This window comes from Leucoraja erinacea, chromosome 29, assembly GCF_028641065.1.
Source record: "Leucoraja erinacea ecotype New England chromosome 29, Leri_hhj_1, whole genome shotgun sequence".
Lineage (NCBI taxonomy): Eukaryota > Metazoa > Chordata > Chondrichthyes > Rajiformes > Rajidae > Leucoraja > Leucoraja erinaceus.
The window spans coordinates 110,126-254,304 of NC_073405.1; the positions used below are offsets into that span (position 1 = coordinate 110,126).

A 144,179-nucleotide genomic window follows, 5' to 3' on the forward strand; every position below is an offset into this window, starting at 1 on the left:
ATCCCAGTTTTGAAAAAAAAACCACCATTCGTTGTTGACTGTGTCACAGAAAGGAAGGGAAGGAAATACATACCAAGAATGAATGCTGCTGCATTTGAAAGCAAAGATTCATTTCTAAAAACTTTAATTAAGCTAATTCTGATCTCTTGCTTGAATTGTTTCACCTCACTACAGGTCAGTCTTAGGTAACTACAGGTAAGTTGTCAACTCCTTAAAGTATAATTTCTTCCCCCAAACCCTCTATATATCTTTGATAAAGAGGTTCGATAAAGTAAAACCCTTTACTCATTTAGTCTCAGTATCTCCCTGTGCAGCTCACTGTCCATTGTTGGGTAATAATGTTGTGAAGCACTTTGGGACATCCTTGCTAAAGACATTGTAATAATGAAAGTTTTTAATGATGAAGAATGTGGCCACGAAACAGATCTACTGACGATAAACTCCCATTTCAGCTTAGTTTTGAAATCATAATTATGTTGAATAGATATACAGTGTTAAGGGGAGATCTAGCTAATTGCTGAAACCGGCAGTTACCAAGCAAGCTGTAGCTTCTGTGCATGTTGTATAGACATCAGTCTGAACTGAACTCTGTCAAATTATGATTTCCAAAAGGTACAACAACAATATTTGCTTCCTTCGAGTATTGCTCAGCCTGTATTTAATGTACACATGGAGACAGGTACATCACATAATGACTGTTCCAATAAGATTTTGCTACACATGCAAAAATAATTAAGATAATCCAGACACGACCAATGAAGCAAAATTGAAAGGCTGCTGATGATGGGCTGGCCATCTACATAACCAAAAACACAGCAAATCAATATGCGCAAATGCCAAGTTATTGCATTTTGGCACTGTGGGACTCAATTTAAAACTATATTGTTATCAAACTGGACATTGTGTAGTAATGATTAACTAGCTTAAAAAAAAAAATTCAGATCTAGCAATTTTGTAAACAAAGCAGAATGAACAGTTCAAATTTTTACTTAATTTCCTGGTACAACACAAGCTGTTAGAAACAAAATGCTTGGATTTACACAGCATCTTATCCTCTTTAATAATTAATGTCACTTTTATAATGCTTTTATTATTTTGTGGGAAAGACAGAAGCCAATTTATACATAGCATGAATCCACAAACAATGAACTAATCCTCTTTATGGTCAAAGTCATTCATAGCTTAATTGTGTAAGTGCGGTTTTTGTGCCTTGGTTTACAATTCAACTGAAAAACAGTCCTCCAATACTCCTGCAGCAGTGAAGCAACCAGCCAAAGTGTAGTTTGATTTCTACTACGTGGCTCGGAATAGGAAGTTATGTGACAATAGAGCAGGCCAGTGAGCTGGTGAACAAGTTGAACACAATCCAGTTTTAAACAAAATAATTCTCTCAATTTTACTTCCAAATATCCACTTCCACTCGATATCAAACCCACTTTTATCTCTGAAGGCACACAATATAGTGTTAATAAACTTCTCCAGTTTTGACTGAAACTGCATGCTGGCAACACACCTTTCCCTGCAATGCTCCCATCCTGATGTCCTAACCGCCAATGCAAATTTAATTAATAATCTATGATAATAATCTATGAATTGTTTCTTACAGTTCATGCAAATTGTTTCTTAAAATGTCTGGTTCATTATTGTGACTATAAGACAGAGGACAAAGATTAATGTTGGCCAATCCATGCTGAAAACACACCAGAGCATAAAGACTTGCTCTCATGTACCAACTACAATGTCATCATAAGGCTTACAGTAGTATTGTAAAAATGACATTCAATATCCTTTCTTGATATAATATTCAAAGTATGCTCCTTCACTCACGGTTAGACTGGGAAGAATTTCACAAGTAAAGTTGATTTACTTCAATGTGATGCTCATTCTTAATTTGGATTACAACGCACACAAATCCTCACATTAAATAATCTAGACTCTAGACCAAGGGTTGGATTAACTGCAACATTTCCAAAGTATGGTGCATTGAAGCCAGCATACTGACAGCAACTTTCTCAAATCATGCTTGACCAATCTGGAAATTTTTGAGGAAACTAGGAAAACGGACAAGGGAGAGCCAGTGGATGTAGTGTACCTGGACTTTCAAAAAGCCTTTGATAAGGACCCACATATGAGATTAGTGGACAAAATTAGAGCACATGATATTGGAGGTAGGGTACTGACATGGATAGAAAATTGATTGGCAGACAGGAAACAAAGAGTAGTGATTAACGGGTCCCTTTCAGAATGGCAGGCAGTGACTAGTGGGATACCACAAGGCTCGGTACTGGGACCGCAGCTATTTACAATTACATTAATGATTTAGATGAAGGGCTTAAAAGTAACATTGGCAAATTTGCAGATGACACAAAGCTGGGTGGCAGTGTGAACTGTGAGGAGGATGTTATGAGGATGCAGGGTGACTTGGACAGGTTGAGTGAGTGGGAAGATGCATGGCAGATACAGTTTAATGTGGATAAATGTGAGGTTATCCACTTTGGTGGCAACAACGGGAAGGCAGATTATTATCCGAATGGTGTCAAGTTGGGGGAAATGTGAAGTACAATGAGATCTGGGTGTCCTTGTTCATTAGTCACTGAAAGTAAGCATGCAGGTACAACAGGCAGTGAGGAAAGCTAATGGCATGTTGGCCTTCGTAACAAGAGGAGTTGAGTATAGGAGCAAAGAGGTCCTTCTGCAGTTGTGCAGGGCCGTAGTGAGACCACACCTGGAGTATTGTGTGCAGTTTTGGTCTCCAAATTTGAGGAAGGACATTCTTGCTATTGAGGGAGTGCAGCGTAGGTTCACAAGGTTAATTCCCGGGATGGCGGGACTGTCATATGTTGAAAGAATGGAGCGACTGGGCTTGTATACACTGGAATTTAGAAGGATGAGAGGAGATCTTATTGAAACATATAAGATTATTAAGGGTCTGGACACGCTCGAGGCAAGAAACATGTTCCCGATGTTGGGGGAATCCGGAACCAGGGGCCAGTTTAAGAATAAAGGGTCGGCCATTTAGAATGGAGATGAGGTAAATCTTTTCCACTCAGAGTTGTGAATCTGTGGAATTCTCTGCCTCAGAAGGCAGAGGAGGCCAATTCTCTGGATGCTTTCAAGAGAGAATTAGATAGAGCTCTTAAAGATAGCAGAGTGAAGGGATATGGGGAGAAGGCAGAAACGGGGTACTGATGGATGATCAGCCATGAGCACAGTGAATGGTGGTGCTGGCTCGAAAGGCTGAATCGCCTATACTTGCACCCATTGTCTATTGATTTTGAAAGGATTCCTGATTTCTGCCTCTCTCCATGGATGCATTACCAACATGGCTTCATTTATAAAATAAATGTATATACAATATTCAACTGAGCAGTCTTGGTTTTTACTTATACAAGTGTTTGAACATTAGACAGCAGTTCTTGTTTTATTGTGCCAGTAAAACTATGACCTGCAGCCTGTAGATCCAATAAAACCTCTGCATCCCATGTTAAAGTCAGCAACGCAGCAGGAACCTGAAAACAGAGCATAGATGAGTACTGTTAAAAAAAAACAAGAATCCTTTTATTCCCTCTAGTCACTGCATAACTGTAGCACATCCTTTCCACAAAAACAGTCCATGTCACATCCAAAAAGTGTTGGCACAGTGGTTGTGCTCTGATTGAACCATGCTGCAGTTAGTGTTCATACTTCACATTGCACAATTTCATACTCGCCTATTATCTGCACCATGTCACCGGATTATGACCAGGACAAACTCTGACTAAATTCTCCCAAATGCCACGTTCGTAATCAAATGTAATAGCCATCCCCGATCCTGGATAAAATCTGCACCGATTTCAAATATCTGCAAGATTTTGAACCGCAGGATAACTCTTCCAGTTCAGCCTTAAAAACCTAGCCTTTTGAACAGGTCATCAGGAAAGCAACTAGATTCATTTCAAAATATGAATTTAGTTCTGATAATGCGCTGGAACTGCAGGTGTGTTCGTAATCAGAATGCATTAAAAATTACAGGTTGGCTATAAAAAAAAATCCATTCTATTTCTACCTCTCTAAATTTCAAGCTCAAGTTCAAGTGTGTTTATTGTCATGTGTCCCTGTATAGGACAATGAAATTTCTTGCTTTGCTTAAGCACACAGAAAATAGTAGGCCAGGATGGTGTGGGTCTTTGGGGAAGTAGCTATTACTGAACCAGCCTTTTTGAGGCAGCGACGGGGATAAATCCCCTAGATGGAAGGAAGGTCAGAGCCGATGATGGACTGGGCAGTGTTTACTACTTTTTGTAGTCTTTTCCTCTCCAGGGCGCTCAAATTGCCGAACCAAGCCACGATACAACCGGTCAGCATGCTCTCTACTGTGTACCTGTAGAAGTTAGAGATAGTCTTCCTTGACAAACCGACTCTCCGTAATCTTCTCAGGAAGTAGTGGCGCTGATGAGCTTTCTTGATAATTGCGTTAGTGTTCTCGGACCAGGAAAGATCTTCAGAGATGTGCACGCCCAGGAATTTGAAGTTCTTGACCTTTTCAACCATCAACCCGTTGATATAAATGGGGCTGTGGGTCCCCCTCCTACTCCTTCCAAAGTCCACAATCAGTTCCTTGGTTTTGAATTTGAGTTAGATCCCCAAAATATTATATATATTAAATGAGTAAGACAACTTGCTGACTGGGCTGAAAATTAAGAACATTGCACCAGGCATATTTCTGAAATATAATAGCTTGAAAAGTTAGATGGCAGAAGATGGATTGTTGCCAATACCTGGAGCTGGCCCTCACTTGTGGCCAATATGGGGAAAACATGTGGATATTAGTGAAAATGCATGGATAATCTTACAAGATCAATATTTGCAATGTTCATTGTTTATTTTATTTCACCAATAAACTCTTTGCCATATTTACTATTGGAGTTATCCATAGGAACTCAAGCCGACTCACCTACCATGTTTTATGCCATTTTATCTTCCAGATAGGAAAATGCTAAAAATATGAATCTTAACCCGAGAGACACAACTGACAGCAGATGCTGGAATACGGAGCAATAAACAATCTGTTAAAGGAACTCAATAGGTCAGGCAGTATCTCTGGGTGGAACAGAACAATTGACGTTTCAGGTTGAAATTTTAACCCTGTTGAATGTATCATCAAAATTGTCTGCCCATAAATACAGATGATCCTTCCACGCCAAAGGCAGAGAAGAGAAAATACTTAAAACTTTTGCCCGATCTATAACTTTCCACCAGATGTCACCAAAGACCAGGGAACAGCAAGACATTTTCAATACCCTGCAAGGAGGCAATAAAGAAGAATAAAAAGCAATATGAAAGTTATAAAGCAGTTTACCAATCCAACTTCTGCAAGCATTACAGAATCATCCTTCAGCTTCCGTCCTCCAGGACCCACCAGTTCAAATGGAGCACAGTCATTTTCAAGAGCACCATGAACAAATTCACGAAGAGCTAAAACTTTCTCTCGTGCATAGAATGTTGCTGGAAAGAAGGAAATTTAACACAAATAAAAAATGAAGAATTTAAAAAAAAAACAGCCCATAATGATACAAAGATTTTCAATTACAAATTAGGTTATCAGAAATGGAAGGCTTAATTTGTTGTCCCAGAGATCCCCATAATTATTAGTTTAAAAACAACCCCTATTCCAAATCAACATTATATTATTGGAAACACAAGCGACTGCAGATGCAAGAATCGTAAGCAAACAATTGCTAGAGGAACTCAGCAGATCAGGCAACATCTGTTGAGGGAAATGGTCAGACAATGTTTTAGATGAGAATCCTTCAGTCTGAAGAAGAGTCCTGACCCAAAGCAACGTCTGTCCATTTTCCTTCACAGAGGCTGCATGACGAGGTGAGTTTTCCAGTAAAATGTGTTATTACTTTAATGTCATAACAAAAGCTTCTGAAACAAACCAAAATTAAATTCACCTGTCTATGTAAATATTAAATATTAACAAAGGAATTAATGTAATGTGCGTCAAGAAAGCTCTGTAGGCTTCTTATAAAATTTAAAGAATGCAGAAATGAACAATAAGCCTGTCATATGACATTTATAAATTAAATTTAAAACATAATAAGAGCCTTTCAGTATTGAAAGGAAGACGAGATAAATCAAGAAATTAGTGGAGAAGATAACTTCCTTGGGAATAATTTCTGACCTTGTAAAATATATCCATCTGGGAATCTGACACGCAATAACGTGTAATTATATTTCTTCAACTCCCTCTGCTCATCTCTCTCCCTCATTGCTTTGGTTCTCAGCATAGTTGTCCTTTCCACCGTCTCTGACCTACCATCAAACATTAAATTAAACGTTAAAACATTAGTTTTAAACATAATAGCCATTGGGGCACCAGTATTAAGAAAAGCTTGAACTCTACGAGCTAAATAAATGTTATATATACTTTAAGGAGGCAGGCCTGTACCAGCTCTCACAGCAATCACATCAGTCCCAGAGCCCAAATATTTTCATGTCATCTATTTACTCTCCATCTGTCCATGAACATCTCCCCACCCCCAAGTTTGATTATCCAGTTGCCCATCTAGGCAGGGGTTAGTTTGTGGTCATACCAATTAAGCTGTAAACAGGAGCAGCCAGGAAAACACAAGTAGTCACAAGGTCGGCAGAGGAGCAGCAGGTGAAGGAGCAAGTGTGGGGATTGGCTGCAGAAGTTAAAGCCTTGGTGAGTTTTCAAGAGCGGGTCATTTAAAAACCAGTAACTAAATTTGTAAATTGGTTAATTGAACAGCAAATAAAAGTAGGGCTTGCTCTAGGGGGAGCAGCCTTGTTGAGGTGAAGGACCTTGGTGAGTAAAGTGTGAGTCTTTGGCTCAAGAGTCTTCAGCAAGGAGGCTACACTTGATCAAAATCTGGGATTTTTTGTCCACTGACGAAATGGCAGGCAAGTTGGTACAGTGTGTTTCCAGCAGGATGTGGGAAGTCAGGGACACCACTGGTGCTTCTGACAACTACACCTGCAGAAATTGTGTCCAGTTGCAGCTCCTGAATGAACATGTTGGGGAACTGAAGCAGCAGCAGCTGGGGGCCATCCGAGACAACGAGTTTCCTGGACAAGACCTACAGTGCGGTTGTCACACCAAGGATACCGGAAGAGTGAATGTGGGGGCTATGAGAAAGAGGAGTAAACATGGAGTGCAGGAGACCCCAGTGGCTGTACCTAATGAAAAAAGGTACACCCTTTTGGGAGCTGTCAGGGCAGATGACGGTTCCAGTCTGATCGCTGGACAGATCAGTGGCTCCAATCCTAGCGATGAGACTCGACAGGCGAGACCGACATCGGGCAGAGCCATAGTGGTAGATGACTCCATTGTCCGAGGTGTGGACAAGAGATTCTGTGGCGGCAGGCGAGACTCAAAGATGGTCTGTTGCCTCCCTGGTGCCAGGGTTCAAGATGTCTTGGACCAACATCAGAACACCCTCAAGTGGGAGAGTGAGCAGCTGGAAGTGGTTGTGTGTGTGGGCACAAACGACGTCGGGAAAACGAGGAAGGAGGTTCTGCAACGTGAGTTTAGAGAGTTAGGAAGAAGACTGAGAAGCAGGACTTCTAGGGTGGTTATCTCTGGATTGCTTCCAAAACCCCATGCTGGTGAGGGCAGGAACAGGGAGATAGGGGATCTGAATGTGTGGCTGGGTGGCTGGTTCAGGGAGCAGGGATTTAGATTTATAGGACACTGGGATCTATTCTGGGGTAGGAGTGCCTGTACAAAAGGGCCGGTTACACCTTAACTGGAGGGGGACCAACATTCTGGCAGGCAGGTTTGCTAGGGCTACACGTGTGGGTTTAAACTAAATAGCGGGGGGGGGTTTTGACAAATTGGAAGTTCAAATATGGAGTTAAAGGGGAAGAAAGTACAGGAAAAGTTACTAAGGACACCCGAATTAATGGGATGGAAAGTTTAAGAAGGGATAAGAGAGTAGGGTCAGGTGAAATAGGAACCAGTGTGAGAGGGGACCGTGAATACCAAATTAAAAGTGTTATATATTAATGCGCGAAGTATAAGAAATAAAGTAGGTGAGCTTGAGGCTCAGTTAGAAATTGGTAAGTATGACGTTGTTGGTATTACAGAGACATGGCTGCAAGAGGATCGGAGCTGGGAACTGAATATTCAGAGGCATACGTCCTATCGAAAAGACAGACAGGTGGGGAGAGAGGATGGGGTGGCTCTGTTGGTAAGGAATGAAATTCAGCCCTTTGCAAGGGGTGAGATAGAATCAGGAGATGTAGATTAATTGTGGATAGAACTGAGAAATTGTACGGGTAAAAAGACCCTAATGGGGCTTATCTACAGCCCCCCAAACAGTAGCCTGGAGATAGGGTGCAAGTTGCATCAGAAGCTAAAATTAGCATAGAAACATAGAAATATAGAAATTAGGTGCAGGAGTAGGCCATTCGGCCCTTCGAGCCTGCACCGCCATTCAATATGATCTTGGCTGATCATCCAACTCAGTATCCCGTACCTGCCTTCTCTCCATACCCTCTGATCCCCTTAGCCACAAGGGCCACATCTAACTCCCTCTTAAATATAGCCAATGAACTGGCCTCGACTACCCTCTGTGGCAGAGAGTTAAAATTAGCATGTAACAAAGGTAATGCTACAGTGGTTATGGGAGATTTTAACATGCAGGTAGACTGGGAAATCAGGTTGGTACTGGACCCCAAGAAAGGGAGTTTGTGGAGTGCCCCTAAAATGGATTCTTAGAGCAGCTTGTACTGGAGCCTACCAGGGAGAGGCAATTCTGGATTTAGTGTTGTGTAATTAACCGGATTTGATAAAGGGAACTTTAGGTAAAGGAACCATTAGGAGGTAGTGCCCATAACATGATAAGTTTTAATCTGCAATTTAAGAGGGAGAAGGGTAAATCGGAAGCGTCAGTATTGCAGTTGAACAAAGGGGACTATGTTGGCATGAGGGAGGTGCTGGCCAAAGTTGACTGGGAAGGGACCCTAGCAGGGATGTCGGTGAAACAGCAATGGCAGGTATTTCTGGGTATAATCCAGAAGATACATGATCATTTCATTCCAAAGAGGAAAAAAGATTCTAAGGGGAGTAAGAAGCGACCATGGCTGACAAGGGAAGTCAAGGACAGTATAAAAATAAAAGAGGAGACGTATAACATAGTAAACAGAGGAACTAGGTACACATTAGGCAGGAAATGGTGTTGGATAGACTGATGGGACTGAAGGCTGATAAATCCCCAGGGCCTGATGGTCTGCATCCCAGGGTACTTAAGGAAGTGGCTCTAGAAATCGTGGATGCATTGGTGATAATTTTCAACATATGTTATCCCACTTTTTAAGAAAGGCGGGAGAGACAAAACAGGGAATTATAGACCAGTTAGCCTGACATTGGTGGTGGGGAAGATGCTGGAGTCAATTATAAAAGATGAGATAGCCGAACATTTGGATAGCAGTAACAGGATCGGACCGAGTCAGCATGGATTTACGAAGGGGAAATCATGCTTGACTAATCTTCTGGAATTTTTTGAAGATGTAACTAGGATAATGGACAAGGGAGAGCCAGTGGATGTAGTGTACCTGGACTTTTAGATGGCATTTGATAAGATCCCACATAGGAGATTAGTGGGCAAAATTAGAGCACATGGTATTGGGGGTAAGAGTGTTGACATGGATAGAGAAGTGATTGGCAGACAGTAAACAAAGAGTAGGGATTAACGGGCTCCTTTCAGAATGGCAGGCAGTGATTAGTGGGGTACCGCAAGGCTCGGTGCTGGGACCGCAGCTATTTACAATAGACATCAATTATTTGGATGAAGGGGTTCAAAGTAACATTAGCAAATTTTCAGATGACACAAAGCTGGGTGGCAGTGTGAACTGTGCGGAGGATGCTATGAGAATGCAGGGTGACTTGGACAGGTTGGGGGAGTATGCAGATGCATGGCAGATGAAGTATAATGCGGATAAATGTGAGGTTATCCACTTTGGTAGCAAAAACAGGAGGCAGATTACTATCTAAATGGCGTCAAGTTGGGAAAAGGAGAAGTACAATGGGATCTGGGGGTCCTTGTACATCAGTCTATGAAAGTAAGTATGCAGTTACAGCAGGCAGTGAAGAAAGCGAATGGCATGTTGGCCTTTATAACAAGAGGAATCGAATATAGGAGCAAAGAGGCCCTTCTGCAGTTGTACAGAGCTGTAGTGAGACCACACCTGGAGTATTGTGTGCCTTTTTTGGTCCCCTAATTTGAGGAAGGAAATTCTTGCTATTGAGGGAGTGCAGCGTAGGTTTACAAGGTTAATTCCCGGGATGGCGGGACTGTCATATGTTGAGAGAATGGAGCAGCTGGCCTTGTAGACTCTGGAGTTTAGAATCCTGAGAGGGGATCTCATTGAAACAATATAAGATTGTTAGGGGCTTGGACACACTAGAGGCAGGAAACATGTTCAAGATGTTGGGGAGTCCAGAACCAGGGGCCACAGTTTAAGAATAAGGAGTAAGCCATTTAGAACGGAGACGAGGAAACAGAGTGGCGAGTCTGTGGAATTCTCTGCCTCAGAGGACGGTGGAGGCAGGCTCTCTGGATTCTTTCAAGAGAGAGCTAAATAGGGCTCTTAAAATTAGCGGAGTCAGGGGATATGGAAAGAAGGCAGGAACGGGGTACTGATTGGGGATGATCAGCCATGATCACATTGAATGGCGGTGCTGGCTCGAAGGACCAAATGGCCTACTCGTGCACCTGTTGTCTATTGTCTATAGTCTAAAGATGAGCAGGAAGCCAGATGATTGGGCAACCTTTAAAGATCAACAGAAGGTAACTAAAAAGACAATATGGGGAGAAAAGATGAAGTATGAAGGTAAGCTAGCCAAGAATATAAAGGAGGGTAGTAAAAGCTTCTTTAGGTATACGAAGAGAAAATAAATAGTTAAGACAAATGTGGGTCCCTTGAAGACAGAAACGGGCAAATTTATTATGGGGAACAACGAAATGGCAGACGAGTTAAACAGGTACTTTGGTTCTGCCTTCATTAAGGAAGACACAAACAATCTCTCAGATGTACCAGGGGACAGAGGTAATAGGGTGGCAGAGGAACTGAAGGATATTCACATTAGTCAGGATATGGTGTTGGGTAGACTGATGGGACTGAAGGCTAATAAATCACCAGGGCCTGATGGTCTGCATTCCAGGATACTCAAGGAGGTGGCTCTAAAAATCGTGGACGCTTTGGTGATTATTTTCCAGGGACGGCGGGACTGTCATATGAAGTGACTGGGCTTGCCCCAATGCAACCTGTCCCCCCAACGCATTATTGCACCACTCGCGCATAGGCCCCAAATACACAGGCAGGGCTAATTTCCCCTCATCACCCAGCATTCCCTCCCCCTCCTCTTCACCGTCCCTCTTGTTTTCCCTCTCCCCCCCCCCCATTAACTCCCTGATCTCTCCTTTCCACTTCCCCCAGTCACTCCCTCCCTCCATAACTCCCTCCCCATCCAGCCTGACCTCCCCCACTGCCATCCTCTCCCTCTATTCCTCATTCCCTACCTCCCCCACTCCTCTATTCCCCCTCCTCACCTATCCCACTTTCCCCCTCTATCCCCCCTTCCCCCCCCCCCAAGATCTTTCTCCTCCCGTGTGTGTGTGTCTCTCTCTCTCTCTCAAACTCCGCACAAACTGCTCGTCAACCCTGCAACCCGACTCTCCCTACCTCCATCCCTCTGCTCGCTCCCCGTCCCCGTCCTGTCCGACTGCTGCTCGGCCGGTCCCTGACCTGCCCACCCGCCTCCCTGCCTGCCTGCTCGCTGCCGCCGCCGGGAGGAATTAAGTCGGTGTTCGTCAGAGTGGGCACCATGAGTTTCGATGAGCTGGTGGAGAAGATCTCGTCGAGAAGGCCGTGAGGGTGAGTTACCACAGCGGCGGAGGAGACAGACCCGGGAGGACGGGTAGACGGGACCACCATTGCCGCAGAGGGCATGCGGGGGAGAAGGGTGAATGATGGGGTAGAGCCGGGACCAGGGCCTCCACTGAATCCCCACCCCCGCAGCCATCGCTGGTGGTGGGGGAAAACGATAGACAAGTTACTGTGAGGAGGGAAGAGAGGAGTTTGTGAGTGAGGCGGGACAGGCCGCCGCCGGTGGGGCAGGAAGGGGCGTCGCCATCCCGGCCATGGCATTGACTGACAGAAGAGACCAATCTGTGTGGCGCTGACTGAAGGAATCTGCGCACGCACGGTTTTTAAGATTTTTAAATCTCGATAACATTTACAATATGCCACCGATCGGAACAAAGCTTGTTGCACTCACACCACAGGAGAATGGCGAATAACCTGGCAAAAAATCGTAGCGATATTGTGTACCGTTTTTGCGCAAATGGAAAAACCGCGCAAACTGGAAGAGCACAAGATCAGTTTTAGTTATGTATAGATTAAGGGATTGGACACGCTTGATGCAGGAAACATGTTCCCAATGTTGTGGGAGTCCAGAACCAGGGGCCACACCAAGAATAAGGGGTAGGCCATTTAGAACTGAGATGAGGAAAAAGTTTTTCCCACAGAGAGTTGTGGAATTCTCTGCCTCAGAAGGCAGTGGAGGCCAATTCACTGTATGCATTGAAAAGAGACTTAGATAGAGCTCTTAGGGCTAGCAGAATCAAGTGGTATGGGAAGAAGGCAGGAACGGGGTACTGAATGTGGATGGTCAGCCATGATCACATTGAATGGCGGTGCTGGCTCAAAGGGCTGAATGGCCTACTCCTGCTTCTATTGTCAATGTATCTATGTAGAACATGAAACTTCCAACAGCTTCAAGATCAGGATTATTGGAGAGAGGTGCTGCCAGTTAGCAGTTCTACCTGTTGTGCCGCTGTGCTGCCCAATTAAGACCCAGGTTGGATTGCTAATATTGGCATCTTAGGTCAGAAGAGGAAAATAAATTGCACAGGCCCAGTTCTTTCTGTGATCAGGTAGCAAGGTCTGAGTGGGGAGAGGACTTACTTGACCCTACCAACTCTCGCCAGGCTTTGACTAGGCAAAAATGGGGACAGAGCTCCATCTATCAAATATTATTTGACTTTAGTAGTTGTTAAAACTCCAATATATATATATATTTTTTAATTTAAACTGTAGCAAATTATTTTAATTTATTTTCCATTTTCATTTTAATTAAAAATTAATCTAAAATGGATCAACAATAAAAATGTTGTTTGACCTTTGTCTCCCAATCCACAGTGCAATAAAGTCTCTTGAAGCTCATTTGAAGCTGAAGATATGAATATCCTTCCTTACCTAATTTTGATTGGAATTGAACAAGGTAACGAAAGGGTGTTTTGGATGTGAAATTGGCATCTCTCGCTTGACCAGGTATAGAAGAGGTTCGTGGGTATCGGCAAAGTAAGATTAGAGATATTACCTCTTGTCTGGGAATGTTGAAGGGTGGATGGTAAATGTAAACACGAAATAGAAGAGGAGATAATGAAGCTTGTTTTCCCTTCTGTGAGGAGTAACAGTAGATCACCCGTGCCCCCTACCGCTAGTAGCATAGAAATGTTACTGTAAATGGGGGGCTTATGATCGTCTCGGACAAGGGATGGTGGCGCGGGCCGCCTAAAAGGTGAGATAGAATAATGTCAAGATGCCCTTGTATTGTGTTTGACTTGTATAGAGTGGAGCGATATAGGGACACGTGTTGCTTCACGGTTACAGGGGAAAGTACCCAGGGAGGGGATTGTTTGGGTGGGAATGGACAAGCTGACCAGGAGGTTTCGGAGGGAACAGTCTCTGCGGAAAGTGGAAAGGGGTGGAGATGGAAAGATGTGGCCAGTAGTGGGATCCCGTTGGAGGTGGTGAAAATGTCAGAGGATTATGTGCTGTATGCGATGGCTTACGGGGTGGAAGGTGAGGACAAGGGGACTGTCTTTGTTACAAATGGGGGGAGGGGCAGCAAGAGCGGAGCTATGGGATATCAAAGAGACCCTAGTGAAAGCCTCATCTATAATGGAAGAGGGGAACCCCGTTCCCTAAGGAATGAGGACATCTCTGATGACCTGGTATGGAACACCTCATCCTGGGCGCAGGTGCAGCGGAGACAGAGAAATTGGGAGTAGGGGATAGAGTCTTTACAGGAAATAGGGTGGGAAGAAGTGTAGTCTAGATAGCCACGGGAGTCAGTGGGTTTGTAATAGATGACAGACGATAGTCTTTCTCCTGTGATGGAGACGATGATCATCGACATTTCCGTACCGTTTCTAGAGGACCATCTGACATTTCTCTACCATTTCTCGAACTGCACTCAAATTCATTTGGGCCATCTCCGACATTTCCCTACCGTTTCTAGATAATCAAACCTGCTGACAAGGGAGGTACCGTGGTAGTCTGGCGCACTGACCTCTACTGGGCTGAGGCCAGGCAACAACTCTCAGACATCTCCTCCTACTTATCCTTGGACCATGATCCCACAGTGAGCACCAGGCCTTAATATCACACACCATTTCTGATTTCATTACTTCCGACTGTCTGCCCTCCAAAGCATCCAACCTTATCGTTCCCCAGCCTGGCACAGCCCGATTTTATCTTATCCCCAAAATACACAAACAGAACTTCCCTGGCAGACCCATTGTTTCTGCTTATTCATGTCCCACTGAATTAATTTCCACATACCTCGACTCCATCTTATCCCCCGTGGTCCAATCCCTCCCTACCTATGTCCAAGACACCTCACACACCCTTAGTCTTTTCAATTACTTCCGTTTTCCAGGCCCCCACTACCTCATCTTTACTATGGATGTCCAGTCACTCTACACCTCCATCCCCCACCAGGAAGGTCTTAAAGCCCTCGTTTCTTCTTCGACCACAGAACCAGCCAATTTCCATCTACTAACACTCTCCTCCATCTCCCTAACCCTACCCTCAACAACTTCTTAGACTCCTCCCACTTCCTCCAAATACAAGACATAGCTATGGGCACTCGCATGAGGCCCAGCTATGCCTGCCTCTTTGTTGGGTACGTCGAACAATCACTGTTCCAGGCGCACACTGGCCCTATCCCCGAACTCTACCTCCACAATATTGACGACTGCATCGGTGCTACCTCCTGCACCCTTGAACTCACTGACTTCATCAACTTCACGACTAATTTCCATCCTGCACTTAAATTTGCTTGGACCATCTCAGACATTTCCCTACCATTTCTATATCTCACCGTCTCCATCACAGGAGACAGACTATCGACTGACATCTATTACAAACCCACTGACTCCCACAGCTATCTAGACTACACTTCTTCCCACCCTGCTTACTGTAAAGACTCTACCCCCTACCTCCAATTCCTCCGTCTATGCCGCATCTGTGCCCAGGATGAAGTGTTCCATAACAAGTCATTGGAGATGTCCTCATTCTTTAGTCCCCCTTGTCCTCACCTTCCACCCCATCAACCGGCGCATACAGCACATAATCCTCCAATATTTTCGCCATCTCCAACGGGATCCCACTACTAACCACATCTTCCCATCTCCACAGATATATTTCTGCAGATACCATTCCCTCCGCAACTCCCCGGTCAACTTGTCCCTTCCCACCCAAACCACCCTGTCCCCAGGTACTTTCTCCTGCAATCACAGGAGATGCAACACCTTTACCTATACATCCCCCCTCGACTCCATCCAAGGACCCCAACAGTCTTTTCAGGTGAGGTAGAGGATCACTTGCACCACCTCCAGCCTCATCTGTATCCACTGTCCCAGGTGAGGACTCCTGTATATTGGCGAGACCAAGCGCAGGCTCGGTGATCGTTTTGCTGTTCTGTCTGCCTAAACCTATCTGATCTCCCGGTTGCTCAACATTTTAACACCCCCTCTCATTCCCACACTAACCTTTCTGTCCTGGGCCTTCTCCATTGCCAGAGTGAAGTCCAGCACAAATTGGAGGAACAGCACCTCATATTTCACTGGGGAAGCTTACATCCAGAGGTATGAACATTGACTTCTCTAACTTCAAATAGCACTTGCTTTCCCTCTCTCTCCATTCCCTCCCCTTCCCAGTTCTCCTTCCAGTCTTACTTTATCTCTGTGCCACCCATTCCCGATATCAGTCTGAAGAAGGGCCTCAACCTGAAATGTCACCCATTCCTTCTCTCTAGAGATGCTGCCTGTGCCGCTGAGTTACTCCAGTACTTTGTGTCTACCAGAGTTCCAACTTATTTAGCTCTGGTGTCTGTCATAATGTGATGCCTTCTAGTTCCACACAATAGTGCAACCAGCTGTTCAGTGTAGCACTGATGGTAAGCTGCTCAGGAATGCAAAGGCTGCAAAGCAGAATATACTTTGGTTTGGTGTTCTGGAAGAAAATCAGTTCTTTATCATCCAAAGAAATAGCCAAGTTTTAAAAATATATAGCTGTTCCTCACAATTAAACCAGAGAAGTTAACCCGGCAGCATCTATATGTGATCCAAGTTTTACCTCATCAGTTGCTCACGTTTAATCTCTTCAGCAGTCAGGTTATAAAAGTCATTGGGCAATTCAAATTTTGCTGCCTGGGCTGAGGGTCGAAAAATCTTCACCCGTCGATCCAGCTGCGCTGTAACTGGCTCAGCATTTAAAAGTTCATCCTTGTATTGTCTTAGCTCTTCATATCTAGTAAGAAGATCCTCATTTAACACGTAAAAATCTTCCTCATTCTCTGTGGATTACAATACATTTAAAGATCGGTTAAGTTAGAATGTAAAAAGTGAATTACATTCTTTGTTTATTTCTTCTACCTTGCAGAATTGATCCTAACTGAAAAGGAGAGTCACTCATATGAGAGCAGCTCCATTCATTGCAACTCAAATCTGAAACATTGGATTAACTCCAGTACAAAACTGAAGACAGCAACCAATGGAAAAGGTGACATTCACTCGGCACCTCGTCATAGAGCACGAAAACATGCCCTTCGGCCCATCTTGGCCATGCTGACCAAGATGTTGCATGTAGGCTAGTCGTAAGTTCATAAGTGATAGTAGCAGAATTAGGCCATTGGCCCATCGCGTCCACTCCGCCATTCAATCATAGCTGATCTATCTTTCCCTCTCAATCCCATTCTCCTGTCTTCTTCCCGTAACCCGACATCATTCCTAATCAGGAACCTGTCGATCTCCGCTTTAAAAGCACCTAAAGACTTAGCCCCCACAGCCGTTTGTGGCAATGAATTCCACAGATCCACCACCTTCTGGCTAAAGAAATTCCTCATCTCCTGTCTAAAGGTACTTCCTTCTATTCTGAGGCTCTGCCCTCTGGTCCTTGACTCTTCCACTAGTGGAAACATCCACTCTATCCAAGCCTTTCACTATTTGGTACGTTGCAATGAGGTCCCCCCTCATCCTTTTAAACTCCAGCCAGTACAGGCCTAGTGCTGGCAAACACTCATTATATGTTAACCCAATCATCCTTGGGATCATTCTCATAAACATCTGGATCCTCTCCAATGCCAGCACATCCTTCCTCGGATATGGGGCCCAGAACTGTTCACAATAATCCAAATATTGCCTGACCAGTACCTCATAACGCCTCAGCATTACATTAAGCTTCAATGTCACTTCAGGTCATGTGATGATAACAGACAATTTTGAACAGGTCAATTACAAAAACAAAATAATATGAAGGAAATTCAGATTCACACTTTCCAAAACTTACACAAATTCAGCCTGCACCAAGGAATGGGCTTGCATTTACATTACTCTGCAAACAATCAGGCACTGAACTTGACAACAGTCTCTCTGGCACTACTATTGTATTTTATTAGTTGAAGTCAAGCAACTAACAATTATGGTACCTGGGTCAACTAAAACTACTTTATATTTTAACCACAGCCTCATGCAGTGTAGACTGTTACGAGTAATGGACTTCTTTAAGCTTAGGATGGTGATCCTAACAAACATGGGTTAAAATAATGATTTATTTTAAGACAGACATTATGGGGAAGGCGAATTAGATGCTGGCTCAAATATTAGTTTGAGTATTAGTAGGGTTTGTTACCTCCCACACTGACAAGCTTTTAAAGAAAGATAAAGACCCCACTTCCTGTTGTTCTTATAGACCTCTGTCTTTACTGAATGCTGATGTAAAGGTTTTGGCCAAAATTATTACTCTCCTTCTAGAGAGGGGTTTGTCTAGTATTATTTCTGAGGAACAGAATGGCTTTATAAAGGGACGCCATTTATTTTTTTATCACTCGTACTCTTTTAAATATTATTCATTCAACAAATTCTGATAATTTACCTGAGATTGTAATCTCATTAGATGCTGAGAAGGCACTCTATAGGGTTGAGTGGGGGTACCTATTTGCGGCATAGAAGAAATTTGGTTTTGGAGATAAATTTATCAGTTGGGTAAGATTACTGTATGCATTGCCACAAGCTAGTGTTCAAACAAATGATATTCGTTCTGAATACTTTGCACTAGAACGTGGGACACGTCAGGGCTGTCCTTTATCTTCATCGGTCTTTGCTTTGGCCATTGAACCACTGGCCATTTCTTTAAGGTCCTCCACTACCTTTAAAGGCGTTATTCGTAATGGTGTTGAATATCGTTTATCTCTGTATGCGGATGATTTGTTGCTGTATGCAACTGATCCTGCATCTTGTCTTCCGGGTATTTTATCTATTCTGGATATTTTTCGTTCTTTTTCAGGATATAAACTAAATCTTCAAAAGAGTGAATGTTACCCCATTAACGCAGCAGGTATGTAACTTCAGGAAGCTGATTTGCCCTTTAAAATCACTCGTTGTGGATTCAAGTATCTTGGCATCAATGTGACGCGTACATTCTCAGGCCTTTTGTCTGCCAACTTTACCCTGCTCATGACTAAAGTGAAATCTGATTTTCAGAGATGGAATAATCTGCCTCTCTCTTTAATTGGGAAAATTAATGTTGTTAAAATGAATGTTTTGCCAAAATGTCTTTATTTGTTTCAATCAATTCCCTTATTCTTACCAAAACATTTTTTTGACTCCTTAGACAAAATGATTAGCTCTTTTATTTGGGGTGCGAAGCCCCTGAGGGTCTGTAAATCATTACTCCACGTTCAGTGGTGGTCTCGCTTTACCGAACTTTCAATTCTACTACTGGGCTAAACACATTCATAAAATACGTTGTTGGGTTGATTTTCCTTATTTAGCTTGGTGCGATCTGGAAGCCCGCTCTTGCCCTCCTTCATCTGCTCATATATTCCTCTCTTCCAACCAAGATTTAATTGTTTATCAAAAATCCTGTTGTGCTCAATACTTTAAAGCTTTGGTATCAATTCAGGAAACATTTCAAATTTGTAGCTGCAACTCCCCAAGTGAATTATGTAACAATCACCTGTTTCCTCCGTCACATTTAGATTCCGTTTTTTCGGTATGGCATAACAAAGGAATACAATGTTTTCTTGAGCTGTTTTCAGATGATATTTTTAAACAGTTTTACCAATTTATCATCATTGTATGGATTACCAGCAAATCATTTTTTTTATGTACTTCCAAGTTAGACACTTTGTTTCTAAATGTTTTTCTAATTTTCCCGCTTCACCTCCACGACAAATATGAGATAGTTTGTTTACTTTCAAGACACAACAAAGAGGGATTGTTTCAGAGATGTTTAACCGCATTCTGGATCTTTGCGATCAGTCCAACTAAAACAAGGGCTGCTTGGGAGGAAGAGCTGGGACTTCATGTGGTGGGATAATGTTGTGGGTGGGCTATGTATTGTCACGTCTTGCGCTCGTCTTGCACTCATTCAGTTTCAGGTTATACACAGGGTCCATGTTTCTAAATCAAGACTGTCTGGGATTTATCCAGAGGTGGAGGATAAATGTGATAGATGTTCGGGCCCACACTGTCATCTGAACCATATGTTTTTCCTTTGTCCACGATTACATAATTGTTGGTCCGGCTACTTTAATATAATGTCTACTGTAATGGGAATATCACTACAGCCTTGTCCATTGATTGCCATCTTTGGGGCCCTGAATGAGTCAGGTCGATTAAACTCTGTGCAAAAATAAATTGTTAATTTTACATCGTTAATAGCCAGACGTCGCCTACTCCTACAGTGGAAATCTCCTAACCCACCCTCTGTGTCACAGTGGCTCAAAGATGCCGTGTTTTTTCTTAAATTTGAGAAAATTAAATATGCATTGAGGGGATGTACTGATAATTTTTTTCACAAATGGCAACCTTTTTTATCATACTTTACAGACTTGCAGGTTCTGCCAGATTAAGGGCTGGTTTGTTAAATTTTGTTATGTGTAGGTGCACTCTTCACTCTTAATTAGCCAGGGTGGGGTGGGTGGAGTGTGTGACTGATGGTATGGTTGCATCTTTTATGTTTCTGTATATTTTTGTATTATTCTTTTGTGTATTATTTGAGCGTTTCTTATTAACGTCCCTTTTCTTTTTTGTGTTGATTTATTTAAAATGAAAAAGTAAAAATTAAAAAAAAAAATTAGTATGAGAAAAATGACCTTCAATTAATGCAGGACTAGAGATAGAGAGGCAGGATGCACTCGGTCACCATGGGGCTCCCTCCCTCCCATCTACCGCTGCTTCTTCCTGTTTGCCGGCGCTTTGCCCGCTCCACCCTCGACCTCCTCCTTCTCCCATCACTCTGTCCATTCGGCCTCTCCCTGCCCCCCTCGCCCACACTAGCCGAGTTTCTGTGTGGTGGAGCAAGAGCAAGGGGCCAAATGACCTGCTCCTGTTTCTGTTTTTTTCTTTTGCTCCACTCAATAGTGGAAGGAAAGATTCACAGTTACCTTGTCCAGCTACATGGATTTTTTTTTTTTCAAACCCAATTGACTGCAAGAATTCATGTGTTCCTTCCAGTTCAGATATCCTTTCCTTGTGAAAGAGGAAGAAAGAACAAAATATTTAAAATATTTGACAGTTCAAATGATAATTCCAATAAATAGTGATTGAAAAGCTAGGCAAGAAATCCCCAAAAAGTTGACCGTGACAGTGAACATAGCTCTCAATATGTTCAGTCATTATGGAACAGGAATTAATCAAGCATTAATCCTTGCACTAAACATTTTCCTCTTATTATGTATATATCTATCTATTAATATATAAAACTCAAATCCGTCCGCCTGCAGTACGGATCCCTTCCTGCCTTTTGATTCGTTGACGGCTGCTCCTTCCTATCAGCTTCCAACACACTTCGAAACAAAGTTGCAAGACAGGAACACTGAACTTTTCACAGCTGCAGCAGGCAGGGAAGGTGCAATTGGATTTTTTTTTAAAGAGGCAGGGCAGTGCTGGAATCTTACTTTTGAGAACGGCTTCAGTTCCATTGGAGGAGACGGGTGCATGGTGGAATATTGGGTTGGGGGAATCACACCATTGGGGGAGCAGACCCAACGGGTCTGCACTTGGTCTAGTACACTATAAATAGCACTATTGTAATCATGTTTTGTCTCTCCGCTGACTGGTTGGCTCTCAACAAAAGCTGTTCACTGTACCTCGGTACACGTGACAATAAACGAAACTAACTGACAATTTTGAGGCATTTACTAATGTCAGTAAGTAGCTCACATTAATCCTTCCAATTAATGCTAGTTTCAAATCTATTGCCATGCAATAGATGGCACAGAGACTGATCTCTGTTGTTCAAGAACTGAGTTGTGATATTCAATCAACCCCCAGGCTTGAAGAGGAGAATGTTATGAATCTTTTTGAATAGAGATTAATTCATAGCTCTCACCCAAATTTCTAAATCTTTACAGAAAAAATGAATGCAGGCATTTTATTTAAAAGACTGACAACCTATAAACTTCTTTACAGAGTAAATAACACCTAAAATGGTTTTCCACATTTGAAGTTTGAACTACTGCAGAGTAATTCAAGATGCTATTGGATGCCACAATATCAGAACTGTTGACATCCAAGACAGAGGTGGGTTCAATTGGCTCATACGTTAACTTGATTCTGAAAGCTAAAGGGAAATGGAGGCATTCATATCAGCAAGATAGCTTTAATTTAAGGGATTGGGATTGACACCCTATAGTTCCAAATATTTCACAAATATTTCTACTGACACAGCATTCTTTGCATTTCAGATTTGCACACCAATAGAAACGTAGAAACATAGAAATTAGGTGCAGGAGTAGAGGCCATTCGGCCCTTCGAGCCTGCACCGCTATTCAATATGATCATGGCTGATCATCCAACTCAGTATCCCGTACCTGCCTTCTCTCGATACCCTCTGATCCCCTTAGCCACAAGGGCCACATCTAACTCCCTCTTAAATATAGCCAATGAACTGGCCTTGACTACCCTCTGCGGCAGAGAGTTCCAGAGATTCACCACTCTCTGTGTGAAAAAAGTTCTCCTCATCTCGGTTTTAAAGGATTTCCCCCTTATCCTTAAGCTGTGACCCCTTGTCCTGGACTTCCCCAACATCGGGAACAATCTTCCTGCATCTAGCCTGTCCAACCCCTTAAGAATTTTGTAAGTTTCTATAAGATCCCCTCTCAATCTCCTAAATTCTAGAGAGTATAAACCAAGTCTATCCAGTCTTTCTTCATAAGACAGTCCTGACATCCCAGGAATCAGTCTGGTAAACCTTGTCTGCACTCCCTCTATGGCAATAATGTCCTTCCTCAGATTTGGAGACCAAAACTGTACGCAATACTCCATGTGTGGTCTCACCAAGACCCTGTACAACTGCAGTAGAACCTCCCTACTCCTATACTCAAATCCTTTTGCTATGAAAGCTAACATACCATTCGCTTTCTTCACTGCCTGCTGCACCTGCATGCCTACTTTCAATGACTGGTGTACCATGACACCCAGGTCTCGCTGCATCTCCCCTTTTCCTAGTCGGCCACCATTTAGATAATAGTCTGCATTCCTGTTTTTGCCACCAAAATGGATAACCTCACATTTATCCACATTGCTTGGACTCTGGTGATTCAACCAACTCGATCTTTGTGATTGCACATGAAGTGCTACCATGAAGAGGATACTTTGTAGCAATGTTACAAAATTTTGAGATTTTAAAAATCAAGTCTGCAATTTATCTCATCAGATAAAGCATAACAATAAGTTTAATTTGACACCAAATTCACTTTCATATCTCAAGTATTAAAAAAGTTATGGCCATTTTCATACTCGGAAATTAGCATCTTGTTCCCTATTGATTTTCAATGGACATTACAAAAAAGCTGTGATCTTGGATAGTCAAAAGCCCATTTCTTAAGGAAAGATTAACATTTTTAAATAGCCTAAGTGTCCAAAGATTATTCACAAATAATACACAATATAACATGATTTTTATATCTAATTTACATTAATTTATAGGCCAAATGGAAGGAATTTAGTGTTCAATTGCTGTAAATAAATGCCCATTAAATCGGCTTTCTAGTGGGTTCACGTGAACGCGCTGGTTTAGAACGTTCACATCGCGCTGGATTAGTGCCCTCAAATGCCAAGAAAAATACTGCGGGATATAAAAAGCCCAAAATGAACTACTCGCTATAGATAACTTGATATACAAGGTTATATATATGCCCCATTTAATGTAAAAATAAGGTACATACCTTTAATTGTTTGCTTTATAAAACCCTGGGGCTGCGAGAGGTTGCGGAATGAGAGAGTAATTTTAAAACTATTATAACTATATTATCGAGGCCTATAAAACTAATAATACCTTTTGCGACCGGGTCTTGCAGCGATTTTTCGTTAATGATTTACTAGGCTGAACATCTGCGATTAGAACAGCCTAGTAAAAATCGCGTTTTAAACCCGCCCCCTCCAAACAGCGCCAAAATCGCGGACATGGCTGTGGGCAGATTCCCAATGACGATTCAGGTAGGTTTTGTAACATACCTATACTTTGGACTCTTATTATCCTTGCAGTGCTTCAAATGGTTTTTCTCAACAGAGGAATATTATTTCATCCAATAATGGAAGACAGTACGATGTTCACACTCATTATGAATACACCTGCTAAGAAGTCTTTAGGATAACAGTTACTGTATAATAGGGTAGGTATCTGTAATATAATGCTACTCGTCTTTGTAAATGGGCCTCAATTCAGATTTGTGCCATAATGAGACTAAATCATTTTTCTAATTTTATTAAAAATTATCTAGATTTCTACCAGCGGTTTTGTCATTGTACATTGATTCTCTGTTCTTTCTCAAAGCCAACATCTATTGATTATTGGATACCTTATATCCACCACTTGATTGAAGATAGTGCTCTTGATGAGAAGAAAATTAAATTAATCAGAGCAGTTACCTGAAAGACTTTGTTCTGCAACTTGATTTTTCTGTATTTTTCTTCATTGGGGTTATTGCATATGTTATCAATGTATCTGCAATTTAAAATAAAGTTTATATAATGTAAATGATGTAGCTGGTTTCTACATTTCTATAATCGTACATTTTCTTTATTGTAGTAAAACGTAATAAGTAGCTTGCTTCATCGCAGGGATAAAGGCCCAGTTTAATGTTTTTAAAGGCAATGGTGGTAAAGGGAGATAAGGGCAGTGATGACTACACATAGGTGGCTACAAGATGGGGATTATGCAGATCCGGAACTAAGAAGTTATAACAATAAGGAAACATTGAACAATACTCCAATTGAGATCACTAAAATTAACAAAGGCTTTGAAAGGTTGGAGCAGGAAAAATTAATCCATTTTCAGAAATATTGGAACTAGCGATCATATATTGCATGGTAGAATTGATGAGAATATGGGGAGAATAGGTTACATGAAAAATTAATGGGGCAAATTGGATTGCCCTATGAGCCAGCAAGAAATCAATGAGTGAAATGACCATTTTCTCTAATGCAAGGAATAATGTAACCCCCTAGAACTACGCAGCACAGAAACAGGTATTCAGCCCACTTAGTCCATGACAACTATCAATCACCCATTTGCACTCATCCGATATTAATGACATTTTTAAAAATAAATTATCCCCACATTCATCACCTCACCTCAGAATCTAATACTCATTGACATATAAGGTGTAATTTACAATGGCCAATTAATTTACCAACTCTTTGGGATGTGGGATGAAACGGGAACACCCAGAGGAAACCCAGACAATTATAGGGGAAAAGTACAAATTCCACATAAACAACCCCAGTCAGGATGGAATCCGGATCTCCGATATTGCCAGGCAGCTTTACTAGTCCCAATATACAGACACCAAATAATCCAATCGTAATTCCAATTTTAAAAAAAGACTGAAATCTAGAATGAATCTTCAATGCCTGCGAAGAAAATAGGCACGTCTGAAGGAAAGCGAGATGATCATAAATGAAAAAGAAATAATAGGAAACACTTTGGGGTTGTATGAAGTTTTGGTGGGTACGTATACAGCATGAAAACCCGTGTGCAGGCTGGGCTGGGCTGGGCTGGGAGTGTCCCGGCAAGCAGGTCTAGCCACCGACACGGTCTGAGGGTGAAGGACCCGCCACAGACCGACGGCAGAGGGGCCGCACTCCTGGGACAGTGGAGGGGCCGCACACCTGGGACAGTGGAGGGGCCGCACACCGCACGCCTGGGACAGTGGAGGGGCCGCACACCTGGGACAGTGGAGGGGCCGCACACCTGGGACCGACAGTGGAGGGGCCGCACACCTGGGACCGACAGTGGAGGGGCCGCACACCTGGGACCGACAGTGGAGGGGCCGCACACCTGGGACAGTGGAGGGGCCGCACACCTGGGACCGACAGTGGAGGGGCCCGCACTCCTGGGGACAGTGGAGGGGCCGCACTCCTGGGACCGACAGTGGAGGGGCCGCACACCTGGGACAGTGGAGGGGCCGCACACCTGGGACAGTGGAGGGGCCGCACATCTGGGACAGTGGAGGGGCCGCACTCCTGGGACCGACAGTGGAGGGGCCGCACACCTGGGACAGTGGAGGGGCCGCACACCTGGGACAGTGGAGGGGCCGCACACCTGGGACAGTGGAGGGGCCGCACACCTGGGACAGTGGAGGGGCCGCACACCTGGGACAGTGGAGGGGCCGCACACCTGGGACAGTGGAGGGGCCGCACTCCTGGGACCGACAGTGGAGGGGCCGCACACCTGGGACAGTGGAGGGGCCGCACTCCTGGGACCGACAGTGGAGGGGCCGCACACCTGGGACAGTGGAGGGGCCGCACACCTGGGACAGTGGAGGGGCCGCACACCTGGGACCGACAGTGGAGGGGCCGCACTCACTTCCGCGATCAGTTCAACGGAGAGGAACGTTTCTTCATTACTTACCTGCCAAGAGTTTCACAAGCAGTCCTTATTTTTTCTTTATCCTTATTAAATGTATGAATCATCATAATAGAGGCTTGTATTGGATCATCAGCAAATTTCTAGATTGAAAAGATGTGCGATCCAATTAGAATAGATTTTAAATCTATTACTTTAGAAAAATAGGATTCTGAAATAAAGCAGGAAGAAATTATGTGGGTACGAGAAAATACTAAAATTGGAAATCAAATATGTGCTTGTTGCATAGAGTTAAGAGTAAACTGTAGAGAAAGATAAAGATGGGCATAACCTCATGAGCAAAGATTTTGAATTACAAGCTTGCAAGATAGCACCAGTGACCATCTTAAGCAGGACAGGTAATCAGGATTTAATGTAGTGAAATCCTATTTAGTAGGCATATAAACCAAGAATAATAAAACATAATACTTGGAAAAAATGTTAATAATCAAGTTTATGATCAATTTTCTTTGAATGAGTAAAGGTCAATAGTCTTTCAATGAGTAAAGGCCAATTTTCTTTGAATGAGTCATGAGTCAAGGTCCCCAACAACAACATTGATTATTTACCAGGCCAGCCATAGTTGCCACAATCTTAGAAACAACTCTTTCTAGTTTATTGATGCAGAAATAATATCAAATCAATTCTGTCTTCACACCATTTGAAGAGGAAGAATTTCCATCTCCTTATTTATTACAGGTCAGACATTGAATTCAAACAGCATCGCCAAACAGGATCTGCTATTGTGAGGTCAGCATTCATCATCCACATACACACCACTTAAATGCACAAAGGTGTCTTCTAGTCAATTTCAGTTGCAATTTCAAAGAGCCAACATAGACAGGTATGATGTGCTGGACCCCATTTGTTTCAAATGATTTTACAATTCTTGGGTAGTTTGTTACTTTCATTAAAGTCTTTTCAATATTTCTCCACATCTTAGCCATAATTTTATTTCAGAATCTGGAAGTAAATGATTGTGGCAATTGGTTTTCTTTCACAAATTGGCCTTCATCAGTCAAGAGTATTATATAGAAGTTGGGATGTTGTGTTATAGGACATTGGCAGGGCCAGATTTAGAGTACTTCATTCAGTTATGGGTCACCCTATTATAGGAAATATATTGTTAAGCTGGAAAGAGTGCAGAGAAGATTTACGAGGATGTTGCCAGGATTTGAGGGTTTGAGCCATAGGGAGAGTTACTACTTTATTCCTTGGAATGCAGGAGGAAGAGAAGTGATCTGATAGAGTTGTTTAAGATCACGAAGGAAATAGATTTTTTTTTTTATGTGTAGGAGGAACAGCAGATGTTGGTTTATATTAAAGATGGACACAAAATACTGGAGTAACTCAACGGGCCAGGTAGCAACTCTGGAGAGAAGGAATGGGTGGCATTTCGGGTCGAGACCATTCTTCCGTCTTTAACTCAATGGGAATGAACAATCAGAGGACATAGGTTTAATGTGAGAGGGGAAAGATTTAATAGGAACCCATGGAGCAATCTTTTTGTACAGAGGATAGTGCGTATGTGGAATAAGCTGACTGAGGAAGTAGTTGAGGCAGGCACTATAACAATCTTTAAAAGACATTTGGACAGGTGCATGGATAGGAAAGGTTTATTGGGATATGGGTCAAATGCAGGCAGGTGGGACTAGTGTAGATGGGGCATCTAGGTTGGTATGTTTAAGTTGGGCCAAAGGATCTGTTTCCATGCAGTGTGACTCTATGATCCTAATTGATGCTTTGATTGGGTCTCAAAAAGGAAAAAGCTAAAAGGAAAACTAATCAAAACATGGTTTAATTACTATTATTGCAAAGTACAAAGGTATACAAGCATATGTAATACCTACCATAAGAATGGCCTCCTTAATGTGCACCTCTCTTGCACATTTGGATACCGAGGCATTTGTCAAAGGGCAGATAAAATATACAGCATCAACAGAGAAACTGCTGCGATCTTCCTTCTGGGAACTGTTGGGACCCTAGGATCATAATGAACAATATATATTTATAATTCATTGTTTTCATTTCCTCTTTATCTGGATATCAAACATTACTGAGGTTAATATCATGCCAGTTCGGATCACACCTGAAAGACGTACGATTTCTTGTCTATTTTAAAACCAAAATGATGGATGAGGTTTAGTTTAGCGATACAGCGTAGAAACATGCCCTTCGGCCCACCATGTCCACACTTACCTTCACTCACCCGTACATTAGTTCTATCCTACGCCCTAAGGACAATTTACAGATGCCAATGAACCTACAAACCTGCACATCTTTGCGGTTGGGTGCGAATTGCAAATTTCTATCGATTACATGAAATGCGTATATTTATGTGGATCCATACCAACATTACAGGATTTCATCTTGCCATGGATTTATATTGAAATATGCAATGATAAACTTACTTACTAGTAAAATTAATCAAAAAGCAAATTGTCTAACATCTGAGCGGTAGTTACTACCTTACAGCACCAGATATCCAGCTCGACACTGACCATGGGTGCTGTCTATAAGGAGTTTGAACATTTTCTCTGTGAAAATGTGGGTTTTCTCACAGTACTCCAGTTTCCTCTCACACTCCAAACACATAGAGATTTGTAGTTTTAGGTTAATTTATTGTCACGCGTACCAAAATTTAGTTAAAAGCTTTTTGTTGCGTGCTATCCAGTCAGCTGAAAGTCTATACATGATTTCAATCAGGCCATCCAGTGTACATATACAGGATAAAGGGAGTATTGTTCAGTGCAAGATAGTCCAGTAAAGTCCGATTAAAGATAGTCCGAGGGTAATAAGGTAGATGGCAGCTCAGGACATCTCTCTAGTTGGTGATAGGCTGGTTCAGTTGCTGATCAGAGTTGGGAAGAAACTATCCCTGAATCTGGAGGTATGTGTTTTCATACTTCTGTACCTCTTGCCTGATGGGAGAGGGGAGAGGAAGGATTTGTCCTGGATCATGCTGAGGCAGCATGAAGTGTAGATGGTCAATGGAAGAGAGGTTTGTTTGCAAGATGGTTTGGGCTGCATCCACAATCCTCTGCAATTTCTTGCGGTCTTGAATGGAGCTGTTACCGAACCATGCTTTGAGAGATTGAGTAAGCTAGGACTATATTCTTTGGAACACAGGGGGAGGATGGGTGATCATATAGAGGTGTATAAGATCATGAGACGATTAGATAGGGTAAACACAGAGTCTTTTACCCAGAGTGGGGGAATCAAGAACCAGAGACATAGGTTTAAGGTGAGGGGCAAAAGATAGGAAACTGAGGTGCCACTTTTTCTTTACAAGGGTGGTAGTTTTATGCAATGGGTTGCCAGAGGAGGTAATTGAGACAGGTACTATCGCAATGTTTACGAAACATTTGAACAGGTACATGGATAGGAAAGGCTTGGATGGATATGGACCAAATGCAGGCAAGTGGGACTAGTGTAGATGGGGTAAGTTAGTTGGCATGGGCAAGTTGAGCCAAAGGGCCTTTTTCCACGCTGTACGCCACTATAACAAATTAAGTAACAAAAATAATATCGTAAAATAGATTTCTCTTGAAGCTTATTTTATGTCTTCAGAAAGTCTGACTTGTTTGACTTTGAACTAAAAAAAATCAAATATAACTTTTTTTGGAGGCCAATAACTAATACTGGTGTGCATTTTAAGCTGGTTTCTGTACTGAAACTGCATGGTACCGAATCACAAACTTCAGTACATTCAAGAAGTAATGGAGTAACTCAGCGGAACAGACAGCATCTCTGGAGAGAAGGAATGAGTGACGTTTCAGGTCGAGACCCTTCTTCAGACTGATGTCGAGGAGTGGGAGATACATAGAAAAGGAAGTGTACAGATAAGGCCATGTAAGGTGTGAAAACAGGACAAAGGGAATGGAGATCAAGTAACATTTGGAATAGATCGATTTCCGCTAACATCAGTCTGAAGAAGGGTTTCAGCCCGAAACGTTGCCTATTTCCTTCGCTCCATAGATGCTGCTGCACCCGCTGAGTTTCTCCAGTTTTTTTGTGTACCTTCGATTCTCCAGCATCTGCAGTTCCTTCTTAAACACATAAATAGGATAATTTGATGATGGTAAAATGCATCTGTTCTTTGACGGTTCAAATTCTATTCCCGATTAAGTCATTGAAGGAGTTTTAAATTTTCAATTAAGAAAGTAAAACAGTAAAGCTAGATAAAGAACACAAATATTACCTGATTGTTTATCGTTTGTACCTCAGAAGTTACAGCTTGAGCGGTCAGTTCATTGTTTGCTACATCTAAAATAATTGAAAAATATCAGGTACCAGCTGCACAAGTACAATAAAACAAACCCAAATTTTAAATATAGCATTAATACCAAAACTATTGTGCAGTGCTGAAGAAATATCAGATCATACACTTCCCAGCTCAATCGATGAAAAGGTAGCTCTCAATTTTTCTCATAATACAGCAAGGTTTGGCTGTCAATTCTGAAATCGATACTGTGGAGCGTGCCCACTTAGTGGCACAGTAGATTCTCGATGCTAAGGTTGTTAGCAGGTTCAATTGCACCCAACGTCACATTCAGCAATAGACTAAAATACTTCCCTGATCCATGCTTATGATTTTCAAAATCTGAGCAAGGGCTAGGAAATGTATTTAGTTTGATATTAACTTCTCTCTCAAAAAAGAAACATTGGCCAGAACTCAGTGTCCTACTCTAGTTGTATTGTATATCTTTATTGTCATTTCTTGAGTATTCGCATACCCAGAGGAAACAAAAAAACGTTGCTCAACCAGTGTCCACTCAGTGTGCATGAAAAAAATAAATAGAAATGAAAATAAAAAATACATGTCATGAACAAATTTAACACTCTACTAAACATTCAACAGCCGTTCCGACCGGCAGCGGCACAACAGTGGCTCTGCTGCAGTGTGGGGGTTTGTGCGCGATACTTGGCAGGGGGCAAAGTCCATTTAACAGTCTTATAGCCTGTGGGAAGAAGCTGAGGAGCATCCTGCTGGTTTTGCAGCTAATGCTCCTGTACCTCTTCCCAGATGGGAGGATGGAGAAAATGTCATACGATGGGTGGTAAGGGTCTTTGATGATGGAGATGGCTCTGTTGATACATCTCTTCCTGTATATGTCCAGCAGGAAGGGGAGTGGAGCACCAATAATCCTGCTTGCGGTCTTCACTATCCTGTCCAGTTGGTGCCGTTCGTACGCCTTGCAGCTCCCGAACCAGGAAGTGATGCCGTATGTCAGTGTGCTCTCGACAGTCCCCCTATAAAAAGTCCGTAGGTGTGTGGTGGGGAGGCCTGCTTTACGTAGTCTTCGGAGAGGGTGAAGTCGCTGCTGGGCTCTCTTGACCAGAGCTGTGGTGTTGGCCGTGGACGTCAGGTCATCAGACAGATGTAGTCCTAAGAACTTCATGCTGCTGACCCTTTCCACATCAGCTCCGTCGATGTGCAGAGGTGTATGGTGTTGTTTCCCCACCCTCCTGAAGTCAACCACCATCTCCTTAGTTTTTCCCACGTTAAGAATGAGGTTGTGGGATTTGCACCAACCTGTGAGCAGCTCCACCTCCATCCTGTACGCCGATTCATCATTGTCACTGATGAGACCCACCACTGTTGTGTCATCAGCGAACTTGTTGATGAAGTTGTTATTGAGTCTGGCAGTACAGTCGTGTGTCAGCAGACTAAACAGAAGGGGGCTTAGGACACAGCCTTGGGGTGAGCCAGTGCTCACGGCTATGGTTTTTGATGTCCTACTGCCCACCCTGACTGTCTGCTGCCGTTGCGACAGAAAGTTCAGGACCCAGTTGCATGTGCCAGCATCAACCCCCAATAGCTCCAACTTCTCCACCAGCTGCTGCGGAATGATTGTATTGAAAGCAGAGCTGAAGTCTATGAAGAGGATCCTGGCATAGGTATTTTTCCGATCGAGATGTGACAATACGAGGTTCAGTGTTGTTGAGACTGCGTCCTCTGTGGATCGGTTGGCTCTGTAGGCGAACTGCAGTGGGTCTAGGTCGGCAGGTAGACTATTTTTGATGTGCTGCCTAACTAGTCACTCAAAACACTTCATTACAATGGGTGTTATAGTTTATCTCATGACCGAAGTTTCAATCATGATTTCTGGGGCTTTGCATGCAACTCATTAGGTAACACTTCTGATCTTATTTATTACTGCATTAGTTTGCTAATCAAGCTGCTTTGACGTGTGACCAAATTTATCAGTTTTGGTTCCGTGGTACTTGCCAATTTCTTGATAAGAACCCAAACATTCAATCGTCATCGTGGCTTCCCTCAATGTCCTCCCTTCACCACCTCCAGTTTAAATTCCATTTGGAATATTTTGGAGGACCAAGAAACCAAGAACCAAGATGTCAAGGATGATGGTCTACGTTCCGTTGTTTTTATGGACTCTCAGGTGGCTTATGAGTTCAATCCTGGCTTTGAAAGTTCTTTGGCATTCAGGACAGGTAATCGATTCCAGATGGCTTTGGTTGTTGTTGCCTCTCTTACAGTTTTCTTCTGTTTTCTTCCAATTCTGCACATCTCTTGGCTTCGAAGGTCGCTGTTCCTTCTTGGATGATGGTTCGCCAGAGTTTCCTGTCCTTGGCATTGGTTTCCCAATTGTCGATGTCACATTTCTTCATGCTGGCTTTTAAAGCGTCTTTGAATCTCTTCTTCTGTCCGTCTTTTTTACGTTTGCCTTCTTTAAGATGGAAGTAGAAGGTTTGCTTTGGTAGACGCTCATCTTCCATCCAAACATGACCGATCCATCTTCGTTGTTTCTTGATGACGAAGGCTTCAATGCTAGATGGTTTTGCTTCTTTCAGCACGCTGACGTTGGTTCTTCTGTCTTCCCAGCTGATCTTTAAGCGGCTTTGAAGACATCGATGATGGAACTTTTCAATGTTTTCAGATGGTGTCGGTATGTTGTCCAGGTTTCTGATGCGTATAGGAGCGTTGGAATCACCACTGCCTTGTACACTAACATTTTGGTGTCTGTTCAGATTTTGAAAGACTCTCGTTTGAAGATGTCCAAAAGCTGTTCCAGCACACTTAAGACGATGTTGGATCTCGTCATCAAGGTTTTGATAGGGAGAATACTGATGTGCCTTCCCGATCCCCCATTTGCTGTGATGGCATTTCAGTCTCAGTCACAGAAGCCAACGTTAGGAAATCTTTCAGAGGGGTGAACCCCCGAAAAGCACCTGGACCTGATGGTATACCCGTTCTAAAAACCTGTGCGGACCAACTGGCTGGAGTTTTTACGGACATTTTCAACCTCTCACTTCTGAGGTCTGAGGTCCCCACCTGCTTTAAAAGGGCATCAATTATACCAAAGCCCAAGAAGAGTAAGGTGACGTGCCTCAATGACTATCGACCAGTGGCACGAGCGCCGGTGGTGATGAAGTGCTTTGAGAGGTTGATCATGGAGCAAATCAACTCCTACCTTGACATAAACCTGGACCTACTGCAGTTCACTTACCGCCACAACAGATCAATGGTGGATGCGATCTCGCTGGCCCTCCACTCCGCTCTGGACCACTTGGACAACAAAAACTCATATGTCAGGCTGTTATTCATTGATTACAGCTCGGCATTTAACACAATCATCCCCTCCAAGCTGGTTACCAAACTCGCAGAACTGGGTCTCTGAGAATCCCTCTGCAATTGGATCCTCGATTTCTTCATTCACAGACCACAGTCTGTTCGTATTGGTGGAAATGTGTCAGCCTCGATAACAATCAGCACGGGAGCACCTCAAGGCTGCGTGCTCAGCCCCATGCTGTACTCACTCTATACCCATGACTGCGTAGCCAATCACAGTGCGAACTCCATCATCAAGTTCGCTGACGACACCACTGTTGTGGGGCGTATCACTGATGGGGATGAGTCAGAGTCTGGAAGAGAGATCGAGCAACTGTCCATATGGTGCCAGTGCAATAACCTGGCCCTCAACACCAGCAAAACCAAGGAACTGATTGTGGACTTTGGAAGGAGTAGGAGGGGGACCCACAGCCCCATTTATATCAACGGGTCGATGGTTGAAAGGGTCAAGAGCTTCAAATTCCTGAGCTTGCACATCTCTGAAGATCTTTCCTGGTCCGAGAAAACTAATGCAATTATCAAGAAAGCTCATCAGCGCCTCTACTTTCTGAGAAGATTACGGAGAGTCGGTTTGTCAAGGAAGACTCTCTCTAACTTCTACAGGTGCACAGTAGAGAGCATGCTGACCGGTTGCATCGTGGCTTGGTTCGACAATTTGAGCGCCCTGGAGAGGAAAAGACTACAAAAAGTAGTAAACACTGTCCAGTCCATCATCGGCTCCGACCTTCCTTCCATCGAGGGGATTTATCGCAGTCGCTGCCTCAAAAAGGCTGGCAGTATCATCAAAGACCCACACCATCCTGGCCACACGCTCATCTCCCTGCTACCTTCAGGTAGAAGGTACAGGAGCCTGAACACTGCAACAACCAGGTTCAGGAATAGCTACTTCCCCACAGCCATCAGGCTGTTAAACCTGGCTCGGACAAAACTCTGATTATTAATAACCCATTTTGTGTTATTTGCACTTTATCAGTTTATTTATTCATGTAGGTATGTTACAAAACCTACCTGAATCGTGGCTGAGCATCTGCCCTACCCCGTGTGCGTGATTTTGGCGCTGTTTAGAGGGGGCGGGTTTAAAACGCGATTTTTACTAGGCTGTTGCAATCGAAAATGTTCAGCCTAGTAAATCATTAACGGAAAATCGCTGAAAGACCCCGTCGCAAAAGGTATTATTAGTTTTTATGGCCTTGTATAATAGTTATAGTAGTTTAAAAATCATTCTCTCAACCCGCAACCTCTCGCAGCCCCAGGGTTTTATAAAGCAAACAATTAAAGGTATGTACCTTATTTTTACATTAAATGGGGCTTGTATATAACCCTGTATATAAAACTTTCTATAGCGAGTAGCTCATTTTGGGCTCTTTATATCCCGCAGTATTTTTCTGGGCATTTGAGGGCACAAATCCAGCGCAATGTGAACGTTCTAAACCAGCGCGTTCACGGGAACCCACTAGAAAGCTGATTTAAATTGACTTTAATTTACAGCAATTGAACACTAAATTCCTTCCATTTGGCCTATAAATTGATGTAAATGAGATTTAACAATCATGTTTTATTGTGAATTATTTGTGAATATTATTTGGACACTTGGGCTATTTAAAAATGTTAATCATTTATTAAGAAATGGATAGATGTTTAGATCAAGTAATTGAAGTTTGAAATTAGCTACGATTGGGTAACTAACTAATTATATACTTTAATTTCAGGTCATCCAAGTAAGATTATTTTATATTTGTTTCAGAATGCTTCAATCTATGATAACTGAAAATTTCATTCAGTTCTCTTAATTTTTAAGAAGGTTATGGGCTTTTGACTGTCCACGATCACAGCTTTTTTGTTATGTCCATAGAAAATCAATAGGGAACAAGATGCTAATTTCCGAGTATGAAAATGGCCATAACTTTTTTATTACTTGAGATATGAAAGTGAATTAGGTGTCAAATTAAACTTACTGTTATGCTTTATCTGATGGGATAAATTGCAGACTTGATTTTTTAAATCCCAAAATTTTGTAACATTGCTAATTCATGTGTGTATATATTTATATCATGGTATATGGACACACTTATCTGTTTTGTAGTAAATGCCTACTATGTTCTGTGTGCTGAAGCAAAGCAAGAATTTCATTGTCCTATACAGGGACACATGACAATAAACTCACTTGAACTTGGACATTGGAGGAGAGGTGACTTCCAAGGTACGGAAACTGACCCACATTTTCCAGGTTTGTTTCACCAAGTTGAATGGATGGTTCCTTCCGATTTGTCTCTCAGTTGGTGATGATTGGTAGATAACCTGAGTTTTCTTGGAGTTGTTGGCAAGTCCAAGTTTTGTGTATGCACTGTTGAAGGCAGTCAGGATCTGTTGCAGATGATTTTCTGACACAGCTGCAACACAGTTGTCTTCTGTGTATTGGAACCCGATGAGGGAGCTCATAGATGTCTTTGTTTTGGACTTGAATATCAGTATTCTCTTTGCGACATAATGACTGCTTGTGCTCATTTTAATCCAATATATTTCTCCTCATTCTCAACTCCAACAATATCCTTTAACTAAAGCTATGTACCTAGAGAGGTGATCAGACTTATAGATGGTTTTGGATATCATACTTCAATTCGCTCCTGCTAAGAGAATTTTTAACCAAGCAACAGTTCAGAGAGATAATATAGAAAATTAAATACAGTATCACCTACAATTCTGTTTGGCATAAAGATAGCAATTGTGTGGTGAGAAATAGGAAAAAACGCACTAGTCCAGACATTTCAATGTTTGTTACAACCTTGCTTAATTCCCTCATATTCCCCTCATTGCAGCCACTAACAGCAATTTTTCCCCAATGAAAATATGAGGAAATATTCACTCAAAACATTGCAAGACCAAAATGCTATGATGCATTCTTGCAGGAATGTCACAGGTCAAGGAAGGACATATATTTCTAAATCTTGGTGGCAATCTTTAACTAAATGAGGTGAAGGTTGGTAGGAGAAATACAATCCAATAAAATATTGGATTAAAATGAGCACAAGGAGTCAGATTGAGACAACGAGCCCTGAACATGTTGATGTTGAGAATTTTGGTTCTTATCAAGAAATTGGCTAGTAACACGGAATACAGTCAAAATTCAACCACATGGTAACATTAGTAACCCTCTTCTATAAACACCTACCATAATTCCTTCGTCCAGAGGTGAGTCGTCCCTTTTGCTGTTTAATTTCCAGCCTCGATAAAGCAGCAGCTGCTGCCATCTGCGATTCTTCGGCTGGTCTCCGAGGCTTCTCTGGAGCCTTGGCTTTGATTTCAGTGGGTTTCCTAGAACAATAGATATAGAGTTCTATAAACTATAGTTCAACAATGCTACAGCATCAATATTCCTCACTTTCAGGTTCCTATGTCCTTTCAATACTACCAGTTTACCATTTTATTGCACATGAATAGACAATCTTCAACTTACTTTCTTAGAACTACTAAAACATTTTTTTTTTAAAGTTCTATGTTACTAAAAATAATTTATTAAGGCCTTCATAACGAGAGGATTTGAGTATGGGAGTAAAGAGTAATTGTACAGGGTCCTGGTGAGACCACATCTGGAGTATTGTGTGCAGTTTTAGTCTCCTCATTTGAGGAAGGACATTGTAGGTGCAGTGCAGCATAGGTTCACGAGGTTAATCCCCGGGATGGCGGGACTGTCATATGAGGAAAGATTAAAAAGACTGGGCTTGTATTCACTGCAATTTAGAAAGATGAGAGGGTATCTTATAGAAACAAAAAAATTATAAAAGGACTGAACAAGCTAGAAAAAATGTTCCCAATGTTGCAGGAGTCCAGAACCAGGGCCAACAGTCTCAGAATAAAGGGAAGGCCATTTAAAACTGAGATGAGAAAAAAAAAAAAAAATTCATCCAGAGAGTTTTGTGAATTTGTGGAATTCGCTGCCACAGAAGGCAGTAGAGGCCAATTCACTGGAGGAATTTAAAAGCGAGTGAGATAGAGCTCTAGGGGCTAGCAAAATCAAGGGGTATGGGGAGAAGGCAGGCACGGGTTACTGATTGTGAAGACAGTAAGTTGAAGATCAGCCATGATCACAATGAATGGCGGTGCTGGCTGGATGGGCCAAATGGCCTCCACCTGCACCTATTTTCTATGTTTCTATAACAAATAATGTTTCTTTATTCAGTTTACAGGTTAAGTGATTTGACTATGTGTTTTCTTCCAAAGGAAAAAATCCTTCCTACACACAACTTCTTTTACTTTTCCTCGTACAACAGATTAGGGTTGTCTACCGCTGCTTCAGCAAAGATTGTATCACACTTCAAGAAAAGAATTGGATGTTGAACTTTAAACTTCAAACGCCATTGAAGCAGCACCTCTACATTTGTAAACTCTTCAAATACAAGTCTGTATTTTCAAACAAAAATAAAATAAATTCTGTTAACAATTTAATTGTTTTACCCAAGAAAGTTCCCGGATCTCTCTCTTAACCAACATCAGATAGCGTTCTTCCATTTCTTGGATGTTATTTTGATTTCATGCTCATAAACTATTTATCTTGCATATGATTCATCAAACTATACAGAAACATTATTGCAAAAGAATTCCTACAAATTAAAGAGCAGGATTCTTTCAGGAGGGAAAGACAAGGACAAGCATGGCTGAATATTAGGTGACTGAACTTTGTGACATGGGTTCAAATCCAACACAGATTTATGGTAGGAAAGCATACTTATCGACTGCAATGAAATGATGTTCAACAGTCATAATTCATTTCATAAAAGCCGCAAACTTTCTAAAATGCAAAGTGTAAAATAACCGTGGCACGCCGTGCTGCAGCAGGGGGGTGGGGACTTAACTCTGCAACAAACGATTACATATTTCACCTAGAGTGTGTATTTATGTAGCCAGATGTTTGATAGTGAAAGAATTCCATCTTCAACAGTGACATTATTCACACTAACGAGCATAAAGTTTGAAAATTAATCATACACACACCTCTCCATGAACACTACACTATGCACGGTGTTTGAAAAAAGTTACATACAAGAGGTTTCAATGACATCATGTTTATGACATCTTTAGTGATATCACTGCCTTTCTCCCACCAGCTATTATATTTCTGTGAAACTCCGTTCCCATTAACTGAGAATATCAAACTGATCTATATATCACTTTTCTATGAATTGTAATGGGTGTAATCTACCAATGGCTTTTGCTTGCAGCATTAACACAAAATGGAATCTCAGTGAGTAAGACCTAATGTCCTAATGGCTCAGTCAATAGAGGTAAATGGATCCATGATTCACACAAAACTTTAGGGCCACATTAAGCCAGCTGCTGGCATTTGGACATAACAGGATCAATCTAGTTTGTCAAACGAGCATTGTTCAAGTTTAGACCAGGGAAAAGAAAGAAGTACAAAAAAAAAACCAGGGCATTACAGGTACTTGCTTTCTAGGCCAGGGCTACTGCAGTCAAATAACACCCCGACTACAAACACTGGATGCCAGCTAATCCAGCAGAGTTTGAGATTGAGATTGAATCCGGAATATCTCCGAGGCATTTAGATTACCTGTACTCCTTACTAAGTAATGCATTGTAAATTCATCCAAAATAAAGTTCATGAAAAATAAGGTTATTCAGATCAAAAGGAAAGAAGGTAGAATAAAATATGGAGGTTGTACTAAATATTAAATATACGATGCACACATGTGGGACGCAGTGATAAATTATTTCAGCATGACAAGTTGTCCTATAATTTAAATCACATGTGAGGAACACACTTCAGAACTATACAAATGTTGTCAAAAGCAGAATATATTTGCAAGGTACCTTGGAATTATCCAGCCTAATAATAGTGGCAAGCCATTGTGTTTAGTGGCCCAAAGGTACAAAATTATATTTGATAAGAGTATGAAATGCTAATTTCAGGCAGCACAGTGCCGATGCTAATTATTTCACTAATACAATTTAAGACTTTAGCATTTAATTGATATTAGACAGAGGTATTCCCACCAAATGTGCAGGGGCAGGAAATTAAAGCACGAGTTTCAGGAAAGATGAATTGTAACGCAAATTATTTAAAATCTTTAATTTGCACAGTTCACTTGAAAATAGTTTTAAATGACTCTTGTAGTCTACATTCCTTCTTTATTTTTGTTTTTTTAATTTCTAAAATAAAAATTGATGTTTTAAAGCATTGTGTTTAAAAGGAGATTTGAGCTTTTCGCAATTCCAGAGCAGCCGACTGTCAATTTTCTGAATTGAATCGAATTTAATTTAATAAATTTTATTAGTCAAATATGTATACATACTTGAAATTTGCCTTGGTGCTTTGCTCGCAAGTAACAACATGATAAACAGAAGATAATTAAAGATAAAACATTATAATTTAAACATATAAGAATGAAATAAAATACCAGAGCAAAAGGAGGCTGACTTTTGGCTGTTGAGCTGCTGCTTGTGGAAAAAAGCGTTTTTTATGTCTGGCTGTGGCAGCTTTGACAGCCCGGAGTCGCCTTCCAGAGGGTAGTGCTTCAAATGAGTTTGTGGCCAGGGTGAGAGAGGTCAGAGATGATCTTACCCGCTCGCTTCCTGGCCCTTGCAGTTCGTCGATGGGGGGGGGAAGGATGCAGCCAACAACCATCTCGGCTGATCAAACAATGCGCTGCAGTCTCCAGATGTCATGCTTGGTGGCCTTGCCAAATCAGACCATGATGGAGAAGGTGAGGACAGACTATGATGGCAGTATAAAACTGGACCATCATTGACTATGGCAGATTGTGTTTTCTCAGCAGCCGCAGGAAGAGCATCCTCTGTTAGAGTCGATGGTGGCCTCCCATTTCAGGTCCCTGCAGATGATGGTTCCAAGGAACTTAAATGACTCCACAGATGTGACTGTGTTGTTGTTGATGGTGAGTGGGGAGAGGGGAGGGAGAGCTCTCCTAAAGTCCACTATCAATTCCACCATCTTAAGAGCATTGAGCACCAAGACACCAGATGTCACTTCCTGTCTGTAGGCAGATTCCTCCCCATCCTGGATCAGTCCAATCAGGGTTATGTCATCCGCAAACTTGAGAAGCTTGACAGAGGAGTCTGTGGAGGTGCAGTCGTTGGTGTAGAGAGAGTAAAGGAGAGGGGAGAGTACACAGCCTTGCGGTGCTCCAATGCTGAGGGTCTACGGGTCCGAAATGTACATTCCCAGCCTCACATGCTGCTTCCTGTCTGTCAGGAAGTTGATGTTCCACTGACAGAGGGGTTCAGGCACAGTCAACTTGGAGTGTTTGGAGTGTAGTAGCTTTGGTACAATGGTGTTGAATGCAGAGCTAAAATCCACAAACAAAATCCTTGCATAGGTTCCCTGGCGGTCTAGGTGCTGGAAGGTGAAGTGCAGGCTTTGGATGACTGCGTCATGCACTGATCTATTTGCCCGGTATTCAAATTGCAGGGAGGCCAGCAGGGGGCTTGAGATATTTTTCAGGTGGGCCAGCACAAGTCTTTCAAGGATCTTCATGATTACAGAGCACAGCGCGACAGGCCTGCAGTCATTAAGACCTGTAATCCTTGTCTTTTTGGGTACGGGAACAATAGTGGAGACTTTGAAGCAGGCAGGGACAGTGCAGATCTGCAGGGACCGATTGAAAATGTCTCTGTAGACTGGTGCCAGTTGTTCGGCACAGAGCTTGAGGGTAGAGAGGGAAACATTGAGTGGGGGGAAGGGTCCAGTCTTTGCAGGCTGTAAGTAGTTCTGAAGTGGTGACTAGGAAGGAGTGGGTGGTGGGGGATGGGCAGGGGAGGGGGTACCGGGGTTATCTTTCTGTCTATTGAACCTGCAGTAGAAGTCGTTCAGGTCGTTAGTCAGCTGACGATTGTTTATGGACAGAGATAATTTTGGCCATCCTATACGATGTCCCTTGGGATGCAGAGACCCTTACAATGCCCTGGACCTCATCATAGTAATTCCACCCAGAAGTTTCCAAAAATCTTTAATACACTGAATTCAGTTATGGAAATACAGTACGATAAAACAGTTGATCAAATTATGATGTTTAGTGGCCGCTCTTCATTGTCTAATTTCTTATATTTTGTACTCAGTAATATGTCAGTTTTCTGGCAGAGAGGCTTATTTCCTCCTGCCTCTAAAGATTGTACAGTGTCACATGTATAGAGTCATGGAGTGACACAGTGTGGAAACAGGTCCTTCGGCCCAACTTACCCACACCAGCCAACATGTCTCACGTTTGGTCCATATCTCTCCAAATCGGTCCTATCCATATACCTAACTGTTTTTTAAATGTTGGGATAGTCTCTGCCTCACTACCTCCCCAGCAACATGTTCCTTACACTGACTATGCCTCAGATTCCTATTAACTCTTTTCCCCTTCACCTCTAGTCCTCGATTCACCTGCTCTGGGCCAGAGACTGTGCATCTACCCGATCTACTCCTCTCATGATTTTATACAGCTCAATAAGATTATTCCTTGGAGTGCAAGAGGATGGGGGGGGACTAGAGTCCCAGCCTCTCACCCTCTCCCTATAGCTCAGGCCCTCTAGCTCAAGCAACATCTCCATCTATAGGGACAGTGTGGAGAGAGTGTCCAGCTTTAAGTTTCTGGGCACTCACATTTCAGAGGACCTCTCATGGTCCACCAACACCGCTGCGCTGGTCAAAAAGGCACAGCAACGACTGTTCTTCCTGAGAACATTAAAAAAGACTGGTCTGCCCGAACAGCTGCTGTCAACCTTCTACTGCTGCACCACAGAGAGCATATTAATGTATGGCATCTCTGTGTGGTATCTCAGCTGTACGGAGGCGGAGAGAGGAGAGCTCTTCAGCACGTCGTCCACAGAGCGCAGAAGATCATTGGGACACCACTACCAGCCTTGGAGGGCATCTACCACACACGGTGCCTCAGGAAGGCCATCAGCATCCATAAAGATTCCTCACACCCTTGTAATGGACTGTTCGAACTACTTCCCTCCGGCAGACGTTACAAGGCCTTCTACGCCCGAACCTCCAGACTCAGGAACAGCTTAATTCCCAGAGCTATAGCGGCTCTGTACCGGCCCTGCTGAATGCCCCCCACCCCCCATGGACTGTCTCCCTCAGATGGTCACGTTGCACAGACACATCTGCACTTTTGTCTGTTTGAACTGTTTTACCGTTGTAATGTTCTTTTTACAAACCTTTTCTCAGGGTATCTAAATCTAAATGTTATTAGTTATTTAAGTTATGACATCGGATGGAAGCTGCAAACCCAAATCTCGTTGCACTTATGTGCAATGACAATAAAATATATTATTATTATTATTATTATTATCCTTGTGATTCTTCTCTGCACCTTTAATAGACACAAAATGCTGGAGTAACTCAGCGGGACAGGCAACATCTCTGGAGAGAAGGAATGAGTGACTTTTCGGGTCAAAACCCTTCTTCGGACTAATGTCAGGAGAGTGGGCGGTACATAGATAAGGAAGTGTATAGATAAGGAATACAGTGTGAAAATATGACAAAGGGAATGGAGATCAAGGAAAATGTAAATCATTGTTAGTTAGGTGAGGTAATAACAAAGCAGAGATAATGTAGTCGGACATAGTAAAACTGGTCGGAGAACTGGGAAAGTGTCTGAAGAAGGGTCTCGACCCAAAATGTCACCCATTCCATCTCTCCAGAGATGCTGCCTGTCCCGCTGAGTTACTCCATCATTTTGTATCTATCTTCCATTTAAACCAACATCTACAGTTCTTTCCTACACATTCTCGGTACCCTTTCCAGTTTGACATCTTTTCTATAACATGATGTCCAGAACTAAACACAATACTCTAAATGCAGCCTGACCAACTACAACATGACCTTCCAACTACTATACTCAATATTCTGACTGATGTAGGCCAATATGCCAAACAACTTTTTGACCACCCTTTGACTCCGCCTTCAAGGAACCATGCACCTGTATGTATAGGGTGATTTCACGAAAGGTCACTGGAGCGTAGATCTGCACCCACGTGACCGAAAATCTCAACTGGAGTAGGAGAATTTCGTTGAAATTCAGCGAGCAAACGCGATAATTTCATCAAAAGTGCATTACTTTTGATGAAATTCAGCGAGCAAACGCGATAATTCCCGATATTTTGGACCTTTAAATCTCCACGGTAAATGTCCGCTGTTCACTTCCGCTGGATTGGCACCTTCAGCTCCCTCTTTAATTTACCTTAGTTTCTATCTTTTTTTTGGGACTGTAAATTTAGGTAGCTGTGCCTCACGGTCACCCCGACTGGCACAGTAAATTGCAGCTCAAAAACTGGCCGTTTTCGATGTTTTTAACGGGTGGGAAAGTGCGTGTTTTCCCATTCACTAACATGTACCGGATGTATAGCATGTACTCCAGTTGAGATTTTCGGTCACGTGGGTGCGGATCTACGCTCCAGTGACCTTTCATGAAATCACCCTATATGAAACGCAAAACAAAACATGATTTTAACCTGAGAAAACATAATGAACAAGTAACATTTACATGACGATACGATACAACTTTATTCACCCCCGGAAGGAAATTGGTCTGCCGACAGTCACAACACACAAGGTACACAACAATTTGCAATTAAAAGTGAAAACAAAAATAAAAAGACAAGCGACCGTTGGCTGGTTGCTACAGCGCCTGCACTGGAACAAATGAACAAAGTTTACCAGTCAGAGCGCTGCGTGAACCAGCCGCTAATCACGGCAACGTCGGCTGACAAACGCTCCACAAACTGAGGAATTTGATGTGAATATCACTTCAACATTCCTTGTGTTTATTCCGCATCTGTCCACAGTTGTCATTAGTGCAAGTGGAACATTAAGACCGAGGCAAACTGAAGTCGCGGTTGACAACTGCGAAGCTGCGGCCCGTTTTCTCAGGGAAATAATTTAACCCTGAATTATCGCATCAAACGCAGGCTCCGCCCTCCACTTTTGTCCGTTTCCCACCAGTCTCACCTCGCCTCCTCAGTCACGACATGCCCCGGCCCCACGCTTTTAAACTTTAAATCCCGCTTCAAATCACCAAAAAATTTCTTCATTTTGCAGCAGGCCGAGGGCGCGGTGTCGCAGCATCAACAGTCCCCCGGCCGGAAGAGCAGGGCCGGAAGCGAGACATTTCAGTGCAGCGCCACGCGGTTGGCAGGGCAACGAGGCCCAGCCGGTGGCGGCGCTGCTGGAGCCCGGGCCTGGGCCCGCTGAGTGTGGGACACCTCGCCTTCACTAACGTGAGCATCAAACACAACGACCAGTCACAGGAAAGGGGCGAAAAACGGAAAATTGAATCTAGACGACGACGAAATTATAATTTACAGTGCAGGTTATGTTCCTTGGACTTTCTCTTATGAAAGGATTTAAGTTAGAGATACAGCATGACAACAGGCCCTTCGGCCCACAAAGTCCATGCCGACCATTGATCACCAATTCGCATTAGTTCTATGTTATCCCAGTTTCCATCCACTTCCAACACACTTGGGGCAATTTACAGAGTGTGGGAAGCACTGCCATTCAATATGATCATGGCTGTTCATCTAAAATCAGTACCTCTTTCCTGTTTTCTCCCCCATGTCCCTTGATTTCGCTAGCCCCAAGAGCTAAATGTAACTCTCTTGAAAACATGCAGTGAATTGACCTCCACTTCCTTCTGCTGAAGAAAATTCCACAGATTCACAACTCTCTGGGTGAAGAAAGTTTGTCTCATCTCAGTCCTAAATGGCCTACCCCTTATTCTTAAATTGTGTGACCCCTGGTTCTGAACTCCCCCAACATCGGGAACATTATTCCTGCAGTTACAGTAAGTGAAAATCTAGCAGGGAAGCAGGATGCTTTCTCCAACATCCATTTGAAGGCCACTATCTCCCACCGCTTCTACACAGTGCTTGGTACCTATTTCCACCAGCCACTGGTTGTCCTCCAGGATGCACCACTGCAGCCTGGTCCATGCCGATCACCAGGGCGAATTCGGCACTGAGACTCTCACGGCAGCGGCGCAATGCTTCCGACGCCTCCGATGGCCCGGGACTCTTGCACTGAGGCTGCTCCATGGCTGGAGCCGCAGTGAGCGACTCGCCAGCCCGACAAACACTCTCCAGCCCCGGCTCCCCGTCCACATCTGTCCCCTCCGCCGCTTCTGCTTCTATCCCTCCCTCCCCCCCGGCTCTCCAACACCCGCGGCCCATGCAGTTGATATTAGTTTAGAAATTCTCGTTGATCACAGAATTTCTCACGACAGATTGTGAGAAATTCTGTGATCAGTGTGAGAATTTGGCGAAATGATTGATTCTCACGCTCAATGCGTGAGAGTTGGCAGCTCTGGAGTATTGAATATAGGTCCAAAACATGCTGTCTGAGCCTCTGAGTTACTCCAGATTTTGTGTCTATATTGAGTATGGATGTTGGGAGGCCATAGGAACATAGAAATTAGGTGCAGGAGTCGGCCATTCGGCCCTTCGAGCCTGCACCGCCATTCAATATGATCATGGCTGATCATCCAACTCAGTATCCCATACCTGCCTTCTCTCCATACCCCCTGATCCCCTTAGCCACAAGGGCCACATCTAACTCCCTCTTAAATATAGTTATAAAGATGTTTTGATCACCATGTTATAGGAAAGATGTTGTCAAGCTGGAAAGGATACAAAGGATATTTACGAGGATGTGGCCAGGTCTGGAGGGCCTTAGCAATAGAGAGAGGTTGAGCAGGCTAGGGCTCATTTCTTGGAGCACAGGAGGATGAGGTGTGAGCATATAGAGGTGTACAAAATCATGAGAGAAATAGATCAGGTAAATGCAGTCTTTTGCCCAGAGTAGGGGAATCGAGAACCAAAGGGCATAGGTTTAAGTTGAGGGGGGAAAGGAACCCGAGGGGTAACTTTTTTTACACAAAGGGTGGTGGGTTTATGGAACGAGCAGCTAGAGGAGGTAGAAGAGGCAGGTACTATCACAATATTTAAGAAAGATTTAGATAGGTACATGGATAGGATAGGTTCAGAGGGAAGGTAGACACAAAATGCTGGAGTAACATCAGCGGGACAGGCAGCATCTCTGGAGAGAAGATATGGGTGACATTTTGGGTCAAGACTATTCTTCAGTTTGAAGAAGGGTCTCGACCCGAAACATCACCCATTCCTTCTCTCTAGATATGCTGCTAGTCCCGTTGAGTTACTCCAGCATTTTGTGGCTACCTTTGATTTAAACCAGCATCTGCAGTTCTTTCCTACACATAGGTTTAGACGGACGTGGGCCAAATGCAAACAGGTGGGACTAGTGTAGCTGGGCCATGTTAGTCGGCATGGGCAAGTTGGGCCGACGGGCTGTTTCAATGCTGTGTGACTAGGACTCAAAATGTCTTAAAAGTGGATATTTAAATGATAATGATCTTTGCTGAGAACAGCACAACTTTGTGTTTTATTCCATCTAATTAATTAGTGTTGATCAGGAATGGTGACAGATGTTCATCAATGGTTTTGGGAAAATGAAATTGTTCGCACATCTAATCTTCCACCTATCCTAAAATGTGCACATAAGAAAGTTGGAGCAGATCAGGAGCAAAATTGGTTCTGCTGCTGTCCAGTGGCAACATCTCGAGCTGGTGCTCCTGTTCAAACCCACCCATAACAAATCATAATTTTAGCTCCAGTGAATCCAACTCCAACCCCAGGACAGAGCCAGCCTTCCTGATGAGCTTGTTAATTCTGTTGGCATTGGTGGCCTTCGCCCTGCTATTCCAGCACATGACAACGAAGAAGATGGCACTGGCCACCACCGATTGATAGAACATCTGCAGCATCTTACTGCAGACATTGAAAGAGCAGAGCCTCTTCAATAAGTACAGATGGCTCTGTCCCTTCTTATACAGTGTCTCAGCGTTCCTGGACCAGTCAATGGAAATGTAATATAGCCAGTAAGCATTTTCAGGATAGACAGAGAATGGAAGAAATAATTGGTAAAAAATTCTGAACTTTGGAATAGACTGTTAGCTGATGCAGTGATCAATGCAGGGAAATAAATAGATCTTCATCTATTTAAATATGCTGCAGATACAGACTGGCATAGTGGTGTTGTTTAGTTACCTGGTACCGCATGGAAACAGGAGCCATCAGTCCTCAGAATCCATGCCGATCATCGATCAAGAGTGTTTTATTGTCATATGTCCCAGATAGAACAATAAACTCATGCTAGTTCTATGTTATCCCCCTTTCTCATCCACTTCCTGCAAACGAGGGACAATTTACAGAGAGCAATTAAGCAACAAGCAACGACAACCCGCACATCATTGGGATGTAGGAGGAGATAGGAGCATCAGGAGGAAACTCACGTGGTCACAGGAGGAACCTGCAAACTTCAGACTGCCATAGCACCCAAGATCAGGATCAAACCCAGGTCCCTAGCACAGTGAAGCAGCAGCTATGCCAGCTGCGCCACAATAAAACAATTTATTTTTAGACATGGAATATGAACTAGATGTTGGCTTAGACTAGACAAATTCCATGAAACTGGATATTTTGTGCTTTTGCACATATTAACAAAGCAACAATATGAAATTTGTATCAATAGAAAGATAATTTATTAGTGATAGAAACAAGGTAAGTGTTGTTTACCAAAAACAATTACAAAATACTGAAGCATCTCAGTTGGTCAGGCAGCATCTCCGAAAGATATAGATAGGTGTGTAGGAAGGAAATGCAGATGTTGGTTTAAATGGAAGATACAAACAAAAAGCTGGGGTAACCCAGCGTGACCGGCAGCATCTCTGGGGAGGAGGAATGGGTGACGTTTTGGGTCGTAATCTTTCTTCAGACTAGTTTGGGATAAGGGAAACGAGAGATATAGACGATGATGTAGAGAGATAAAGAACAATGAATGAAAGATATGCAAAAAAGTAACAATGATAAAGGAAACAGACCATTGTTCGCTGAAGGTCTCGACCCGAAACATCGCCCATTTATTCTCTCCAGAGATGCATCCTGTCTCGCAGAGTTACTCCAGCTTTTTGTGTCTATCCTCGGTTTAATCCAGCATCTACAGCTCCTTCTTACACATTGTTAGCTATTTGTTGGGTGAAAACGAGAAGCTAGTGCGACTTGGGTGGGGGAGGGATAAAGTGTGAATACCGGGGCTACCTGAAGTTAGAGAAATCAGAATTCATACCACTGGGCTGCAAGCTGCCCAAGCGAAATATGAGATGCTGTTCCTCCAATTTGCGTTTAGCCTCACACTGAAATGGAGGAGGCCTAGGACAGCAAAGCCTGTGTGTGAATGGGAAGGAGAATGAAAGTTTTTAGCAACCGGGAGATCAGGTAGGTACAGGCGGACTGAGCGAAGGGGTTCAGCGAAATGATTGCCCAGTCTACGTTTGGTCTCGCAGACGAATATGGATAGGTAATGTTTTGAGTTTCTTCAGACCTTTCTTTAGACTGAAGTGTCACTAATCCACTTCCCGAGGTGCTACCTGACCCGTTGAGTTACTCCAGAACTTAGCATTGATTGGTGATATTCTTCATCTCCATGTCAGTAAGGAGTGACTTTGGAAACCAATCCAGAACTTGATCTCCTAACCTCAGATGATGCTTCCATGCAATCGCGATGAAGTGCTGCAGTGAAGATTCTTTCACTGGGATGAGGTGTTAAACTAATTTTCTGCCTAAGTGTTCTTACCATCATGTAATGCAATTTGCTGTAATTTTACACACAGGGGGGCTTAATTTGTCAATTTTTGACGGTTCTTTGATCCTTGGACAAGATATTAAAGTCCCAATTACTACCGCCAAGTGGGTGTTGCATGCCCATTCCGAAACAACCACACAAAACAACCACAGGACAATTGTGATTAAGGTTGTGCAAACATTTTAGCGCTATCGTGTACCATTTTGGCATAATTTCAGGAGCACATAGGCATAGATAGATAGATATAGATAGATAGATAGATAGATAGATAGATAGATAGATAGATAGATAGATAGATAGATAGATAGATATACGAAACAAAGTGGGACCCGTTGGGTCACTGTCACACGGGAGGTCTTGTCCCCCAACGCAACCCGTTCCCCCAACGCAATATTCCACCACACACCCGTGGCCCCAACGCAACACGTTTCCCCCCAACGCAATATTCCACCACTCACCCATAGCCCCCAACTGCGGAGGGGCAGCTAATTTACCTTTATCCCCCAGCACTCCCTCCCCCTCCTGTTCAGACACCCTCTGTTCTGTGATTGCAACATTTTTGGCATTCTGACATAGAAAATAGGTGCAGGAGTAGGCCATTCGGCCCTTCGAGCCTGCACCACCATTCAATATGATCATGGCTGATCATCCAACTCAGTATCCTGTACCTGCCTTCTCTCCATACCCCCTGATCCCTTTAGCCACAAGGGCCACATCTAATTCCCTCTTAAATATAGCCAATGAACTGGCCTCAACTACCTTCTGCGCAGAGAATTCCACAGATTCACCACTCTCTGCGTGAAAAATTTTTTTCTCATCTCGGTCCTAAAAGACTTCCCCCTTATCCTTAAATTGTGACCCGTCGTTCTGGACTTCCCCAACATCAGGAACAATCTTCCTGCATCTAGCCTGTCCAACCCCTTAAGAATTTTGTACGTTTCTATAAGATCCTCCCTCAATCTTCTAAATTCTAGCGAGTACAAGCCGAGTCTATCGAGTCTTTCTTCGTATGAAAGTCCTGACATCCCAGGAATCAGTCTGGTGAACCTTCTCTGTACTCCCTCTATGGCAAGAATGTCTTTCCTCAGATTTGGAGACCAAAACTGTATGTAATATTCCAGGTGTGGTCTCACCAAGACCCTGTACAACTGCAGTAGAACCTCCCTGCTCCTATACTCAAATCCTTTTGCTATGAATGCTAACATACCATTCGCTTTCTTCACTGCCTGCTGCACCTGCATGCCTACTTTCAATGACTGGTGTACCATGCACCCAGGTCTCGTTGCATCTCCCCTTTTCCTAATCGGCCACCATTCAGATAATAGTCTACTTTCCTGTTTTTGCCACCATAGTGGATAGCCTCACATTTATCCACATTATACTGCATCTGCCATGTATTTGCCCACTCACCCAACCAATCCAAGTTACCTTGCAGCCTCCTAGCATCCTCCTCACAGCTAACACTGCCCCCCAGCTTCATGTCACCTGCAAACTTGGAGATGTTGCATTCAATTCCCTCGTCCAAATCATTAATATATATTGTAAATAGCTTATTCATCCTCCCTCTTTTTAAACCTGTGATTTGCAATATTGTTGCAGGCAGGGCCAGCAATTGGATTTGGATTTTATGTGAGAAATTAAGTGAAAAGTTAACTTTTTAAAGTTTGAAATGTGAATAACTTGTAAAATATACCATTAATCTGAATGAAACCTGACACACTTCATTACATGACAATGGTGAGTAAGGTGGTGCAAAAAAAATTGTAGCGCTATCGTGTACCGTTTTGGTGTAATTCAGGGCATCAGTCACAGACAGACACACAGGCAGACTCACAAGCAAACAAGATGAGAGTTTTAGTAATATACTAGACCAAGTGCAGACCCATTGGGTCTGCTCCCCCAATGGTGTGATCCCCCAACCCAATATTCCACCATGCACCCGTCTCCTCCATTGGAACTGAGCCCGTTCCCAAATGTAAGATTGCAGCCCTCCCCTGCCTGCTGCAGCAGTGAAAAGTTCAGTGTTCCTCTCTTGCAACTTTGTTTCGAAGTGTGTTGGAAGCTGACATGTAAATGGAGAAGCCTGTTTATTTTTGAAATACTTGGGGGTGGGGGGGGGGGGGGGGAGAAGGATTTGATTAAAAACATGTACTTCAACACGACGAAATGAAATGAGGAGCGGATACTTAGAAAGAAAAGCGAAATCTCTACCAAAATGGAAAATATCTCGGAGATTGAGCGTCTGGATTGGGCGTGGCAATGAATCAAAGGAAGAAATGCAGCCGGCAGCCGTACATGCAAATGAATCCATTCCGATTGGACATCTGCGAGCATCGGCCATTCCGATTGGACATCTGCGAGTATCGGGCACGAATCGAAAGGCAGGAAGGGATCCGTACTGCAGGCGGACGGACGGATTTGAGTTTTATATATATACTAGACCAAGTGCAGACCCGTTGGGTCTGCTCCCCCAATGGTGTGATCCCCCAACCCAATATTCCACCATGCACCCGTCTCCTGCAATGGAACTGAAGCCGTTCTCAAAAGTAAGATTCCACCACTGCCCTGCCTCTTTAAAAAAAAATCCCTGCCTGCTGCAGCAGTGAAAAGTTCAGTGTTCCTGTCTTGCAACATTGTTTCGAAGTGTGTTGGAAGCTGAGGAAGGAGCAGCCGTCAACGAATCAAAAGGCAGGAAGGGATCCGTACTGCAGGCGGACGGATTTGAGTTTTATATATATACTAGACCAAGTGCAGACCCGTTGGGTCTGCTCCCCCAATGGTGTGATCCCCCAACCCAATATTCCACCATGCACCCGTCTCCTCCATTGGAACTGAGCCCGTTCCCAAATGTAAGATTGCAGCCCTCCCCTGCCTGCTGCAGCAGTGAAAAGTTCAGTGTTCCTCTCTTGCAACTTTGTTTCGAAGTGTGTTGGAAGCTGACATGTAAATGGAGAAGCCTGTTTATTTTTGAAATACTTGGGGGTGGGTGGGGGGGGGAAGAAGGATTTGATTAAAAACATGTACTTCAACACGACGAAATGAAATGAGGAGCGGATACTTAGAAAGAAAAGCGAAATCTCTAACGAAATGGAAAATATCTCGGAGATTGAGCGTCTGGATTGGGCGTGGCAATGAATCAAAGGAAGAAATGCAGCCGGCAGCCGTACATGCAAATGTATCCATTCTGATTGGACATCTGCGAGCGTCGGCCATTCCGATTGGACATCTGCGAGTATCGGGCACGAATCGAAAGGCAGGAAGGGATCCGTACTGCAGGCGGACGGACGGATTTGAGTTTTATATGAGTTTTATATATATATAGATATAGATAGATAGATAGATAGATAGATAGATTAAGGGAAAAACAGTAACTAGAGAGAGAATAGGGCCCCTCAGAAACCAAAGTGGTCATCTGTGTATCGTCGTGGCTATCCCTCGAGATGGAGGATCATGGTCTACGTTCTGTTGTTTTTATAGACTCTCAGATGGCTTATGGGCCCAATCCTGGCTTTGAAAGTTCTTCGACATTCAGGACAGGTAATTCAAGATGGCAGATCGGGCTTTGATTGTTGCTGCCTCTCATTCCATTTTAGAAACATAGAAAATAGGTGCAGGAGTAGGTCATTCGGCCCTTCAAGCCTGCACCGCCATTCAATATGATCATGGCTAATCATCCAACTCAGTATCCTGTACCTTTTCTTCTAATTCTGCGCATCTCTTGGCATCGAAGGTCGCTGTTCCTTCTTGGATTATGGTTCCCCAGAGTTTCCTGTCCTTGGCATTGGTATCTCAATTGTCGACTGAAGGGTGGCTAATTTAGTGCACTTTGTCCCACTTAGTCATTGCCGACCACTGATCACTCATTTAATGGTTGGCATGGACTCGGTGAACCAAAGGACCTGTTTCCATGCTCTATACCTAAACTAAATTAGCCATATGTTGTGCTTATATTTAAGAAGGGCTGCAAAGAAAAAAAAACTAGGGAACTACAGACCAATAAGCTTGACATCTGTGTGTGGTAGGAAGTTGCTGGAGAGGTTCTGAGGGGATATTTATGCATTTTTATGCCGGGGGCTTTGACCTCGACTTCGGGAGGGAAATGGAATGCAGGGGAGAGACAAGAACTTTGCCTTCCATCACAGTGAGGAGGAGAGCCACTGTGATGGATGTTTATGTGAATAGTGTTGGTGTGTGTTTTGGTTTTTTTTTATTGTATGGCTGCAGAAACTACATTTCGTTTGAACCTCATGTGAGGTTCAAATGACAAATAAAGGTATTGTATTGTATTGTATTTGCAAATTCAGGGGTTGATTAGGGTAGTCAGCATGGTTTGGTACATCAGAGATCAGGTCTCACAAATATGATGGGAGATTTTGAAGAAGTTACCATGAATATTGATGAGCGCATGTCATAGACATCGTCTACATAGATTTCAACATGGCCTTTGATAATGTTCCACATGGGAAGCTGCTGTGGAAAATTAGATTGCATGGAGGCCGATACAAATGGAAAACAGCAAATAATCCAGGATTGTTGCTGGATTATTTGCCGTTTTCCATTTGATATCAAGGATTTGGATGAGATGTATAAGGCATGATTAGTAAGTTTGCAGATGATACCAAAATAGGTGGCATTATGGACAGAAAAGATGGTTATTACAGTGGGATTTGATCAGCTGGGAGCATAGGAAGCTGAGGGGTGAACATAGAGAATGATAGGGTGGATGCAGAGAATTTTTTTCCTTGGGTAGGAGAATCAAGAACTAGAGGGCATAAGTTTTAAGGTTAGAAATAAATGAATAAATAGGAATCTGAGGGACAGCTTCTTCACACAGAAAGTGGTGGATGTGTGGAACAAACTGCCAGAGGATGTAGTTATGCTTGAGGGAACAATTACATTTCAAAGACATTTGGACAGGTACATGGATAGGAAAGTTTTAGCGGGATGATGGGCCAAACACAGGCAAATTGGAACAACTTAGATGGGACATCTTGCTCAACATGGACGAGTTAGGCCAAAAAACGGTTTCTGTGCTGCATGACTCGGATTCTAAATTAAGTTGGAGTGTCCACAACAATGTGTTAAGTTGTGCAAAAGATCTTTTGCTGAGTGATATGAAGAAATCTGAAAAAGGGTCCCGACCCGAAACGTCACTCATTCCTTCTGAGTTACTCCAGCATTTTGTGTCAACCTTTGAATAGAAAAACAGATTGCTATTAAAATAATATACTGGTAATTGACTCTAGAATTTGGCTCAGGATAAGGGAATGGACAATTCACACCAAAATACGAATGGAAACATGTGTACTCTCAACTTACTTGGATGAGTAACAATGCCGAAGAGGACCATCCAGACAAACCAGCTTATTTGATTGACACCCCATCCATCACCCTTAACATTATTTTTTCCACCAACAGCACTCAATAGCCGCCATTTTGAGCTATTTACAAATTGTACTGTAGTTCAAAAGAGATGGCAGCAGAATCAGGCTAATCTGCCCAACAAATCTTCACTGCCATTCAATCATGGCTGATCTATCTTCCCCTCTGAACTCATTCTCCTGCCTTCTCCTCATAACCACTGACACCCGTACTAATCAACTTCAAGTTACATTTATTGTCACATGCACCAATTGGTACAGTGAGATTTGAGTTACCATACAGCTATATGAATAAAAAGAACACAATACACGATAGAATTTAACATGAACATCCCCACACAGTGGAATCAACGTTTCCCACTGTGAGGGAAAGCAATAAAGTTCAGTCATCTTCCTCTTTTGTTTACCCGTGGCCAGGGCCTTTGAGCCCTCTGCAGTCGCTGCTATGGGCGGCCCGATGTTCAGGCCCTCTCGCCGGGATGATCGGAGCTCCGGCCTCGGAACGGAAGAACACACTCAGCGGCTTGGAGTTTCCAAATCGGCTGCTCCCAACCGGAGACCGCGGCTCCCAAAGTCCACAGGCCGAGCTAGGCGGAGATTCAGCACCAGCGACCCTCGGCAAAGGATCCCAGGACTCCGCGTGTCAGCGCCGCCCGAGGCTGGAAGCTCCGCAAACCACAGCTCCATGGTGTTAAAGACAACAGTCCCAACGCTCCGGAGCTTCAACAAGCAATCCCCGGTAAGGCATCGTCCTACTCCACGATGGAATTCAGTGCTGCGCCGCTGCTGAAGCTCTGGCCGGTCTCCAGCAGAAAAGTCTGTGCCAAATTCTGGAGCTCCCTACTCAATAGCACCAGAAGGACTGCAGTGGTTCAAGACAGTCCGTTTTTCAAAGTAACTTAGGGACCAGGCACTCAATGCCGACCTTGCCTGTCATGCCCATAACTCAGAAATTAATTATCTTCCCATAAGGGTGGCTGCAGATGTTCAGTCCTCGACTATAAACAAGAATAATTGATAGTTATGATTTCCTCATACAGGGGCAATCAACGAATTTGGGGATCAGGCTTAAAAATGCAATTAATACGCAATATCAACAATAACATTAAAAGGCAAGCTTAAAGGGCTGTACGGCCTACTTCTGCTTGTATTTCTTACGTTTAGGTGCTTAAGGCCCACGCATAAAGAACGCCTGCTGGGCACAGGTAGAGCCAAGGATCATAGAGAGGACTATGATCTTTGGGTAGAGCTGTCATGTTTGTTAAGTCAAGAATCAGACTGTATTTCTTGTCCCACTTGTGTGCATATGGGAGATGGTTACAAGCGCACATTTGCAAATGCATAACAAGTATGTAACGTTTCAATTATTGGATTCCTCGACATCCACAACATGACCATGTGGTCTCCTGTGAGCATCAGCATCATCATCATTATCATTGATGAAGCATGAGGAGCAGTGCCGGGGCAACATGGTTCATCCTCCAGAGGAGCGCCCCGCCCTTTCTGCGCCTCACACTAACCTGGCCTGAGGTCATATGATGGGCATGCACATTCCCCAATCAGAGCCTGGAGCCGCAGCACGTTCCACGCCAGGGGCCAATAGGAAGGCGAGGAGGGCGGGACTTCTGGCAGCAGGTTGGGCTGCGCCTCGTCCCCACAGCGCCGGCAACCCCGGCCCACCACCCACCGCCGGAGCGTCCCCGGCCCACAGCGCCGGCAACCCCGGCCCACCACCCACCGCCGGAGCGTCCCCGGCCCACAGCGCCGGCAACCCCGGCCCACCACCCACCGCCGGAGCGCCCCCAACCCCGGCCCACCACCGGAGCGCCCCCGGCCCACAGCGCCGGCAACCCCGGCCCACCGCCGGAGCGCCGGAGCGTCCCCCACAGCGCCGCCCAACCCCGGGCCCACCCCGGCGCCGGAGCGCCCCCAACCCCGGCCCACCACCGGAGCGCCCCCGGCCCACAGCGCCGGCAACCCCGGCCCACCGCCGGAGCGCCGCCGGCCCACAGCGCCGGCAACCCCGGCCCACCACCCACCGCCGGAGCGTCCCCAACCCCGGCCCACCACCCACCACCGGAGCGCCCACGGCCCACGACAGTCTGCGGTCGCTCGGCGCCCCGCTCCGCTCACACACCGTCCTTTTACAGCAATTGCCTGAAGAAAGCCACATCGAACAGAAAATGCCTCACAATTTCAAAGCAGGAGATCTGGTTTTTGCTAAAATGAAGGGATATCCTCACTGGCCGGCCCGGGTGAGTATCGCGCTGTCTGATGTGCTTTGGCGGGAGGAGAGTCTGACAGCGGGAGAAAAATAAAACCAAATCTAAACTTTAAACTTTCAACCATGGTTCTCGATCCCATGTGAGGTAAATTGGCTCGCTGTTTCAATGTTATGTATCACTCGCTTATTCTCGTTTTGAATATCTGGCTCTGGTAGTCAGTTCTATTGTTATTAGTAAAGAAGGGAGAAAACTAGAGGCCTGTGGGATTTTTATTTTCTTTGCAGGAGCTTTCTTTATCAAATGAAAATTAACGTTTAGGCTGTAATACAGTGAGGTTTTTGACCTAAAGTTTTTTGTGTGGGGACGGATAGGATATGTGTTGTACAGTGAATGCACGGCTCTACGCATGTCTGCGTGTGCGGTGCATTGAGGGGGTTGTAGTTCCCGTGAGACCAGCGTCCGTGACTTGACGCGGGGTGAGGACTACATGTCCCATGGTGCTGTGCGGCGAGGGGGTTTGTGTATATGAAGCTTCCCTCGACCTGCCGTGCCGCTGTATCATAGGTGGATCATAAGTTATCTGGATAAACTGTTCTGGTTACATTTCTTAAGGTATTTGTCACTGGATTCTACAGAGACCATTAACAGATCAATTAATAACCAACGTGATCCCACCACTTGCCACATCTTCCCATCACCTCCCCTGTCTGTTTTCCGCAGAGACTGCTCCCTCTGTAACTCCCTAGTCAATTCGTCCCGTACCACCCCCTCTCCGGGCAATTTCCCTTGCAACCGCAGGAAATGCTGCACTTGTCGCTTTACCTCCCTCCTTAACTCCATTCAAGGACCCAAGCAGTCGTTCCAGATGTGGCAGAGGTTCACCTGCACCTCCTCCAACTACATCTATTGCATCCGCTATTCTAGATGTCAGCTGCTCGACATCGGTGAGACCAAGCGTAGGCTTGACGATCGCTTCACCGAACACCTCCGCTCGGTTCGCAATAAACAACCTGATCTCCCGGTGGCTCAGCACTTCAACTCCCCCTCCCATTCTGAATCCGACCTTTCTGTCCTGGGCCTCCTCCATGGCCAGAGTGAGGACCACCGTAAATTGGAGGAGCAGCACCTCATATTTCGATTGGGCAGTTTGCACCCCAGCGGTATGAACATTGACTTCTCTAATTTCAGGTTGTCCCTACTTTCTCCTCCCCTTCTCAGCTCTCCCTCAGCCCACTGGCTTCAACTCTTCCTTTCTTCTCCCCCCCCCCCCTCACATCAGTCTGAAGAAGGGTTTCGACCCGAAACGTTGCCTATTTCCTTCGCTCCATAGATGCTGCCTCACCCGCTGAGTTTCTCCAGCATTTTTGTCTACCTTCAATTTTCCAGCAGCTGCAGTTCCTTCTTAAACAATTAGTAACTTTTATCGACTGCATATCAATAATATGGCCTTGAAGCATCACTCTCACCTTTCCTTCAGACTTGTGAATTGTGGATTCAAGCTACCATACAGAAATGTTGGAATGTAGTGTAGGCTGGCATTCAATTTGCAGTTCTGTGGAAATTCACCATGCTACCTTATGGAAGTGGTACCCAACTCTATTTTCAAATTCGCTGACGACCATTGATGGATAAATTGCAGATGATTATGAGTCCGTGTCAGTGGGAGATTGATCGTCTGACTGAGTGGTGCCAGAAAAACCTTGCACGCAACGTCAGTAAAACCAAGGAATTCGTAGTTGACTTTAGCAGAAGGCTGAAGATCCACAACGCAGTCTTCACCGACATTCAAACATCTCCCAAGGTTGCAGATGACACAATACTGGGTGGCAGTGCGAGTTGCGAGGAGGATGCTATGAGGATGCAAGCTGACTTGGATAGGTTGGGTGAGTGAGCAGATGCAGTATAATGTGGATAAATGTGAGGTTATCCACTTTGGTGGCAAGAACAGGAGGGCAGATTATTATCTGATTGGTGTCAGATTAGGAAAAGAGGAGGTGCAACGAGACCTGGATGTGCTTGTACATCAGTCATTAAAAGTAAGCATGCTGGTGCAGCAGGCAGTGAAGAAAGCTAATGGCTTGTTAGACAATGGACAATAGGTGCAGGAGTAGGCCATTCAGCTCTTCAAGCCAGCACCGCCATTCAATGTGATCATGGCTGATCATCCACAATCAGTAACCTGGGGCTAAAGGAATCAAGGTATATGGGGGAAAAAGCAGGAACGAGGTACTGATTTTAGATGATCAGCCATGATCATATTGAATGGCGGTGCTGGCTCGAATGGCTTACTCCTGCACCTTTTTTTCCATATTTCTATGACAGAATTATGGTGGAGAGATCAAAAACTGAAGATTTTTCTAGGGTCTAGAACATTGAAGCAATGATAAAGAGCGTGATAGTGGTGGATGGTGGAAGTGATAGTGGTGGATGTTTTGGTGTTACATTTTTATTGTGTATTGGGTGTTCTTTTTTATTGTACCGCTGCTGGCAAGTTCATTTCACTGCACTTCATTGTGTATGTGACAAATAAATCTGACTATTGATAAGGAGAGAAAGCAGGAACGGGGCACTGATTTTGGATGATCAGCCATAATCATGTTGAATGGCAGTGCTGGCTTGAAGGGGCGAATGGACTACTCCTATTTTCTATGTTTCCATGTCTATGTAATATAGACTGGTTGCAGCAAGGCAACATTGAGCACCCAGGAATGGGCTCTTCTGCCCACAATGTTTATGACGAACACGAAGCCTAGCCGGACTTCATAAGTTCTAGGAGCAGAATTAGACCATTCAACCCATTAAATCTTCTCCGCCATTCAATCATGGCTGATCTATTTTTCTCTCACAACCACATTCTCCTACCTTTGCCCCATAAACCCTGACACCCTTGCTGATCAAGAATCTGTTAATCTTGCCGTAAAAATATCCACTGTCTTGGCCTCCACAGTTGTCTGGCAATGAATTCCACAGATTCACCGTGTCTGACTAAAGAAATTCCATCTCATCACCTTTCTAAAGGCACGTCCTTTCATTCTGAGGCTATGGCCTCTAGTCCTAGACTCTCCCACAGGTGGAAACATCCTCTCCACATTCACTCTATCCAGGCTGAACTGATCTCATCTGCCTGCAAGCGATCCATATCCCTCTGTTTCCTGCATATCCATGTGCCTATCTGAAAGCTGCTTAAATTAAGAAGATTGAAAAGTGGTGAAACCTGCCCAGCCCATCATTTGACCTCCCCACCGTCGAAGGGATCTACAAGAGTTGCTGCCTCAAAGGCAGCCAGCATCCTCAGTGATCCACACCACCCTTGCCACAATTTCATTTCACTCCTGCCATTGGGAAAAGGTATGGGAGTCTGAAAACAAACTTCCAGGTTCAGGAGCAGCTTCTTCCCAACAACCATCAGACTATTAGAATGCCAGAACTTCCAATTAAGATCTGAATTATCTGAACTGCATAGACTGTGAGGGGGGAGGTGGGAGTGTGCATTGTTTTTTATTGATTTTTATCTTAGCACTATTATTGTTTGTTATTTTATATGCTAAACTTTGTTGCTGTTTATTATGGTGTTTAGATGGTTTCATCTTTTGAGTGGGGAACCTCAAAGATGTCTTCACCATAGCTACCATGATGGTTATTGATGACAGACTAACAGTTATTCGGCTATGGTAAAACAACAGCAACTAAAATGTCACATGAAAATTATTGTCAAAAATTTAAACAACCCTGCACAGAGAGTTCTTCTTGGACAGCACACCAGTCAACCTACTGATTCCCAATCAGCAGGAACCATGTGTTCAGAACGTCAGAATTATCTTGAAGTCCACCATTAGTACCTGTCAATGCTCTTGGCTTTGTCAGTAGAAACGTGGTGACTCTTATATACTGCCTCAGTGTAATGTACTATCTTACACTCTTGTACTTAAGTATGATTGTGCTTATGTATAGTAAGATTTTTTACTGAACTCCAGGCAAGTAAAGAATCTCACTGTACCTAGTAACATGTGACAATAACATAGAAACATAGAAATTAGGTGCAGGAGTAGGCCATTCGGACCTTCGAGCCTGCACCGCCATTCAATATGATCATGGCTGATCATCCAACTCAGTATCCCGTACCTGCCTTCTCTCCATACCCCCTGATCCCCTTAGCCAGAAGGGCCACATCTAACTCCCTCTTAAATATAGCCAATGAACTGGCCTCAACTACCCTCTGTGGCAGAGAGTTCCAGAGATTCACCACTCTCTGTGTGAAAAAAGTTCTTCTCATACTCTCTGTGTGAAAAAAGTTCTTCTCATAAAGTACAATTGAATCATTAAATGGAGTTGGGGCAGTATTTGGATGCAAAGTCTTACATGTAAAATAAGTGACTGCTAACGCATCATTGTTGAGAATTATCATGGAGGATATTTTGTCGCCTATTCTCACTGATTGTGGTCTACGGTCCAGAATTTGAGGATCCAGACGCGGAGGGAGTGCTGACTCCTAGGTCCAGGAGTTTGGAGATGAGTTTGGTTGGGATTATGGTGTTGAAGGCAGAGCTATAGTCAATAAATAGTAGTCTGACTTAGGTTATCCAAATGTTCCAGCGATTGAGTGTAGGGTCAAGGGATATTGTGTCTGCCGTGGACTTTTGACGGCAGGCAAACTGCATTCGATCAAGGCTTGCTTTGAGGCTGGAGTTAGTGTATCTCATGACCAGCCTCCAGAAGCGCTTCATAATGGTGAATGTTGGAGCTACTGAATGGTAGTTATGAAGACACTACATTGTAGCAATGTTACAAAATTTTGAGATTTTAAAAATCAAGTCTGCAATTTATCCCATCAGATAAAGCATAAAAAGAAGTTTAATTTGATTAATTCACTTTCATATCTTCAGTATTAAAAAGGTTATGGCCATTTTCATATTAGGAAATTAGCATCTTGTTCCCTATTGTTTTTCCATTGACTTAACACAAAAGCTGTGATCGAGGACAGTCAAAAGCCCATAACTTTCTTAAAAATGAAGAGAATTTTTGCTATGTCGCTCTTCCAGGGAGATGCTAAATGCATTTCGTTGTCTCTGTACTGTACACTGACAATGACAATTAAAATTGAATCTGAACTGAGTGAAATTTTCAGTTATTATTTTTTGCTCTTCAAACCACGCATGACATGTCCCTTTCCCCCCCCCCCCCCCCCCCCCCCCCCCCCCCCCCCTGCACGTTGGGGGAACAGACCCAATGGGTCTGCACTTGGTCTAGTATCTATTAGTAAACTTTTTTGGATTTAATGAAAAGAAGACAGAGGTGATTTTATTTGATCCCAATGGCTGCCGTGAACCTCCATTTGTTGATTTAGGTCCATTGTCAAGGTACGTGAAGCCAATAGTTGTGAACCTGGGTTTTAGGATGGACAGTGACTTTAGATTAGATCGCCAAATATGCACGGTGGTTAAGTCCAGCTTCTTTCACCTAAGGAAGCTGGCAAAGGTGAAGCCCATTCTCGAGCGGCAGCATTTTGAGACAGTAATCCATGCCTTTATTACATCTAGGCTGGATTACTGTAACGCGCTCTATTTTGGAGTTGCTCGTTCTTCACTAGCTCGTCTCCAGTTGGTTCAGAATGCTGCTGCTCGCCTTTTAACAGGGACTCGAAAGAGGGAGCACATATCGCCAATTCTGGCCTCCCTCCACTGGCTCCCGGTGCACTTTCAAGTTCATTTTAAGATACTGTTATTTGTTTTTAAATCTCTGAATGGACTCGCGCCGCCTTACCTCTCTGAGCTGCTCCACCCATACGCTCCTGCCCGGTCCTTCAGGTCAGCTGGTCAGCTGCTCCTGGAGGTACCGAGGTCTAATCGGAGGCTCAGAGGGGATAGAGCCTTCTCTGTTGCTGCTCCGGCACTCTGGAACACCCTGCCGTTGCACATCAGACAGGCCCCCTCACTGTCCATCTTCAAATCCAGTGTTAAAACACATTTGTACTCCCTGGCTTTTGACCATGCCTGAGACTTTGCTTCTGTTTTTGGTGTTTTTGGTGTTTCTTTATTTTACATGTCTTTTCCTACTATTTCTTTTGATTGTTATTTTTGGTGTGTATTAACTTTTTTGTCAATGATCAGTGATGTACAGCACTTTGTTGCAACTATGATTGTTTTTAAAGTGCTCTATAAATAAAATAATAATTATTAAAGCTGTGTGTGTGTGTGTGTGGGTTTGTGGGGGTGGGTGGGTGTGTGTGTGCAACGTATCGCCTCGAAAACCAGACGCCGAAACGGGAATTTTTTTAACATATTTCAGTACAGATTTTCCTTGTGATTTTCCTCTGTACATTTGGTACATTACTTTCCCGACTTTTTAATTTAAATTGTTGACCAATGACCTTTTTTTAAAATCTGACTGCTGCCCAACTGCTGACGTTACAATAACAGTGAAATTTTTACATCTTCTGGTAGAAAGTTTCCTTATGATTTCAAAAATCCACTCGCTCGCCCGGGCCCCCCCCTCCCTCCTCTTCTTACCTACTCCCTCCCTCCCTCTCTCCCCTCTCTTCTCTACCCGTCACAGTGGACGACCTTTCCGTGCCGCGAGCAGATCTTCTGTAACGCTGGTGAAATGCCATTGGCAAATTGGTGTCTGTGATGTATGTGATATAATTAGCATATGTTATGTCTTGTGTGAGGGCACGCATGCGCTGAGTGAGACTCAAGGTGGCGTCCTGGAATAAAGAAGCTTGTTAGTTTACTCCCGTATCTGAGTGTTATTTTAAATCGGTTCCAAGCACCCAAATACACACCAATTGGCGACGAGGATAAAAGAAAAAAGAAGAAGGGCTGTGAAGAAAAAAATAGTTAAAAAGAAGAGGTTTTGTTTGGAAACAAAGTGGAACGGCACCAAGCAAAAAGATTTGCCGCCAAATGGTTTTGAATTGGCACCAAAGAACAGAAAGGTCGGAACAGGAAGCAAGAGGGCAAGGGAAACAAGTGGAGCAGTAAGTAAGTGTCACCGAAAAACGCAGCCGAAAGCTGGAAGCCTAACTAGCAGGACAGCGACGGTGTCAACTTACCTGGAATGCTTTCCAGGGCCGTGCAGCCACGGCAAAGAGGCAGAAGAGGCCGAAGAGGCCTAACAGCCTCCATCGACTTCGGGTAAGTTCCAGGACTGTGTACGGTGTAGGCCACGGACAGGTCCGGTGACCACCACTGACTTCGAACGTTTTCCAGGGCTGTGTAGCCCACAGCCAGGCCCAGGAGCTGCCACCGACGTCGAGTGAGGGCCTAGCACCGTGTAGGCCACGGACAGGTCCGGAGAAGGCACCGACGAAAACGGAGTCAGCCCGGCCGGGAGCAGAGTCAGCCCGGTCGTGAGAGAAAGCCCGGTCGGAAGAGATGGCTGTGAGCGGAGAAAGCCCGGTCGCAGGAGACGACCACGAGCAGAGAAAGCCCGGTTTGAGGAGAATCAGCCCGACCGGGAGCAAAAAAGAGGGTCCGGCCGCGCAAGAGAAGCGGACGGGCCGAGTGGGAAAGCCGACCGCGAGAGAGAAGCGGAACCGGCCGAGTGAGCCGACCGCGAGAGAGAAGCGGAACACAGCGTTTATCCAGCCCCCGACAGCGGGGCACAGTGCCGAAGAGCCGAGCAGCCAGGCGGGCCGGAGAGCCTGCGATGAGCCCAGCAGCGGGACCAGCAGCGAGAGCCAGCAGAGTCGACTTGTCAGGCAAGTCAGCGGTGAAACAGCGGAGGCAACAGCAACGGATGATCCAGCGGTAGCAGTGGAGATCCGGAGTGGCCAGCAGCAGCAGTACTCTTGGGAGAAGCTCTGGAGAATCCGAGAGGTCGAGGATGCACCGGAGTCCATAGGCCGAAAAGCCTGACTGGTGAAATTCTTCACAATAAAAGCATTGTTTGAATGTTTGCATTATTCACTATTCCTTCACAGTAAAAGCGGGACTGTTTGGATGTAATGCATTGGTCACTATTATTAATAGTAAATCTGTGTGCATAGAAGGAATATGGTTTAAAATGTTCTAGTTAGCTATTAACATGAAATGTTGGTTAATAGTATAAATATTATTAAAAGAATTAATAATAGTCAGTGGGCTGGATCACTTCTTAGTGTGTAAAAGGATTAAGTCCAGTGCAGAAAACAGTGAGAGAACATAAGATAGTGCACCTTAATATCAACAGGGTAGCATGGTTTTTCAAATTGTAGGAAAAGTGCCCCAGTTAGATTCTGGGAGTATTTTGAGAAATAGAAACATAGAAATTAGGTGCAGGAGTAGGCCATTCGGCCCTTCACATATGTTATGTCTTGTGCGAGGGGACGCATGTGCTGGATGAGACTCAAGGTGGGGTCCTGGAATAAAGAAGCTTGTTAATTTTCTCCTCTATCTGAGTGTTATTTTAAGTCCGTTCCAAGCACCCAAATACACAACAGTGTCTATTATATTTTGTACTTGTGACTGAATCATAACCATAAAGTAATTTAATTACATATTGTTTCAGATTGATGATGTTGCTGAGGGAGCAGTGAAACCACCATCAAATAAATACCCAATTTTCTTCTATGGTACTCACGAAACGTATGTATTTCTGCCTTTCCTTTATACTCTTTGTTTTGCCAAATATTAACATGTGTTCCTCTCGCCAGTCGGTGCAAATTCTAAAGGGGGGATGTTTAATGTTCATAGAAATAGAAAATGATTGGCAATGCTATAGAGTATATTATAACATCAAGTGTGTGTCAAAATGTGCAGTGTGTTATTGAACCAATGTTAAATGTACATGCAATGGATATGCAATGGAAGACATTTAAAGACTGCATGGATGAACTACAAAAATTGTTCATCCCAGTTTGGCAAAAGAATAAATCAGGGAAGTTAGTACATCCATGGATAACAAGGGAAATCAGGGATAGTATCAAAGCGAAGGATGATGCGTACAAATTAGCCAGAAAAAGCAGCATACCGGAGGACTGGGAGAAATTCAAAGACCAGCAGAGGAGGACAAAGGGCTTAATTAGGAAAGGAAAAATAGATTATGAAAGAAAACTGGCAGGGAACATAAAAACTGACTGCAAAAGTTTTTATAGATATGTGAAAAGAAAGAGATTAGTTAAAACAAATGTAGGTCCCTTGCAGTCAGAAACAGGTGAGTTGATCATGGGGAACAAGGATATGGCGGACCAATTGAATAACTACTTTGGTTCCGTCTACACTAAGGAAGACATAAATAATTTGCCGGAAATAGCAGGGGACCGCGGGTCAAAGGAGTTGGAGGAATTGAGTGAAATCCAGGTTAGCCGGGAAGCGGTGTTGGGTAAATTGAATGGATTAAAGGCCGATAAATCCCCAGGGCCAGATAGGCTGCATCCCAGAGTACTTAAGGAAGTAGCTCCAGAAATAGTGGATGCATTAGTAATAATCTTTCAAAACTCTTTAGATTCTGGAGTAGTTCCTGAAGATTGGCGGGTAGCAAACATAACCCCACTTTTTAAGAAGGGAGGGAGAGAGAAAATGGGGAATTACAGACCAGTTAGTCTAACATCGGTAGTGGGGAAACTGCTAGAGTCAGTTATTAAAGATGGGATAGCAGCACATTTGGAAAGTGGTGAAATCATTGGACAAAGTCATCATGGATTTACGAAAGGTAAATCATGTCTGACGAATCTTATAGAATTTTTCGAGGATGTAACTAGTAGCGTGGATAGGGAAGAACCAGTGGATGTGGTGTATCTCGACTTCCAGAAGGCTTTCGACAAGGTCCCACATAAGAGATTAGTATACAAACTTAAAGCACAAGGCATTGGGGGTTCAGTATTGATGTGGATAGAGATCTGGCTGGCAAACAGGAAGCAAAGAGTAGGAGTAAACGGGTCCTTTTCACAATGGCAGGCAGTGACTAGTGGGGTACCCCAAGGCTCAGTACTGGGACCCCAGCTATTTACAATATATATTAATGATCTGGATGAGGGAATTGAAGGCAATATCTCCAAGTTTGCGGATGACACTAAGCTGGGGGGCAGTGTTAGCTGTGAGGAGGATGCTAGGAGACTGCAAGGTGACTTGGATAGGCTGGGTGAGTGGGCAAATGTTTGGCAGATGCAGTATAATGTGGATAAATGTGAGGTTATCCATTTTGGTGGCAAAAACGGGAAAGCAGACTATTATCTAAATGGTGGCCGATTGGGAAAGGGGGAGATGCAGCGAGACCTGGGTGTCATGGTACACCAGTCATTGAAGGTAGGCATGTAGGTGCAGCAGGCAGTAAAGAAAGCGAATGGTATGTTAGCTTTCATTGCAAAAGGATTTGAGTATAGGAGCAGGGAGGTTCTACTGCAGTTGTACAGGGTCTTGGTGAGACCACACCTGGAGTATTGCGTACAGTTTTGGTCTCCAAATCTGAGGAAGGATATTATTGCCATAGAGGGAGTGCAGAGACGGTTCACCAGACTGATTCCTGGGATGTCAGGACTGTCTTATGAAGAAAGACTGGATAGACTTGGTTTATACTCTCTAGAATTTAGAAGATTGAGAGGGGATCTTATAGAAACTTAAAAAATTCTTAAGGGGTTGGACAGGCTAGATGCAGGAAGATTGTTCCCAGTGTTGGGGAAGTCCAGGACAAGGGGTCACAGCTTAAGGATAAGGGGGAAATCCTTTAAAACCGAGATGAGAAAAACTTTTTTCACACAGAGAGTGGTGAATCTCTGGAACTCTCTGCCACAGAGGGTAGTTGAGGCCAGTTCATTGGCTATATTTAAGAGGGAGTTAGATGTGGCCCTTGTGGCTAAGGGGATCAGGGGGTATGGAGAGAAGGCAGGTACGGGATACTGAGTTGGATGATCAGCCATGATCATATTGAATGGCGGTGCAGGCTCGAAGGGCCGAATGGCCTACTCCTGCACCTAATTTCTATGTTTCTATGTTTCTACAGTTGTTAAATTAGTGCTGACAATTATATTGAATCTTGTATGTTTTTTTTAAATTTTAATTAAACTAAGCAAAACCACAAAAGGCTATGATATGGAATGATGTATTTTGACCAGTTTATCAGTTATATTTAAGAGAGAATTAGATGTGGCCCTTGTGGTTAAAGGGATCAGGGGGTATGGAGAGAGGCAGGTACAGGATGCTGATTTGGATGATCAGCCATAATCATATTGAATGGCAGTGCAGGCTCGAAGGGCCGAATGGCCTAATCCTGCACCTATTTTCTATGTTTCTATGACCCATTGAGACTGTATACTGGCATTGTGCAAGAATAATTCAATTAGTCTCTTTGCCACACTTGACCATTTTGTTTTGTTTATTTATTTTCAGAAATATATCCAGCTCTCTCTTAATTGCTTCATTCGAATCTGCCTCCACGTATCACTGCCTGTGTACTCCAGATCCCAGCCACTTATTTTACTTATTATAAAATTATTTAAGTCCACTTTTGATTCTTGTGCCATCACTCTTCCCTACTTCTTGACCTCTATGGAAATGGCACAGTTTCTCTGCCTTTCAAAGTGTTCTTTGTCAGATCTCCTCGTAAGCTCCTTTGTTGCAGGTGGAACCAGCTGAGCTTCTCTGCTCTGTCCACATAACTAAAGTTCCTCATCCCTGGAATCACTTTGTTAAGTCAGTTCTGCACCCATTCCAAATGCATTTTTCTTAAATTTTTGAAGAGGCCTGACAATACTAATCTCCATTTCCTGTTATTTAGTTTTCATTCCATGTTGCTACAGAACTTTTATTCAAAGGCCTTCGGTCTTGATGACAAGCCTATTAATGTGCCTGTCCGAAAAGCACTTTTTAAAGTGTATATGCAGCACAATGATTGCATTTTCCTCATCAGCCCTCAAGTTCCATCAAACTGGTAGGCTTAATGTGCCCATATCATATCCCTGCTGTTGCTCTCATAAATCCATATTGTCCCAGTGAATACTAGCTCTGATTAATAGTTTCAGAACTTTCCTTGCCACCAATATTAAACTGAGTGGGTTTATCTTTGCACACTTTTTAACGAGGGTGTCATGTTTTTAATGTTCCAGGTCTCTGGCAATACCCGAGATTCTGTAAATGTTTAGCACAGCAATCTATGATGCATCCCTTGTTTACTAGGTGATATATCCACTTTAAGGCGGACAATCTTTCTAATACCGTCACTTGCGCAAGATACACCCCATCCAGAACCTTAGAACATAGAACACTACAGCACAGGAACAGGCCCTTTCTCCCACAATCCTTTTGCTAAACATGATGTTAAGTTAAACTAATCTCATTTGCCTGTACATGATCCAACAATGAATGAATGAATGAATACTTTATTGTCACATGCGACTAATCACAGCAAATTCTTTGCAATAGTCACCACAAAGGGTGCTGACAAAGTTACCAGGTCGACCTTTGTTCTTTCCCCCATCCCTCTCTCTCACAATGGTCCCCCCCCCCACGTCGGTTCCACATTTGTTCCTGGCGGTGCGTCCTCCGACCCCCACGTGGCCAGTCCTCGACCGCCGCACCGATCTCCACGACCGCCACTGGGTCTCCTGATGCCTCCCCGGCGCCGATGCTTTCCAGGCCACCACCACTCAAAAAACAAGAAAAAAACCATGTCCCACAGGTCTCCACTAAACCTTCCCCATCTCAATTATAGCTCTGCCCTCTGGTGTTGGTCATTTCCACCCTGGGGAAAAAAGTTTCTGACTGTTTATCCAATCTATGTTTCTCATAATTTTATATACTTCTTTCAAATCTTCCTTAACTTCCAAAGTCTATTCGACCTCTCCCTATAGCTGAAACTCTCTAATCCAGGCGTCATCCTAGCAAACCTCCACTGCACCCTCTCCAAAGTCTCCACATTATTCCTGTTCCAGAACTACACGCAATACTCCATAAGGGGCCTAACCAAATTCCTTTAAAACTACATCATGACTTCCCGATTCTCATATTCAATGCCCCAATGAAGGCAAGCATACCGTACAGTTCTCTAGCCATTCTCTTTGTTTGCTGCCACGTTCAGTGAGCTATGAACTTGAAACCATCACTACATTTTATTTTTGTGCTTGCATTCTAGCAGCATCTTCTGTTCATCTTTTCAGTCACCTCTGAAGCTCTGACATTACTTTCCCTACTCCACACCCTCATTAGAATGAATATAGACTACAGCTGAAACTGCAGACATCAAACTGATTCTTTTCAGTTAGACTGCCTGGCTTTACATTCTGATTAACCAAAGTCTGATCTGTTTCCATTCCATTTAAAATGGCCCTCTCACTGACTATTTTTAACTTGTGGTCATCTATATCCTATACTGCAGCTCTTCTAAGCCTTTTGATGTTGTGATTGGTGTTTCAAATGTATAAAGATTTCCTTTGGGGAAAGCACCCCGTCAGGTGTAGTTATTAAAATTGTATTATCCCACAATTCTCTTATTCCTTCCCTATCTTTACTCTTAGTGCATCAGGTTTCTCGTAAGTAATGTTGTAAACCTATATGTTACATTTATAAATGTCAGATAATAGCTGTTTTTATTTTGGTTGTCCAGGGCATTTTTGGGGCCAAAAGATATTTTCCTTTTTGAAAAATACAAAGACAAATATGGAAAACCAAACAAGAGAAAAGGATTTAATGAAGGATTATGGGAAATACAAAACAACCCTAACGTCAGCTTTAGTGCGCCATTGGTGAGTTGGACATTGATTGTACTTAATATTGAATTACAGCGTGTCAAACCAAATCAAAATCAAACCAGTGTGGGTGAAACTTTGACAATTTACATAATTGCCAACAATTTTCATGTTAGCAGAATTGTATGATGCCAACCTTGGGAACCCTTGTATAACAATGATGACTGAATTTTACTCACATGCGATCCAAATATTTTAGCTTGCAATAAGTGATGCTGAGTTCTTATGGGAGCAATTAAATAAATATTTTTGGAATTACTGTATTTTTTCATTTTTCTTTAAAATGTATGTACCGTTTTAATGCATAGAAGACCAGGAAAGAGTCAAACTATTTGTTCTTCTAGAGTACCAGTGGGCCCAGAGGTTTGGATAGTGATAAGAGCTTAACATATCAAACAAAAATGTTGTCTCTTTGTAACTGAGTCATTGTAAGAATTAATTGGACTTTTGCCATTTGACATAGAATTGATGCGTCATAATTTTAGTTGAGAAGAGAGAAAGAGGTGCTTGGTGTATGAAATGTTTCTGTTCTGTCCAAGCGCATATCTAATATTCTTAATATTACCTGGAAAATGTACATAATTAAAGAATTGTGAAATACAATTTGATTTGGGCATTTGTTAACCTGGGATGGAAAACAAACGTATAACATGTTTTTGAACAAAATCTCGATCCCATTGAGTACAATAATTTCTTGTGCTTATTTAAAATGATCCTGAACTGAGTATTGAAGAGGGGTCTTGTTACAAAAAGGGAATGTAACGTGCATCATCTGCCCTGTATTAATTTCCTGATTACCTGCAGAAGCCATCTTCATGGAGTTAAGAAGGGAATGAAATCAAAATACTGGAATCACTCAGCATGTTTGGCAGCATTTATAGAAAGCTCCCTTGCTCTCTGGCCTATTTCTGCCTTCTCACCCACTCCAGTTAGCACTTATTCTTGTATCTTGCTGATGTTGGGATGTGTTCTCATGAAGGAAGAAGGGGGATACAATTGGAATCGAACATTAACTTAAGAATAATCATTGGATTGTCTATGAGTTGAATTGCTGTGCTGAGAATCTGGTGCAAACCCCAGCTATGCTGGGAACCTAGTTCAGGGTTCGGTGCTCAATGCTCTGCTGGTACTCCCAGGACAATGAAATGATCAAAGTGATTTCATGCCACATTGTTAGCTAGGGTTGCCATGTTTGTGGGTCCTTCCTTGGGGCTGCCAGTAGCTGCTCCACAGATTGACTCATAGAATTTATGGTTTTGCTCCTCGTCACCTGAGAATGGTTATGGAAGCTGCTGTCTTCCCCTCTTTTTTTTGCTTGGCTACATGGCTCTACCCAGTGTGGAGACTTCTCTGTGTAAACTAACTCTATAGCCAGCAACTACTGTTCAGTAAACCCTAGCAATGGCCCACATTCATTGTGCTGGCCAAGGTGTGCCACTGATCTGCACCCAGCTCTACCCAATTCTTCTCAGGAAGAACATAGTGTTATTGGTTCCCTTCACAACAAGCCATGCAATGATGTGATCATCATTTGAAGATGCTGTGGATACCAGGTTCATGGTAGAATAATGTGCAGACCAAGTGGATGTACTTTTACATTTACAGCACGGCTATGTACCTTTTAAGTGTTCGAAGCACAAGACCAAGAGCACTATAGGGTGATTTCACGAAAGGTCACTGGATCATAGATCCTCACCCACGTGGACGCAAAATTTAACTGGGGTACAAACGTCACTTCCGGTACATGTTATTGATGCTAGAAACGCGTACTTTCACACCCGTTAAAAAACCGCGAAAACGATCCGTTTTTGAGCTGTAAATAACTGTGCCAGTCAGGGTGACCGCGAGGCACAGTTATCTTACTTTAGAGTCCAGAAGATAAAGAAAAACGAAGGTAAAGACAAGACGGAGCTGAAGGGGCAACAACAGCGGAAGTGGTTAGCAAACATTGGCTGTGGAGATATAAAGCTAGAAAATATCGGGAATTGTCGCGTTTGCTCACTGCATTTCATCAAAAGTAAGGCATTGTGTTTTATCTTTATTCATTTATTATATAAAAAGTTTTAAAAGTGAAAAATCCATCATTAAAATTGCAAAATCTTCCATGGTTCTCAGGTGGGTTTTAACATGCAAAAAGAAAATGCTTCTGAAGCTACATTTACCATTTAAATAATCGTAAACCATAAATGCGTTTTGAAATGAATTTTACTCAGATGCAAGCTAAGGAATGGGATAATTGTCAGCTGTTAATTAGATAATAATAATAAAATGTCCTGATTTTGTCCAATTAACAGCTGACAATTATTTACAGCTCAAAAACGGACCGTTTTCGCGGTTTTTAACGGGTGTGAAAGAACGCGTTTCTAGCATCAATAACATGTACCGGAAGTGACGTTTGTACCCCAGTTAAATTTTGTGTCCACGTGGGTGAGGATCTATGATCCAGTGACCTTTCGTGAAATCACCCTATAATGAATTGGCTCTCTGCAGGATGACATATAATGGGGGTACACAAAATTGCTGGAGAAACTCAGCGGGTGCAGCAGCATCTATGGAGCGAAGGAAATAGGCGACGTTTCGGGCTGAAACCCTTCTTCAGACTGAAGAAGGGTTTCAGCCCGAAACGTCGCCTATTTCCTTCGCTCCATAGATGCTGCTGCACCCGCTGAGTTTCTCCAGCAATTTTGTGTACCTTCGATCTTCCAGCATCTGCAGTTCCTGCTTGAACACATATAATGGGGTACCATTGTGTACCACTGTCTACACCCATCCATATTTTCATACAGTCTAGAGTCCAGTTTGCAAAACTCTGAACACTGAATGGTGTCAGGTTAGGAAAAGGGGAAGTACGACGAGACCTGGATGTTCTAGTTCAGTCACTGAAAGTAAGCAGAAAGTAAGTCTGAAGAAGGGTTTTGGCCCGAAACGTTGCCAATTTCCTTCGCTCCATAGATGCTGCTGCACTCGCTGAGTTTCTCCAGCATTTTTGTGTACCTACTGAAAGTAAGCATACAGGTACAACAGGCAGTGAAGAAAGCTAATGGCATGTTGGCCTTAATAAAGAGAGGACTTCAGTATAGGAGCAAAGAGGTCCTCTGCAGTTGTGCAGGGCCCTGGTGAGACCACACCTGGAGTATTGTGTGCAGTTTTGCTATCAAGGGAGTGCAGCGTAGGTTCACCAGGTTAATTCCTGGGATGGCGGGTCTGTCATATGATGAAAGAATGGTGCGACTGGGCTTGTATTCATTGGGATTTTGGAAGGATGAGAGTGGATCTTATAGAAACATATAATATCATTAATGGATCGGGCACGCTAGATGCAGGAAACATGTTCCCGATGTTGGAGTTCAAAACCAGGGGCCACAATTTAAGAATAAGGGGTAGGCCATTTGGAACTGAGATGAGGAAAAACTTTTTCACACAGAGAGTTGTGAATTTGCGGAATTCTCTGCCTCAGAAGGCAATGGAAGCCGATTCACTGGATGCATTCAAAAGAGTTAGTTCCACACCAGGACATCGGTTCCCCTCTTCCATTATAGATGAGGCTCTCACTAAGGTCTCCTCGATATCCCGCTGCGCCGCTCTTGTTCCCCCTCCCCCCATTTATAACAAGGCAGAGTCTCCCTTGTCCTCACCATCCACCCCATCAGCCATCACATACAGCAAATAATCCTCCAACATTTTCGCCACCTCCAATGGGATCCCACTTCAGGCCGCATCTTCCCATCTCCACCCCTTTCCACTTTCCGCAGAGACCGTTCCCTCCGAAACCCCCTGGTCAACTCATCCCTTCCCACCCAAACCACCCTCTCCCCAGGTACTTCTCCCTGCAACTGTAGTAGATGCAACACCTGTCCCTTTACCTCCCATCTCGACTCCATCCAAGGACCTAAACAGTCTTTCCAGGTGAGGCAGAGGTTCACTTGCACCTCCTCCAACTTCTACTGCATCCGCTGTTCTGGTCTGTATCTCTACATCGGCGAGACCAAGTGCAGGCTCGGCAATCGTTTCGCTGAACACCTCTGCTCAGTCCGTCTTAACCTACCTGATCTCCTGGTGGCTCAGCACTTCAACTCCCCCTCCCATTCCCAATCAGACCTTTCTGTCCTTGGCCTCCTCCATTGTCAGAGTGAGGCCCAGCGCAAATTGGATGTACAGCACCTCATATTTCGCTTGGGTAGTTTACACCCCAGTGGTATGAACATTGACTTCTCTAACTTCAGCCCTTGCTTTCTCTCTCCATCCCCTCCTCTTTCCCAGTTCTCCCACTAGTCTCACTGTCTCCAACTACATTCTATCTTTGTCCCGCCCACTGACATCAGTATGAAGAAGGGGCTCGACCTGAAACGTCAACCATTCCTTCTCTCCAGAGATGCTGCCTGACCCTCTGAGTTACTCCAGCATTTTGTGTCTACGTTAGATAGAGCTCTTTGGGCTAGTGGAATCAAGGGCTATGGGGGAGAAGGAAGGAATAGGGTACTGATTGTGGATGTTCATTGAATGCTGATTCGAAGGGCCAAATGGCCTACTCCTGCACCTATTGTCTATGTATCTATGTAACATGTTCTGGTCCCCGTTATGTTTATACACAATTTACCAAAGATTGTGTAAGAAGGAACTGCAGGTGCTGGTTTAAACCGAAGAAAGGCACAAAAAGCTGGAGTAACTCAGCAGGACAGGCAGTGTCTCTGGAGTGAGGGAATGGGTGACGTTTTGAGTCGAGACCCTTCTTCAGACTGGTTAGGGATAAGGGAAACGAGATATACAGTAGACGGTGATGTGGAGAGATAAGAACAATGAATGAAAGATGCAAAAAAGTAATGATGATAAAGGGAACAGGCCATTGTTAGCTGTTTGTAGGGTGAAAACACGAAGCTAATGCGACTTGGGTAGGGGAGGGATAGAGAGAAAGGGAATGCCGGGGCTACCTGAAGTGAGAGAAATCATACTTCATATCGCTGGGCTATAAGCTGCCCAACCGAAATATGAGATGCAGTTCCTCCAATTTGCAGTTAGCCTCACTCTGACAATGGAGGAGACCTAGGACAGAAAGGTCAGTGGGAATGGGTAGGAGGATTAAAGTGTCCGGCAACCGGGAGATCAGGTAGATTCAGGCGGGCTGAGCGAAGGTGTACCACAAAATGATCGACCAGCCTGCGTTTGGTCTCGGCGCAGTATAAGAGTCCACATCTTGAACAACGGATACTGTAGATGAGGTTAGAGGAAGTGAATCTCTGCCTAACTTGAAAGGACTGTCGAGGTCCCTGGACATAGTCGAGGGAGGAGGTATAGGGTCAGGTGTTGCATCTTCTGTGGCTGCAGGGGAAGGTACCTGGGGAGATGGTGGTTTGGGTGGGAAGGGATGAGTTAACAAGGGAGTTGCGGAGGGAACGGTGTCTGCCGAAAATGGAAAGTCAAGTCAAGTCAAGTTTATTTGTCACTTACACATACGAGATGTGCAGTGAAATGAAAGTGGCAAAGGGGTGGAGATGGGGAAATGTATCTAGTGGTGGGATCCCGTTGGAGGTGGCGGAAATTACGGAGGATTATGTATGCGACAGCTGATGGGATGGAAGGTAATGACATGGGTAGGGGGAGCTGCGGTGTACCGAGGAGACACAAGTGAGGCCCTTATCTATGATGGGAGAGGGGAACCCCTGTTCCTTAAAGAATGAGACATCTTGGATGTGCTAGCATGGAACACCTCATCTTGGGCGCAGATGCGGCATAGATGGAGGAATTGGGAGTAAGGGGATAGAGTCTTTACAGGAAGCAGGGTGGGAAGAAGTGTAAATGAGATAGTTGTGGGAGTAAGTGGGTTTGTATTACAAAGAATGACAGATGTATAACAACATTCCCCATGTCATCCAAGCTCAATTCAAATAACTCCATGAATCAGAAATTTGCAGACTTGAGTGTTGCTCCAGAGACCCAAGTAGAGCAATCTAAGCTGATGTCTTGACACAATGTCAAGGAACCACTGGAGGGTTGGCAGTGCTGAGGTATCCAGGTAAATTGTAATCGATTGCACGTCACTCATTTTAAAGATAGAGATATTCATATGTCTTAACCAAATGCTTAGCTCTCATTCAATATCACAGAAGTGTGTTAATTGGTTATCACATTGCAAACTGGAGTTGCCATGCTCAAACTGTCTACTGCATTTCCCATGTAATAGCAATGGTTGCATTTCAAAACTATAGATAAGCTATTATGTGCATGGGATGACCCAGGGCCATGACAGTAATTGAACAATTATTAAATAAAAGTGAAATGTCAGAAAAAAAAACCCACTCCTTAGCTCCTTTTTGAAGTTCACTGGACTGAAAAGCTCCAATTGATGGAGTATTATATGTTGTTATATGAACCAAAACAATCCAGGTTCATTCACGATCTGCTGAAGTAGTTCCTCTTGTAAAGCATTGTATGCAGAGCACTCCAAAATACCCTCCCTTTTCACTGAATCAGTTAGGTTTGATTCCTAACCTTCATCCCAGATAATGCTATTGTGGTGAAATTATTTGACTAGTAATCCAAAAAAGCAGGATTAACAATCCAAAAACAAAGTTTAAATCCCACTATATTAACTGTGGATTTTTACTCCTCTAATAATTTTTTTTAAAAAGACTAGTTAGTAATGAAAATCAACCAGAAATTGTAAGGGAGGAAATGATCCCATCATTATTAGATTAGATTAGATTCCTTTATTTGTCATTCAGACCTTTCAGTCTGAATGAAATTTCGTTGCCTGCAGTCATACATATAATAATAAATAACAAAACACACAATAAGCACAAATTAACATCCACCGCAGTGAGTTCACCAGGCACCTCGTCACTGTGATGGAGGCAAAAGTCTTAAAGTCTCTGTCTCTTCCCTCCTTATTTTCCCTCTGCGCTGAGGCGATCCAGGCCTCCGATGTTGTTACCCCACCGGGCGATGGTAAGTCAGTCCCGCGGCTCAACCGAACTCCGCGAACGGGCCGGTTCAAGCTCCGCGGCCCGGGGTGGTCGAAGCTGCCGAAGATGCCGCCCTCCAGTCCAGCAGACGCAGCTGTTGCAGCGAGAGCTCCGTAAAAACAGGTCGCCAACCTGTGACCTGCGAGCTCCCGACGATGTCGTCCACTGGACCGCGGCCGAGCCCCGGATTCAGGTCGCCGCCACCGGGAAGCCGCCTCAGCCACCAGAACGCCGCCTCAGCCCCGAGTCGGGCCACCGCCACCGGAGCACCCCGCCACAGCTCCGAATTCGGCCAGCCTCGCGTTGGTAAGTCCTGGCTGGGTCTGCTTCCGGAGCCTCGAGGTCGGTCGCAGTTGGAGGCCCATTAGGCCTCAGCGCAGACAGAGGCAGAGAAGGGGGATACAACAAAAAGAGTTGCATTCCCCCGAAGATAGATACAAAAAACATGTTTCACCCCCCCCCACACACATAACACAACCTAATAAACTAAAATTTAACTAAAACAAAACAAAAAAACCCAACAACAAAAAGTAAAAACAGACGGACTGCAGGCGAGCCGCAGCTGTTCAACAGCGCGGCCACTTCCGGAATTATGCAGTCTGGCATTTATATGACTCCAGTTACACAATAGTGTAAGTGACTATAAGTGACTATGAATTGCCCACTCTCATTCAAGTGTCTGGTGAATGATATTTAAAGTGGGAAAGCCGTTTCACAGAGAAGTTGAACAGTCACATACCTAGAATCATATGTTCCAGAATCATATTTAGTCTCTTTCATCATAATCACCGGGTATATTCTGTCCTACCAAAAGACCGACTAACTAGATACAGCAGTACAGTAATATACAGGCAGGTGGCAGTAATCACAAGAGTTCCGAGTTGACTATAGACTCTATGGCACTAGGTTTGCAGTCAGTGACAAAATCTAGCACGTGCTGTATATAAGTGTAGTCTAGTCTGGCATTCCAGTACAGTACTGCAGAGTGTGTAGGGAATCATGCTTGCATACCAAAGATAAAGTGCCAAGTTGGTAAAGCTGTAATACAGGGCTATGTGCTTGTTGGGCAGTAAAATCAAAGTATGGATGGTGAAGCTATAATATGGGGCTACATGCATTCTGAACAATAAAACTAGAAAATCCTTGGCAAAGCCCTGCCATCTTCCAACCAATGGAGCCATGTGATACCAAGAAATGCCTGAGAGTAGCATTGTTACAATCCCTGCCATCAGTGGCGCTCCAGATCTGCAGACTGCTGTGCATGGACTCGAGAGGCTTTAGGGGGGGAGGTGAGTAAACTGCAGGTTTTACATTGTTGTCAGGGAGGTTTTTCCTCTTACAACAAGCTTATGATGTAGAGGAAATCCCGTTCTGTCATCCGTTTTTGTTTCATCTCGTTGCTGATCTATTGAATCGCTGGATTTGAAAGTCGGGGCTCAAATTCAAGGCCTTTGAAATCACGGATTGCAAGTTCATGCTAAAACAAAAGGTATATAGGATGTTTATTTAACCTTATATAGTTTTTGGTGTCATTTAATATTAATCTGATGATGCAAAATAAGTTAATTAGGCCCTGATATCGGCAACATGATCATTGTTCATATTGTGTAATTGTCTATCCATGATCGCTATTTTCATGCTAAATATCTGACTAAAAACGTTCACAGTACATACAGATCGGATTGTGGCAGCAGCCATGTTGAACATGGTGGCCCCCATGTTGTATGTGTGTCTGTGTAAAAGGGCCCTTGTGACAAGGCTTGTCCTCGATCACAGCTTTTGACTTAAGTCAATACAAAACAATAGGGAACAAGATACTAATTTCCCCGTATGAAAATGACCATAACCTTTTTAATACTCAAGATATGAAAGTGAATTAGGTAAATAAGTTTTTTTTTATACTTAATCTGATGGGATAAATTACAGGCTTGTTTTTTTTTTTAATCTCAAAATGTTGTAACATTCCTACTGAGAGCGCTGAGTACAGCTGAAGCTGTGGAACTAGTCTCAATCCAGCTATTGGCCTGAAGACGTGCTCAAGGTGGAAGATGCCTTGTAGAAAGAAAAATAGTTGTGGTTAATGGAAGTCAATTATTCCAGCCCGATCAGATTGCCCTGAGAATCTCCTGCAAGTTTCCTAGGATAATCTGTCTTCTGCTGCTTCATCAATGACTTTCCTTCAAACATCAAGTCAAATGTGTGGGTCATGTTAACAAATGCATAATATTCCATTGGGACCTTCTCTGAAAATGAAATGCATGCCTGCATGCTCCACAGCCTGCATAACATTCAGGTAAGGCTGATAATAGTCATTGTAATCCCTTGCTCAGACGACTCCAACATAGCCTCCTGCATCCAGGTCTTCTGTCACTGAGATGGTCAAAGGCAGCAGTCAAAAGTGGTCAGCAAACATGGCAACACCATCACCTACAAGATCCCCTCTAAGTTAAACATTTTCCTGAATTAGAAATACATAGCAGTTCCTTCATTAAAATAACTATTTTAAAGCAAGTAATTTACTTTACTATATATTGGGTGTGTGTACATTTTCCTTGAGGATGAATGAATTACGCCATATTTGTGAAAGCTCAGTGAATGAACTGGCAACTGACCATTTTCTCTTTTTAGCCATCAAGCTCATCTGACAGTGAAGTTCCAGAAAATGAAGTAGTCCCTGGAAGTGGTGCAGAAGAGGACAAACAAGTGAGTGATGAAGAATCTGACAAGGACAGCATTGAACAAAGTAGCATCAAGCAGAAGCCGCAACTTCCAAAGGTAAATACTTAGGAACTCAGCGATGCAGCAGTCCATTCATTACTTTTCTAAATATGTATATTTATGGATGATCTCCTGCCACCTTCTAACCACCATTTCTTTTAGTCCCTTGTCTCCTGGACTTGATGATTCAGGCTGTTGAATGGCATCACTTTGGTGAGGGAAATGGACCAATGACGTTTCAGGTTGAGTCCCTTCATCTGGACTGAAAGGGTAGACGGGAATTTGCAGGACCATTGCAGTTCTCATTAAACAGAATATAAATGTATTTGATTTGTGTATTGCTTGAGGATTTTGACATAATGGAGTTCCTCCAGTAGTTTTTTTTACGCGAGATTTCCATTGAAGAAAAACAGCACGTCTGCCAAATGATAGCTTTGCATTTCAAATGTGTACAGTTTATCTAATCACAAAATGGAAGACAAACTGTTTTACAGAACCAAACAAAACACAATGTATGCGAATGCCTTGTATACAAAGCACTTTTGCAATAAAAATATAGAAACATAGAAAATAGGTGCAGTAGGCCATTCGGCCCTTCGAGCCTGCACCGCCATTCAATATGATTATGGCTGATCATCCAACTCAGCATCCTGTACCTGCCTTCTCTCCATACCCCCTAATCCCTTTAGCCACAAGGGCCACATCTAACTCCCTCTTAAATATAGTCAATGAACTGGCCTCAACTACCTTCTGTGGCAGAGAATTCCAGAGATTTACCACTCTCTGTGTGAAAAATGTTTTTCTCATCTCGGTCCTAAAAGATTTCCTCCTTATCCTTAAACTGTGACCTCTTGTTCTGGACTTCCCCAACATCGGGAACAATCTTCCTACATCTAGCCTGTCCAACCCCTTAAGAATGTTGTAAGTTTCTATAAGATCCTCCCTCAATCTTCTAAATTCTAGCGAGTACAAGCCGAGTCTATCCAGTCTTTCTTCATATGAAAGTCCTGACATCCCAGGAATCAGTCTGGTGAACCTTTTCTGTACCCCCTCTATGGCAAGAATGTCTTTCCTCAGATTAGGAGACCAAAACTGTACGCAATACTCCAGGTGTGGTCTCACCAAGACCCTGTACAACTGCAGTAGAACCTCCCTCTTCCTATACTCAAATCCTTTTGCTATGAATGCTAACATACCATTCGCTTTCTTCACTGCCTGCTGCACCTGCATGCCTTCTTTCAATGACTAGTGTACCATTACACCCAGGTCTCGTTGCATCTCCCATTTTCCTAATCGGCCACCATTCAGATAATAGTCTACTTTCCTGTTTTTGCCACCAAAGTGGATAACCGCACATTTATCCACATTATACTGCATCTGCCATGCATTTGCCCACTAACCCAGCCTATCCAAGTCACCTTGCAGCCTCCTAGCATCCTCCTCACTGCTAACCCTGCCCCCCAGCTTTGTGTCATCCGCAAACTGGGAGATGTTGCATTCAATTCCCTCGTCCAAATCATTAATATATATTGTAAATAGCTGGGGTCCCAGCACTGAGCCTTGCGGTACCCCACTAGTCACTGCCTGCCATTCTGAAAAGGGCCCGTTTACTCCTACTCTTTGCATCTTGTCTGCCAGCCAATTCTCTATCCACATCAACACTGAACCAGCAATAACATGTGCTTTAAGTTTGTATACTAATTTCTTATGTGGGACCTTGTCGAAAGCCTTCTGAAAGTCCAGATATAACACATCCACTGGTTCTCCCTTATCCACTCTACTAGTTACATCCTCGAAAAATTCTATAAGGTTCGTCAGACATGATTTACCTTTCATAAATCCATGCTGACTTTGTCCAATGATTTCACCACTTTCTAAATGTGCTCCTATCCCATCTTTAATAACTGACTCTAGCAGTTTCCCCACTACCGATGTTAGACTAACTGGTCTGTAATTCCCCGTTTTCTCTCTCCCTCCCTTTTTAAAAAGTGGGGTTACATTAGCTACCCTCCAATCTTCAGGAACTACTCCAGAATCTAAAGAGTTTTGAAAAATCATCACTAATGCATCCACTATTTCTGGGGCTACTTCCTTAAGTACTCTGGGATGCAGCCTATCTGGCCCTGGGGATTTATCGGCCTTTAGTCCATTCAATTTACCTAACACCACTTCTCGGCTAACCTGGATTTCACTCAGTTCCTCCATCTCATTTGACCCCCGGTTTCTTGCTATTTCCTGCAGATTATTTATGTCTTCCTTAGTGAAGACAGAACCAAAGTAGTTATTCAATTGGTCTGCCATGCCCTTGTTCCCCATGATCAATTCACCTGTTTCTGACTGCAAGGGACCTACATTTGTTTTTCCTAATCTTTTTTTCTCTTCACATATTTATAAAAACTTTTGCAGTCAGCTTTTGTTCCCTGCCAGTTTTCTTTCATAATCTATTTTCCCTTTCCTAATTAAGCCCTTTGTCCTCCTCTGCTGGACTCTGAATTTCTCCCAGTCCTCTGGTAGGCTGCTTTTTCTGTCTAATTTGTATGCTTCATCTTTTGTTTTGATACTATCCCTGATTTCCCTTGTTATCCACAGATGCACCACCTTCCCTGATTTATTCTTTTGCCAAACTGGGATGAACAATTCTTGTAGTTCATCCATGCAGTCTTTAAATGCCTTCTATTGCATATCCACCGTCAACCCTTTAAGAATCAATTGTCAGTCTATCTTGGCCAATTCACGTCTCATACCCTCAAAGTTACCTTTCTTTAAGTTCAGAACCCTTGTTTCTGAATTAATTATGTCACTCTCCATCTTAATGAAGAACTCAACCATATTAGGGTCACTCTTGCCCAAGGGGGCACGTACAACAAGACTGCTAACTAACCCTTCCTCATTACTCAATACTCAGTCTAAAATAGCCTGCTCTCTCATTGGTTCCTCTACATGTTGGTTTAGAAAAACTCCCGCAAACATTCCAAGAAATCCTCTTCCTCAGCACCCCTGCCAATTTGATTCACCCAATCTATATGTAAAGTGAAGTCACACATTATAACTGTTTTACCTTTGTTGCACGCATTTTTAATTTCCTATTTGATGCTATCCCCAACTCCACTACTACTGTTAGGTTGCCTGTACACAACTCCTACTAGCGTTTTCTGCCCCTTAGTGTTTCGCAGCTCTACCCATATCGATTCCACATCCTCCAAGCTAATGTCCTTCCTTTCTATTGTGTTAATCTCCTCTCTAACCAGCAACGCTACCCCACCTCCTTTTCCTTTCTGTCTATCCCTCCTGAATATTGAATATCCCTGGATGTTCAGCTCCAAGCCTTGGTCACCCTGGAGCCATGTCTCCGTGATCCCAACTATATCATAGTCATTAATAGCTATCTGCACATTCAACTCATCCACCTTACTACGAATGCTCCTTGCATTGAGACACAAAGCCTTCAGGCTTATTTTTACAACACTCTTACCCCTTATACAATTATGTTGAAAAGTGGCCCTTTTTGATTTTTGCCCTAGATTTGTCTGCCTGCCACTTTTACTTTTCACCTTGCTACCTATAACTTCTACCCTCATTTTACATCCCTCTGTCTCTCTGCTCACACAATTAAGAAACCCTTTCCCTTTAACTCCATCCTCGACTAAATATATAATAGCATTTTTTTAGATTTTTGGGGAATAAAGAGGCTGAAAATGAGTAAAAATTTATAACTTGCACTGTACCTTCTCAGTGTTCTTTGCCAGAACGTTATCAGACAAATGCATGGTCAAAAGAGGAGTGTACTAAAAAGCACTTTTAGAAGCGGAGGTGTAAATATGAGGGTGAAGAGATTCGTAGCCGAAGCATCCAACACCAATAATGTAGTGATTACATTTGTGAATCATTTAGAATTGGTGCACTGTTACAATCTATTAGGATTGTGAGGGTGGAAGAAGTTTCAAAAATGTAAACTTTATTAACATTTGATATCAAGCCAAACTGGGAAGCAACCGTGGTCAGTAAAATGGGAGAGAACGGCGAATCGCTGAAATATCATTATTAAAGTTTGAAATAGTTTTATGGAGGATGAAAGGTGGGAGGTCTGTGTTGTGTAATGAGACCCATATACAGGAGTAATAATTCATAGTCTTTATTTTAACACAAACGGAGGAAACATTACATGCTATCGTCTCCATGGTCAGCATCTAGTCTGAATGAGAGTGTCGTGCTGTATTAATAGTCCAGGGTAGGGATGATGATCTGGGCTGGACCATATATGGAATGTGCAGCATGCGTAATATGTGTGGTAATAGATATAGTAAAGGCAGACTAATATGATTCATCTGTATTAGAAACTTCTTCTTCCTCGTGTCCGGCCATCTTCCATATGACGTCTTTCCGGTCGGTCAGTGACGGTTGCCGGTCGGTAGTTGCAGAATTGGCTACTTCAGTCAGTCACTGTGGTACAGTTTCTGTCATCAGCACTGCCCAGGATGCGCCACGTGGAGGCTTCTGCTTGCATCCTGGTGTATTAGAATAGGAACAGGTGACAATTTCATCAGCAAAGGAGCTGAATCAGAGGTGAAAATATAATGTTTCAAAGATTGAGGGAAATAGTCTTGGTGAGGGAGCGGTGGTGTGGTCACAAGCTCATTTTGTGTTTGTACAAGATAGTAGCACTGTAAATGGCCTGACTGAGCTAATGGTTTGGTTAGGCCTCTGTAATCAAGTGCTTTCCTGCACCTTCAATACTCTTGGCACTCAATCACTGCTGTCATAAAACCAGGATGACAAACCAAAGGTAATAATTGGTGACTTGAATGGTTATAGCGTGGACCACTTCGGTCTGACTTTCCCACACCGACCAGCGTGTCCCATCTACACTGGTCCTACCTGCCCACGTTTGGGGCATATCCCTCTAAACCTATCCTATCCATATACCTGTCTAAATGTTTCTTAAACATTATGGTAATACCTGCCTTAACTACCTCCTCTGCAACCTCATTCCATACACCCAACACCCTATGTGTGTAAAAAAAAAAAGTAACCTTCATGTTTATTTTCCCCCCTCATCTTACACCTATGTCCCCTGGTTCTCGAGTCCCCTACTCTGGACAAGAGATTCCGTGAGTTTACCTGATCTATTCCTCTCATGATTTTGTACACCTCCATGAGATCACCCCTCTTCTTTCTGCGCTCCAAGGAATAGAATCCTACTCTGCTCAACCTCTCTCTTTAGCTCCAGCCCTTAAGTCCTGACGATATCATCGTAAGTCATCTCTATGCCCTTTCCAGTTTGACAACATCTTTCCTATAACATAGTGCCCTAAACTGAACACAATACTCTAAATGTGGCTTCACCAACGTCTTATACAACTGCAACAAGACCTCCCAACTTCTACACTCAACACTCTGACTGATGAAGGCCAATGTGCTGAAAGCCTTTTTGACCAACGTACTTACATGTGACATCACTTTCAAGGAACTATGTACCTGCACTCCTAGATCCCTCTACAACATTCCATTGAGACCTATCTTTCACTGTGTAAAGTGTATGGGTGACCGATGACCGGCGTGGACTCGGTGGCCTGGGGGGTCTTTTTCCATGCTGTATCTCTAAACGAAACTAAATGCGAGGAGGAATATTTAGGAAAATGAGACGAGCCCTGTATGCTTCTAGGTTTTTAATCTAATTTTGGGTTGAAGGCAATTAAAAATGTGTATCCGGAGGTAGAAGTGCTGAGAAATCGTGAACTCTATTTACTATCAATGACTGAATCATTCCAATTGAACTGCACACAAAAGATAAGTGGCGTGTTTTTTCCTGCTTTGTTTTAATCAGTTGCTATGTTAAAGATATTGCATCCAAACAATCTATAAACATTCTAATCATCAGGCAAGAGAATTAATTTTGTCACATTTAAAATTGATAGCAACCGGCTCCAAAGCGTGCTCGTAAATCGAGTGATGAGGATGAGGTGGTGGAAGATGAAAGTGGCTCCAATTCGCTTGAGGAGAATTCTGAAGCAAGTTCGTCAGAGTCTGAGAAAAACAGTGACCAAGTAAATATGAACAAGTTAAAGACTCATTCAATGCAGGGAAAATAGCTACAAGGCATCGTAATAAAATTCTACCCATTTCCATTTGTGTCCCACTTTTATTAATTAGCCATCTTTTTGCATAGCTACAATCTTCCCATCCTCGCCTGTAATGGAATGGAAAGCTATTTATTGTCATTCAAACCTAGGTTTGAACAAAATTACATTTACTACAGTTTTTTACATTAAACTGTAGTAATTTTTTTTTTACAAAAAAACCCAAGACCCACACTTAACACAGTTTACAAAACATCCATCACAGTGAGTCTCCAACACCTCCTCACTGTGATGGAAGGCAAAGTCTTATCTCTTCCCTTTATTCTTAACCCGCGGTCCAACTGCAGCGTCGAGGCGAACTGGGGCTCCGATGTTAAAGCCTCCCGCTTGGTAGGATGGTAAGTCCTGTGGCCATTTAGCCACGCCGGGTGATGTTAGGTCCCAGCTCCGTGTCCTTTAAACCTCGCGGATCAAGCAGACCAACCAGTGGTCCAGTAGTCCAACTGCAGCGTCTAGGCGAACTGGGGCTCCGATGTTGGAGCCCCCGGTGACGATGGTAAGTCCCCGTGGCCACTAACCTGCACCGGGCGATGTTAGGCCACGCTCCGTGTCCTTTCAAACCCGCGATTCCAGCGGGAGAAGCTGCCGTTGCGGGAGCTCCGAAACGCGGTCTCCCCCCAGGGACCAGGAGCTCCTGATGTTCCTGTCCACTGGGCCTGCAGCCGGAGCTTCCGAAGCTCCAAAGTCGGGTCGCAGCCGCGTGCCACCACAGCTCTCCCCGCTCTGAAGACGGCCAGCTATGCGTTGTCAGCTCCGCGACTGGAGCTCTCAGGTTGGTCCCGACCGGAGGTCACCGCCGGCTCCTCGATGTTAGGCCCAACGACCCCGGAGACCCGACAGGGAAAAAGTTGGGTCCCCGTACAGGGAAGAGATTAAACGGTTTCCCCCACATATACACAGCTAAAAAATAATAAAAACTAAACTCAAAACATACATTTAACAAGACGAAAATTAAAAAAAAGACGGACGACTGTAGTCGAGCCGCTGCCGTTAGGCGCCGCCACCAACCCATCCTCGCCTGTAATCTAAACCCCTTCATGCTTGTATAGAATTCTCAGGCTGTCATGTTGACTCATTTGAGTTCAACTGGTGTGTGACTAAACCATACGGCACAGTTTGCAGTTGATCTCAGACTTCTACTGAGATAATACCGAATTTCCTCTGGCTAGACTTGACACTTCTGAATTACCTACTTTGCTATCCCATGACCCGTGAAAAATTGTCAGTGAGAGAAAGTACTGACAAACTTGACTATTTATAAATTGATTGTCGTTATTGTGATGAACTTTTACTCTATTGCTATCAGCGCAGTATTTTAATTTAGATAAGTTTAGAGATACAGTGCAGAAACCGGCCCTTTGTCCCATTGGGTCTGCGCCTTTGTCCCATCGGGTCAGCGATCCCCATAAACTAACACTATCCTACAAACGAATGACAATTTTTTCAGAGCCAATTAACCTCCAAACGTGTACGTCTTTCGAGTGAGGGAGGAAACCAGAACACCCGGGGAAAACGTATGCAGGTCACAGGGAGAATGTACAAGCTCCGTACAGACAGCACCCGTAGTCTCAGCTACTGTGCTGCCACAGTAGCTGAGAACAATGTTGAGGGAGTCGGGATTATGATTTTTTTCTTTCACATTTTACTCATTAGGAATTCACACCAGAAAAGAAAATAATTTCCAGAACACCTCGAAGAGGACCTGCAACTGGGAGGAAGAAAAAGGTAAAGCTGTCCTTTTAGACTGGTAACATTTCTGTCTGTGATAGCATAAATATGTGAAGATGGGAGATTCGATGATACTTTCTTGTCATGACTAATGATATAACTATATTTATGACATATGGCTAATTAAATAACTGCCCAAGGACATTTTTCTTTTTTAGGCCTGTAAATTGCAAGATGAAAAAAATTTGGCTGTAAATTCTGTTATGAGAAATTGCACACCTTTTGTGGTGGATTTATTTGCCATTGTCCAGTGCATCTAAAAGTGTCTATTATCTATACAGCTGTAGGCTAAGCAACAGAAAGGATTCTGCTGCTCTGGCACTGGTGACACAAATGATTGATTCTTCTGGAGGCTTAATATTTTTTAACTAACTTTCTTGTGTGGTTGGGCATATTTTTAAATATTTTCAAAATAAAAAAGAAAATACTATTTTACTGTGTAACTGGCAGAATGCATGAAGTTTGTCAGTATGGTGACATATTTTCCAAAATGCCTATAGAAGCATGATATATAGCTCATGAGGTGTACCAGCGTTTATTTCTGTTCTATACCCACTTCTCAGAAATTCAGTAGCACCTGACATATTTGGCACTTTGTTCTTCGCTGTTACAGGTTGTACAAGAGAAATCTGGTAAATTCAGTGCGATTGAGGATTGGAAGGCCGTGGGGCTGAAGGTTGGAGAGCGTGGGGAGTAACCATGTGAATCTAAAGTGGGGAAGATCAGCTGCCAGTGGGGGCAGGGAAGGATTAGGATTTGGCATGGTCCTGTTAGTTGGTTGGGGGGGCGGTAGGGCTACAATTGGTGGAGGGGAGGGAGGTTTGGATAGAATAGAATGGGGATTGAAAGAGCCAGTGGCTTAAAATGGACCTGAGTTAAGTTTCTATCAATGGCATGCGATCTGCTCCCTATAACTCGCTTGGAAATGGGTCTTGCCAGTGTTGGGAGGGGTGGCCTGCAGCCAATAGCAAGATCAAATGCAACTTCCTGATATGCACTGTGTTGTTTGACCCTACTCTGTATTCTGGGGTTGTGTGTGATAAATGGCAGAGTAACGAACAACCCAAAATGAAAATAGCAGACTTATCAACTTTGTCCTCACACGACACAGCTATTTACAATCAAATGTGGATTGTGAGATCTAATTTATGGATAAATGTTCAAGTCGTTTTCTTGCCCTAAGTTACTCCCATGTGGTGGACTGGCCTATGTTAATGAAAGGGCTTAAACCAATTAAGCACATTTTTTAAGATGGTGAGTAAAATTGCCACCCCTCAAACTATTAATGAAATAAAAATAGTTATTAAAAAACAAATAAACCTGAAGATGCTGTACTGATTCATTGAAGATTTTCTTTGCAATTCTACATTTGAATTTTATTTGTAATCTTAACAATGGCCTAATTGGCCTAACATTAAGCACTTTTTCCCCAAATTTCAGAGCGTGTGCAAACAAACTCTGTTGTATTATAAACCTGCTCTCCATGTGCTTAAGAAATGAATTTCCCTTGCAGCTTGAACATTTTTATATGTTCTAGTCAAATAAAGAGTGAAAGATTTTATACTGGACTTTGCCCTTCCCACAAGATGCTCCATTTTCTCTGTGTATCCTGTAACTACATCACTATTTCAAATAACTCCCACTATGATGAAGAGTTCAATGTAAGGAAATGGTAGAACCACACCTTATTTTGATTTTTCTCATCTGATTTAACCAAACTATTTGGGGAAATGTATGTTTTTAACTCTTTTTGTGTAAAACTTTCAACTATAACTTGCATATTTTTTTGCTTGCAGTTTATTAAATTTTTATATAACTTAGAACTTTTGAATGAGGAAAATCAACTGACCATTCCTACTTTAGCTCCTACCATTAACATGATAACCCTCCAATTCATACATGCAGTTAATAAGTGTGCAACACTGGTATCATTTTTGAATTTGATCTGAATTTCAATCACATCCAATCTTGAGCAAAATCTTTACATTTGCCATTCTGCAAACTTATCTTGACCATTACCCTTGCCTTGTTATCGTGACTTATCCAATGCCTTTTCCAATCAGCCATCCTGATCTTGTCTACGTAGACCCTATTTTTCATAATTCTATGCTTGTTTCCTGTACCCCTTTAAATCTTTTCTAACTTTATGGCAATGCCACTACAGTGAACAAATTCAAATGTCTCCACATCCTTGTTGCTCCAAGCTGCTTCTTTAATGACCTAACCTCTTCCCTTTTCGTTTGTGGTCTCCATGCATGTCCTGGCAATCTGTCTCTCTGTTGCATTATTGGGGGCCTTTATTATCATGACCTTATTGGAACTAGTGCATTAACTCTTCATATATTGTGCCACTGCACCTTTAATGATCCCTGAAGTTCTCTTGGGTTATTAGTTGGTCAATTTTTGAGTGATTTGCAGAAGTTTCTGACTTTAAAAAATAGATTAGTTGGCTAAGTAGTCATGATTTTCTTTTTAAAACGTTATAGAAGTATGATTCTGAAGAGGACCAGGAAAATAATGAGGATGAAGAAGAAGAAGAAGAAGAAGAAGAAGAAGAGAAGAAGAAGCACATAGAAGTGAAGGAAGATGATGATGATGAAGACTACAAGAGGGAATCTGATTCTGAAGACTCCATAAAGAAACCTGTCAGAGGCAGAAAACCAGGTACTGCGGTGAAGGCTAATACTAGTAGTTTCTACTTTTGCGCCCTGGCATTGACTAGGTATGCCAATAATCAGTGCTTTAGTTGTTGCGTAATGGTTAAACAATTGGCTGGAGTTTGATGACAATTGTCAGCAGATTTATGTTGAAGCACCCCACATTGTTTTGAAACAGTTGAGTTTGCTGTACAGATGAGCTTCACATTACCGGGGGGGGGGGGGGGGGGGGGGGGGGTGGGGTCGCACTCCTAGAGAGCGGGCTGTACTGAGGTTTTATTCGTAACACAAAACCAGCGCCAAAATCGGAGATTTTCAAAGGCAACATTTCCGATTTGTACGTATATCACCAGGGAGAACCAATAATTTGTTGATGGCAGCAAGTTCTGGCGCATTAAATCAATTTATTTTGAGTTCTATCACAAATATTAGAACCTATATTCTATTTTCCTCTGGTACAGAAATTAAATAAAACAAAACTCTTTCATAGATGATGTGCAGCTTGATTTTGATGTTTTAAAATATCTGCATCTTTCTTATGTTGGTAGTATAAGAGGTGAAATTGTATTATTTAATCTAGTGAACAACATATGCACGTCAAATTAATCCAGTTTATATATGTCCTTATCCTTCTCTTCAGCAGCTCAAAAGAAAACTCCTAAACCACGAGGCAGGAAGCCAAAAGTTGAGAGGTTACCGTCTGTTTCTAGCAGCCTCAGGTCAGTAACATGGCTGAGAACATTTCATTTGGCACATAGACTAGTGTGAATTACCAAAATATTTAGTCATTCATACTAGCTTAGATGAAAAATGAAATGATAATATGGCCTATAATAAGATGTATATTAATATAAATTATGGAATAACATTTTATACATTGTAAATGTTTAACTACCTGTCGACCATGTTTGGCCTTATTGAAGATGCTGTTTCTGTATGGACAAGTCATTGATAACAAGTTAGATGAACGGGTTTGATCTCATACACCATTAATGGGTTTAATCTCATACACCAGAGATGCAGTTACATTTTAACCAAATATTCCAAAGAATTTAATGATTAGATAGGAAGGAAAAAGAGAGAAGAGTATGGCTTATCAGAGTAATGACCAATAATGTTTGTCTAGAATTAGGATCAGTAAGAGATAACCAGGGGTCAAAAGAACACTGGTGGGAATACTAGATGCAGCAGCAACAGTGTTAGCAAGAACAATAATCAATAATTAAGAAAGAGCAAAGGTAATGCAACTATTCTGGGAGATTTTAATATTCATATAAAATGAGCAAAGTAGTGTGTGCAGTTTTGGTCTCCTAATTTAAGGAAAGAAATCCGTGCTATTGAGGCAGTGCAGCAAAGGTTCACGATGTTAATCCCAGGGATGGCGGGACTGTCATATGAGGAAAGATTGGAAAGACTGGGCTTGTATTCACTGGAATTTAGAAGGATGAGAGGGTATCTTATAGAAACGTATAAAATTGTAAAAGGACTGGACAAGCTAGATGCAGGAAAAATGTTCCCAATGTTGGAAATCTAGAACCAGGGGCCACGGTTTAAGAATAAAGGGAAGGCCATTTTAAACTGAGATGAGAAAACTTTTTTACCCTGAGAGTTGTGAATTTGTGGAACTCTGTGCCACAGACGGCAGTAGAGGCCAATTCACTGGATGAATTTAACAGAGAGTTAGATAGAGCTCCAGGGGCTAGCGGAATCAAGGAATATATGGGTAGAAGGCAGGCACGGGGTTACTGATTGTGAATGATCAGCCATGATCACAATGAATGTGGTGCTGGCTCGAAGGGCCAAATGGCCTCCTGCACCCATTTTCTATGTTTCTTTGTTAACTTTACAAATGTAGATTGAAGGATGAGTGAATAAAATATATTCAGGACAGTTTCCTGGACCGTAACTTCATGGAATCAATATGGAATACATCTTGCCGCGCTTTTGCCCTTGAGGGTTACATCATTTTTCCAGGCACGAAAGGCTTTCCTTTTCTTGGAGATGATCTGTTCTATCTCCGTGTCGTTCTCGTCAAACTAGTCCTGGTGTTCTCTGGACTTGCACTCGTGGATATATTTACAGGTATCAAGGATGGTGGATTTGAGCTGGCTCCAGTGCCCTTCAATGTCATCAGGATATTCCTGTTGGATGCTTTCCCCATGAGATGCCTGAAGTCACTGCTGGGTGGCAGTTTCCTCCAGGCTTTCAAAGTTCAGCCTTGGCCGGGTCTGCTTTGTTTGAATCCTCCTCTTCCACTTCAGTTTGATGGACATCATGGAGCGGATGAGGCGATGATCTGTCTAGCAGTTATCTGCATCGAACATGGTCCTTGTTCACGTCCCTGGCTCGTACAATGACATAGTCAATGAGATGCCACTATTTGGTGCGTGGGTGTCTCCAAGATGTTTTAAGTTTGTTTTTCTGGCGAAAGAGGGTGTTAGTGATGATGAGGTTGTGCTGAGCACATTTGCTGAGAAGCAGAGCTCCATTGGAGTTGGTGTTCCCAATGCCTTCCTTTCCTATGGTACCCTTCCAGAGGTGTTGGTCCTGGGCGACCCTGGCATTGAAGTCTCCTAGGAGAATAATCTTATCCTCCCTGGGGATTTTAGACAGTGTCTAGTCCAAGCAGGCACAGGTCTCTTTTGCTTCCTCCTCAGAGTCTAAAGTAGGGGCATAGGCACTCACAGCTGTTGCCATCTGGTTGTTGGCAAGCACCAGATGGATGGTCATGAGACGCTCACTGGTTCCCACAGGAAGTTCAGAGAGGTGGATGATGAGCTGGTTCCTGATGGCAAACCCAACACCATGGAATCTGGGCTCAGCAGCAGCTTTTCCTTTCCAGAAGAAAGTGTAGCCACCCTTCTCCTCCTTCAGTTGTCCCTCGTCTGCCTGCCGGGTTTCAGAAAGGGCAGCTTGTCAATCCGGCATCTTCTCATTCTCTTGCGATGATCGCGGTTCTCCTCTCTAGTCCGTTACTGGTTACACTATCCATCAATGTGTGCACATTCCATGCTCCAAACTTCATATTTATATTTATGTGTTTCTGACCGCATGTGATACCTCGCAGCAATCCAGTCGGTAAGTTTGGGGCAGGCTATTTTTTAGGGCACCTTTTCTAACCCTTTCCCCAAGTGGGGTGAGCAGAGTGGATCCTAAAGAGGACTGCTCAGTCATGGGTGCAGCTGCCGACGGGCTCTTCTGCCTCATTCCAAGAGTCCAGCGACTGAATCAAGCACCCACCGCCTGATGTGCCAGCTCATGACTAGGGGCTTCCAGATCTCACAATCCTGCCCCCGTCGCCACTTGCTGATCGCCATAGGACTTAATTCAGGGTGTTAAGGTGAATTCCCTACATGGAGGATGTCTGCACGTGACTTTGTTTAACGTGGGGGAGACTGGTGCACAGACAGCCACCACGAGGCGATGTAGACTGGTTAGACTGTTCTCTATTATCAGGAACATGTTGATTCTGTCTTGATAAGATATTGAAAGATTATATAAATGGTCAACATGATTTTATGGAAGAGGAAATGTGTTTAAAAATTCTGATATTTTTTGAGGATGGACAAGAAGGTACCAGTACGTTTGAATTTCCAAAAGACCCTTAATATCATGTAAAATGTTGTTAAATAAAAACAACTCGCAGACAGAAAACAGTAGAAATAAGCAGGTGGTACAAGAATTAGTACCCGTCATGCATTTATTTGCGGTCTATGTTGAATTAAAAAACACTACATGTTGTAATGTAGTTTCCCGACAATACAGAGTGTGAGGAAGATAGTCTTAGTCAGGTTACTTATGTATATGGGTAAGAAAGAACCAGATGGATTATAAGATGAATGAATGCAAAATTCTATCCTTTGGTGAGAGGATGGGGGAAAAAGGATATTTTTTAATGCTATGGATCTTGTGTTCTGGATCATAAAGATACAGTAATAAATTTGGGAAGTAAATACTATGTTGATCTTTATTGCAAGGGGATGGGAGTACAAAGGTTTTGCTATACTCTAGTGTGGCCATGCTAAAACTACAAACAGCTGCCAAGTAGTACGGATTTTCCATATTTTGTACGGAAATGCAATCCGAATACGGATGTACGGATTTGCTTTGTAAAATACGGATTTTTTTTAAATTGGCCCGACTTCCTGTTTCATCTTGCTACTTAAAATGCAAGGATATAAAAAGTCATACTGTACCTCTAACAATTATAGCAGATTAAATCTATTAGTATTTTAAATTTCAAAATCTTGATGATTACTTTTGTAACTTTGATCTGCCTGCCCCTCTCCAGGTTTGAACAGCGCTGTCAGTTTAATGCGTGGGAATTTAAATGAACAGCGCTATGGGTTCTAAAAATAGCTGGAGCGCTTTACACATAGAGCTATGGGCTTTACACATAGCGCTATGGCCACAGCACTATGGGTCACATACTGTTAGGGGAGGGAGAGAGGGAGAAGGAGGGAGAGAGGAAGAAGGAGTGAGGAAGTGGGAGGGAGGGAGGGAATAAGAAAGGGAGGGGGAAAAAAAGGAAGGAGAGAGGGAGGGTGGGAGGGAAAAGAGGGAGGGAGAGAGAGAGAGCGGGAGGAAGGAAGGGGGGGGAGAGAGAGAGAGGGAGGGAGGAAGGAAGGAAAGAGAGGAGGGAGGGAGACAGTGCGAGGGAGGGAGAAGGCGGCTTCCAAAATGGCTTCTACAGCACCATCATCATCATAGAAACATAGAAAATAGGTGCAGGAGTAGGCCATTCGGCCCTTTGAGCCTGCACCGCCATTCAATATGATCATGGCTGATCATCCAACTCGGTATCCTGTATCTACCTTCTCTCCATACCCCCTGATCCATTTTGCCACAAGGGCCACATCTAACTCCCTCTTAAATATAGCCAATATCATCTGGTGCTAAAAGCAGGAAGCAGCAGTATACAAAGAGATATCAATTAATGCACTGTCAAGTAAGGTGCGTAGAAGACATGTCAAATGGTAGCAAAGTTATGCATTCTTGTACTCTGACATGGATATGACCGCACATAAAAAAGAACACTTTCAGCAAAATGGCACCGCGTAAAAATACTGATTTCCTCAGCAAAATACTGATTTTCAGGTACTAGAATACTGAAATGCTCTGACAAAACTTGGCAGCGCTGTACAAAGGGCGTGTGGTTTGGTTTCCTTGCACAAGGAAGATTCTGTTTGTCTTGTAGGCAGAATGATTCATTATCATCTACCTGGATCTTCCCACAGTTTTTCCTACATCCAGATTGGAGAGTATCATTTGGCCCATTGCATCTGTGTTAGTTCTTTAGAAATCTCCTATAAATGTATGTGAGCACCCTTATTGTTTAATTTTAGCAGTGACAGCGATGCTGGAGATAAAATCAGCGACTGGAAAAAACGAGATGAAGAACGAAAGAGAGAGATAGAAGAAAGGAGAAAGAAACAACAGGAGGAAGAGCTAAGGAAATTAAGAGAGAAGGAAAGGGAGGAGGAGGAAGAAGACAAGAGGAAACGGAAAGAAGAAAAAGAAAGAGAAGATGATCAGGATAAATTAATTGATGAAGTAGATAAAGAACCAGCAAAGAAGGTCAAGAAAGTTCGAGCTAAGTCAAAATATTCTTCCGATTCGGACTCTGCAGTGGAAAAGGAGGTGATTAAAAAATATTTATTTACGTTTGGTTCGGAGATTTTAATTGTGTTTAGATCTTAATTCATTTTAGTCAGTTTCAGTGGTCATTAGTTGTTTATGATGAGTGCATGCCACTGTTACAACCTGGATTATTCTTGTGAGTGCTAGCAGATTATTTAATTCCAGGCAATCGTAATAAAACAAATTTGTGAGTAATACAAACAGTATTTATTAAAATTTAGTGACCTTGTATGTCTTTACTTTGATTATAAATTTTTCATGTTATTTCTAGACTTGAATATTATTACTGGTAACAATACAGAAACCAAACGGGTGATTTTAAAAAAAAAGGGCACAAGTACGCAGCAACTAAGGGCAACACGGTGGCACTGCGGTAGAGTTGCTGCCTAAAGGCCCCAGTAACCCGGCTTCATTCCTGACTACGGGTACAGTTTGTACAGAGTTTGTACATTCTCCCTGTGACGGAGTGGATTTTCTCTGGATACCTTTGTTTCCTCCCATACTCCAAAGATTAACAGGTTTGTAGGTGAATTGACTTTGATAAAATTGTAAATTGTTCCCAGTGTGCAGATAGTGCTAGTAGGATAGTATGGGGTGATCGCTGTTTGGCACGGACTTGGTGGGCCAAAGGGCATGTTTCTGAGCTGTAAAGTAAAACTAATATAATATTTTAAATTATTTTTTATTACCAGGATGTGATTTGCAAGGTCAGCTTTTATTGCCCTTCCATATTGCTCTTAATGTGATGATGGGGAGCTCCATTCTTGTGAAGGTACTCTGACAGCGATATAGACATGACAATACAGAACCAGAGATTGGATTTCCAGTTCACTTGTTGGGGATGCTAGAGGTTGTTGTGTTCCACCTGATACAACGTATTGTTTATTGTCCTTGTCCTTCATGGTGGTAGAGATTGTGTGTTTGGGAGCGAATGTAGGAGTAGCTTAGAGTAACTGCAACACCCTTTATAGATGGCATGCCCTGATGGCATGAACGTTGAATTCTCCCAGTTTTGCTAGCCCTTGCTGTCTCCTCCCCTTCCTTAACCCTCGAGCTGTCTCCTCCCATCCCCCCGCCCTCGGGCTCTTCCTCCTCCCTTTTTCCTTCCTTCTCCCCCCTCACCCTCCATCAGTCTGAAGAAGGTTTCGGCCCGAAACGTCGCCTATTTCCTTCGCTCCATAAATGCTGCTGCACCCGCTGAGTTTCTCCATCCTTTTTGTGTACCTTCGATCTTCCAGCATCTGCAGTTCCTTCTTGAACCCTTTATAGATGATACTCACTGCTGACTCTCTGAGCTGGTGGTGTAGGGAATGGTTGTTTGGGGTAGTTGATGGGCTGTGGATTGCACAGTACCACACTTCAGACTGGCTTTGTAGACGATGGAAAAATGGAAAGGCCTTGATTTAGTGGGAGGGGGGTAGTCTAGTGCAGGATTAGACATCTCCATACAATTGTATTTGCAATGTTATGTGGCTAGCCTTGTTCACTTTTAGTTGATAGTAACCAATAAAATGTTAATGTTGAGACTTGGCCATAACAATATCATTGAACATGAAACCATTCTCACATTGGAGGTGGTAAGATTCTCACATGACTGGGGTTTTATGTGCTACAAATATTATCAATCAATCAACCTTTATTGTCATCTTGCAAAGCAATAATTGTGCAGTGCAAAATGAGAAGACGTTTCCCAGGGAATACCGGAGCATCGCACATAAAACTTAAACATTTCACACATAATAAAACAATAAAAACAATCCAGTCTGATGAAACGGTACAAATAGTTAAAAAGCAGGTAAAAACAGCAACATTAAAATACAGTAAAAACAGCCATTAAAATGTCCAGGGCTGCTGATTTGAGTGGCCAGTGCCAGAGTTATTAAATTGTCAGTGTAAAGCAGCAGAATCAGGTTAGTGAATGTTTAGCAGCCTCACAGCCTGTGGCAGGAAGCTGTTTAGCAGTCTGGTAGTCCAGGCTTTGATGATACAGTATCTCTTGCCTGATGGCAGGAGATCCAGATGTGTGTGGAGGGGGTGCAGTTTGTCCTTGGCTATTCTCAGTGTTTTTTTCAGACAGTGGCTCTGGAACAGTTCTTGTACCGAGGGTTGGGAGACGCCAATGATCCTCTCTGCTCCCCTCACTACCCTCTGCAGAGCCTTCCTGTCTGAGCAGTTACAGTTGGAGTACCACATGTTCATGCAGTGCGTGAGTACAGACTCCACCGTGCCCCTGTAAAAAGTCCTGAGGATGTTGGTAGGGAGTGAGGCTTGTTTGCGTTTCCTCAGGTAGTGCAGTCGCTGATGGGCCCGTTTGCCAATCCCTGTGTTGTGCCTTGACCAGGTGAGACTGTCTGTAATTTGCACTCCGAGGAATTTTATGCTCTCCACTCTCTCCACCGTGGTGCCACTGATGTTGAGTGGTGTGTGTTTTGGCTGCGACCTCCTGAAGTCGACAATCATCTCCTTTGTTTTGTCAACGTTTAATGCTAAATTGTTGTTGCCGCACCAGTCCACTAGTTGTTTCACTTCCTCCCTGTACATTGATTCATCATCTCCGCTGATGAGTCCCACCACTGTTGTGTCATCTGCAAATTTTATAATCTTGTTGTTCCTGAATCTGGCAGCACAGTCATGTGTGAACAACAGCGGGCTGAGCACACAGCCTTGAGGGGAGCCGGTGCTCAGCGTGATCAAGCCAGAGGTGTTCTTGCCATCACGGACTGACTGCGGTCTCTGTCAGAAAGTCCAAGATCCAGTGACACAGGGTGGTGTTGAGGCCCAGCAGGGTTAGTTTCTCCACAAGTCTCTGTGGGATGATGGTGTTAAAGGCTGAGCTGAAGTCAATGTACAGGATTCTGGCGTAGGTGTTTTTGTTTTCCAGATGAGTGAGTACTGTGTGCAGCGTAGTAGAGATGGCATCTTCTGTAGAACGGTTGGGGCGATAGACAAACTGGAGGGGGTCTAACGATGAGGGGAGGCTGGCAGTAATGTGAGGTTTAACCAGGCGTTCAAAGCACTTCATTACTATGGGGGTCAGGGCGACAGGGTAATCATTTAGGCAGGCCACAACTGATTTCTTTGCTATTGGGATTATTGTGGAAGCTTTGAGGCATGTGGGGACAATGGCTTGACTAAGGGAGATGTTGAAGATGTCTGTTAGCACATCTGCTAACTCATCAGCACATTCCTTGAGCACACGTCCTGGGATGTTGTCGGGTCCAACTGCTTTCCACGGGTTGACCTTGGACAGGGTTCTCTGTGTGTCCATTGAGTTAATGATCAGGACTGGCTGGTCAGTTTGTGAGCAGGGGCTGGCTCTCCCCTTGGGTGTGGTGTTAGCTGCATCAAAACGTGCAACAAATTGTTCAGTTTATCTGGAAGAGAAGTGTCGGTGTCAGTTACCTGCTGCCTTGCCTTGTACCCCGTCAGGATTTGGAGACCCTTCCACATCCTCCTGGTGTCTACTGTGTCACAGAGGTGTCCCTGGATTTTATCTGCATAGGCACGTTTCGCTGCCTTGATTCCTTTTTCCAGTGCAGTCCTGGTAGATCGAAGAGCGGCTGTGTTACCAGCTCTGTAGGCTGCATCACAGACCCTCAGCAGCGAGCGCACCTCTGCTGTCATCCATGGCTTTTCATTTCCACGTGCAGTGAAGGTTTTAATGACAGTGACATCCTCGGTACACTTAGCAATGTAGCTGGTTACAGTCTGTGCGTACTCCTCGATGTTGATGAGGTCATCATAGGATGCTGCTGTCCTGAACACATCCCAGTCAGTGTGCAGGAAGCAATCCTGCAGTGCTAAGGCTGCTCCCTCTGGCCAGACGAAATATGTGGCAAGTAATACAAATATTACTTGCCACATTAGTCCATAGTTAAATGTTGTCAAAGGTCTTGCTGAATGCAGATCTGGATAGCTTCATTTGCTTAGGAATTGTGCAATTATCTGTTAACATCTGTGTGATGGGGAGAAAAAACCTTTTTGATGAAGCAACTAAAGATGGTGGAGTCCAGGAAACTGCCTTGAGAAAAGTTTCAAAGAGGTTCTAGTATTAGGGCGATTAACTTCCATCAACCATTACACTCTTCCTTTGTGCAAGGTATGACCAGACATTCAAGAGAGTTCCCTTTGATGTTCATTGACCTTCCGATTTACAGGGCACCTTGATGCCACTTGGTCAAATGCTGCCTTGATATCAGGGGCTGTCACTCTTGCTTCATATTTGCATTTGGCTATTTGGACCAAGGTCTAGGGAAGACTGATCATGTAAAAACCCTAAATGGCATCAGTGAGTTGATTTTGAATGAGTAAATGCAGCTGGAGGGCACTGTTGATGATAGTTTCAATAGATTTGTTGATTATTAAAAGTAGATTGATTTGGGTGGTAATGAGCTTGATTAGATTTGTCCTGCTTTATAAGCAAGTTTGCAATATAATTTCATACTTAGGCAATTTTCCACATTGTTCGTTGGATGCAAATGTTGTATTGGAACAGATTGGCTAGCAGGTATTACAACTGAGATGCTGTCTGGTATAGGAGCAAACAGGTCCTTCTGCAGTTGTACAGAGCCCTAGTGAGACCACACCTGGAGTATTGTGTGCAGTTTTGGTCCCCTAATTTGAGGAAGGACATTCCTGCTATTGAGGGAGTGCAGCGTAGGTTTACAAGGTTAATTCCTGGGATGGCGGGACTTTTATATGCTAAATTAATGGAGCAGCGGAGCTTGTCCACGCTGAAGTTTAGAAGGAGAGGGGATCTCATTGAAACATAAGATTGTTAAGGGCTTGGACACGCTAGAGGCAAGAAACATGTTCCTGATGTGGGGGGAGTACAGAACCAGGGGCCACAGTTTAAAAATAAGGAGTAAGCCATTTAAAACGGAGACGAGGAAACACTTTTTCTCGCAGAGAGTGGTGAGTCTGTGGAATTCTCTGCCTCAGATGGCGGTGGAGGCAGGTTCTCTGGATGCTTTCAAGAGAGAGCTAGATACGGCTCTTATAAATAGCGGAGTCAGGGTATATGGGGAGAAGGCAGGAACGGGGTACTGATTGGGGATGATCAGCCATGATCACATTGAATGGCGGTGCTGGCTCGAAGGGCCAAATAGCCTACTCCTGCACCTATTGTCTATTGTAGCATTTGTAACATTCAGTGCTCTGTGTTCTGACAGCTGATGAGACAATTACAAGATTTAGAAGATAATTTCAAAATTAAGAAATGAGAATCATAATCAATTCTAGCATATTTAAGAATTGTATGTGTTGACGACATTTAAATTATTCAAAATTAGGGTGTCATAGATCTAAGGTAGACAGAAATGCTGGAGAAACTCAGCGGGTGAAGCAGCATCTATGGAGCGAAGGAAATGGGCAACGTTTTGGGTCAAAACCCTTCTTCATGGTTTCGACCCGAAACGTTGCCTATTTCCTTTGCTCCATAGATGTTGCCTCACCCGCTGAGTTTCTCCAGCATTTTTGTCTACCTTCGACTTTCCAGCATCTGCAGTTCCTTCTTAAACATTTTGTCAAAGATCTAAGACGGTCATCAATAAATCCCGAAAGCACTGGAAAGGAACCATGCTGAAGGCAATTATAACACGGAACTTTGTACTGTATGAACGGTATACTCCATTGCATTTCTGGTTTATTTCTAATATCCAGTGTTTGCATTGTTTTAGTTTGAGTACATTTTAAATGTATGTGGCATTGTGTAGACTATTAATATGTAAATGTTGAGAAGGCACAAGGAATCTATCCCCACACACTTTGGTTGAGTCGGCATGATTTGGATAGGAGGTTTTACAATTCCTCTATCAGACTGTATGTGGAGTCTGACTTTGATGTGGCATCAGTTCAGATTCTGATTTTGGATTTGCAATGGAGACTATTCTATACCAATGCTAAAATCTGAATGCAAATATACACTGCAATATTTTACAAAAGTAACTTGTGCTGACTGCAGAATATGCCGAAGAAAGCAGATTGATGCTTTTATGGGTTGAATTTTTATTTGCATTCAACCATCTTGGTCAACGGAGCATTTCTTTATACAGGTTCCCAGCAGGTTATGAAGACCTCATTCCTGAGAACTGCTCTTAACCCAAACAGTTTGCAAGTCACAAAGCAATCACCCGCAATATTAAATAAAAACCAAGCACATGCCGTCAGGGTGGGCAAGGTAGGCACTGCCTACCCTGACTAAAATTATAAAATGGTAATTATTAAATATAAATAGTAAAGGCATGGGAGAATTATGCATACCTAAAGAGGCGATCTCGAAGAGAAAGTGTGTGCAGCTCACGTGCCGTCGGCGCTGCTACAAGGCTTCACAACAAAGGGAGCTGAAGCCAGCTGAAATTCTGCCTTTGCACCGTGGACTGCGTGCTGGGCATGTGCAGCGCACGTTTCTTGGCGGGTTTTTCAAACATGGATTGCCATTATCTTAAGAAACAAAGAGAGAAGAATGTAGTTTGTGTACAAATAATATGGCAAGTAAATTTATTTGGGCTATATGTTTTTAAATAGCGTATTTCCCGGCAATGAAGACGCTATTTTTTACCCAAAAATAAGGCACAAAAATGTACCTGCATCTTGGAGGCCGAAGGTTAGGTTTTTAGCCAAGAAAGATAGACTCGGCTATCCCACAGTACAGCAACATCAAGAACGACCTTGCTGTACTGAGGGATAGCCAAGTCTATCCCTCATTGCTGGCAGCTGATGGGAAGCGGCTGTAAAAGGACAGCGCCGCTGGGGGGGACAGTTCCTTTCACAGCGTGTGGGTAGTCTGGCCCAGGGTAAAGTTGCGGGGAGTGTTGAGAAGGAGGGGGTCGGGGATCATGCCAGCAACTCACTTGCCACGATGCTCCGGGCGCGGAACCACCGCATTGTGCCCGGGGAGGGAAGTAGCTCGGGTGACAGCGCGATCCTAACCCTAACCCTAATTGAGGTTATTAGGCTGTCGGAATTTAAGGATTTGCGGGAAGCGGCTGACAGGAGCGAGACCGGCGAGCGGCAGGTGAGATATGTTCAGACGGAGAGCACTGCCAGAGATGAGCGGGCCGGCAGAAGGCCCTGAGGTGGCAGCCAGTTCCCCTGTCCGGTCCCGGCAACCTTCTTTCAAAATTTAGCAACTCAAAATGGGGGTGCATCTTCATTGTTGGGAAATATGGTGCTTTATTAAGAGATATGACTTTTGAAGACTTTCTAAAAGTCGACTGACAGCTTACGGAGAGGAGAACAATCTGCGCAAGCGCAGTTTAAGATTTTTTAAAAGCCGACTGACTGCCTACCCTGAGTAATTACTGATGGCACGTGCCTGATAAAAACATACACCAAACATGGGCAACATGTAATTAGATCAGGGCATTCAAGTCAACCATTCGGATGTTGTTAACTGAGTTCTCACATCGCAGAAGATGCCTGCAGCCCCATACCAGTTGGCAGAACTATTCTGCCAGTCTCCCAAATGGTTGTACAAGCTTCGTAAGTTGGGGAGGTTCATTACTTTTTACATAAAGTGTTGTTTAAAAAGTGAATGGGAGCACATCACTTTATTATTTATAGGTGAAAAAAAAGCCAAAGAAACCACTTCCTGAACCCACAAACAAATCGAAAAAAGAGAGAGAACAAAAAGAAAGAAAACGTAAGCTGGAGGATCGACACAAAGATAGGTGAGTTGTGTTTCTTACTACACCAATTCAGCTTTCGGAACCCAATTCTTTATTCCGTGTTACCTTCAAAGAAAACCAACATTTGTTCAAGGTGCAATTATCCAGTAAAATACCACCTTGTTACTGGGTTACCCATATGAAGGTGGAATAAACAGACATTCAGGTTCGTGGACTCATGATGCCACATAGCTCTAGCAACCTTTCAACCTTCTGAAGAAGAGTCCCAACCCAAAACTTTGCCTATCTAGTCCCTCCACAGATGTTGCCAGACTCGCTGTTTTCAAGAGAGATTTAACTTTTAGAGGAAAGGGAATCAAGAGACATGGGGGGGGAAAGGCGGAACAAGGTACTGATTTTGGATGATCAGCCATGATCATATTGAATGGTGGTGCAGGCTCGAAGGGCCGAATGGCCTACTCCTGTACCCATTTTCTATGTTTTAATGTTTCTAATACAGTTTTTTTCTTGAGATTCTAGCATCTATAGTTCCTTGTGTCTCCTTTTGAAGTTCAGTTTGGTTTTGACTATGATACTGCCAATGGAAGGAGGGTTTGCTTGTGCATAAGAATAACTCTTATCTCGCAAAATTCTGGAGGGCTGTCAGTGCCATTGAACCAATGCCAGGAAGCAGCCTAGGGTAAATAAATGAATCCCAGGATTCTGAAGGATCAGAAGAGAATTGTGCCTGGGGACATAATTACAATTTAATATTTGCTCAATATCCGTAGTTATTTGGCCATTATCACAGTTTTGCTTGCTGTGTGCAGATTGGTTGCCTAAATTCTTACATTATTATAACTTGTACATTTCACATTTTTTTAATAATTCTTTTCTGTGCAGGACAGCCAAAGGAGAAAAGGAAAAGAAGAAAGAAGAAAAGCTACAAGTTAAAAAAATAGAGAAGAAAAAAGGTATATCCCATAGGGGTTTTAAATTGTGACTCGGGGTTATCAATTTAGACTTGGTGACATCAGAGCTTAATTTAACGGCAACATAGCCACTCCCAGGGAATTTTGTGAACAAGATTGTGCAGTTTCTAGGCTGACAGCAGCAAAATCTTAATTGATTTTAGTTTCTGTACACACATCAACAATAGATTAAGCAAGTGGTGAAAACTGAGCGGAACATTCAGCTGATTTGCCATCTCCATGCTGCTCCACCTTGCAGTTTATTAAGGCTTACTATAGCAGAGCCAACACATTTCTGATGACATTTTCTTTGTTTCACAGAAATGACAACGGAACAGAAACTTCAGAAAATACACACTGACATTAAACATGCTCTGAAGGTTGACAATCCTGTGAGTATCAGTAGCAACCTGTATTGGAAGGCCAGTGTTTCTGTTGGCTGATGTAGAATGTAAGAAAAATAAAGTAAACTCTTAAAAATGTTAGTCTCTTAAAAAGGGGCTTAAAGTTACCAATCTGCACTTCAAAATGAAAGTCAATTTGTGCAAAACAATTCTTTCTTCCATTATTTTTGTTGATGTTGGGCATATTTCCAATGCACGAGATACAAGGAACCGTGTTGCCCAAGGTTACTTGTAATATGTACTTATTTCATCAGATGAATTTTGGATAACCAGTATTAAAATATTAGTTTGATGACTACAGGTGACCCCTGCAATGCGTTCCTAAACAGAATCAATATTCGATTTTCTGTAATGTTAAACTGCATAATTTGCGTGTGTTAACAAATATATGAGTTGAAAGAAATTTGTACATTTGTTTTACATACACATTCGATGAGAATGAAATTTATTCCGTATCTCAAATCCATCAAGAGTGATTTGTGAATTTTTTTAGGTTTCCATTAACCGAATGGTGTAACATGAGATAGAAACAGAATGCTGGAGTAACTCAGCGGGACATCTGTGGAGAGAAGGAATGGATGACGTTTCGGGTCAAGATCCTTTAACATGAGGGATGCCTGTACAGTATAGCCTGACTGAGGGGAAATTATTGATGTCAATTGATTTCTCTGAGTTTATGCCCATTCATATGTAGTTAATTCTCATTAGCCACATTTCTACGAAGGAATTCCAACAAATAATGTTGAATTTGGATTGATGGAGGTCAAGTTCACAACATATAGTGTTTGTGAAAATTAATTAAAAATGTAATTGTCAATTGGGTGTGGCACAGCAGTAGGGTTGCTGCCTCACAGCGCCAGAGACCTGATCCTGACTACGGGTGCTGTCTGTACACAGTTTGTACGTTCTCCCTGTGACTGCATGGGCTTTCTCTGGGTGCTCCAGGTGCTCCAGGTTTCCTCCCACATCCCAAAGATGTGCAGGTTTGTAGGTTAATTGGCTTCTGTAAATTGTCCCTATTATGTAGGATAGAATTAGTGTGATGGTGATGGTAATTGGCATGGGCTCGGTGAGCTGAAGGACCTGTTTCCACGCTGTATCTCTAAGCTAAACTAAACGATTATATATAAAATATTACTTCATGGAGCATCTACTTAGAATAATATTTCTCATTTTCCACACCATATTAAAACAATCACATTCTTCAACATGTCATCATTAAATATGTATTATAGCAAGAGTAGAAGTAGTGAGGATTAGCAGATGGCAAGAGTCAAGTCATTTTGCTTCCAGAAAAAATATAACGACCTCATAAAACTTGACATTCTGATACAAATAAATGATCTCTAGTGTCAGTAAACTAATTATATCATGAAGAAACAAAATAAGCATGGAAGGAGCTTTGCTGCATACATGAAACATGATATAAAATGTCTAGTTCATGGAATGCCACCAGGTGGCATTAGTAATCTGTTTTTACATAGTCACGCCCTGCCTGAGAAGCAGCATGTGTTACTATTGGCCTGGGGTTGCTCTGTACAGTGTGACAGGAACCAAATGAGAAACAAGTACAAACTTTGAAGCTGGCAGTGTTGACCAGCTTGTGACAGCTAACACATGTACCAAAACTGAACAAAAAGGAATGTATGGGGTCTACTGTAATGGAACTCAAAGCAAAGCAAACTATACACATTCATCAGAGTTATTACATTTCAATTCTTGATATGTTGTAGGATGTAAAGAAATGTGTGGAGGCACTTGAAGAACTACGAACATTGCAAGTCACAACACAACTCTTGCAGAAACATAGTGATCTGGTTGCAACACTAAAAAAAGTATGTTTATTGTGCTACTTTAATTGTTCTTTATAACATTGTGATTTTAATTGGATAGAACCAATAGAGTGTGTGTGTGTGTGTGTGTGTATGTCTAAAATTCCCAACTGTTTGTACCTATATTTGTTTCCGAAACTGCGCAAAACCGGAACACCATAACGCAACAATTTCAGGCCTTCCTTATTTGCCATTTGCTGATGTTACTTTGAATCCCTTCATCTAAATCAGAGTTGGAAATGACCAACACAAATAACATTTATTCAAATTAATCATGCGGCAAGTTTCTATTGGCTCTGATAGTAATATTTTAAATATTTACATAGAAACATAGAAAATAGGTGCAGGAGTAGGCCATTCGGCCCTTCGAGCCTGCACCGCCGTTCAATATCATCATGGCTGATCATCCAACTCAGTATCCTGTACCTGCCTTCTCTCCATACCCCCTGATCCCTTTAGCCACAAGGGCCACATCTAAGTCCCTCTTAAATATAGCCAATGAACTGGCCTCAACTACCTTCTGTGGCAGAAAATTCCACAGATTCACCACTCTCTGTGTGAAAAATGTTTTTCTCATCTCGGTCCTAAAAGACTTCCCCCTTATCCTTAAACTGTGACCTGTTGTTCTGGACTTCCCCAACATCGGAAACAATCTTCCTGCATCAGATTCAGATTCAATTTAATTGTCATTGTCAGGGTACAGTACAGAGACAACGAAATGCATCTAGCCTATCCAACCCCTTAAGAATTTTGTAAGTTTCTATAAGATCACCCCTCAATCTTCTAAATTCTAGCGAGTATAACCTGTAATTTATTGTTGTTACTGAACTAAGGCTATAAAACAATGCATGTGTTATCTTTGCAAACAATACTTTCCCTGTGATATCCCTTCCTGAAATTACCTTGACTATTGGATAAGTAGCATACAAAAAATAGGTTAACTCCCCCAAAGAGTTGAGATATCTAGAAACTGCATTATTTCTCTTCAGTATTTCTGCACTTGCAAAGACAATTCTGAGACCATCTTGATTACTTTGTTTTGTCAGACCCACTCTGACTCATCTTGTCTACATATTATTGGCAATGTTTTCCAGATACGCCGCTACAAAGCTAGTCAGGAAGTAATGACAAAGGCAGGTGAGATCTACAAACATTTAAAGTCCATGTTTATGGGAGGAGATGATTCTGCCAACAATACATTGAAGAAGAATCCCTCTGACCCAGAGCAGGAGAAAGATAAAGCCAAAGAAGAGGAGAAGGAAGCTGAAGATAAAACAGTAAAGAAGCTAGACTCGGGTGAGTACTGTGCGGATAGGATGCTGTGACACATGCTGTACTTGCCTGCTGCAATATCTGTTTCTCTTTGTAATCTGGGAGTTTGCCTATTTCTGATATATCTATAAAATATCTTTAAAACCATTGCTGAGTTTATAATTATGTTCCTTCTGGCACAAAAATGGGTGATATTGTAGATAGTGAGCATCAGTCTGAAGAAGGGTCTCAACCCGAAACGTCACCTATTCCTTCACTCCATAGATGCTGCCTCACCCGCTGAGTTTCTCCAGCATTTTTGTCTACCTTGTAGGTAGTGAAGATGTTTGTCAAAAATTGCAGCGGGATTTTCATCGGTTGGGCAGGTGGAGCTGAAGAATAGTTGATGCATTTAATACTAAAATATGTGAGGCATTGCATTTTAGGAAGGCTAGCTAGGGCAGGACATACACAGTGAATGGTAGGGCTCTGGGGAGGTAGTTGAGGCAAGTACTATCGCAACGTTTTAGAAACATTTAGACAAGTGCATGAATCGGACAGGTTTATAGGGATATTGGCCAGGCGCAGGCAGGTGGAACTAGTGTAGATGGGGCATGTTGATCAGTGTGGGCAAGTTGGGCAGAAGGGCCTGTTTCCACGCTGTATGACGGTGATGATGGACTTAATGTTAGTATGAATTTTAGTTCATTGTTTATGCTCTTGGAAAGTTCACCTTTCCCATATTGTTTAGTGTAAAATTACACTCCTAAGGTCACATATAAAAATCACCAAGTGATGCAGCTGCACCTGTTGAGTTTCTCCAGGACTTTTGTCTACCCTATATATACCTTCGACCCAGCACTGGCATTCATTGTGACCATGACTGATAATCCCCAATCAGTACCCCGTTCCTGCCTTCTCCCCATATCCTTGACTCCGCTATCATTAAGAGCCCTATCTAGCTCTTGAAAGTATCCAGAAAACCGGCCTCCACCACCCAGGTAGAGAATTCCACAGACTCACAACTTGTGGAAAAAGTGTTTCCTCGTCTCCGTTCCAAATGGCCTACCTCTTATTCTTGGCCCCTGGTTATGGACTTCCCCAACATCGGGGACATGTTTCCTGCCTCTAGCATGCCCAACCCCATAATAATCTTATGTTTCATTAAGAAACCCTCTCATCCTTCTAAACTCCAGAGTATACAAGCCCAGCCGCTCCATTCTCTCAGCATATTCCCGCCATCCCGGGAATTGTAAACCTCCCTCAATAGCAAGAATGTTCTTCCGCAAATAAGGGGACCAAAACTGCACACAATACTCCAAGTGTGGTCTCACTAGGGCCCTGTACAACTGCAGAAGGACCTCTTTGCTCCTATACTCAACTCCTCTTGTTATGAAGGCCAACATGCCATTCGCTTTCTTCACTGCCCGCTGTACCTGCATGCTTACTTTCATAGACTGATGAACAAGGATCCCCAGATCCCATTGCACTTCCCTTTTTCCCAGGAACACAACAATGCTGGAGAAACTCAGCGGGTGCAGCAGCATCTAGGAGCGAGGAAATAGGCAGCGTTTCGGGCCGAAACCCTTTTTCCCAACGATACCATTTAGATAGTAATCTGCCTTCCTGTTTTTGCTACCAAAGTGGATAACCTCACATTTATCCACATTAAACTGCATCTGCCATGCATCTGTCCACTCACCCAACCTGTCCGTCACGCTGCATTCTCATAACATCCTCCTCACAGTTCACACTGCCACCCAGCTTTGCGTCATCTGCAAATTTGCTAATGTTACTTTGAATCCCTACATCTAAATCATTGATGTATATTGATGTATAGCTGCGGTCCCAGCACCGAGCCTTGTGGTGCCCCACTCGTCATTGCCTGCCATTCTGAAAGGGACCCGTTAATCCCTACTTTTTGTTTCCTGTCTGCCAAGCAATTTTTGATCCATGTCAGCACTCTACCCCCAATACCATGTGCCCTAATTTTGTCCACTAATCTCCTAGGTGGGACCTTATCAAATGCTTTCTGAAAGTCCAGGTACACTACATCCACTGGCTCTCCCTTGTCCATTTTCCTAGTTTCATCCTCAAATTCCAAAAGATTAGTCAAGCATGATTTCCCCTTTGTAAATCAATGCTGACTCAGACCGATCCTGTTACTGCTATCCAAATGTGCCGCTATTTCATCTTTTATAATTGACTCCAGCATCTTCCCCACCACCTATCAGGCTAACTGGTCTATAATTCCCTGTTTTCTCTCTCCTGTCTCTCTTAAAAAGTGGGATAACATTAACTACCCTCCAAACCACGGGAACTGATCCTGAATCTACAGAACATTAGGAAATTATCACCAATGCATCCACGATTTCTTGAACCACTTCCTTAAGTACCCTGGGATGCAGACCATCAGGCCCTGGGGATTTATCAGCTATCAGTCCCATCAGTATCCCCAACACCATTTCCTGCCTAATGTGGATTTCCTTCAGTTCCTCCATCACCCCAGATCCTCTGGCCACTAATATATCAATAAGATTGTTTGTGTCCTCCTTCGTGAAGACGGATCCAAAGTACCTGTTCAACCTATCTGCCATTTCTTTGTTCCCCATAATAAATTCACCTTTTTCAGTCTTCAAGGGTCAGAGAAAGGATGGAGAAAGCTTTCATTTTCTGAGCAACTGTTCTGGATATTCAATAACTGAATATGCAGAAGCCCAATTAAAAATGAAAGGACAATATTTTTGTTATTATTGATCTAGTTTATTCATGAGCTAGATTGCTTTCTTTTTTAAATTAAGTTTGCATTTGATCAGTTTCTCCGCAAAACTATCAACAGATTTATCTAATGCAGTGAATGGAGAGAGAGTGTCTCTGAAGAATGAAATCCTCCCAGAGAATGAAGAACAAGATCGACCACAGACAGAGGAAGAGAAGGACACTGAAGAAGCGTTGACGGGCAATCAAAACAGGTACTGGTGACGGAAATCCTGGGAGGGGGTGACGGAGGGGGGGCACATCCCCTCCATGTTATGAGAGGTGGGGGACAATCTCCCCCCATGTTTTGTAATCTGGATTTTGAAATTCAGTGAAAAAAAACTTTAAAATCTCAGTTTTCCGCGAGATTTCGGAATTCGTAAAGCGCTTGTTAAATGTCTCTATTAACACCGTATTAACAGGATGTGTCACCAAATGTGTTTTGACCTTCCAAAGCTGTCTGATGTGGGTACAATTACCATTTGTACTAATTGGATGTATTGGTGGATGGGAAAGATTTAAACGGGTATCGGATTTAAACGGGTCATTAAGTCAGTGCGTTCCATTAATTCGGTATTGCATGTAAACCTTGTTCAGCTGCTGGATCATATTATGTTGTATGTTTGTACAGTCAAATGTGCCTTGTTCTGGACTTGAGTTTAAAGTTTGGGTTGACAATTTTGAAGCTGCCCTATCCAGTAGAGTTAGTGGCGTAAAAATACCTTTTTCTTTATTAGAAAAAGTTCCCTTCTTTATGGCATTCAATCACCCATCACACATTGATCTGAAACATTGTCCAAAATTGTTCCATCTATCAGCAAAGCTGTATTTATAAAAGTGGTTTTTGTTTAGCTATTCTTTTGGAAGATGTTGGCTTTGAAATAAATATTAAGTATGGCTTCTAGAGGGGTATGACCAGTGGAGTTCCGCAGGGATCTGCGCTGGGGCGGTTGCTGTTTGTGATATATATAAATGACCCAGGTGTAACCTACAAGTTTGGCGGGACTGTCATATGCTGAGAGAATGGAGCAGCTGGGATTGTACACTCTTGAGTTTAGAAGGATGAAAGGAGATCTCATTGAAGCATAAGATTGTTAAGGGTTTGGACACGCAAGAGGCAGGAAACATGTTCCCGATGTTGGGGGAGTCCAGAACCAGGGGCCATAGTTTAAGAATAAGGAGTAAGCCATTTAGAAGGGAGACGAGGAAACACTTTTTCTCGCAGAGAGTGGTGAGTCTGTGGAATTCTCTGCCTCAGATGGCGGTGGAGGCAGGTTCTCTGGATGCTTTCAAGAGAGAGCTAGATAGGGCTCTTAAAAATAGCTGAGTCGGGGGATATGGGAAGAAGGCAGGAACGGGGTACTGATTGGGGATGATCAGCCATGATCACATTGAATGGCGGTGCTGGCTCAAAGGGCCGAATGACCTACTCCTGCACCTACGATAGAAGTAAATAAAGTTATGAGAGGCTTAGATGGGGTAGACTAGTGTCACTCGTACTGTGGCTCTGTGAAAAGGGGGGGGGGGCGGTGATCACTCCGTTTCCGTGTCGGAAGGAGGGGGGGGGAAGAGGATGGTTTGAGTTTCTCTTTCCGCTGACTCAGTCTGAAGACGGGTCTCAACCCCTTAATGTCACCGATTCCTTTTGTCCAGAAATGCCGCCCGACCCGCTGCATTTTGTGTCTATTCTTTAATCTCTCAGCCTGATATAGCAGAATCTCCCTGAATTGGCTTGACGCCATGACGGAAGCCAGTTACGGAAATGAAGCTGAAGATTACCCATGACCCTACTATGGCTTTTTAGCGGAGTGGACCATCTTGCTCACTGTAAGATCTTTGGATACATAAAGTGCAGGGAATGGAGGGATATATGTCACATGCAGGCAGATGAGGCATTATGGCACAAACATTGTTAACTGAAGCTCGTTCCTGTTTTGGACTATTCAATGTTCCATTTTCCTTCCACATCTATATCAAGAAACAAATGAGGAGCTATAAAACTAGGTGCTATAGGTCCATTTTGCCTGTTCACCCGTCTCAGAGGCTGTACATGTAAAGCCAACATAGTTAGGGATGTGGGCTTGATGCAGAAGATGTATTTATACATGTCAAGAATAGGCTTCCTTCGCAAGCAGAAGATCTTTTGAAATTGTGGGCCAAAACAAAGTGTATTCAGCCTGCTGCCCACATCCCGTGCTGACGTCGTCTGGCTGCAGTGGGTCTGGTGGCCATCTTGTCCACAGGTGTAAACCATCTCGATAGACAGTGAAAGATCAGCTGGGGTGGGTTCCACCTCCCAATTCCCAGACAGCCTTTAACACGAGGCAGAGCTTTGGGTTATATCAAAAATACTAATATATATAGTTTTAAATATATTTGATAGCTAAAGACACTTATAAACACAAGTTTTCGTTTTTTTAAATATATAAAATTAATTAAAAACAAATTATGACTCTAAAAAATAATTAAACATATTAGAATAAAGTAACTTGCATCTTTAACAGCTGTAATTGGCACGATGCTGGAGTCCGTAAATTAAGTGGTGAGGAAAATCAGGAGATAATTTATATCATCTAAATGGAGAGAGACAGCACATGAATGAAGTACAAGAGGGCTCCAGATGTTCTTGTGCCTCAGTCACAAAAGTGTCGCAGGTGGATAGTTAAGAAGCAAACCATGTTTTGATCTTCATTCCAAAGCGGTTGTACTTTTAAGATGGAGGGGTTTTAGTTGCAAATGTGCATGGTGTTGCTGAGGCCTCATCTCGGACCATACGGTCTACGGTTTTAGACCCCTAAGAAAAATGATAAAACATTGGTGGCAATTCTGTGGAATCTTAGAAACAGAATAATTGAAAAATAGGTGCAGGAGTAGGCCATTCGCCCCTTCTAGGCAGCACTGTCATTCAATATAATCACGACTGATCATCTATAATCAGTACCCCGTTCCTGTTTTTCCCTTTTTCGCTTGATTCCGTTAGCCCTAAGAGCTATATCTAACTCTCACTTAAACACATCCAATGAATTGGCCTCCACTGCTTTCTGTGGCAGAGAATTCCACAGATTCACAGCTCTCTGAGTGAAAATGTTTTTCCTCATCTTAGTCCTAAATGGCCGACCCCTTAATCTTAAACTGTGAACCCTGGACTCCTGCACCACTGGGAACATTTTTCCTGCATCTACCCTGTCCAATCCTCTAAGAATGTTATATGTTTCTATAAGATCCCCTCTCATCCTTCTAAATTCCAGCCTGCACCGCCATTCAATATCATCATGGCTGATCATCCAACTTAGTATCCTGTACCTGCCCTCTCTCCATACCCCCGATCCCTTTAGCCACAAGGGCCACATCTAACTCCCTCTTAAATATAGCCAATGAACTATCCTCAACTACCTTCTGTGGCAGAGAATTCCAGAGATTCACCACTCTCTGTGTGAAAAATGTTTTTTCTCATCTCGGTCCTAAAAGATTTCCCCCTTATCCTTAAACTGTGACCCCTTTTTCCGCACTTCCCCAACATCGGGAACAATCTTCCTGAATCTAGCCTGTCCAACCCCTTAAGAATTTTGTAAGTTTCTATAAGATCCCCCCTCAATCTTTTAAATTCTAGCGAGTACAAGCCGAGTCTATCCAGTCTTTCTTCATATGAAAGTCCTGACATCCCAGGAATCAGTCTGGTGAACCTTCTCTACACTCCCTCTATGGCAATAATGTCCTTCCTGAGATTTGGAGACCAAAACTGTACACAATACTCCAGGTGTGGTCTCACCAAGACCCTGTACAACTGCAGCAGAACCTCCCTGCTCCTATACTCAAATCTTTTTGCTATGAATGCTAACATACCATTCGCTTTCTTCACTGCCTGCTGTACCGGCATGCCTACTTTCAATGACTGGTGTACCATGACATCCATGTCTCGTTGCATCTCCCCTTTTCCTAGTCGGCCACCATTCAGATAATATACTTTCCTGTTTTTGCCACCAAAGTGGATAACCTCACATTTATCCACATTATACTGCATCTGCCATGCATTTGCCCAATCACCCAGCCTATCCAAGTCACCATGCAGCCTCCTAGCATCCTCCTCACAACTAACACTGCCCCCCAGCGTCGTGTCATCCGCAAACTTGGAGATGTTGCATTCAATTCCCTCATCCAGATCATTAATATATATTGTAAATAGCTGGGGTCACAGCACTGAGCCTTGCGGTACCCCACTAGTCACTGCCTGCCATTCTGAAAAGGGCCCGTTTACTCCTACTCTTTACAACCTATCCAAGTTAACCTGCAGCCTCATAGCATCCTCCTCGCAGCTCACACTGCCACCCTGCTTTGTGTCATCTGCAAACTTGGAGACATTACATTTAATTCCCTCATTTAAATCATTAATATATATTGTAAATAACGGGTCCCAGCACTGAGCCTTGTCACACCCAAATGTCACTGCCTGCCATTCTGAACAGGACCCGTTAATACGACACATTATATTTTGCTTCAAGAACTTACCACACCACAGTATGAAAACTGTATTCTTTATTTTTAAGTTACTTTAAGTATTTCTACTTACTCTCCTCCCCTTCCTCCTTGTCCCCTTCCTCCCATCATAGTCGTTTTAAAAGTTCCACAGTTGTTCACATTGTTTTCCTCTTGAGATCACACCGTCCCTAGCCAACAATGGGCTTAACAGATACCTCCCTGCATGAAGCATTTGTGGCCGGTCTTGAATTGTCCTGGTCATCTCACCTCAGCTCTTCACCCTCCACCCTCTAGTTTCTGGCTGAACAAGGGTCCTGACCCGAAACGTTACCTATCCTTTATCTCCAGAGATGCTGCCTGGCCAGCTGAGTTATTCCAGCACTTTGTGTCTATCTTTGGTATAAACCAGCATCTGCAGTTCTTTGTTTCTACAATTAGAACCAGACTTTTCGGGTACAATGTAAAAACAAAATGCTGAAAATACCCAGCAGGTCAAGCAGCATCTATGAAACAAATGTAACATTCTCGGTTAATAACTCTGTATCAGGTGTGAAGTAAAGAGGTAGTTCTCCTCAAAATTGTGATTAGAAATTTTGAACTCTCATTCACAGTAATCATTGAGAATTGATGCTTGCAGAAGTGTTAATTTTAAACATGAAAGTAAATTATTTTTGTTGAGAGAAGTTTTTATTCTCACTGGATGGCAGAACAGTCCCCAAGGTTCCTGAACACTTATGGTTAGTTTAAATCCACAACAGCAGCAATTTGCAGACTGGATACGGTTTTAATGTATATGTTTTCTCCTCTGATCACTGCTAGATTTGTATTAAGAGTTGTAGATTTTGTTGTTTTTTTCCCCCCCACTAAGTTTGAACACATTGATTGTGTGGAATGATGGTGTTGTTTTTTTTTTTAGTACTCCAGATCTACTGAAAGTGCTTCATTCAGATGGCCAGCACACGACTGGCACAGAGCCTGTCTCTATGGAGATGCCGCCAGCTATCAAGAGTTGAAGCTTTGAATCCAAATCAACTGTGGGACATGTTTCAAGATCTGGGTTATTTTCAAATAAGAACATTTGTCACTTGAATTATCCTAGAACCTAGTAAAGACTGTTTGGTTTTGTTGTCTGCCCACACAAAGAAGCTAAAAGAGGTTACTTGTTACACAGAGCTGTTTTTCTTCATTTTGTTGAAAAGAGAAAACAAAATATTGTTTGGTACAATAGAGATCTCTTTTTCATAACCTTGAGTGGAGGAAGTGGATGTGATGCAAATGCAAAGATGGCTGCTTTTGATGGGAGGAGTGGTACTGCCAGGAAATTCCATGGATGTTCTGATCAGCAGACATCCTGGATAAATATGTAAACAGGGTTCCAGCTGAAGATATGGCAGCCAATAAGGCAAACCCCAAGGCAATCATGATGCATGCTTTACCTAATTCTAGAACATATTTGTTGCTGACTTCACTTGAAATTATTTGTTTAAACGTTTTGTCGATTGAAGTATGTTCTTCATGATGACTTGGCACACAATTAGTCAAAGTCTGTTTTTTTTTTAAACTCTTACATCTACAATTTTCCCCAAGATGATCCATTTCTCAGTCCATACCTAACTTTTTTTTAAACAAAAACAATTATGTAACCATTTCAGTTTTATGTAATTTGTAAAATACAACTTTGTAACCAGTTATTAAAGTTTGACCTTGTGGGAGTTTGTACGTGAATTTAACACTGATATAGTGAACTTTATTTTAAACTGCTCTGTATGGAGAATAGGGTGGAAGAGAGCACCAATGCAGGGGAGACCCACATATGGGCATTGATCCTCTGAATTTGTTTTTCGCCTTTTACAAACCCCAAACATGCCATTCTATTTGCTCTCTTCCTTCATTCTTACAGTAATAAAATGAAGTTTTGACAACTCCTATACTTTCAGAAGACCTCACAACTGTGGAACAAATTATTCATTTGTCTTCCTTTTTTCTCTAGCCTGGAAGGCCAGTAGGTTAAGTTCTGGATTCATCTAACCTATTCTGTTTCTTGATTAACCTCATCTTCACTTTTTATTGTCACAACTGTGGTGATGTACATTGTAAAACATCGCCTGCCTTTGTTTATTGATTTAAAGAAAACAAAACAAATCCTGTTGTAAAAGACCACCAAGGACAAATGGCCTTTAGCAGGCTAATTCAGAACATTTTAAAATGCAAACTTTTATATATAAAAAAAATAATGTGTGGTGTTTTCTTTGAGTTTGTTTCTAATCAAAGTTTAATGAGTGTGACAAAAATCTAACTACCATTAAAATTGTTTCTCATAGGCTGTAGACTACTGAACAATTCTGTTCATGACTTTAGCTGACAAAAGCAGTGTTTAAATGTGTATTAAGGAAGGAAATCCAACTTCAAATATGGTGGAATTATTAAATAATCACCATCTCTGCCTAAAAGATTAGAACACTGAACCTAGATCTAACAATTCCACTTACTAATGTAAGAGTGCTATTGTGGAATGTAGATAAAAATGCTGCAGAAACTCAGCGGGTGAGTGAGGGAGGCAGCATCTATGGAGCGAAGGAATAGGCTATTGTGTAGGTAGTTCTGGCAGTTTATTTCATAAAACACTCATAGTACTGTGCTACTATTTTGTGGACAATTTCCCTTGTGGCAAAAGTAAAAAAAAAAATAATAGCTGGACAAAAGTGATGTGCAAAGTCGTGCTACGTCTGAAGATTTGTAAAAAAAAAACAACAGCTGAAATATTTATTTTCAATAAATAACAATATAAGAATATCCATTATAATTGTAATTTGCAGCTGTTGCTATTCTTGCAAGCTGCACCTTCTCTAAGTTCCAAGTGCACCAGTCTGTTCTCCCCCCAATTGCATCCCATGACATACACCCATCCACACCATTCGGGCTCCATTGTTCTTCATTTGGCATGTTCAAACGTTACACTCCTATTCTCATTCAGAATTCCCTTATTTAAGTGTGATATTGTTTTCCACAGACACATTGATCTGATTACTAAATAGTAGCTTGGGTCCAAACATTTTCCTTTTTTAGAAATGTTGCTACAATGATTACAAAATACTGGACAATTTTAGTAGCCACCTTGTCTACACAATGACTAACATGTAAAATTGCGCTGCAGCTGGTAAACACCTTGGGGTATTTATCTGGATTAGGAATTCCTCATTGATTTTCAGATATCTGTGTTTGATCTAAACATTCAAGGTAGTTAATTCTGAATCTGAAGTGATCATTTCCAAATGTCTAATCGCCTCCAATGTTTTGGGTTTGCAGAAAACTGCTGTTTTTTTGTGCTTGTAATAATTACTTGTTCTCTCTTCTGGAAAATGAGCTACTTGGAAAGTAGTTGAAAATGGACACGGATACACAGAAGTCATTTAATGAGTTGTCATGTGTAAGTAATTTTCTGTTATCTTTACGTTTTTACTTCAGGGTGGTAATCATGAGATTTTAAACTATTATACCTGTCAAACCATGACAGCACACTAAATATGTTTGTGTTTGTTTGTTATCCAGACGTGTGCATTCCCCAAGGACATAGAGCCCAGGAACAGACCCTTGAGCACAACTTGTCCCTGTCAACCTAGATCCCCATCTACTGTAGTCTTGGTTCACCCATATGCCTGTAAATATTTACAATGTAAATAAATACAAGATTTGACAGGTGATTGTCAATAAAATCCTGAAAGTTTTAACTTTTCCAATCACTGTAGATTGCACATCCTGTCTTGTTAATGTTGTGATCATATTCAAGAAACGGGGTTACTCATGAGTGAGCCCAACATGTGGCTCACTACCCGGCCTATTTGCTGGATGGTGCTAGCTGGGCTGGAGTACCCTTGTGCAAGAGTGGGATCAATGTGTATAACAAGGCTCACTGCAAAACAGTCTTGAGTTACGAGACTATATTGTGAAGGTTTAGAGGAATTATTTGTCGAAGGAAGTTAAGAATTCAAGCTCAAACTCATCAGTAATTGATCACCTTGAAAACCACTAAAGGCAAACAAACCAAAAAGGAAGTGTTTAGCTGTTCTGCTTGTATATAAATAATAAAATAGTTGCTTGCAACATTCTTGTTAACTTTCCAAAGAGAAACAACTGGTATTTTTGGAAGTGGTTCAGGCTCGAAGGGCCGAATGGCCTACTCCTGCACCTAATTTCTATGTTCCAAATCATTGATTCCTATCAGTGGTTGAGATTTAATCAAACCTGAAATGCATATGAGAGTAGATGGTTTTCTCCCCATCCTCCAGACCGTCTAATCCATCTGAAATAGTCAGGTTTCACACTTGCATACCCCACATTTTATTTCCTCACAAGCTATAGGATCTAACTCAGATGATTAAATCTTTGCACTTCATCTGGTGTGCATCAATCTCAGTTCATACTCTTTTCAAACAGACATAAAAGGGATGATTAGTACGAAATCCAATTTGATCTAATTATTTCAATTTGAGCAGATAATGTCCAATTTGAGTTTACTGATGGAAGATTAGTAAATTGTGGTGCTAATAGCTGCAATATATCACAAGATTTGTTTGTAAAACTCCAATATATCAACATGAAGTCATAATAGCTTGGTTGACAGAGCAAAAGACTACTAGACTGCACAATATCTTTTGGACCTTCATTTAAAAGATGAACATAAAATCATATTGCTATCAAGAGTAAGAGCTTAATAGCAACATGGCAGATGTACTTATGTAGAAAATAGGTGCGGGAGTAGGCAATTCGGCCCTTTGAGCCAGCACTGCCATTCAATATGATCATCCAAAATCGGTACCCTGTTCCTGCCTTCTCCCCATATCCCTTGATTCCGTTAGCCCTAAGAGCTTTATCTAACTCTTGAAAACATCCAGTGAATTGGCCTCCACTGCCTTCTGTGGCAGAGAATTCCACAGATTCACAACTGTGGGTGAAAATGTTTTTCCTCATCTCAGTCCTAAATGGCCTACCCCTTATCTTTAAACTGTGACCCCTTGTTCTGGACTGCCTCAACATCGGAAAAATAATTCCTGTATCTAGCCTGTCTAATCCTTTAATAATTTTATATGTTTCTAAATGAATGTGATTGAGCAATAAGGGGTGAAGAAAAGATTCATAGTAATCTTGCCTGGACTAGAGGGCTAGAGATATAGCAATCGATTCCATAGGTTGTTTTCCCTGAAGCCAAGGAGGCTGCTGGGTGATATTATAAGTTTATAAAATTATGAGAGGCATAGCTAGGGGTCATAGTCGGTCGTTATTTCCCCCCCCCCCCCCCCCCCCCCCCCCACTAGAGCACAGCAGTCTAAACTAGAGGCATTGGTTTAAGGTGAGGGGAATTCAGATAATGTTTGGGGGGGGGGGGGGGGGGGCAGGGGTTGTATAAAGAACAAGTTGCTAGAGGTGGCGGTATAGGCATGTATAACTACAATGTTTAAAAGGACATTTGTAATGGAATATGAAATGTTGAGAGGGATAGGGGCAAACATGCAAATAAGATTAGTGGAGATAGGCATCTTGGTTGGCATAGACAAGTTGTAGCTGGAAGACATTAGGTACTGAGCCAAAATTGGTTTCTTGAAGGTCTCTGGTCTTTCCTTTTGAATCTCCTGTTGACTGCACTGCTGATGTTAGAATTATAACCACTTGCTATTTTCAAACATATTACATGACACTCCGTTGGAGCTGTATTGGATTTCTCATTCTGTGGACAGAAAACAATTGTCCAGTGGAATCTCATGGTATAACTGCACCGTACCAGCATGGCAGGTTCTGGAGCATATCTTTAGCTATGTACACTGACATTCTGTGTTCTGGTATTTAATAGCTCACCAGGATGTTGTTCAATCTCATGGCCTTTACTGCATCCAGTACTCACTGGCTTCTGTGAATCAGAATCCAAGATGCACCATTCACTTGGTACTTCTGGCTGGAGGTGTTTGCAAAAGTGTCAGCTGTGTCTTTTGCACTCAACCATTGCACGTGTTGTATTCATACATCTACCCGTTAACTGCTAATTCCCAATTACTATTCATAACTGGTTGATTAGAAAAATAGGGAGATTATGGAATAAATGAGAGTTTATAATAATTAATATATTAAGCGGGTAAGTGTAAGAAGATTCAAACAAGAGGACATGACTTCAGAATTAAGGGACAGAAGTTTAGGGGTAACATGAGGGGGAACTTCTTTACTCAGAATGGTGGCGGTGTGGAATGAGCTTCCAGTGGAAGTGGTGTCGGCAGGTTCGTTGGTATCATTTAAAAATAAATTGGATAGGCATATGGATGAGAAGGGAATGGAGGGTTATGGTACGAGTGCAGGCAGGTGGGACTAAGGGAAAAAAGTTGTTCGGCACTGACTGGTAGGGCCGAGATGGCCTGTTTCCGTGCTGTAATTGTTATATGGTTATATGGTGTATAAATGCAAAGGATGTAATTTATATACCTCATTGCATTGGAGGATATAATTCCAGTCATTCAATGCACAGGGATTAAGATGCGATTGGTCATAATGGAGCATTTTATCCATTCTTGATAAAAATCTTATTTATGGGTTTAGGATTTAATCGATCTGCCACAATTTCTATTAGCAGTTTATAGACGGGTCCTGACCTAAAATCTCACCCATCCATGTTCTCTAACAATGCTGCTTGACCTTTTGAGCTACTCCACATCTTTATATTTTTGTGAATGCTGTGGTACGTTGCTCTATATCATGGATTCTGTAATCATGGCACATACAGGGACATTGTATACCTTTGGCACTTTCTCCCCCCCAGCTCTCATACACCATTATACATGCAGCTTATCAACATTGATCGAATCAACAATTAATGCAGAAAGATGTTTTGAACTTGTTTGACTGAATTTTCCGCCACAGAAGGCAGTGGAGGCCAATTCACTGGATGTTTTCAAGAGAGTTAGATTTAGCTCTTAGTGCTAACGGAATCAATGGATGTAGGAAAAAAGCAGGAACGGGGTACTGATTTTAGATGATCAGCCATGATCATATTGAATGGCCGTGCTGACTCGAAGGGCCAAATGACCTACTCGTGCACCTATTTTCCTATGTTTCGAAATATGCACATTGATAATGTTTACTATTTCATAAAATGGAAAGATAAATGGTTAATGGGCAAGTGGGAGCTGTGTTGCTAATCCTGCAGGAAGAGATATTGAAAATTTAAACTTGTCCAAGAGTACACGTATTTCCAGGAAACTGATCAATTGGTAGTTTTGGCAACTTATCTTACAACATAAGATGGCAGATGGAGTTTAATGCTGATAAGTGTGAGGTGCTACATCTTGGCAGGACAAATCAAAATAGGACGTACATGGTAAATGGTAGCGAATTGAGGAATGCAGTTGAACAGAGGGATCTAGGAATAACTCTGCACAGTTCCCTGAAGGTGGAATCTCATGTAGATAGGGTGGTAAAGAAAGCTTTTGGTGTGCTGGCCTTTATAAATCAGAGCATTGAGTATAGAAGTTAGGATGTAATGTTAAAATTGTACAACATAGAAACATAGAAAATAGGTGCAGGAGTAGGCCATTCGGCCCTTCGAGCCTGCACCGCCATTCAATATGATCATGGCTGATCATCCAACTCAGTATCCTGTTCCTGCCTTCTCTCCATACCCCCTGATCCCTTTAGCCACAAGGGCCACATCTAACTCCCTCTTAAATATAGCCAATGAACTGGCCTCAACTACCTTCTGCGGTACAAGGCATTGGTGAGGCCAATTCTGGAGTATGGTGTACAATTTTGGTCGTCTAAATATAGGAAGGATGTCAACAAAATAGAGAGAGTACAGAGGAGATTTACTAGAATGTTGCCTGGGTTTCAGCAACCAAGTTACAGAGAAAGGTTGAACAAGTTAGGTCTTTATTCTTTGGAGCGCAGAAGGTTAAGGAGGGACTTGATACAGGTCTTTAAAATGATGAGAGGGATAGACAGAGTTGACGTGGATAAGCTTTTCCCACTGAGAGTAGGGAAGATTCAAACAAGAGGACATGACTTGAGAATTAAGGGACAGACGTTTAGGGGTAACATGAGGGGGAACTTCTTTACTCAGAGAGTGGTAGCTGTGTGGAATGAGCTTCCAATGAAGGTGGTGGAGGCAGGTTCGATTTTATCATTAAAAAATAAATTGGATAGTTATATGGACGGGAAAGGAATGGAGGGTTATGGTCTGAGTGCAGATATGTGAAAAGAAAAAGAAGAAAGAGATTAGTTAAAACAAATGTAGGTCCCTTGCAGTCAGAAACAGGTGAGTTGATCATGGGGAACAAGGATATGGCGGACCAATTGAATAACTACTTTGGTTCCGTCTTCACTAAGGAAGACATAAATAATTTGCCGGAAATAGCAGGGGACCGCGGGTCAAAGGAGTTGGAGGAATTGAGTGAAATCCAGGTTAGCCGGGAAGTGGTGTTGGGTAAATTGAATGGATTAAAGGCCGATAAATCCCCAGGGCCAGATAGGCTGCATCCCAGAGTACTTAAGGAAGTAGCTCCAGAAATAGTGGATGCATTAGTAATAATCTTTCAAAACTCTTTAGATTCTGGAGTAGTTCCTGAAGATTGGCGGGTAGCAAACGTAACCCCACTTTTTAAGAAGGGAGGGAGAGAGAAAATGGGGAATTACAGACCAGTTAGTCTAACATCGGTAGTGGGGAAACTGCTAGAGTCAGTTATTAAAGATGGGATAGCAGCACATTTAGAAAGTGGTGAAATCATTGGACAAAGTCAGCATGGATTTACGAAAGGTAAATCATGTCTGACGAATCTTATAGAATTTTTCGAGGATGTAACTAGTAACGTGGATAGGGGAGAACCAGTGGATGTGGTGTATCTGGACTTCCAGAAGGCTTTCGACAAGGTCCCACATAAGAGATTAGTATACAAACTTAAAGCACACGGCATTGGGGGTTCAGTATTGATGTGGATAGAGAACTGGCTGGCAAACAGGAAGCAAAGAGTAGGAGTAAACGGGTCCTTTTCACAATGGCAGGCAGTGACTAGTGGGGTACCGCAAGGCTCGGTGCTGGGACCCCAGCTATTTACAATATATATTAATGATCTGGATTAGGGAATTGAAGGCAATATCTCCAAGTTTGCGGATGACACTAAGCTGGGGGGCAGTGTTAGCTGTGAGGAGGATGCTAGGAGACTGCAAGGTGACTTGGATAGGCTGGGTGAGTGGGCAAATGTTTGGCAGATGCAGTATAATGTGGATAAATGTGAGGTTATCCATTTTGGTGGCAAAAATGGGAAAGCAGATTATCTAAATGGTGGCCGATTGGGAATGGGGGAGATGCAGCGAGACCTGGGTGTCATGGTACACCAGTCATTGAAGGTAGGCATGCAGGTGCAGCAGGCAGTAAAGAAAGCGAATGGTATGTTAGCTTTCATTGCTAAAGGATTTGAGTATAGGAGCAGGGAGGTTCTACTGCAGTTGTACAGGGTCTTGGTGAGACCACACCTGGACTATTGCGTACAGTTTTAGTCTCCAAATCTGAGGAAGGACATTATTGCCATAGAGGGAGTGCAGAGACGGTTCACCAGACTGATTCCTGGGATGTCAGGACTGTCTTATGAAGAAAGACTGGATAGACGGTTTATACTCTCTAGAATTTAGGAGATTGAAAGGGGATCTTATAGAAACTTACAAAATTCTTAAGGGGTTGGACAGGCTAGATGCAGGAAGATTGTTCCCGATGTTAGGGAAGTCCAGGACAAGGGGTCACAGCTTAAGGATAAGGGGGAAATCCTTTAAAACCGAGATGAGAAGAACTTTTTTCACACAGAGAGTGGTGAATCTCTGGAACTCTGCCATAGAGGGTAGTTGAGGCCAGTTCATTGTCTATATTTAAGAGGGAGTTTGGCCCTTGTGGCTAAGGGGATCAGGGGATATGGAGAGAAGGCAGGTACGGGATACTGAGTTGGATGATCAGCCATGATCATATTGAATGGCGGTGCAGGCTCGAAGGGCCGAATGGCCTACTCCTGCATCTAATTTCTATGTTTCTATGAGTGCAGGTAGATGGGACTAGGGGAGAATACGTGTTTGGCACGGACTAGAAGGGCCGAGATGGCCTGTTTCCGTGCTGTAATTGTTATATGGTTATTATATTATATGGTTATAATGAATCCTACGTGTAAAAGCTGTTTAAAAATGTATTTAAAAAAATAGGTGCAGGAGTAGGCCATTCTGCCCTTCTAGCCAGCACCACCATTCAATATGATCATCCAAAATCAGTACCTGCTTTCCCCCCCCCCATATCCCTTGATTCCATTAGCCCCAAGAGCTAAATGTATCTATCTTGAAAACATCCAGTGAATTGGCCTCCACTGGCTTCTGTGGCAGAGAAATTCAGATTCACAACTCTCTGGGCAAATTTTTTTCTCATCTCACTCCTAAAGGGCCTACCCCTTATTCTTAAACTGACCCCTGGTTCTGGACTCCCCCAACATCAGGAGCATTTTTTCCTGCATCCAGCCTGCCCATTAAAATGGTTATAACAGACTGGATCTGAATGCAACCGTAGATGGCTGTACCAACCTCTCCTATTGGGAGAATCCATACAAGCAGTGTGTAAGTAGGTGTGGATGACACGCAAGGCAAAATTACAGACCTCTCTTCGTAGTTTTCAGTGAGGAAGTGAATAGAAAACAGGGATGTAACCTCCTCAAAGGCTTTGAAACAATTGTCCAATCACAGCCAAAATGTGTACAATTCTTAAAATATATCAAATTTGTATTTTTCTTTTCCAAATAATATTTAAATTCAGGATTTTAATTCAAAATCATTTTTACATCTGGACAGTTAACTATATACAAGCACACGTAATAGCATATTACCAGAAATCTAATTGAACCTCTGATTAAGTGACTTGCATTAATTAGACAGGAAGTCTCAAGGGCCTGTCCCACTTACGTGTCCTTGGCACGTAAATTACGCGACCTCATGGTTGCGTTTGGCCGCGACGGTCCCGTGATAATCGCGTGCGATATCATGCGTACGTACAGCCGTCTGGAGCGCATGACGTCATTTGAAGATGGACACAAAGCTGGAGTAGCTCAGTGGGACCAGCAGCATCTCTGGAGAGAAGCAATGGGTGACGTTTCATGTTGACTCTTTTTCAGTCTGAAAAGAAGGGTCTTGACCCAAAACATCACCCATTGCTTCTCTCCAGAGATGCTGCCGGTCCCGCTGAGTTACTCCAGCATTTTGTGTCCATCTTCAATTTTCTTGGCCCCGCTCTGGGAGTAGAAGTGGGGGCGGATGTGGACCGTAACGGCCGTGAGCCCCAGGCCGAGTTCGGCGATCGTTTGCCTGCTTCTGCTGCAGGTGAGACGTTGCGTCGCTCCAGGGTCTTGGGCCTGTCCCACTTTGGCCGTCAGTTACGCGACAGGCCGTTGGCATGCGAAGATTTTGTTCGCTACAAATATTCCAGAGCCCACAACTCCATACCCCTCCGCGCTTTTCAGTGGGACCGGCCCCGCGCGGCCACACGATGCCAGTGCGCCTCAATGCGACGTCGCGTAATTTGCCTGCCAAGATCATGCAAGTGGGACAGGCCCTTCACTCCCTAGCCTAAAGCATCAAGTACTTCAGGTTTTCACTTAGATGTGTGTACTTGATTGATCTCAAATGCCCTTTCACACACCCTAGTCTGTGAAAGGGATTGTGACCACACTGGAAAAAATGTGCAGACTAGTTTAGAGTATTCAAACAAGACCTTTGGCACACAGGGTCCATGCCAACCAACAATCACCCATACACTAGTTCTATTCTACACACTGGGGCCCAATTTACTTAACCCCATTAACCTACAAAGCTGCACATCTTTGGAATGTGGGAGGAAACTGGAGCACCTGGAGAAAACGCCATGGTCACAGGGAGAACGTACACACTTTACTTTAATCAATTTTTCAGGGATTCACTGCATTGAGAGAATATCTTTATTTAAGAATAAACAGGTAGTGCCATTATAACTTTTATTGACAATAGATCAATACTATTAATTTCATTTACATTTGTTGGAACATTTGGCATGTCATCCAATTTGAAATTGGAAACTTGCCCAATACTGCTGCGTTGACAAATGAAAGATGTTTGGGTGACAAGTGAAAGTGCTCGTGAAACTTCAGTGCCCATGTGTCACCTAGGTTATTTTTTTAATCCCAAACAATTCACACTCCAAAAAAAGGATTTAATTCTTTAAGCAACACCATGTTAAAGCAAGGAGTACTTGGGACTGAAGACCAGTTTAAATCTTTTCACCCACCCCCCATGCTGATGTGGACAGATGAAGCCCAACACACACTCATACTACAGCCTGTTCAAGTTAACATATTTACTGGCTGGTATGTAGGAACAAGTTGCAGTTCCTATTTTCAGAGTAAATTCAGGCATTGCATAAAGGTAATAAATGTAATACTTTTTCAATGTAATTTCCTGATCAGTATTGGGAAATACAGAAACATACATTACAATTATGCAGTGCTAGAAATACTAGGACAGGACACATTGAAATTGATAGGATACGGTAAATAAATTGAGACAAAGTAGTTTGGTGGAATGTTGTACAATCTCTTAAAATACAAATTTAGTCAAATAGCAAGGTCAACGTTTATATGCCACGAATTAACAAGTTTAACACAGGGCAATTTACCCAACAAGTAGAACTTAAGGGTGGTTACACTATTCCTTAATTTCATCCATTGCAATCATCTCCTGTGGTGGTGATTGAGGGTTCTCAGTGAGCTGTGGGGCAAAAGGACCAACCATCCAGTTGAGAGGAGTGTTGTGAAGCACATAGTCCATCACCCCATCCATGGACTCACGAATCTTCAACATCTGCTCCCGGCTTTGTGCCAGGAGCTGCCCAGACAGATCCCCAAAGGAATGTGCAGAAGAAAACGAGGTGTGGATGGTCTCTGCCGTTTTGCGGATCTGTTGTACTTTATCTTGAATGTGTTGGGGGAGACCATGAACATTCGAAACCAAGGTGCGACAGGTTGTCTGTAGTTGTTGAGTAAGACCATGGGTCATGGTCAGCATTCGAGATTCAAGTTGCTGCAATAAAAACAAAGAATTTAAACGAATAAATCTACAAACTAAACCCAAAACTAATGCCAAGATCTGGTTAGGGTACCAAACACAGCTGCTACACCCGAATGTACTACTAGATGCATTTTATGAAATCATTTGAATCAATGCAAATTAGTCACAGATTCCAGGGGAAATTTACAAATAGTTCCAATTCAGTAAAGTCAGATTAGCCATCCAGCACTTGCCAAGTAATCTTTGTGATAGCCAACTGGAGTAAAGTCACAATCACTAACTTTATAGCAGCTATTTGGATTTCACTATAATGAACGTGTATTTAATTTCCAAGGAAACAAGGGTATTTTAATCCTACTACCTCAAGATCCTAAAACCCAAATATATTAGTTTACTCATTGAAATGTTCTGTGGCTACAAGATTAAAAAGTACAGTCTTCACTCCTATAGGTTTCAGGGTTGTTCCATTTCCTACCTCTGTTTTCGGAGCAGTTTGTTCCTCTACTTTAGCATCAGGTTGACTTTTCACCCAATCATCCCAGGACTGATGTAGTTTCTCCTGAACACCATGGAGTTTCTGATTTGCCGAATCCACTCCTTTCTTTGCCAATTCAATCTATAAACAAACCCGATTATAAGATGCTGCATAAAAACACCTTCAAATTTGTCTCTCACCAATTCTCCCCAGCAAGAGTGCACAAGACTGAGTTTTATCACAAAGCCCTTTAGATGCTTGCAGAGTATTGAAAGGTATTAACATAAGAGATGTTCTTGGCCAATACAAATATTCACATATGCCATTGTGGCGGTGCACATTATTACCCCAGAATAGTGAAGGTGTAAACTGAAGAAACTCAGCGGTTCAGCCAACACTCCATTACATAATGGTTTTTAAACCCCGGAGGAATGGTGTCCACCTGCCCAAAATTAATGGTGAAGGGAAATGGGGCACCATTTCTATGTTGCATGACCAACAGGAAGTGGATATGGACGTGGCATCCAACACGTGGACATCAAATGTCTACCTTGTACAGTGTAAACAAGAATAGAGTTACAGGAAATACAAGTGCACTTGCAGAGAGCCAACTTGTGCTCAATGGGCAAGACCACATCCAAGCTGCAACTCAAGTGCTTAAAGATAGAACAGCACATAATTTATGGTTTAAGCAGCAAAAATAATTCTTACCAGATCCATTGTGTTGTGAAGTTGAGAGATGATTTCTTGGCTGCTTTGCCTGACCTTCTGCATTTTAGCAGTGGAGTGCTGATATGCTCTGTGACGAACCTTGGAGGACAAAGATCCCAAACGCACGTAGTAACTTGACTCTTGTATTGGGGCCAACTCAAAACCTTCTGTAGATGTGGCCAGTTTTGCTGGAATACAGGAAAGATTAGAGGTGGTTTAGGACTCTAGTACATTAGACACCAACTAGATTTAATGTACTAATCAAAACTGCCATTTACGTTGAAATTTCTAGCATTTATTTGAAGATAGATTATAGAAGCTATGATTGTGAGGTTATCCACTTTGGTGGCAAGAGCAGGAAGGTAGATTCTCTGAATGGTGTCAGGTTAGGAAAAGGTGAAGTACAAGGAGACCTGGGTGTGCTTGTATAACAGTCACTGAAAGTAAGCATGCAGGCACAGCAGGCAGTGAAGAAAGCAAATGGCATGTTGGCCTTCATAGCGAGAAGAGTTGAGAAAAGGAGCAAAGAGGTCCTTCTGCAGTTGTACAGGGCCCTGGAGTATTGTGTGCAGTTTTGGTCTCCCAAGGACATTCTAGCTATTGAGGGAGTGCAGCGTAGGTTCACCAGGTTAATTCCCTGGATGGCGGGACTGTCATATGATGAAAGAATGGAGTGACTGGGTTTGTATGCACTGGAATTTAGTAGGATGAGAGGATATCTTATAGAAACACAAAATTAAGAAAAATGGACACACTAGATCAGGAAACATGTTCCTGATGTTGGGGGGAGTCCAGAACCAGGGTCAGAGTTTAAGAATAAGTGGTAGGCCATTTAGAACTGAGATGAGAAAAACTTTTTCACCCAGTGGTGAATTTGTGAAATTCTCTGCCTCAGAAGGCAGTGGAGGCCAATTCACTAGATGCATTCAAAAGAGTTAGATAGAGCTCTTAGGTATGGGGAGAAGGTAGGAACGGGGTAGTGAGAGTGGATGATCAGCCATGATCACATTGAATGTTTGCTGGCTCGAAGGGCCGAATAGCCTACTCCTGCACCTATTGTCTATGTATCTATGTATTGTTGAGACCATTTAAAAAAAAATTCAAACTTAAGTCTTCTGATCCTATCCATAATTGCAAGCATTAGAATAGAACTGCCAGTGGAATCAGTAGGTACAGAATTGAATATATCAGAGACTTCACAACTTGCTCAGACCAGTGAAGTATTTGATAAAGTCTCAAATATGAAACATTGGTAACTTTGTAGATGGCAAAAGTTGACACTAAAACAAGATTAGTTGTAGCCCATTGGACCAGACTGTTTAGTTAAAGAAGTTGACAGAGGAAGAGGAACTTGCATTAGGGGCCAAGCAAGGTGATGCACTTTGAGAACTATTAACAGTAGGACACACACACACACAATAATAGGAAGGGCCCCAGGAGCATCAAGGAACAAAGGGAACTTGTACGTTGAACAAACCCTGAAGATAGCACCACAGGTAGATAGTGTGGAACACCAGATATTTGTCTTCATGAGCCACGGTATAGATTGCGAGAGGATGATCAGCCATGATCATATTGAATGGCGGTGCAGGCTTGAAGGGCCGAATGGCCTACTCCTGCACCTATTTTCTACGTTTCTATGATACAATTTTAAAATATTGGTTATGGTACGACTGGAATAGTGGTCAGTACACTGTAGGAAAACTTGCACGAGGAGATTCACCAGGATGTTGGTATGGGGTGACAGGATAGGCAGAGATCATTATTGTTCAAACAGATTTACAGCATAGACAGGAAGTATATTTATAGGTAGGCGATGGTCAAAGTGTCCACCATATCCAAGACGGTCGGTGGTGCATTGCACAAAGAAAGTCTTTGACCAAATCTGAAAACATTGATTCAGAAGGTTCAGGATAAAGACTGACAACAATGATTGTCACAGTATCCAACCTTCCTGCCCACCATACAGGAGGCAACTTATACAAACCAAGTTTCTTACCTAGTTCTTCTTCAGTCAAAGGAAGATAATGATCAACCATCTCCTCAGATTTGTTGAGTGCGTTGTCCACACCAGTGGCCACCATCTGGCCAACTTTGGATGTCATGACGGTGTTTACTCCTTCAACCACCACATTTCTGGTCTTTTCAATGCTATTGTGTACAGCTCCCTTGGCCATGTCAACTACACCAGTCACAGTGTTGGAGACTGCATCTTTTGCTCCAGTGATGGTGGATGAAACAAGCACCTTGGTGTCTGCAACAACCTGCAAAGAGGACAATTTGGTATCCAATGGTGACAAGAACAAAGTTCCATCTAGATGCAACTTTCTGGTTTTCACTGGGAAGCTTTTGTAATTGTTGAATGGATTAATTTGCCATTACCAATAACAATGTAAACTTTAACATTTGTTCAGAGAGAATAGCACTTTGAATGGCAATACTTACATTAGTGCAGCAATTTCTATAGCTTACAGAAATTACATTGACAGATAAGTCTTTAATACCACTGACTAGTCAGATATTGGACTATGCAATCAAATCAGGTTCTTGCAAGTGAAGGCTTTATTTGCCATTTATACCAAATGAAGCACATGGCACCCCAAAGCTGGAGTTTGCACACTTTTCCAAAGCCACTTTTGCAGGGTAGACGTTCCTTACCTGGGGTGTGGATTGTTGCAGGATTGGAAGCTTCTCTTCCAGTTTATCCAACCCCATACAGGCATACTCATTAGCTGCTGCAACTGAAGAGAACCCAGTTTAGTTACACAGTACTTATAAATGCAATAAACCCCCTCACCCACAATTACACCACAACCTTGTATTCCACATGGTTGCCATGACCCAGTCAAGTTACACAACACAATCTTCCCGCTAGAAGTCCACATCAGGTGGTGGTCCAGAGTACATTTGTACTTGCCCCAAAATTCCAGCATTAAGGGCATAAGTGACAAATGTTTATACCAAGGGATACAGATCATGGTCAATACTTTGTATGGATGCCCTTAAGAAACACTTCATTAGGAGCAGGAAGATAAACTGAAAGCATTTCAGGGCTTGAAACTTCTTGTGAACAGGCCAAGTGGCAGTAAGAAACTATCTCTATAGGGTCATCATGAGATGTAGCATCAAGGTCTAAATCAGAATTCCATGTTTTATCAATGTCTTACTTTGTGGTTCCAGCTTGTTCATGATGGGCTTGGCACCACTGACAGCCACAGCAGAGATTGCCATCACTCCCTGTTCAGCTACATCACACACAGTCTTCATGTACGGGTGGTTCTCCTTTGTGTTGTTATAAACAGCTGACACCATATCATAGGCAGAGCTCACAAGAGGCAGGTTTGTAACCCTGTTCACCACATTCTGAAATAAAGTTATGACATTTATTCCATTAACACAAGCCCCAAATCAGGTCTAAATATCAGTCACCTCCCACTTCACATTACCAGCAATGGGATATAATATTCAGTCCCCTGCACGTGGATCACATGGATCTTCGACACCATCCCCACCCCAAGTTTTAAAGTTTATTTTTAATATACATAACTGAGGCTGAATTCCAAAGATTCAAAGTCATTACATTAGTGAATCACCAGCATTGACAATCCCTCATTCTAGTTAGCCCAACTTTGTCTCAAAACTGTGATAATTTACACGATCAGGTCTATCAAACTGAAGATGGGTCTCGACCCAAAACGCCACCTATTCCTTCTCTGCCTGTCCCGCTGAGTTACTCCAGCATTTTGTGCCTATTCCCTCATGGTAGCTTGGCTGAAATTGTACAAAGACTCAGCGCATAGTCTGTGAAACCATTCTTTTCCACCAGAAGAGTGTAACTCTTTCTTATTTCTTCTCTTTCTGCAATACAGGTGACACTAACAGAATGTATTGGTGCCTACCAAAGAGAAGGCAATTCTGGATTTGATGTTGTCTAAAGGAACTCAAGGTAAAGGAACCAATTTTGGAGAGTCCAGAGGCCACAGTTTAAGAATACAGGGGAGGCCATTTAAAACGGAGTTGAGAAAAAACCTTTTTCACCCAGAGAGTTGTGAATTTGTGTAATTCTCTGTCATAGAAGGCGGTGGAGGCCAATTCACTGGATGAATCTAAAAGAGATTTTGGGGCCAGCTGAAACAAGGGCCATGGGGAGGAGGCAGGAACAGGTTACTGATTGTGGATGATCAGCCATGATCACAATGAATGGTGGTGCTGGCTCGAAGGGCCGAATGGCCTACTCCTGTACCTAATTACCTATGTTTCTAATGTCCCTTTTACACTGATCAAATCAGCTCTCCTGCATCGGCTCAAACTGAACATTTTACTGGGAGAATCTCCACAGCTCAAAGACCCACTGAATGTTGTCAAAAACACTACACACAATTGTAGATTTAATTGGAGTGGGAGCCTGCCAGGTTCCAGATGCCACATCCATCCCTAGCAAACCTCTATTCTCTCAGAGGCACAGCAGAGCTAGGCCAGTCAGCCAACATGTCCATGCAGGCAAATGTAACATAATGGGCTGGTCCCATGGCCCACTAAACCTTCCTGTCCATATATTTATCTAAATGTCTCAATTTCCTCTGCTTCTATTTCTTCCTCCACCAGCAGCTTATTCCAAATAAAGACAATCCTTTACGTGATAAACCCCTCCCCCCCCTCCCATAAATCACTCTACCTCCCCTCAAGACCATGTCCTTTAGTTTTAGAAAACTCTAACCTGGGAATACCAGATTGTTCATTTTACCCGTGCCCCTCATGATCTTCTATGACTCAAGAATACCTCCCAGCCTCCCATGCTGGAACCAATAAAGTCACCCTCAGCCTTCTACATTCCAAAGAAAAATATCCCAGCCTCTAACCTCTTTATAACTTCAGTTCAGTCAACATTCTGGTGAATCACTTCAGCATCCTTTCCAACTTAATGACATTCTTCCTATAGCTGGACAGCCAGAACTGCACACAGCATCCCAAGTGTGGTCTCGCCTATAGCTGGACGACCAGAACTGCACACAGCATCCCAAGTGTGGTCTCACCTATAGCTGGACGACCAGAACTGCACACAGCATCCCAAGTGTGGTCTCGCCTATAGCTGGACGACCAGAACTGCACACAGCATCCCAAGTGTGGTCTCACCAATGATATCAGCTGCAACACAATGACCTACCTTCCATACTTAATACCTTCCCCAAGAAGGCAAGTTTGCCAAATGCCTTCTTCACAACACACCAGGTCTGTAACATACAACGTGCAAGTCTTCCCTTAATTGGCATTACCAAAGTGAAACATCCAAGTTAAATTCCATTCGCTATAACTTTCACAACAGAGATCATGTTGCAAACTTTAGATATCCTTTCTCTACTCCTGCACCTATTGTCTAATGTCTCACTGCCCACTATTGGTGTAACTGGTGTCCTTCACTCATTACAACCTCAAAACTCAGATTTGTCAAAACAGGATTTTCCTTCCATCAGCTGACAACTAAATGAAATTCCATCAACTTCAACACCGATTTATTTCACCTCATTCACTCTGCACCAGTTATTGTTCACTACAAACTCATTTTCCATTCAAGTGGAAATTGAGAGAGTGCAGTGGTTTAAAACAAAACAGACCGCATCAAATTTACACTAAAAATCCATTACAGCAAAACTGAATCTAGCCCATTTTGCAGACTTTATGACTGTTATTCTTAACAACGTTTATATTAACATGGGTTGTTAGATGAGAGTCTCAGTCATCACGAGCTGGACGCCACAAGATTATCGCACTTTTACTTCATGTTGTCCCAGACTTCAACTACGGGACCATCCAATGATCACAGCTCAGCCAAAACAAAGTGTTGCTCAAACCAATTTCTCCAGCTACTGTTGCATCTAATTTCACAAAACTGTCCACCCATCTCACGGAGTTGAAACCTTTCTACAACCCAAAACCTGCCACTATTAGTTAGGACCTTAAAAATGTCTCAGTAAAATTAGTTTCTAGTTAAAATGTTATCGCAGGAGATGCAACAATATTAACTTCAAATTCACTTCTGGACTGTAAAAGACTGGAATAAAACAAATCCACAATGACTGATGTTTGAAGATTACAACCTGTTGCTTTGCAAGATAAAAGGGCTTCGATTACAAACAAGATTTTATACAATATATTAATTTCATCAAGAAGAAATGCTACAATTTGTTGTGCGATTGGACACGTACAAGACCCCAAAAGACTGGCCCTCAAATCTTCACCTTGCTCCCCAAAGAGTGGGGAGGGGGAGGGAAGAGAGAGAGAGAGAGAGAGAGGGGCTTGAACTGGGTTTTCATCCCAACTGGCCAAGGGAAATTACAGCAGCCATTTTGAAGAATTGTAACACGGTTTTATCAACTACAATGGAGCATTTTTAACAACACAGCAAGGTTGTTTTATGCTTAAAACAAGGAAATCTAAAATAAAGAATCTGCTAAATAGAAAGAAAAGAGAATGCCAAATTAAAAGCAAAGAAACGTTTTTCCGCTCATTTCACAATTGGCGCCGCTGTCGGGCAGAGTCTGAGTTACAGAAGTTTTACAGAAGTTACAGAAGTGGGTGAAAGGTTGTAGCTCGAGTGTGTGAGTCACACGGTGACAATTCCCGGCTCAGCCCAACTCGCTTCAACTCGTGACCCCGGAGCCGTGTTGCAACCACCGTGGTCTGGAGCCGGGGGGGGAGGGTGGTCAGTGCGGCCGGAATGAGACCAGGGTCAGGGACAGGGTCGGTACCTTCTGCTCGTCGCCAACAACGGTCACTTCAACATTTGTAGACACTTCGGATGCCATGACGGAAATCTATGGAGAAGAAACTGGGGTGAAATCAGGCGCTTCAGCGACAAGTCCCGGACAAATAAAGTTATTAACTCGTCGGCAGAGACCGGTTGGGGGATAAAAACGCCACAAAAATAAAGTTTCTAACTATGTAAAATGTAAAGAGGTAAAATACTGGAAAACATTCGCGAAACCGTCACAGTTACTTTGAACATGAATGAGGGAGGGAGGGGAGGCGAGGCGAGGCGAGGCGAGGCGAGGGGAGGCGAGGGGAGACGAGGGGAGACGAGGGGAGGGACGAGGGGAGACGAGGCGAGGCGAGACTCTCCACCCGTGAGAGCCACACACACGAACTCAGCCACAAACCTGTCTAAGCCGCTCACTTCTCCGGACTGGGGACTGGAGCCGCGACCGATGATTTAAACCCCCGGTGACGGGTCGGGTGGGGCCCTGAGCGATTGACAGCAGCTCCAACCAAAGATACTAGAGGAGTAACTATCTTTGGTTCCAACCAGCCAACCTTGAACGAAGCAAATCGAAAGCAGTCACGGGTCAATGAGAATGGGCGGTGTCGGCCTGGAGGAGATGACGGGGTGGGCAGTGGAACAAGGACACAGATCTTTTTTTGAATCACATTTCATTGCAAATGTAGAATTACAAGTCTGTAGAAGGAACGCGACCCGAAACGTCACCTATCCATGTTCTCCAGAGTTGCGGCCTGACCCGTTGAGTTACTCCAGCACTTTTTTTTGTAAACCATCTCCTGCAGTTCCTTGTTCCAGAATCACAAAATGCAGATTGAGCTATTTGAGTCATTCATTTGAGTCATGTGTGTCAAGTACTGTGCCTGGATGTGATGAGAGGAAGTATTGGATATTTTTATGACTTTTTACAACTATTATTTGTGCTGGTTGGTCTAGGTGAGGATTTGTGCAACATGGTTTAAGAACCTGGCAGATGACGGAAGAAGCTGTTCTTGATTCTGGATGAAACGGTTCTCGAGATTCTGTAATTATTTCCGGATTCTAACAGAGGTGAGGATGGTGTAGATCTGTGGTGACATTAGCAATCATTTGGAGGCAGCATTATAGAGAGGTCAATATTCATGATGGACCGGGCAATGTCCATCATGTTCTGCAGCATCCTTCATTGTTGACCATTCGAAAGATGGAACTAAGCAATGAAGTAGCCAGTCTGTGTGCGTTCCATGAAGAATGCAGTGTGTCCTGTTCAGATCAGGATTTGTGTGCTCAGGAGTTTGAAGCTGCTGATTCTCTCCACGCCTGTTCTCTGAATGAAGAAGGATGTTCCAGCCCTCGGCACTTTCTTGGAACAAATACATAGCTCCCAAAAGTGGTGACACAGAGATATTCTTATAATCAATGCCCCTAGCAATGAAGGCAAACATACCATATGCCTTCTTTACCACCTAATCTTCTTGAGCTGTCAACTTGGACTCCAAGATCCCTCTGAACATCAATGCTGTTAAAGATCTTGCCATTAATTGTATACTCTCACGTCCCAAAGTGCAACACCTCACACTTGCCTCTGCCTTTTATGCCATTCACCTTGAATCCCGTAAATCTTAATCTACGGAGATCAGCCTACCATGAAGGACTTTATCAAATGCCTGAGTAAAGTCCATGGATACAACATCCACCACCCGACCCTCATCAATCTCCTTTGTCACCTCCTCAAAAACACTCAATCAAATGAGTAAAACCCGTCCTCTACTCTACAGAACGTTTTTCCTTCCATTATTTATTATCCCATGTGTGTTATGATTGTGTTTACGAGTTTTCTTTTCCAAAAAGAGCATTGCCACTTTCATTTCTGCACATCTCGAGTTGTGTTGACTTGACTTGTCCCACGTTCATTCCAAGAGTTCTCGAATTTGCCCTGATTCGAACTCAGAGATTTACGGTAAAGGCCACTCGTCGGTACTCGGGGCTCTCATGGACATTTTTCATCATGTTGAAAAATCTTCACGACTTCCCGTGCTTACCTGCCGTTAGTGAGTCTTCTCGAGTACCTGTCATTAGCGTTAAGAGACGTCCCCGAGCTCCAACGTACCCGCTACGTTCATTTCCCGTGCTTACCACGAGTTTGATTTTATTTAAACTCAGGAGAGCTCTTGGAATGAACTTGGCAGGTCAGGTGGCAGTTGTGGAGGCAATTAACAATTGATATTCAGGTTAGGATGATTCAGTGTGAAGATTCAAGTTTGTAGCACCTGCAGTTTGCATCTCCAGATCCTTTATAGATTGGGAACTTCATACAGATTGCTTAACAATCCAATTTTATTTAATTACTCCTTAATTTTCCAAGGTGTCTGGACCAAGGTGTAGTGAACATAATTCAGTTTGCAGATGATAAGATCTAGTTAAGATTGCTCAAGACTCGTTTGACAAAGATGTGCAGGTTTGTAGGGTAATTGGCTTCTGTAAATTGATCCTAGTGTCTAGAATAGAACTAGTGTACGGGTGATTGCTGCTCAGCAGCGACTCTGTGGGGTCTGTTTCCACACTATATCTCTAAACTAAATCAGGTGGTGAAACAGGGTGAAGCATGGCTTGTATTTATAGTATGCACTTTGAAATGCATTTATATGTAAATAAAATTGTAAATGGGCAAATTAAATGGTGACCAAGTTGCCCATTAACATTATTCCTATCAGATAACAAGTGGTCAAAGATTCCATTCATGACATGAAAAAATGTGCTAGAATCTCAATTACAGGAGAAGCAGCACTTCTAGGCTTGAACAATTCTGACACTGTTGGTAAAACGGAGACTTTTAGAAGGGAATACATGAATCTTCCATGAGATTAATGAGGGGCTTCTGTCTGAGGTGTTGGACAAATAGGACTGTCTTCATTGGAAGACAAGTTGTCAAAAATAGCCCAATAAAAAATTGCAGCTCTACCCATATCGATTCCACATCCTCCAAACTAATGTCCTTCCTTTCCATTGCATTAATCCCCTCTCTAACCAGCAACGCTACCCCACCTCCTTTCCCTTTCTGTCTATCCCTCCTGAATATTGAATATCCCTGGATGTTCAGCTCCCAGCCTTGGTCACCCTGGAGCCATGTCTCCGTGATCCCAACTATATCATAGTCATTAATAGCTATCTGCACATTCAACTCATCCACCTTATTACGAATGCTCCTCGCATTGTTATGTACGAAACATTAATCTAGTTATGTAGCAGAAGCAAAGTGCATTTTTTACCTTTGCAAGATTGGCTTTTCATTTCTAACTGCTGGTTGCTTCTACATTGACACAGATTTCCAATCTTCACTTATTTATGGGGTGATGTGTCCTGAGGCATCTGTTCTCCAGTCAGCTGTGGGATGAAGGGTCCCACGAACCAATGAAGGTGAGTGTTGTGAAGCACATAGTCCATCACTCCATGCATTCCCTCATGAACCTGCCACAGCTGGATCAGCCATTGTACACATTGATCCTTGTAGGTGGAGCCCAGGACACACAAGGTGCTAAAGATCATCACTGCCCATTTACACATCTGCTACACGTTGTCTTTGAGGCAGCCCAGGAACATTTAACAGATGGATTTTAGTTTGTCAGAAAGATTCCACCACCTCCACCCCCACCCCCACTCCTCCCCGCCCCCACACCTTCATTCCTTCCCCTCTCTCCCTTCCTCCCTCTCTCGCTCCCCCTCCCTCTCTCTCCCTCCCTCTCTCCCTCCTCCCTTTCTCCCTCCCTTTCTCCCTCCCTCCTTCTCCCTCTCTCCACCCCTCCCTCTCTGCCCCTTGAGCTCACCCACTGTTCTGTAAAATCAAGGCCAATCCCAATGTAACTGCAATCCCACTGCCCACTGGTAACTTTTCACCACTAGGCTTATCCAGAATTCTACCACTGCCTGCAAAATAATCAAAGGCTCAACTTCCACTGCGAAAGAGAATTCCAAAGACTCATTGATCTATGAGAATTTCCCCAAACTGTCTGTGACTCATAGCGCTGCACGAAATTATTCCATTTCTCTAAAATTACCCGAAGACAAGCAGAATTTCCAGAATTTCGGATAATCTCCTTCAAAGTGGAAACACTGATGATGGGGTCCTCATTGTAACTTACCGAATAGTGAAAGGCCTGGATAGAGTTGGTATGGAGAGGATATTTCCACTAGTGGGTGATTCTAGGACCAGAGGGTAAAGCCTCAGAATAAAAGGATGTACCATTAGAAAGGGGATGAGGATCATTTCTTTAGTCAGAGGGTGGTGAATCTGTGGAATTCATTGCCACAGACAGGCCAAGTCATTGGGGTTTTTTAAAGTGGAGATTGATAGACTCTTGATTAGTACAGGTGTCAGGGATTATGGGGAGAAGGCAGGAGAATGGGGTTGAGATGGAACGATTGAATGAGGACGTAGACCATGGGCCAAATGGCCTAATTCTGCTCCTATGACATGAAGTTATGAAGAAGGGTCCCGAACCAAAGGTCTTTGTGAATCCCATACATCTTAATCTTCTGCAGCAGCCTACCATGAGGTATGTTATCAAATGCCTCACTAAGACCCATGTAGACATCTTCCCCCACTCTACCTTCATAGATCTCTTTAGTCATCCTCAAAAGTTTCACCTGGCTCAGCAGTCCATGAATACTGAAGATGGTGCCGCTGATACTGATCTCCACACAAGCAACAGTTCAAGGAGCGAGGTGATATCATGATACAGATGCCCCACTTATGCCTTTACCTGTGAATACGCCATGTGGACCTTTGTCCTGACCCCTCCTAGAGGTTTCATCATGGTGTAATGATCACCAGAGGTTTTGTGTCACCTAGAAGATAGCAAATACCAACAAGATTCGTATCGGAAAATACTGTGCAATGGTCTAAAGTCCACCAATGATAATTGCTTTAGTGATCATTCATATGGCGTGTGAGAAGATATTATCTCTGTAAAATCCTTCACATTTGCACAATGTCCTGCTGAGTCATGATTCCTGTTTAACAGAGTTGACGTGGAAAAGCTTTTCCCACTGAGAGTAGGGAAGATTCAAACAAGGGGACATGACTTGAGAATTAAGGGACAGAAGTTTAGGGGTAGCATGAGGGGGAACTTCTTTACTCAGAGAGTGGTAGCTGTGTGGAATGAGCTTCCAGTGAAGGTGATGGAGGCAGGTTCGTTTTTATAATTAAAAAATAAATTGGATAGTTATATGGACGGGAAAGGTATGGAGGGTTATGGTCTGAACGCAGGTATATGGGACTAGGGGAGAATACGTGTTCGGCACGGACTAGAAGGGTCGAGGTGGCCTGTTTCCGTGCGGTAATTGTTATATGGTTATAACATGGGGAGAAGTGGGGGTTGGTGAGTGGGGCCAGGGTGGAGGGGTAATACTGATGGGTGTCAGAGCAAGAGTTGATGTGATCAGGAGGCCCAGTGGCCCTTGAGGACGATGCGAGGACTCGGGAAAGATATGTGGACATTAAATCCATGGGCAGTAACCAACTGGACCTCTACCCTGCCTCTGTCTGTCTGGCACTAAAAGGACTGAAATTGATAGTGTCCACAAAACAGTTTCTGCGCAAGTTACTCTGAGCACTTTGAATACTGGTGGCCTCAGATTCACAGGTCAACTCCTGCAACAATTAAACATAAATGACCACAACGCACTTGGTTATGGGTGAGTGCCTGGACTAGACCCTTATCATCGAGTCATGTGCATGTACATTTAGTTTCCTTCCATTTCCAGAGGGTTGACTTTTTCTTTAAATGATGAACGAGAGGTTTATTTTTTCAGTCATTAAAGGGCCTGTCTCACTTGGCCGTCATTTGTGCACCATTTACGCAACCTGGTAACGTGTGGGTAGCGTGTGGGTAGCGTGTGGGTAGCGTGGGACGGGCGCATGGAGTGGCGTTGAGTGTGGAGTTGCGAGCGGTATCGCGCAGCGCTTCAGGATTTAGTTCTGCACGAAATCTTCGCGCGCCACCGGCTGTCACGTAGATGACGGGCAAGTGGGACACCCTTGCGCGGCGCAACGTCTCACCTCCAACAGCAGCAGAAGCAGGCAAGCGATCGCCGAGCTCGGGCTTTGGCTCACGGCCGTTGAGGATCCGGGTCCGCTCCAACTCCACTCCCAGAGCGGGGCCAAGACGATTGGAGATAGGCACAAAATGCAGGAGTAACTCAGTGGGACCGGCAGCATTTCAGCAGAGGAGCAATGGGTGACGTTTCGGGTCAAGACCCTTCTTCAGACTGAAACATCATTCAGTCCTTCTCTCCAGAGATACTGCCTTCCTGCTGAGTTACTCCTGCGTTTTGTGTCCATCTTCAAATGACGTCACGCGCTCCAGACGGCTGTGCGGACGCATGATGACACGCGCAACCGTTACGCGACTGTTGCCGTCAGTCACTACCGGCCTGTCGTGTAAATGACGGCCAAGTGGGACAGGCCCTTAAGTGGTCATTTATAATTAACCATTCAGAAATTGCAACTTTCCAAAACATGCAGTCCCTGAAAGCCACGTTTTCTTACATTTCTCCATTATAACAGATGTTCTCTGGCCCAGGACAGAGGAACTGCCATCTGGAGTGGCTGCGCTGTGTCATTTGTGATCCAGAAAATGCTGAGCCATCTAACCACAGCTAGACGATTGGAAATGAGCAGCATTGACCTCGCGCCTCATGAAATGTTTCGTTCTTGTCCATCTGTCTCCTCAAGATTCCCTTGGGTTTAATTGGGAATCTGATCTGAAATATACTGATGATTCTTAGGTACTAAATACAGAATTAGAATCGTGCTCATAGGAAGAGGCTGCCTGGCTAGCCAACCCAATGTTGCAGGATTGGAGTCAGTGGGGTGAGGGACAGCTGGAACTTTGGCACTTTGACAACTATGTGGTGGTGAGATTGGGCAGGAGATGAGAATATTGGTGCCTTGTGATAGGGGGAGAGGAAGTGGGTGGAGTGGAATTAGTTGAAGGACCTACTTTACAGGTTTTTCAGCGATGCCTGATCATATCTGCTCATGGGATAACTTAGCCTACGCTCCCCTGTAACATAGACCATTTGTGGCCAGGCCTCTTATGATGGATGAGATCAAGCTGGAAGCAGAAGCAGTGTCAGCCTCAAACAGACATTTCAGAAACTAAATAACCTCTTCCCTTGTAGAAACAAAGACCTGTAGATGTTGATTAATAAACAAAAGGACACAGAGTGCTGGAGCAACTCAGTGGGTCAGGCAGCATTTGC

General features: G+C 43.1%; 3 protein-coding genes and 1 long non-coding RNA gene across 10 annotated transcripts in view; 2 read left to right on the forward strand and 2 right to left on the reverse strand.

Annotated features, from left to right (window-relative positions):
• Positions 1–626: 626 nt before the first annotated feature.
• On the reverse strand, positions 627–44,937 carry ubxn6 (UBX domain protein 6). The gene is made up of 11 exons (XM_055658262.1): positions 44,781–44,937; positions 36,978–37,120; positions 30,416–30,480; positions 28,065–28,196; positions 26,221–26,318; positions 24,237–24,312; positions 20,750–20,834; positions 16,438–16,657; positions 6,167–6,297; positions 5,339–5,484; positions 627–3,509 (listed from the first exon to the last, which is right to left on the reverse strand). The coding sequence occupies exons 1-11, from the start codon at positions 44,861–44,863 to the stop codon at positions 3,384–3,386; spliced, it is 1,305 nt and encodes a 434-aa protein (XP_055514237.1). The 5' UTR covers positions 44,864–44,937; the 3' UTR covers positions 627–3,383.
• Positions 44,938–56,463: 11,526 nt separating this feature from the next.
• hdgfl2 (HDGF like 2) lies at positions 56,464–118,121 on the forward strand. Of its 6 annotated transcripts, XM_055658264.1 has the most exons (18): positions 56,464–56,503; positions 57,019–57,123; positions 65,581–65,657; positions 70,609–70,747; positions 80,338–80,484; positions 86,343–86,471; positions 88,218–88,289; positions 88,906–88,968; positions 90,779–90,956; positions 91,590–91,668; positions 96,295–96,589; positions 104,153–104,259; positions 105,100–105,170; positions 105,489–105,559; positions 107,305–107,406; positions 108,498–108,699; positions 111,494–111,626; positions 116,804–118,121. In XM_055658264.1, the coding sequence occupies exons 2-18, from the start codon at positions 57,052–57,054 to the stop codon at positions 116,898–116,900; spliced, it is 2,034 nt and encodes a 677-aa protein (XP_055514239.1). In that variant the 5' UTR covers positions 56,464–56,503; positions 57,019–57,051; the 3' UTR covers positions 116,901–118,121. The 6 variants fall into 6 exon arrangements, with proteins under 6 accessions (XP_055514239.1, XP_055514238.1, XP_055514242.1 ...); XM_055658263.1 differs by lacking the exon at positions 56,464–56,503 and having other exon boundaries at positions 56,791–57,123; XM_055658267.1 differs by lacking the exon at positions 56,464–56,503 and having other exon boundaries at positions 56,791–57,123; positions 111,509–111,626.
• Positions 118,122–127,860: 9,739 nt separating this feature from the next.
• Positions 127,861–137,443, reverse strand: LOC129710955 (perilipin-2-like). The gene is made up of 8 exons (XM_055658273.1): positions 137,320–137,443; positions 136,912–136,977; positions 133,333–133,528; positions 132,824–132,906; positions 132,165–132,429; positions 130,166–130,353; positions 129,455–129,595; positions 127,861–128,991 (listed from the first exon to the last, which is right to left on the reverse strand). Exons 2-8 carry the CDS (start codon positions 136,966–136,968, stop codon positions 128,617–128,619), a joined length of 1,305 nt encoding a protein of 434 aa, XP_055514248.1. The 5' UTR covers positions 136,969–136,977; positions 137,320–137,443; the 3' UTR covers positions 127,861–128,616.
• The window catches only part of LOC129710956 (uncharacterized), a 116,669-nt gene continuing 109,481 nt past the window's right edge, over positions 136,992–144,179 (forward strand). The window contains exons 1-3 of one of the 2 annotated variants that reach the window (XR_008725764.1): positions 136,992–137,119; positions 137,874–137,987; positions 140,241–140,333. This is a non-coding gene — a long non-coding RNA (uncharacterized LOC129710956). Of the gene's footprint in view, positions 137,120–137,873; positions 137,988–140,240; positions 140,516–144,179 lie in introns of those variants that run through there. The other variant, XR_008725763.1, reaches the window with a different exon arrangement.

Bases quoted from the DNA above. Each gene is read 5' to 3' on its own strand.
- hdgfl2 (XM_055658264.1), top strand. From the start codon at position 57,052: ATGCCTCACAATTTCAAAGCAGGAGATCTGGTTTTTGCTAAAATGAAG. The intron at 107,407-108,497 runs GTATGTTTATTG...AATGTTTTCCAG, and splicing joins TGGTTGCAACACTAAAAAAA to ATACGCCGCTACAAAGCTAG. The intron at 108,700-111,493 runs GTGAGTACTGTG...AACTATCAACAG, and splicing joins AGTAAAGAAGCTAGACTCGG to ATTTATCTAATGCAGTGAAT.
- LOC129710955 (XM_055658273.1), bottom strand. From the start codon at position 136,968: ATGGCATCCGAAGTGTCTACAAATGTTGAAGTGACCGTTGTTGGCGAC. The intron at 132,907-133,332 runs GTAAGACATTGA...GGTTCTCTTCAG, and splicing joins GAACAAGCTGGAACCACAAA to TTGCAGCAGCTAATGAGTAT. The intron at 132,430-132,823 runs GTAAGGAACGTC...TCCTCTTTGCAG, and splicing joins TGCAACAATCCACACCCCAG to GTTGTTGCAGACACCAAGGT.
- ubxn6 (XM_055658262.1), bottom strand. From the start codon at position 44,863: ATGAAGAAATTTTTTGGTGATTTGAAGCGGGATTTAAAGTTTAAAAGC. The intron at 30,481-36,977 runs GTAGGTGTTTAT...CAATTATTTTAG, and splicing joins CTCTGGACGAAGGAATTATG to ATGTAGCAAACAATGAACTG. The intron at 26,319-28,064 runs GTAGGTATTACA...TTTTCAATCTAG, and splicing joins TTAAGGAGGCCATTCTTATG to AAATTTGCTGATGATCCAAT.